Genomic DNA, 144179 nt, shown 5'->3' on the forward strand with positions numbered 1-144179 from the left:
CTTTTCCAAGCCTGTCAGGTTGCATGCTCAGATAAAAAACTGGTGTGGATTTTGGGGATACCCACACACCATTTTTTTTTTTAATTTAGGCATAGGGTTCCCCTCAAAATCTATACCAGACCCGAAGGGGCTGGAATGAATTGGGGGGGGGGGTGGGACTCTTACGCTGAAAATTGCCAGAAAATCCTTGGATTACATTCAGCCGACAGGTAAGGAGTCCTCGGTTGTTAAGGATGCAGCGGCCAGATTGCTGGCCCATTTCTTAAAACCCAGCTATTGTTAAGGATGCCGGCGGCCACCCACTCCTAAAATTTGCATCAGAACAGTATTTAAATCGCAGCTGGACTGCTACTTTGAAAATTCGCAGTGAAACGGACCTGAAATTTGCGCTGCACATGTGTGAACCCGATTCTTACATCATCGGTTGCCCCCACCCCTTTGTTAGGGAGGCAGCAGAGCTGTCAGACGGCGGGAGCCAGCATAAGGTTCAGACCTGTAACGTCCACCCTGATTGATGCTGAATTTACTTCGGGGGACAATGTTTTTGTTTGTTTAATAAAGGAATTGTCAGAAAAAAAAAAAATGCAGTTTTATTTAAATACAGGAGGGGGGGGGGGTTCTGGGATTGGAGGGGGGCCCTTGAAACCATTAACATGGTGACAAGGTGCAGGGGAGTGAGTGGTGTTGAGCCCCATCTAACCCACAGCACCTCCTCATGAGGGTATGTGGCCTGGTATGGCTCGGGAGGGGGTCCTCCCTTTTTCTGGGGGGGGGGGGGGGTGAGGCCCTTCAACCTATTAACATGGTGACAAGGTGCAGGGGAGTGAGTGGTGTTGAGCCCCATCTAACCCACAGCACCTCCCAATGAGGGTATGTGGCCTGGAATGACTCAGGAGGGGGTGCTCCCTTTCCTGGCCTGCAAGGCTGCATGCTCAAATAAGGGTCTGGTATGGCTTTTGGGGAGTTATGGGCCCACACCTTCTTTATGTTAAATGTTTTTATGTTTATGTTACTATAAATAAAACAAAGGTGCACAGAGTGTATTACAAATGTATTATCTTATACAGTGCTTGTAGTAATTATTTTGGTGAAGAAAATAAATGTACCAATGTGATTAGTACTCAATTAATTATTATCTAATTTTCTATGAAGTGACAGTGTGTTTAAGTCCCGGTTCACACTACCGCGACTTGTCAGGCGACTTGGCCACCTGACAAGTCGCGGTCCATTCAGTGCAATTGGAACTGTTCTTATAGGAACGACTCAAGGAGCGACTTGCATTGACTTCCATTATGTGAAGTCCATGCAAGTCGCGCCAAAGTCGCGGTGCAGGGAGACTTAACTAGTCGCCCCCGAAGTCGTGTCGCCATAGTGTGAACCGACTAAGAAAAATTACATTTACAAACTAATAAATAAATCCGTCCCTTGAGTGCTGGTTCACATTTGTGCGATGCGGGAACGCTGCGAATATGCAGCGCGATCCCGCATCACATCCGCACCTCTGGCAGTTCACACTGCCATATGCGATACGCAGGGGGTGTCAATTAAAAGTTAACGACACCCCCAGTTGCGATCGCATATCGCAGTGCAATCTGCAAGTTCGCACAGAATCGGATCGCACTAGTGTGAACCACCATGCGATCCGATTCTGCTGCGGATAAAAAAAAGCCTCATGTGCGAGTTTAGTGCGGATGCGGTGCGAATTCAGCCATGCAAAGTGTATGGCTGAAATTTGCACCGCACATGAGATCGCATGTAATTTAGGAGCAGTGCGCCCCGAATTACATGCAATCTCCGCGATCGCACTAATGTGAACCGGGGCTTAAGGGTGATGAAAATGATGCAAGTGAATAAGTTCAAGATGCTAAAATAGCAAGTGATGCTGGTGAGTCTAGTGCCTATACTCGTGATGCCCACTAGGTATTGCACTCAATCTTAGTTACATAGTTACATAGTTAGTGAGGTTGAAAAAAGACATAAGTCCATCCAGTTCAACCTATGATGTGTGTGTGTTTGCTTTTAACCGTACATTGTATACCCCTGTATGTTGTACATTGTATACCCCTGTATGTTGTGGTCTTCTCTTCTCAACCCCTAGATCACAGGTGTCAAACACAAGGCCCGCGGGCCAAATGCGCCCCCCCCCATGCCATTTCATTTGGCCCTCGCACCTCTCCTGCAGCTGCGGCACCCCCTTGTCTCTGCCCCCACCTTGTCTCTGTAGTCGGCAGCAGAGAGGACAGAACTCCTTTGCCAGATCCTGTGCTTCTCTGTGCAGCTGCACTTCTTCCCAGATCCACCCGCATCTTCTTCCTGGCAGAAGCACAAGGTAAGGAGATGCACTGTGATGTAAGGAAGGGTGGTTGACTCCTGACTTCTAAAGGTGGGGGTGCTCTTGACATCCCATGTAAGGGGGCGTGGGGGTGCTCTGGACATCTAATCCTACGGATATAACAAGCCCTTTGAGGGCAACTATAATGCTGATGCGGCCTGTGATGAAATTGAGTTTGACACCCCTGCCCTAGATGCAGGGTTTTTTTTGGTTGGCTGATGCTGTTTAATAATCTCCAAAACGGAATAGACAAACCGGGGTATCCTCTATGTATGAAGTGAGCGGGCTCAGGTGGAAGAGAGAGAAGAGAGAAGGGGTGACAGAGAGAGAGAGAGGGGGGATGACAGAGAGAGAGAGAGAGGGGGGATGACAGAGAGAGAGAGAGAGAGAGAGACAGGGGGGTGACAGAGAGAGAGAGGGGGGGTCCCCCAGTCAGCATTGCCTGGGAGAGGAGGTTGAAGGAGTCTCACTGTGCTGAGCGGTGGTACGGGCTCAAGGATTGGAGCCGCACGCTGCCTGGGGGCGCCTGGGGTGCAGGCTGAGTGGAGGGTGACAGAGTGAGAGAGAGAGAGGGGGGTGACAGAGAGAGAGAGAGAGAGAGGGGGGTGACAGAGAGAGAGAGAGAGAGAGAGAGAGAGAGAGAGAGAGAGGGGGGTGACAGAGAGAGAGGGAGAGGGGGGTGACAGAGAGAGAGAGAGAGGGGGGGGGGTGACAGAGAGAGAGAGAGAGAGAGAGAGAGAGAGAGGGGGGGGGTGACAGAGAGAGAGAGAGAGAGAGAGAGGGGGGTGACAGAGAGAGAGAGAGAGAGAGAGGGGGGTGACAGAGAGAGAGAGAGAAGGGGGTGACAGAGAGAGAGAGGGGGTGACAGAGAGAGAGAGAGGGTAAGAGAGAGAGAGGGGGTGAGAGAGAGAGAGAGAGAAGGGGTGACAGAGAGAGAGAGAGGGGGGGGGATGACAGAGAGAGAGAGAGAGAGAGAGGGGGGGGATGACAGAGAGAGAGAGAGAGAGAGACAGGGGGGTGACAGAGAGAGAGAGGGGGGGTCCCCCAGTCAGCATTGCCTGGGAGAGAAGGTTGAAGGAGTTTTACTGTGCTGAGCGGTGGTACGGGCTCAAGGATTGGAGCCGCACGCTGCCTGGGGGCGCCTGGGGTGCAGGCTCAGTGGAAGGCACAAAAATCATTGCTAACATTGCCAATTGTTTTGCGCCCCCCCCCCCTCGGCTTGCGCCCTTGGCGGGCGCCAATCTGGCCAACCCCTTGGTACGCCCCTGCCTCCAGGGGACATTCACACGATCTGGGTGCTTCTGCTCTCATAGACAAACATTGTCTAATTCCCCAGGCTGAGAGAGACACTGTTTTTTTTTTTGTGGGCCTTGATATAAGCCCAATCAACGCCTATTTTGGCACATGCACTTTAATTATCATCAGCAAACTATTTATTTATTTAGGCAAAGACGAGCCTTTCTGCAGCAGCACAGAGAAGCACAGGATCTGGCAATGGAGTTCTGTCCTCTCTGCTGCAGATTACTTAGACAAAGTGGGGCAGAGACAAGGGGGGTGCTGCAGCTGCAGGAGAGGTGCGAGGGCCACATGAAATGGCTTTGGGGGGCCGCATTTGGCCCATGGGCCTTGTGTTTGACACCTGTGCTATAGACCAATATCATCATTAAATATTGACAATAAAGCTATATGCAAAAATATTAGCCACAAGGTTGAAGGGTCTAATGTCAGAATGGATACACGCGGACCAAGTGGGTTTTGTGCCAGGGAGAGATAATGGGATAAGATCTTTGTTACTTTTCACAGAGTGGATTGGAGTTTTATGATACCCACATTGGAAGATTTAGGTATTGGACCAAGAATGATCCAATGGATTACAATGTTATATAAAAAACCAATGGCAGCAGTTAGGATAAATGGGACTTTCTCACAAGCTTTTGAGCTGAGAAATGGCACGAGACAGGGGTGTCCTTTATCACCCCTATTGTTCATTCTGACATTGGAGCCCTTATTGGCAACTATTAGGAATTGTACAGATATTAGTGGACTGAGAACAGGAGAACACAAAGTAGCAGCATACGCTGATGATATTTTATTTTATGTCTCTAGTCCTAGAACTACCCTACCTAACATAAGCAAACTTTTGAAATATTATGGAGATCTATCAAATTTTAAAATAAATCTCCAAAAATCAGAAATCTTAAACATAAATATAGATAAGAAAGAAGGGAAAAGATTACAGGAAGAATTACCATTTAAGTGGCAGGAACATTTAGGATACCCAGGGTTAAAATTAACATCAAAGTGGAAGGATTTATATCCTATAAAACTACAATAAAATAGAATGAAGGAAAAACTTTAATAAACCATTATCCTGGATGGGACGTATTAATATGATAAAAATGGGGATCTTACCAAAAAAACTGGATTTTTTTAAAGAACTTACCATAAAATCCTTTTCTCTTGAGTCCATTGACAGACGCAGCTCTTATACTTCTTAGACCCTTGGGTTATGCTGCCCCCTGCAGGAGTAGTACTAAGCAGGAAAAAAAGCAATTCACCACACCCACGGGGCTGTCCCTATAGGCATAACCCCACACACCCTGCTCCAGCAAAACTGTTTCATTGCAAGCAGTGAAAGAAGACACGCAACCATCCCCATATCAGAGGGGTGGGTGCTGCGTCTGTCAATGGACTCAAGAGAAAAGGATTTTAGGGTAAGTTCTTACAAAAATACAGTTTTCGATATCGTCCATTGACAGACACAGATTTTATACTTCTTAGACCCCTGGGATGTCCCAAAGCAGTGTAGGCATGAGGGGTGGGGAGTACGCAATCAGATAGTAAACGTAAACTCCAAAGGCAAAACTTAGTCAACTGGGTAACATGAAACTCAACCAGGAACAACAGGAGCTCACCCATGAAAGAAAAAACCCTAAAAAGGAAATAAACAATTCTCTTATGAAACAGCAGTCTGCAAAACCTTGCGGCCAAAGGAAGCATCCGAGGATGCCAACAAATCTACCTTGTAGAATTTTGTAGAGGTGTGCCCAGACGACCAAGTCACTGCTTTACAAACTTGCATTACTTAGACCTGATGGCGAAAAGCCCAAGAGGCACTCAGCTCACTAGAGAATGGTGACATCACTGAGAATGCAGCCTATCCATTCACTAGAGAGCGGTGACATCACTGAGAATGCAACATATCCATTCACTAGAGAGCGGTGACATCACTGAGAATGCAGCCTATCCATTCACTAGAGAGCGGTGACATCACTGAGAATGCAGCCTATCCATTCACTAGAGAGCGGTGACATCACTGGGAATGCAGCCTATCCATTCACTAGAGAGCGGTGACATCACTGGGAATGCAGCCTATCCATTCACTAGAGAGCGGTGACATCTCTGAGAATGCAGCCTATCCATTCACTAGAGAGCGGTGACATCACTGAGAATGCAGCCTATCCATTCACTAGAGAGCGGTGACATCACCGAGAATGCAGCCTATCTATTCACCAGAGAGCCGTGACATCACTGAGAATGCAGCCTATCCATTCACTAGAGAGTGATGACATCACTGAGAATGCAGCCTATCCATTCACTAGAGAGTGATGACATCACTGAGAATGAAGCCTATCAATTCACTAGAGAGCGGTGACATCACTGAGAATGCAGCCTATCCATTTACTAGAGAGCGGTGACATCACTGGGAATGCAGCCTATCTATTCACTAGAGAGCGGTGACATCACTGAGAATGCAGCCTAACCATTCACTAGAGAGCGATGACATCACTGAGAATGCAGCCTATCCATTCACTAGAGGGCGATGACATCACTGAGAATGCAGCCTATCCATTCACTAGAGGGCGATGATATCACTGAGAATGCAGCCTATCCATTCATTGGAGACATCGCTGAGAATGCAGTCCATCATTTGACATTCTGTAAGGGATCCTCTTTGTCAGATAATAAAGGTCACAAAGACAGATTTGTTCTAGAATAGGAAATTGGTTATTTATAACTCTGTCAGCATCAAACAGAAAGATCTCCAATATCAAAATTTCTTAATTGATGAGCTACAATGAAGCCAATCATTTGTCTTGTGGATAGAATACGGCATCTAGAACTTGTCCGGCTCTCAGCACTATGAAAGCTCCAATTATGTGTGTAGAAAACCAATGCGCTACCACAACTTAAATAAACTGACACAGGCGGAAAAAAGCCTGTAAGTGCGAATCCTCAAAGTATCAGACCCAAGGGGTGAGTAGCAGCCAATCCTTATCAGTCACCACATATAGCTAGATATGAAATAAAAGTAATGGAAAGGCGCTAATCTGAGCGGGTGCTAAAATATGATGTGACCAAAGAAACATACAATGTGTGTAACTATAAATAAACTTGATAAAAAAAATATGAATCGCATAGTATCAGTGCATCACATTAAAAATACAGTACATAAAATGAATGGTGAATCAGTGATAGTGACACGTGAAAAAAATGGACATCCCATATAGCAAAAGTGCATAAAATATTCAGATACGGATGCAATCCGGAAAATGATTCGGATACGTACATATCTATAAAATAACTGAAAGAATAAGTGGAAATGGGGTAAATCCAAAAAACCCTAAATTATATAAAGTGTCCATAGTGCATAACCAGTGTCCATAAACAGAATACTCAAATGTGAAAAAAAAAAAACGCAGAATTAACCACTTTAAGACCGGAAGGATTTGCCCCCTTAACCACTTGCCGACCGACTAGATACGGCGGCGGTCAGCCCCTCCCAGGCAAAGTGACGTACCGGTACGTCACTAGCCTGGGAGCCAATAGGGGGCGAGCGCGCGCCGCCGGGGGCGCGCTCCCGCCCCAGCTCGTTCCCTAAGAAGCCCGCGCGTGTGACCGGCGGACCCGATGTCCGCCGGTCACTCGCGATCGTCGGGTGGAGAGGGAGAAAGGCAGGCAGCTAATGTAAACACAGCCGCCTGTCATTCTCCCCTGTGTAAAAGCACAGATCACTCGGTCCTGCTATGTAGGACCGTTGATCTCTGCTGTTACACACACAGCCACGTCCAATCACAGTAAGAAACACGCCCCTAGGGACACACTTAACCCCTCCCTCGCAAATAAAGTTAACCCCTTCCCTCCCAGTGTCATTTTTACAGTAACAGTGCATATGTATAGCATTGATTACTGTAGTAATGTCACTGGTACCCCCAAAAGTGTCAAAAATGTCAGTCAGGGGTCCGATCTGTCCGCTGCAATGTCGCAGTACCGCAAAAAAAAAAAAAATCGCAGATCGCCACCATTACTCGTTAAAAAAAAAAACAATAAAAATGACAAAAATCTTTCCCTTTGTTAGTAAACTCGATAACTTTTGCACAAACCAATCAAAATACGCTTATTGCGATTTTTTTTACCAAACATAGGTAGCAGAAAACAAATTGGCCTAAAATGTTAAAAAATTTAGATTTTTACATTTTTTTAGGGGAATTTCATATAAAAAATGTGAAAAATATTGTTATTTTTGCAAAATTGTCGCTCTTTTTTTGTTTATAGCGCATGATCAAAAAATCGCACAGGGGATCAAATACCACCAAAAGAAAGCTCTGTTTGTGGGAAAAAAAGATGTAAATTTCGTTTGAGTACAGCATCGCACGACCGCGCAATTGTCCGTTAAAGTCACGCAGTGCCGAATCGCAAAATAGGCCCGGATCAGGAAGGGGGTAAAATCTTCCGGGGCTTAAGTGGTTAATGACCAGGCCTTATTTTGCGATTCGGCAATGCGTTACTTTAATGGACAATTGCGCGGTTGTGCGACGCTGTACCCAAACAAAATTTACATCTTTTTTTCCCCCACAAACAGAGCTTTCTTTTGGTGGTATTTGATCACCTGTGCGGTTTTTTTTTTTTTTTTGCGCTATAAACAAAAGAAGAGCGACAATTTAAAAAAAAAAAAAATAATTTTCACATTCTGCTATATGACATTCTCAAAAAAAAAAAATGTAAAAGTCTAAATTGAACATTTTAGGCCAATTTGTTTTCTGTAACATATTTTTGGTAAAAAATATTGCAATAAGCGTATTTTGATTGCTTTGCGCAAAAGTTATTGTGTCTACAAACTACGGGAAAGATTTATGCCATTTTTATTGTTTTTTTTTTACTAGTAATGGCGGCGATCCGCAATTTTTTGCAGGACTGCGACATTGCGGCGGATTCGATCGGACCCCTGACTGACATTTTTGATACTTTTGGGGGGGACCAGTGACATTACTACAGTAATCAGTGCTAAAAATATGCACTGTTATTGTACTATTGACACTGGCAGGGAAGGGGTTAACAGTATAGGTGATCAAAGGGTTAAATGTAAGCCAAGGGGAGTGATTCTAACTGTGGGGGGGGGGGGGGCGTGGTTTCTGAAATGACCATAGAGACATGTGTTCCTATATAGAAGGATAACAGGCACTCTGTGATCATTCCAGAGAGAAGAACGGTCGGCTGTGTTTACAACAGCTGACCTCTCTTCTCTCTCAGCGGGGAGCGATCGCGGATGTCAGGCGACAATCGGAGCCGCCTGCCCCTTGCATCGGCTTCCCCGCTGACGAGCGGGGGTGGGAGCGCACCGCATACCTCCCAACATTTAAACTTCAGAATGAGGGACACTTGAGGGAAGTGACCTACTACGTGGGCCATGGCAAAGTGTGGGTGTGGCCAAAGGCGTAAAAGTGGGAGGGGCTTAAGGGGCATGGTTAAACATAACCCAAGCTTCATTGTACCTAAAAATATGCTTTGATTGCTTTTTCTGAGCCTACCTTAAAGAAGAACTTCATTCAAATAGCCAGGGACTGCATAGCAACCAGCAACTGTTGAGACAATGAAGACTTTGGTGAAAAGTATATAATGTACAGTATTATGTATATAGTGCAGGAGTGTGTAATGCAGAGCACAGGGATTGGGGGGTGTTTAACGTGCAGAATGAAGGTGACAGGAGTGTGTAATGTACAGAATGCAGGTGACAGGAGTGTGTAATGTACAGAATGCAAGGGGCAGGAGTGTGTAATGCAGTGGCGGCCGGTGCGTTGGGGGTGCAGCCCACCCATCCATGCGTCCGGCCCCCTAATCTGCATGCAGAGCGCCGGACGTATGGAGCTCAATGTTTTTTTGTTTATTTTTTTAAATCACCGGATTAGAGCCAGAGGCTCTAAAAGTGTGATGCAAAGGGTGGTCCCGGGGCGCAGAGCAGTGGGCCCCAAGCCCACCCATTGTGTGACAATAGCGAATGAAAATTTGCTATTGTCACACGGATCCTCCTCCTGGCCAATCAGGGAGTGGGTCTAATACCTGATTCCTGATTGGCCGCAAGGCAAACCCCATGCCATTGGCCAAGGAGAAGGCGGGAGCGGGAGGACTCGAGGAGACGCGCTGGGGGACTGAGGAGAATCCGCCGCTCCAGGTAAGTGCACTGGTCTCGGGCCACACTGCATTGAAGGGGGCATGTACGCTGGTCACTGCATTAAAGGGGGCACGCTGGTCACTGTTTTGAAGAGGGCACGCTGGTCACTGTGCATTGAAAGGGGGCACGCTGGTCACTGTGCATTGAAAGGGGGCACGCTGGTCACTGTGCATTGAAAGGGGGCACGCTGGTCACTGTGCATTGAAAGGGGGCACGCTGGTCTCTCTGCATTGAAAGGGGGCACGCTGGTCTCTCTGCATTGAAGGGGGCACGATGGTTTCTCTGCATTGAAGGGGGCACGATGGTCTCTCTGCATTGAAGGGGGCACGATGGTCTCTCTGCATTGAAGGGGGCACGATGGTCTCTCTGCATTGAAGGGGGCACGATGGTCTCTCTACATTGAAGGGGGCACGCTGGTCTCTCTGCATTGAAGGGGGCACGCTGGTCTCTCTGCATTGAAGGGGGCAACGAAGGGGAATTTGCATTGCATGGGAGGATTTGTTTTAGGAGGGGGGGGGGTCATCACGCAAATTAGTGCTTTTATTGTTTTTTTTTTTTTTGGAGAGGAGGGAGTGGTAAAGTGGAGGAGAGTATTGCTTGTGGGGGGGGGGGGGGATTTTGCACTCTCCTAACCCTACACCCCTGACTTTTTTTTTGTCAGGTTTTGTACACCTGACTCTTACTCTGCATTACATACTCCTCTCCCCTGCATTGTGTACATTACACACTCCTCTCCCCTGCATCCTGTACATTACACCAGTGGCGGCTGGTGCTCAAAATTTTTGGGGGGGGGGGGGGGGCACAAACAGAAAAATGTAATAGGCATTGCTTTGCGGCAAAAAACGCTGTAAAAAATTGCATGACTTTGAGGTCGCAAAAGTGTGAAAAAGGCCTTCAGTAATTAAGGAATAGTGTACCCCCTTTCAATGCAGAGAGACCAGCGTGCCCCCTTCAATGCAGAGAGACCATCGTGCCCCCTTCAATGCAGAGAGACCATCGTGCCCCCTTCAATGCAGAGTAACCATCGTGCCCCCTTCAATGCAGAGAGACCATCGTGCCCCCTTCAATGCAGAGAGACCAGCGTGCCCGTTTCAATGCAGAGAGACCAGCGTGCCCCTTTCAATGCAGAGAGACCAGAGTGCCCCCTTCAATGCAGAATGACCAGTGTGCCCCCTTCAATGCAGAATGACCAGTGTGCCCCCTTCAATGCAGAGAGACCAGCGTGCCCCCTTCAATGCAGAGTAACCATCGTGCCCCCTTCAATGCAGAGAGACCATCGTGCCCCCTTCAATGCAGATAGACCAGTATGCCCCCTTCAATGCAGAGAGAGACCAGCGTGCCCCCTTCAATGCAGAGAGACCAGCGTGCCCCCTTCAATGCAGAGAGACCATCGTGCCCCCTTCAGTGCAGAGAGATCATCGTGCCCCCTTCAGTGCAGAGAGATCATCGTGCCCCCTTCAATGCAGAGAGACCATCGTGCCCCCTTCAATGCAGAGAGACCATCGTGCCCCCTTCAATGCAGAGAGACCATCGTGCCCCCTTCAATGCAGAGAGACCATCGTGCCCCCTTCAATGCAGAGAGACCAGTGTGCCCCCTTCAATGCAGAATGACCAGCGTGCCCCTTCAATGCAGAGAGACCAGCGTGCCCCCTTCAATGCAGAGAAACCATCGTGCCCCCTTCAATGCAGTGAAACCATCGTGCCCCCTTAAATGCAGAGTGACCAATGCACTTACCCGATTTGCAGCGGCGGCTTCTCCTCAGTCCAACGCGTCTCCTCGAGTCCTCCCGCCTCATCCTCGGCCAAAGGCATGGGTTCGCCTTTCGGCCAATCAGGAAACGGGTATCGGACCCGCTTCCTGATTGGCCAGGAGGAGGATCCGTGTGACAATAGTAAATTTTCATTCGCTATTGTCACACAAATGGGTGGGCTAGGGCGCAGTGCTCCGCGTCCCAGACCCACCCTTTCCTGAAGCCTATTAGAGCCTCTGGCTCTAATCAGGTGCTTCAGAAAAAAAAAAAGCCCCATTGAACTCCATGCGTCAGGCACCCCGCATGTAGATTTGGGGGCCGGATGCATGGATAGAGGGGGCGGCACCCCTGCGCCCCCAACGCATCGGCCGCCACTGCCCAGCACCAATCCTCATTTCCTCCATTCCCCCTTCCAACCCAATCTCTCTCCTCCTTCTTTAAGCACAAGTCCCCCAATCTCCATTTCTAGCAGAATTCCTTCCCCACTCTGTTCCCCCTGCCACTGTGCCCCCCTCTTCGTGTAGCCTCCTGTCATTGTGCTCCCCCTTCTCACTGAGTCTCCCCTCACTCCACTTCCTCAGTGTGCCAAGCTACTACATGGCTCTTCTTAACAAGTAGGAGACGCTGACAGAGTTCTCCTTCACTTGAGCCCAGTGGCGGCTGGTGCTCAAAATTTTTGGGGGGCGCAAACAGAAAAATGTAATAGGCATTGCTTCGCGGCAAAAAACGCTGTAAAAAATAGTGTGACTTTGAGGTCACACAAGTGTGAAAGGGGCCTTCAGTAATCAAGGTACAGTGTGTCCCCATCAATGCAGAGTGACCAGTAAGCAGTGCAACCATCAATGTAGAGTGACCACGGTGTGCCCCCATCAATGCAGAGTGACCGCGGTGTGCCCCCATCAATGTAGAGTGACCACAGCGTACCCCCATCAATGTAGAGTGACCACAGCGTACCCCCATCAATGTAGAGTGACCACAGCGTGCCCCCATCAATGTAGAGTGACCACAGCGTGCCCCCATTAATGTAGAGTGACCACAGCGTGTCCCCATCAATGTAGAGTGACCAGGGTGTGCACCCATCAATGTAGAGTGACCAGGGTGTGCACCCATCAATGTAGAGTGACCACGGTGTGCCCCCATCAATGCAGAGTGATCACAGCGTGCCCCCATCAATGTAGAGTGACCACAGCGTGTCCCCATCGATGTAGAGTTACCAGGGTGTGCACCCATCAATGTAGAGTGACCACGGTGTGCCCCCATCAATGTAGAGTGACCACAGCGTGCCCCCATCAATGTAGAGTGACCACAGCGCGCCCCCATCAATGTAGAGTGACCACAGCGTGTCCCCATCAATGTAGAGTGACCAGGGTGTGCACCCATCAATGTAGAGTGACCACGGTGTGCCCCCATCAATGCAGAGTGACCACGGTGTGCCCCATCAATGTAGAGTGACCACAGCGTGCCCCCATCAATGTAGAGTGACCACAGCGTGCCCCCATCAATGTAGAGTGACCACAGCGTGTCCCCATCAATGTAGAGAGACCAGAGTGCCCCCTTCAATGCAGAATGACCAGTGTGCCCCCTTCAATGCAGAATGACCAGTGTGCCCCCTTCAATGCAGAGAGACCAGCGTGCCCCCTTCAATGCAGAGTAACCATCGTGCCCCCTTCAATGCAGAGAGACCATCGTGCCCCCTTCAATGCAGATAGACCAGCATGCCCCCTTCAATGCAGAGAGAGACCAGCGTGCCCCCTTCAATGCAGAGAGACCAGCGTGCCCCCTTCAATGCAGAGAGACCATCGTGCCCCCTTCAGTGCAGAGAGATCATCGTGCCCCCTTCAGTGCAGAGAGATCATCGTGCCCCCTTCAATGCAGAGAGACCATTGTGCCCCCTTCAATGCAGAGAGACCATCGTGCCCCCTTCAATGCAGAGAGACCATCGTGCCCCCTTCAATGCAGAGAGACCAGTGTGCCCCCTTCAATGCAGAGAGACCAGCGTGCCCCCTTCAATGCAGAGAGACCATCGTGCCCCCTTCAATGCAGAGAGACCAGTGTGCCCCCTTCAATGCAGAGAGACCAGTGTGCCCCCTTCAATGCAGAATGACCAGCGTGCCCCCTTCAATGCAGAGAGACCAGCGTGCCCCCTTCAATGCAGAGAAACCATCGTGCCCCCTTCAATGCAGTGAAACCATCGTGCCCCCTTAAATGCAGAGTGACCAATGCACTTACCCGATTTGCAGCGGCGGCTTCTCCTCAGTCCAACGCGTCTCCTCGAGTCCTCCCGCCTCATCCTCGGCCAAAGGCATGGGTTCGCCTTTCGGCCAATCAGGAAACGGGTATCGGACCCGCTTCCTGATTGGCCAGGAGGAGGATCCGTGTGACAATAGTAAATTTTCATTCGCTATTGTCACACAAATGGGTGGGCTAGGGCGCAGTGCTCCGCGTCCCAGACCCACCCTTTCCTGAAGCCTATTAGAGCCTCTGGCTCTAATCAGGTGCTTCAGAAAAAAAAAAAGCCCCATTGAACTCCATGCGTCCGGCACCCCGCATGTAGATTTGGGGGCCGGATGCATGGATAGAGGGGGCGGCACCCCCTGCGCCCCCAACGCATCGGCCGCCACTGCCCAGCACCAATCCTCATTTCCTCCATTCCCCCTTCCAACCCAATCTCTCTCCTCCTTCTTTAAGCACAAGTCCCCCAATCTCCATTTCTAGCAGAATTCCCCTCCCCCACTCTGTTCCCCCTGCCACTGTGCCCCCCTCTTCGTGTAGCCTCCTGTCATTGTGCTCCCCCTTCTCACTGAGTCTCCCCTCACTCCACTTCCTCAGTGTGCCAAGCTACTACATGGCTCTTCTTAACAAGTAGGAGACGCTGACAGAGTTCTCCTTCACTTGAGCCCAGTGGCGGCTGGTGCTCAAAATTTTTGGGGGGCGCAAACAGAAAAATGTAATAGGCATTGCTTCGCGGCAAAAAACGCTGTAAAAAATAGTGTGACTTTGAGGTCACACAAGTGTGAAAGGGGCCTTCAGTAATCAAGGTACAGTGTGTCCCCATCAATGCAGAGTGACCAGTAAGCAGTGCAACCATCAATGTAGAGTGACCACGGTGTGCCCCCATCAATGCAGAGTGACCGCGGTGTGCCCCCATCAATGTAGAGTGACCAGGGTGTGCCCCCATCAATGTAGAGTGACCACGGTGTGCACCCATCAATGTAGAGTGACCACGGTGTGCACCCATCAATGTAGAGTGACCACAGCGTGCCCCCATCAATGAAGAGTGACCACGGTGTGCCCCCATCAATGTAGAGTGACCACGGTGTGCCCCCATCAATGTAGAGTGACCACGGTGTGCACCCATCAATGTAGAGTGACCACAGCATGCCCCCATCAATGAAGAGTGACCACGGTGTGCCCCCATCAATGTAGAGTGACCACGGTGTGCCCCCATCAATGTAGAGTGACCACGGTGTGCCCCCATCAATGTAGAGTGACCACAGCGTGCCCCCATCAATGTAGAGTGACCACGGTGTGCCCCCATCAATGTAGAGTGACCACAGCGTGCCCCCATCAATGAAGAGTGACCACGGTGTGCCCCCATCAATGTAGAGTGACCACGGTGTGCCCCCATCAATGTAGAGTGACCACGGTGTGCCCCCATCAATGTAGAGTGACCACAGCGTGCACCCATTAATGTAGAGTGACCACAGCGTGCCCCCATCAATGTAGAGTGACCACAGCGTGCACCCATCAATGTAGAGTGACCACGGTGTGCCCCCATCAATGTAGAGTGACCACAGCGTGCCCCCCCCCCCCACCACCGCCGGAGGAGAGAGAGAGAAGGGAGGCACTGAGTCTGAGGCAGCGGCTGTATTCAATCACTTACCTCCTGCTCTCTCACGATGACCGGACCGACTCTGCTGCTGACAGCGGGACTCGGGACCAGCGGCGGCTCTCGGCTTCAGTTCCAGCGGCTTCTTCTGCTCCTGCAGAGGGCGGCTTCTTCTGAGGTGACCGGTGTTTCCACCGGCGGCGCGTCTCCTTCTGCTCCCGCCTCATCCTCGGCCAATGGCAAGGGGTTTGACCTGTGGCCAATCAGGAAGCGCGAATCAGAAGCGCTTCCTGATTGGCCAGGAGGAGGATGGTGTGACAATAGCGAATTCTCATTCGCTATTGTCACACAATGGGTGGAGTCGGGACGCACTGCTCTGCGCCCCGGCTCCACCCTTTGCATCGCCATATTAGAGCCTCTGGCTCTAATCAGGTGATGAAAAATAAAATCCCAGTGTACTCCATGCGTCCGGCGCCCCTGCATGTAGATTAGGGGGCCGGACGCATGGATGGGGGGGCGGCTCCCCTGCGCCCTCAACACAACAGTTGAGATGGAGGGTAGAGCTGTCCTTTGCTGGATCTTGAGGGGGGGGGGGCGAAGTTGTTCCCTGGAGGCAGGGGAGGGGGGGTGCTGAGGTGTCTCGTGATGGAGCAGGAGGCGGGGGGGGGTGGAGCTGTCCCATGTTGGAGGTGGGTGGGCGGAGCTAGCCCGTGATGGAGGCGGGGGGTGGAGCTGTCCCATGTTGGGGGCGGTGGGCGGGGCTATCCCATGATGCAGGCGGGGGTGGAGCTGTCCCGTGCTGGAGGCGTGTGGGCGGAGCTATCCCGTGCTGGAGGCGGGGGATGGAGCTGTCCAATATTGGAGGCGGGTGGGCGGAGCTATCCCGTGATGGAGGCGGGGGGGCTGAGCTATCCCGTGATGGAGCTGGAGGCAGGGGATGGAGCTGTCCCTTGTTGGAGGTGGGTGGGCGGAGCTATCCCGTGTTGGAGGCGGGAGGTGGAGCTGTCCCATGTTGGAGGTGGGTGGGCGGAGCTATACCATGATGGAGGTGGGTGGGCGGAGCTATCCCATGATGGAGGTGGGTGGGCGGAGCTATACCATGGTGGGGGTGGAGCTGTCCCGTGCTGGAAGCGGGTTGGGCGGAGCTATCCCGTGATGGAGGCGGGGGGCTGAGCTGTCCCGTGCTGGGGGCGGAGCTATTCCGTGATGAAGCTGGAGGCGGGGGGTGGAGCTGTCCCATGTTGGAGGCGGTGGGCGGAGCTATCCCATGATGGAGGCGGGGGGTGGAGCTGTCCCGTGATGGAGGCGGTGGGTGGAGCTGTCCCATGTTGGATGCGGGTGGGCGGAGCTATCCCGTGATGGAGGCGGTGGGTGGAGCTGACCCATGTTGGAGGCGGGTGGGCGGAGCTATCCCGTGATGGAGGCGGGGGGGCTGAGCTGTCCCGTGCGGGGGGCGGAGCTATCCCATGATTGAGCTGGAGGCAGGGGGTGGAGCTGTCCCATGTTGGAGGTGGGTGGGCGGAGCTATCCCATGATGGAGGCAGGGGGTGGAGCTGTCCCGTGCTGGAGGCGGGTGGGCGGAGCTATACCGTGATGGAGGGGGGCGGAGCTATCCCGTGATGGAGCTGGAGGCGGGGGGGGGGGGGAGCTGTCCCATGTTGGAGGCGGGTGGACGGAGCTATCCCGTGATGGAGGGGGGGTGGAGCTATCCCGTGATGGAGCTGGAGGCGAGGTGTAGCTTTCCCATGTTGGAGGCGGGTGGGCGGAGCTATCCCATGATGGAGGCGGGTGGGCGGAGCTATCCCATGATGGAGGCGGGGGGTGGAGCTGTCCTGTGCGGGGGGGGGGGGCAAAGCTGTTCCCTGAAGCCAGAGGCGGGGGGGGCTGAGCTGCTTCAGAAGAGGATGGACCCGGGGCGCAGAGCAGTGCGCCCCGAGCCCACCCATTGTGTGACAATAGCGAATGAAAATTTGCTATTGTCACACGGATCCTCCTCCTGGCCAATCAGGAAGCCGGTCTGATACCCGCTCCTGATTGGCCAAAAGGCGAACGCATGCCATTGGCCGAGGAGGAGGCGGGAGGACTCGAGGAGACGCCGGGGGACAGGAGAATCCGCGGCTACAGGTAAGTCTCTCTGCATTGAATGGGGGCACGCTGTAGTAACTCTGCCTTGAATGGGGGCACGCTGTAGTAACTCCGCATTGAATGGGGGCACGCTGTAGTAACTCTGCATTGAATGGGGGCACGCTGTAGTAACTCTGCATTGAATGGGGGCTCACTTATGTGACCTCAAAGTCATGCAATTTTCTGCCGCGTTTTTTGCCGCAAAGCAATGCCTATTTGATTTTTTTCTGTTTGCGCCCCCCCCAAAAAAAATTTTGAGCACCAGCCGCCACTGCTTACCAGACACGACAGGCAGGAAACCGGAGCCGAAGCTGTCCATTGAAGGCGGGGGCGTAGCTGTGAGGAGCTGGGAATCCGGGACTTCAGCCCAGATCCACGGGACCTCGGGACTTACTTAGAATTGCGGGACGGTCCTGCGAAATCCGGGACTGTGGGGAGGTATGCACCGGTGGCGGCGCACGCTTGCCCCCTAGCCTCCTGAGAGCGAGCGACGTACTCCTACGTTGCTTTGCCCAGGACTGGCTGCCTGCCGCAGTAATTATGTGGTAGGCAGTCAGCAAGTGGTTAACCTCTTCACGCAAGTCACGTAAATAAACGTCGGCTGATTTTGCACGATTGTACCGGGATGATGGCTCTAGCTGCAGGCATCCGTTTTTTAGAGCCGGCGGTCGGCTTTCCAGCGGTAACGACCAATGCGGCTTGGGAGCAGCTCCATTGTTACCCCGGCGAGCAGGAGGGGACGTCCCCCACCCCTCCTGCCGCATTCCGCGGCTCTGCCCGGGTCTCCCATTCCACCGGGACACCCGAGCAACCAGCCGACACGTCCGCCGGCTGGATGGAGTCCCGATCTAAGCTGCATCCGGCTTCGATCGGGTCACGGATGACGTAACCTGGAGGTGGCGTCCATGACGTCACATCTGGGTTACTCGGGTGCTAAAGGCGGCAGATTCAAAAAGTGAATGTATTCAAAAATGCAGTTTTCATGTTTTGAATACATGGAAGTGTAGTGGAGGGGTTTGGGGTCTTTTAGACCCTCGATCCCTCCATAAAGAGTACCTGTCACTGCCTATTACTGGGATGTTTACATTGCTCGTGACAGCAAAAAAAGATTTTTTTTTTTTTTAAAAACCTGTGTTAAAATGAAAAAAATATAAATATATAGAAAGAAAAGAAAAAATGTAGGCGCCCCCGTCGCCGTGAGCTATAGGGAAGTTGTGCCACAAATGAAATCGCTGTTCAAACCATGAATGAGGTATCGCTGCGTTCGCCAGAGCGTGAGCAATAATTAAAAAAAAAAAAAAAAAAAAAGAACTAAACTCTAACTAAACTGGTAACCGTTAAAAAAATTTAAAGCGTTGTTTATGGAGAGTTTTATTGACCGTAGTTTGTTGCCATCCCACGGGTGTGCGCAATTTTAAACCGTAACATGTTGGGTATCTATTTACTGGGCGTGACATCTTTCATCACTATACAAAAAAAAAAATGGGCTTACTTTACTGTTTAGTTTTTTTTTTAAATACGATTCTTCGTAGTTTTTTTAAAAAAAATGGCGTTTGAAAGACCGCTGCGCAAATACCGCTTGACAAAAAAATATTGCAGTGACCGCCATTTTATTATCCAATAATAAAAAAAAAAAAATATATATATATATATATATATATATATATATATATATATATATATATATATATATATATAATGTTTGGGGGTTCTAAGTAGTTTTCTTGAAAATAATACTGATTTTAACTTGTAAACAAAAAGTGTAAAAAATAGGCCTGGGGCTTAAAGTGGTTTAACCACTTGCCGACCGCTGCACGACTATTTACTGCGGCGGTCAGCCCCTCACAGGCAAATCGACGTAGTACTATGTCGCTAGCCTGTGAGGCTCTAGGGAGCGAGCGCGTGTCCCGACGGAGGCGCGCTCCCGCTCACTCACGGACCCCCGGGGGGGCGCGTGTGCTCGGTGGACCCGATGGCACTCGCGATTGTCCGTTACAGCGGGAGAAAGGCAGGCGCTGATGTAAACAAAGCCGCCTGTCATTTTTCCCTGTGTAGGAATGGTGATCATACGGTCCTGCTATGTAGGACCGTTGATCACTGTTCTTACTCCTCAAGCCACATCCAATCACAGTTAGAATCACGCCCCTAGGGACACACTTAACCCCTCCCTCTCAAATAAAGTTAACCCCTTCACTGTCAGTGTCATTTTTACAGTAACAGTGCATATGTATAGCACTGATTACTGCAGTAATGTCACTGGTACCCCCAAAAGTGTCAAAAATGTCAGTCAAGGGTCCGATCTGTCCGCCGCAATGTCACAGTCCCACAAAAAAAAAAAAAAAACGCAGATCGCCGCCATTACTCGTTAAAAAAAAAAAAAAACAATAAAAATGACAAAAATCTTTCCCTTAGTTAGTAAACGCAATAACTTTTGCACAAAATACGCTTTTTGTGATTTTTTTTTACCAAACATAGGTAGCAGAAAACAAATTGGCCTAAAATGTTAAAAAAAGTTTGATTTTTAGATTTTTTTGGGGGGGAATTTCATATAAAAAAATGTGAAAAATATTGTTATTTTTGCTAAATTGTCGCTCTTTTTTTGTTTATAGCGCATGATCAAAAAAAAAAAAAAAATCGCACAGGTGATCAAATACCACCAAAAGAAAGCTCTGTTTGTGGGAAAAAAAGGACGTTAAATTAGTTTAGGTACAGCGTCGCACGACCGCGCAATTGTCCGTTAAAGTCACGCAGTGCCGAATCGCAAAATAGGCCCTGGTCAGGAAGGGGGTAAAATCTTCCGGGGTTTAAGTGGTTAATATAGCGGTCGATATGGCATATAATAAAGTGACAAAGTGCTTATTATCCAGTCCAAAGTGCAACACTTTCCAGCAGCATGAAATATATAGAGGTGTCTTCTGTGGGGGTGGCGGGGGATCCCAGCTAACACGGACCAGTGTGACTGTGAACACACAATAAGTACAATGGCCGCTCACCTCACTATTATGATTTAATCGCAGGATAGCTCTAGCTCCTGGTAATGGTGAGCTGCCCAGCAGAGGGTCCCCGGATATCAGTAGGTCTCAGGGGTAGGTGGCCGAGTCCCCTCTAGGAATCCCTCCGTTCATACGCCCCTCCGAATCAAGTAATCTTCTACACAACAGTACTGCTCTACCAAGTCTCCTCATCGCAGGCCACAATCCACCGTCTCCTTAGCAACAATCCACCGTCTCCTTAGCAACAATCCACCGTCTCCTCAGTTACAGTGTGCACCCGTGAAAAGGGCCCCTGCTGCAACAATATCAGGGAAATTTAGTTCCTAGTGAGAAGCGTTCTGTAGGATTTTTTTCGGGCTGAATCTGCTGAGTTTTAGGGCGTTTTCACACTAGCACTTTTGGTGCACACCCGGGTTCGATTGACGTTAGAATTCGGTTCTTTTTGATGATGTGAACACTAAACTGGGGTGCGCACCCGCGAACCGTACCCGAATCCACTAAAAAAGGGTGGTCTGGGTACGGTTCATGTGAACTCCAGTACGGTTCGCTGCTGATGAGAACGCAATCGTACCAAAGCGAGCAATTCTATCCATTTTGGCACCTTCTCGTTTACGGCGGTTGCCAAGCAACATGAGTATGTGCCGGCTGCAGCTTGATGACACAAGCGTACCGAGGTTCGGATACAAAAAATAAAATGTGAACACAGTCCATCAGGGGGAGGGGGGAGCAATCGAACTCGGACTCGGACCAGGCAATCGCACCAAGTGTGAAAACACCCTTATTAAGCTTCTATGCAATGCTGACCTTAACCACTTTAAGACCGGGCCTATTTTTGACACTTTTTGTTTACAAGTTAAAATCTGTATTTTTAGCTAGAAAACTACTTAGAACCCCCAAACATTATATATATATTTTAAGCAAAGACTCTGGAGAATAAAATGGCGGTCATTGCAATATTTTTTGTCACGCGGTATTTGCGCAGCGGGCTTTCAAACGCCATTTATTTGGAAAAATTACGAAAAAAAAAAAAATCACATTTCACTGCATTTAAAAAAAAAAATATAAACAGTAAAGTTAAACCATTTTTTTTTTGTATATTGTGAAAGATGATGTCACACCTGAGTAAACAGATACCCAACATGTTTAAAATTGCGCACACCCGCGGAATGGCGACAAACTACGGTCAAAAATCTCCATAGGCGACACTTTAAAATATTTTAATGGCTACCAGTTTAGAGTTTAGCTCTTTTTATTTTATTATTCTTATGTCTCATGCTCTGGCGATCGCAGCGATACCTCACATGTGTGCTTTGAACAGCAATTTCATTGGTGGCGCGACTTCAGTATACATTTTCTTTCATGCGCAAACTAATGGCTACGGGGGCGGCTAAAAAAAAAAGTATTTTTTTTTTCCCCTATTTATTTTTATTTATTTTTTTAATTTTATTACAGGTTTTTTTTAAAAAAATCTGATCACTTTTATCACTGTCACAAGCAATGTAAACATCCCTTGTGACAGCAATATGCAGTGACAGGTACTTTTTATGGAGGGAGCGAGGGTCTAAAAGACCCCAAACCCCTCCACTACACTTCCATGTATTCAGAACGCCGAAAACGTGTATTCAGAATGCCAAAAACGGCATTTTTTAATACATTCACTTTTTGAAACTGCCGCCTTTAGCAGCCGAGTAACCCGGATGTGACATCATGGATGCCGCCTCCGGGTCACGTCATTGCAATATTACTGTGGCAGTGCGGCTCGGCTGCATCCAGTCACGTAGTACTGGATGCAGCGGTGTCACGGAGTGCATGTGGTTTCGGCAACACAGCGGGAGGCGGGCCACAGGAGGAGCGGCGGCGACCACCATCTTCCTCACGCAATCGTCCGGGAAACGGAGAGAAGACCCGCCTGCTTATGTAAACAAAGCAGGCGGATCTTCTCTCAGAAAGGCAGGGACAGATCAGCAGTTTCAGCTATGCTCACAGAGCCCCCCCCCCCACACACACACACACTCAGTAAGCATTAGGCCCCTTTCACACAGGCGGACCGTTCAGATCCGCCTGTCAGGTTTTTTTTGCAGATCTGAACGGTCCCCCCATGCATTCCTATGGGGCATTGGATGGCAGCAGAGACATGTCCGCTAACATCCGATCCGTCAAATCTGGACGGATGGAAACCCCATTTTCCATCCGTCCAGCGAATCGGATGAGAACGGACCGACGATCCGTTTCCATCGTATTCCCCCATAGAGATGTATGGGGCTCTAACAGCGGTGTCTCTGCACACAGCACGGAGAACAGCTGTCATTCTCCTTCTCAGCGGGGGATTGGCGGATCGATCCCCCCGCTTGGAAAAACTGAGTCCGTCCGATGGACATGCCGTGTGAAAGAGCCCTTAGGGTCCTTTCACAAAGGCGGTCCGTTTTTTTTTGCGTCCATTCAGTCACTTTTTTTTTTTTTTTTAACGGACATGGATGTCACTTTTTAGGGTCTTTTCCATAAGTCCGTTTTTCATCCATCTGTTTGCAGATGAAAAACAGACATAATGTATGTCTATGGGCCAATGGACGTTAGCGGATGACGATCCGCTGACATCCATTTTTGCGTCCGTTCCATTTTAAACAGAAGAAAAATAGGGTTCTCCTCAGTCTCAAAAAACGGAACTGAACTAAACGGAACGGGCGCAAAAAATGGATGTCAACGGATGGTCACCCACTAACGTCCGCTAGCCCATAGACATACATTATGTCCATTTTTCATCCGCAAAGCGGATGGATGAAAAAAACTGACATACGGAACGCCCTTGTGAAAGGACCCTATGGCATACATTTAACCCCTTGATCACCCCCAGTATTAACCCCTTCCCTGCCAGGGTCATTATTACAGTGACAGTGCATATTTTTTAGCACTGATTACTGTAGTAATGTCACTGGTCCCCCCAAAAGTGTCAAAAATGTCAGTTAGGGGATCCGATCTGTCCGCCGCAATGTCGCAGTCCCGCAAAAAAAAAAAAAAATAAATACAAAAAAAATTAAAAAAAAAAAAAAACAACAATAAAAATGACATAAATCTTTCCCTTGGTTAGTAAACGCGATAACTTTTGCGCAAACCAAACAAAATACGCTTATTGCGATTTTTTTTACCAAAAATATGTAGCAGAGAACAAATTGGCCTAAAATGTTAAAAAAAAAAAAAAAAATTAGATTTTTACATTTTTTGTTACATAGCAGAATGTGAAAAATATTTTTTTAAATTGTCGCTCTTTTTTTGTTCATAGCGCAAACAAAAAAAAAAAAAAAAAAAATTCGCACAGGTAAACAAATACCACCAAAAGAAAGCTCTATTTGTGGAAAAAAAAGGACATCAATTTTATTTGGCTACAGCATCGCACGACTGCGCAATTGTCTGTTAAAGTCACGCAGTGCTGAATTGCAAAATAGGGCCTGGTCATTGAGGGGGAAAATCCTCCGGTCTGAAAGTGGTTAAAGAGGAAGTAAACCCGCTGAAACAAATGTGAAAAAAAAAAAAAAAAAACTATAAAGACAAAGGCATAATGAGCTAGTATGCATCGCATACTAGCTCATTGTGAAGTGCTTACCTAAAAACTAAGCCCCCACAGTGCGGACAGGACAGGAGCAGGCTCCTGCTTCCTGGATCGCATCCTCCGGCCATCTGATTGGCCGGAGGCGCGATTACATCACTCCGCGCACGCGCGAGATAGCTGCCGTTCGCGGCACTGGGCTCTGAAGGAACGGCACGGGTGGCCGTTCCTTCAGAGCGTATGCGCCGATGACGTCATCGGCTGCATGCACTGTAAATATCTCCTAAACGGAGCAAGTTTAGGAGATATTTATAGCACCTATAGGTAAGCCTTAACCACTTAAGCCCCGGAAGATTTTACCCCCATTCCGACCAGGGGGTATTTTGCGATTCGGCACTGCGTGACTTTAACGGACAATTGGGCGGTCGTGCGACGCTGTACCTAAACGAATTTGGCGTCCTTTTTTTCCCACAAACAGAGCTTTCTTTTGGTGGTATTTGATCACCTGTGCGATTTTTTAATCACGCGCTATAAACAAAAAAAGAGCGTCAATTTTGCAAAAATAACAATATTTTTCAAATTTTTTTATATGAAATTCCCCCCCAAAAAAAATGTAAAAATCAAAATTTTTTAAAATTTTCGGCCAATTTGTTTTATGCTACCTATGTTTGGTAAAAAAAAAAAAAAAAAAAAAAAAAAAAATCGCAAAAAGCGTATTTTGATTGGTTTGCGCAAAAGTTATCGCGTTTACTAACAAAGGGAAAGATTTTTGTCATTTTTGTTGTTTTTTTTTTTAACGCGTAATGGCGGCGATCTGCAATTTTTTTTGCGGTACTGCGACATTGCGGCGGACAGATCGGACCCTTGACTGACATTTTTGACACTTTTGGGGTTACCAGTGACATTTCTACAGTAATCAGTGCTATATATATGCACTGTTACTGTAAAAATACACTGGTAGTGAAGGGGTTAACTTTATTTGGGAGGGAGGGGCTGTGTGTGTCCCTAGGGGCGTGCTTTCTACTGTGATTGGCTGTGGCTTCAGCTGTAAGGACACTGATCAACGGATCTACATAGTAGATCCATGTGATCAGTGTCTTTACAGCGAGGAGAATGACAGGTGGCTTGTTTACACAAGCTGCCTGACATTCTCCCTCTCCCCCGCCGATCGCCGAGTGGCCGGCGGACATCGGGTCCGCTGGTCACACGCGCGGGGGGGGTCCGTGACCACGCGGGAGCGCGCGCTCGCTCCCTAGACCCTCACAAGCAAGCAACGTAGCCCTACGTTAGTTTGCCTGTGAGGGGCTGACCGCCGACGTAGATAGTCGTGCGGCGGTCGGCAAGTGGTTAATATAGGGATTCATCGCTTTTTCATGGATAGTGTAGGACCCACTGATAATGGGGTACTTTGACGCAGTGGTGGGCTTGAGCACTATATGGCCATATGGTGGGACCAAATCCCCATTTTTATTTATGGATTGTCTTCAAATTTGGTAGTAATTTCTTTTGCATGTGTGCGCTAATCTTTTTTAATATTAATATAGGGTTACCTATAGGTAAATGTCAACAAAGTGGGTTTACAACTACTTTATGGGCCCCTGTCAACTATGTACTAAAAGACATACAAGAAGATCGACTTCCATAATTTATTGCCTGGGTGACAGATTCACTCTTCAAGGAATAAAGCGAACACATTCTCTTAAATTAAATCAAACAAACATTCTAGTGATTAGAAATATAATATCTGCATGCTAAAAACATTAAAAAAGCTACATTTGAGTTTGTGGTCATTTCTTTAAAAATTCAAAAATGTAATTAAATCCAAGTCAGACATTTCCCTTAAAACTGGTCAGAGGCAGTGCAAAAGTCAACTTCGACCCTTCGCTTTGGTCAAGCAGCATCACAATCATGGTCATCACTCTTCAAGTCTTGGGATCTATGTTGTTTGGTGGCCTCTAGGGGGCAGGCCTCGACATCCTAGGACAGTGGTGGTGTTGTAAAATTTCGTCGGACCCATGAAAATTCCGGACCCTCGTCACTTCCGTTGACGCTGCGTCATAACCCAGCTGATGCGAGCCCCGGTGCGCATGTGCACAAAGCATTTTCAAGGTCCGATGAAATTCTAAGACTTACGAACAGCTGAGAGGAGGAGGGGCTGAGGTGGGAAGCACACATCGCTGCGGGATAATGTTACAACACCGCCGCGTCATCGAGCAAGGAACATGTTGCAGAGCTGACTTAGAGGAGGCGGGAAGGAAGTGAATACTCATACTAAATAGTAAGGATAAAAAAAATAATAAGAAATACTAAACATTTTTTATCATTAATATTTAGTATGAGTATTCACTTCCTTCCCGCCTCCTCTAAGTCAGCTCTGCGCGGCGGTGTTGTAACATTTTCCCACAGCGGTGTGTGCGTCCCACCTCAGCCCCTCCTCCTCTCAGTCAGCTGTTCGTAAGTAAGAAAATGCCTTGTGCGCATGCGCATCAGCTGGTGGTGACGGAGCGTCCCCGGAAGTGACGAGGGTCCGGAATTTTCACGGGTCCTACTAAATTTTAGAACAGTGGCAAACCTTGGCACCCCAGAAGATGTTTTGGAACTACATTTCCCATGATTCTCATGCACCCTGCAGTGTAGTGGAGCATCATGGGAAATGTAGTTCCAAAACATCTGGGGTGCCAAGGTTTGCCACCACGGATCTAGGGGGTAGTTCCTGACCTCCCCCTGGGGCATTCAGAGGGGTGCGGATGTCACACACTCCTTGCTTTAGTTGTACAGGTCAGGGTCTTGCTCAAGCTTTTTAGGTCCAATAGCAAAACAGTCTTAAGATGGACTTGGCTTTGTAAATGAAGGTTGGGGGTTTGTACTGAAGAGTTGTGACATTGAAGGCAAAAAACGGTAATAGAGTGTAGTTTGGGTTTGAGGTAGAGAAGCTTCAGCTTGGGCAGAGAGGGTTAATTATCACCCGTGTCCCCCTGTACTGCCCTCTGCTGGCAGACTCGATGTTGACAGCTGTGTCAGTGCAGACCTTGGCAGACGTTATCCATTGCACGGGTGATGCTGTAAAACACAAAATAATTATTATTATATAACAGGGCAAGGCAGGGGAAAAAATAGAAGCTGCTTACCAATCTGGACCCACAACTGGGAGAAAAGAGCTGTTAACAAGTACAAAGCACAACAAATATTCCACTGAGCAAAGCCGGTTATATCTGTTGCCATTAAAAAAAAAAAAGGAGGTTTCAGAAAGTCGATGTAGAAATCGCACAGCTACTTTGTGGTGCCTTTGGGTCATGTAGTCCTACCCAATGAGATTCAAAAAAATAAGTATCAGCGCGACTATAATCTGGGATCCAAACTCAGCAAAATCATATATTGCTGATCGATTGAATAGACCCAATGAGAGCATCAACAGTGCAACTTAAAGACGCATTCGCTGAGCTACCACTTTATTAGGTACACACAGTGCCGGGACAAGGTCATCTAGAGCCCAGGGCAAACTTAGCAAACTGCACCCCCCCCCCCCAAGATGTATGTATCCCCCCAAAAAAAATTTTTTCTTTTTTTGAGCACTAATATCCATGCTTAACCATTAAGCATAAATTCCTCCTCCCAGTAAAATACAAATCTCCCCTGGCAGAACTAATCTTTGACCCCCCCCCCCTCCTCCAAGCTCAAATACTCTCTTGCTCCAAATCTCCCCAAAAATCTCCCCCCCCCAAAGAAAAAAAAAATCCCCCCTTCTAGCGCAAATCCTCTACCCCTTAAATTGCCCCTCCAAGCACACGTTCTCACGTTCAGCCGGTTCATTACTGCGCATGCGTGAAGCGCGTCGTGCTTTCTGAATGTCCTGGTGGCGGGGGAAGGAGGAGGGGGGGCGAACCTCCGACCTCAAATCCCTACATACTGTAGCTGCTGATTTTTAAATATTAGTACGCTCACTGGTCATGGATTGCAGCGATGCCAGCACCCCAGCTGATGTTTCCATCGAGCTTTTAGGTGGTGCCGCTGCCATGGTCTGTAAGGGGAACCCAGCAATGAAGCCTTGTGGCTCCCTACTGCCCATGCGCGAAGCACGCCTTGCTTTCTGAATGGTCTAGCGGCGGGGTGGAAGGAGGGGGGCCGAACTTCAGAGTGATCATGCCGTGGCGCGATCTCCCGGAAGTGGGGACAGGTACCTGTCAAAAACAGAGAAGTCAGATAAGCGGAGCTTTAACTTTTTGGTGGAACTCCGCTTTAATACATTCATCTCCTCGGGGGATAAAGTAACTGTTGAACTGTGAAAATTAAATGGAGTGGAATTCTGTCTATAAAATTCTGGCACCGTCCCCTAGAGATATAGAAGCTGTGTACATATAGCCAGGTCTGGAAAGGAAGGAAAAGGGGACAGATGACACCTGCAGAACTTTGTCCCATCTTCCTATATGCTGTCTAAGGCTAATTGTGACCCTGAACTGTGCGCCCCTCGTTCCTTCACTGTTGTCCGACAACGCAGCTAGCAGAAGATGGTTTTTCACCTTCTCCAAGCACTTGCCCGATATCCTAGAACATTTTGGCTCACAATCCTCCCTCCCCCTGCACTCCTGTGTGATACTTCTATTTGACCAGTGCTTGGAGACATAGAGAAGTGCCAGCTGTCAAAGCCGTCTCCTTGCTAGCTGTGTTGTTGGGATGGCCATGGAGGGAGGAGGGGCGCCCTGTCTGACTGCAACACAGCAGGAACCTAGACATAGCAACACACCAAGAGTCTAGACCAGGGTTTCTCAACCTTTTTTTTGTCAAGGCACCCTCCAAAATTATGGACAGTCTCGAGGCAAACCTCCAAAATTATGGACAGTCTCGAGGCACCCCTCCAAAATGACGGACAGTCTCGAGGCACCCCTCCAAAATGACGGACAGTCTCGAGGCACCCCTCCAAAATGACGGACAGTCTCGAGGCACCCCTCCAAAATGACGGACAGTCTTGAGGCAACCCTCCAAAATGATGGACAGTCTCGAGGCACCCCTCCAAAATGATGGCCATGGAGGGAGGAGGGGTGCCCTGTCTGACTGCAACACAGCAGGAACCTAGACATAGCCACACACCAAGAGTCTAAACCAGGGTTTCTCAACCTTATTTTTGTCAAGGCACCCTCCAAAATTATAGACAGTCTCGAGGCACCCCTCCAAAATGATGGACAGTCTCAAGGCACCCCTCCAAAATGACGGACAGTCTCGAGGCAACCCTCCAAAATTGATGGACAGTCGAGGCAACCCTCCAAAATGATGGACAGTCTCAAGGCAACCCTCCAAAATTATGGACAGTCTCGAGGCAAACCTCTAAAATTATGGACAGTCTCGAGGCACCCTAGACAATTATGGAAAGTCTCAAGGCACCCTAGACAATTATGGAAAGTCTCGAGGCAACCCTCCAAAATGATGGACAGTCTCGAGACAACCCTCCAAAATTATGAACACTCTCGAGGCAACCCTCCAAAATGATGGACAGTCTCGAGGCACCCTAGACAATTATGGAAAGTCTCGAGGCACCCTAGACAATTATGAACAGTCTCGAGGCACCCTAGACAATTATGAACAGTCTCGAGGCACCCTAGACAATTATGAACAGTCTCGAGGCACCCCTCCAAAATGATGGACAGTCTCGACCCTAGACAATGATGGACAGTCTCGAGGCAACCCTCCAAAATTATGAACAGTCTCGAGGCAACCCTCCAAAATTATGGACAGTCTCGAGGCACCCTAGACAATTATGGAAAGTCTTGAGGCACCCTAGACAATTATGGAAAGTCTCGAGGGACGCTATCCTAAAATGTAAACACTATTCTATTAGTTTTACATAATGCAGTAACATCACAAATAGAGGAAACCCAATGTTGGAGGTGCAAACTGGTACTGACCAGTATTCCAATGTTTCTCTTCTTCCTCAGTTTTTCTCCATCACTCAGCTAATGTGACCCCAAAGCTGATGGAGAGAGGCAGAGGATAGTCAAACAAGGATGCTATACAGACGACTGATATCCTCCTTATCAACTGATGACACCATTGGTCGTTAGGAGGTTGGCAGCTAGAAGGTCCTAATGGTGCACAATGAAAACCTGTGGCTTTGTGCAACTCAAAACAGGCTTCATCCACACGCCTTCTTGTGTACAATTTTTGGGCAATTTTTAGGCATTTTGCTGAGGCACCCCCTGAAGAAACCTCAAGGCACCCCAGGGTGCCTGGGCACCATGGTAGAAAAAGGCTGGTCTAGACTACCAAAAAGTGTTCTGGGGGCCTCTTTGTACTGGTCGGTGTATTGCCCTGCCCATGTGCACCTTTCCTTTATGCTAATTTTAGACAGATCAAAGCGGCTGCCATTGTTGGGTTTCTTTCTTCAGAAGAGTTGCAGGGTAGAGGACACGGAGAAGATACGGATGGCAATTACTATTACTACAAGGAAAGGCAGGGATGATTACCTCTCTAGTGGAAATCCGGATTCACAGAGGTTCACCAGAGTGTACAGCTGTCTCATGGAGTATTCATACTGCAATGACAAACACACAGTCAGTTCTCATATCACCGCTAACACAGAAACAATTTCGGATTCATTTGTTGCACAATGAAAGCAATATCCTTGATATCAGAGGTCTAGACTTCTGGCACAAAATGAGGTCTCAGACCAAGGGTTGGGATTAATATACGGGGGAATTGAACTGTTTTAGTTCCGTCCTATGGCAGTTTTACTGCTACAGGGTGGCACCTCCTGCTGTGTTTTAGCAGTACCCAATCCGAGGATACACTTTTTTGCCACCCAACTACAGCATTTTGCAGGATGGGACCATTGAGTTACCATCCTGCGCTGCGTTCTGTTTATTTTCCTATGTGTTTGGGGGTCAGCCACCATTGCATGTACTGGAGGTTACAACGCGGGGGGGGGGGGGGAGGGTCGTATCAATGTATAAATTGTGGGATGCGGTTAAAAATATGATGGACGAGGAGGGAGAGTGTCTCCTACAACATCGCTGGATAAAGATGGGGCTCAGGTAAGTATTAGGGGGGCTGCTGCACACAGAAGGTTTTTTTATCTTAATGTATAGAAAGCATTAAAGATAAAAAAAAAAAAAAAAAAACCTGACTTTATAATTTCTTTAATACAAAAAAGGAAAAAAAGAGGACTAGAATATCAGTCAGAAGGGAAGCTGCTTTCACAGGACACATGTGGCGTATCAAAAACAACCAAGTTGAATTAAGTAAATACAAAACATCTTTAAACATTAAGGCTCCATTCACATGTAGGCGTTTTGGGGCGTTTTTGGGGCGTTTTTCTGCTCTAGGATCAGCTCTCAAAACGCCCAACAAGACAAATCCTATTCATTTCAATGGCCCCTGTTCACATCTGAGCGTTTTGAGGCTGTATACAAAACGCCCAACGCTCAAAAAAGTACATGAGCTTCTTTTTGGGCAGATTACAGGCGTTTTCCATTGATCTCTATTCAATCTAAAAACGCCTGCACAAAAATCGCGGTAAAAATCGCGGTAAAATCGCGGTAAAAAACGCCGCAAAAATCGCGGTAAAATCGCGGTAAAAAACGCGCGAAAAACACTACGCTCAGGTGTGAATGTAGCCTTAATAAAAAATGTCAAATATTGAATCAAAATAGTATTAAAAAAATAAATATCACACAGTATCTCACAAAAGTTAGTACACCCCTCACATTTTTGTAAATATTTTATTCTATCTTTTCATGTGACAACACTGAAGAAATGACACTTTGCTACAATGTAAAGTAGTGAGTGTACAGCTTGTATAACAGTGTAAATTTGCTGTCCCCTAAAAATAACTCAACACACAGCCATTAATGTCTAAACCGCTGGCAACAAAAGCAAAGTGTAATTTCTTCAGTGTTGTCACATGAAAAGATTTAATAAAATATTTACAAAAATGTGAGGAGTGTACTCACTTTGGGAGATACTGTACACACACACACATATATATATATATATATATATATATATATATATATATACTGTACATACATACATATACATATACATACATACACATATATATATCTATATATATATATATATATATATATATATATAGATATATATATACACACACACACATATATACACACACATATATACACACACATATATACACACACACACACAGGTCCCTCTCAAAAAATTAGCATATTGTGATAAAGTTCATTATTTTCTGTAATGTACTGATAAACATTAGACTTTCATATATTTTAGATTCATTACACACAACTGAAGTAGTGCAAGCCTTTTATTGTTTTAATATTGATGATTTTAGCATACAGCTCATGAAAACCCCAAATTCCTATCTCAAAAAATTTGCATATTTCATCTGACCAATAAAAGAAAAGTGTTTTTAATACAAAAAAAGTCAAACTCCAAAAAATTATGTTGAGTTATGCACTCAATACTTGGTCGGGAATCCTTTTGCAGAAATGAATGCTTCAATGCGGCGTGGCATGGAGGTAATCAGCCTGTGGCACTGCTGAGGTGTTATGGAGGCCCAGGATGCTTCGATAGCGGCCTTGAGCTCATCCAGAGTGTTGGGTCTTGCGTCTCTCAACTTTCTCTTCACAACAATCCTCTCCCCAGTCTTCCTCCAGACTCTGGCACCTTGATTTCCGAATGACATGCAAAATTTGCTTTCTTTCAAAAAAAGTACTTTGGACCACTGAGCAACAGTCCAGTGCTGCTTCTCTGTAGCCCAGGTCAGGCGCTTCTGCCGCTGTTTCTGGTTCAAAAGTGGCTTGACCTGGGGAATGCGGCACCTGTAGCCCAGTTCCTGCACACGCCTGTACACGGTAGCTCTAGAGGTTTCTACTCCAGACTCAGTCCACTGCTTCCGCAGGTCCCCCAAGGTCTGGAATCGGTCCTTCTCCACAATCTTCCTCAGGGTCCGGTCACTCGTTGTGCAGCATTTTCTGCCACACTTTTTCCTTCCCACAGACTTTCCACTGAGGTGCCTTGATACAGCACTCTGGGAACAGCCTATTCGTTCAGAAATTTCTTTCTGTGTCTTACCCTCTTGCTTGAGGGTGTCAATGATGGCCTTCTGGACAGCAGTCAGGTCGGCAGTCTTACCCATGATTGCGGTTTTGAGTAATGAACCAGACTGGGACTTTTTAAACAGCCTCAGGAATCTTTTGCAGGTGTTTAGAGTTAATTAGTTGATTCAGATGATTAGGTTAATAGCTCGTTTAGAGAACCTTTTCATGATATGCTAATTTTTTTAGATAGGAATTTCGGGTTTTCATGAGCTGTATGCCAAAATCATCAATATTAAAACAATAAAAGGCTTGCACTACTTCAGTTGTGTGTAATGAATCTAAAATATATGAAAGTCTAATGTTTATCATTACATTACAGAAAATAATGAACTTTATCACAATATGCTAATTTTTTGAGAGGGACCTGTATGTATATATATATATATATATATATATATATATATATATATATATATATATATATATATATATACACACACACACACACACACACACACACACACACACACATACATACACACACACACACACACACACATATATATTTACCCTTCTTCCACCAATAAAAAAGTCCGCGTTGTCATTGGGGAGATTTCCCTTCACTTCCTATCTCGTATTCAAGCAGGAAGTAGGAGAAAATCCCTACAAATTAAAATAATTCCTTGGGGATCCCCATATCACCAGAGCTAGTGTCCCCATTGGAAAATTATCCCTCTATTACATTTCTGAGACAACCCAAAATTTGGGATTTCCTTTTTTCAATGATAATGGTAAACAGGAAAAATAGAGAGGGTGAATCTCCTTAACAGGGACACAGACAGCAGTAAAAGTTGACAGGGGTTCTAATCCCTCTCCACTACCCAAAAAAAAAAAAAAAAAAAGTTGCCTTTAGGTTTATTCCTGAGAATTCAAATAAAAAAAAAAAAAGTAGAGACTTCTCCAAATTGGATTTACATTTTTTACATTTCTTAAATCCCTCATGCCTGGACCACTAATTATTTAACTTATTTGCTTTAGTGAATTGACTTTAACACCATTTTAGGAGTTATTTGCCCGATTTCTTTTTTTGTTTGCGAGGTAAATAACTGCATTGACATTTTCAGCATCTCATGAGATATTCTTTATGCTCCGTTCACATATTGGCATCCCGGATCGCGGGCAGAAGTTGGCACGATTCTGCCCGCGATTCTGAATCACAGAAAATCACAGGATGCCCGTGCAAATCCCATCACTTCCAATGGCACCCCAAATTCGGCATGATTTTGCTGCAATTGTCGCCCGATGAATGGCGGTAAAAGTGCGCAAACAGAAGCACAGAACGCCTGTCGCCCAGAAGTACTTCTTTTTTAGGCGAGTGGAAGTAATGGGAATTGCACGGGCATCCCACGATTTGCCGTAATTTGGGATCACGGGCAGAATCACCACGATTCTGCCCTCGATCCGGAATGGCAATATATGAACAGCGTCTTAGTGAATTCAGCCCCCTGTGATACCCCTAAGAGAAGCAGCAGATTGAGGCTGTGAGAACGATAATGACCGGGACTTACCAGGGGGTTGTGCCAGTTGAAGCACTGCTTCTTGAAGTGCTCGACGGCTGCAAAGTAACAGGAGCGATCGTTAATATCCAGCCGATCGGTGAAAATCTCCTCTGTCAACTCATCAGATTCCGTCACCAAAGAAACAATCTTCTTCACAGATTCCTCGATCAAGGCTTTGGCCTGGAGGGAAGACGAGGAGTGATGGATATAAAAGCTGGCTATGATATATTGATTTATACAAGGACCAGATGTGGAAAAGCAGGGCAGCTTAGAAGTACCTCGGTCCGTGACCACTCCATAGGTGTGCGCACAGGGTGTGCCAGATATGCCTGGGCAAACCCTAATCACCCAGTGCGGTGCCCCGATTCCCCCTGCTTCCTGGCACCCCTCCTCCGTCTCCCCCCTGCAGTGCTGGCAGCTTCCCTCATCCCCTGCAGCAGCCGCTGGGAGAGAAGAGGTTTCAAGATAATGAGTGGGAGAATGGGCCGGTAAATATTTTAATTTACTGGCCCCTTCCTTTTCTGAATTTGTGTACCGATCACTTCTGTGTTCATTCTTAACTGAAGCATAGTAAATGTCCATGTTTACTATGCTTCAGTATGTAAATTAACAGGAAGCCACTCAGCAAAGAGCACTTCCCATTCATTCACCGTCCAGTGCAGCTGAGGCTGCAGAGAAAGGGACTGGGGGAAATCTCTGTCCTTAGTACCTTTCTCAAAAGTGAGACATCGGGGATCTGTTTAGTTCCTTGGTATTTTACCAAAGCCCTCCAATGGGGCTCCTAAAAACATTGTTAAAAAATACTGTAAAAAAAAAACAAAAAATGTGTATATATATATATATATATATATATATATATATATTTTTTCTTCTTTTTTTTAGAAAAAAATAAAATAAAAAATAAAAAAGGTAAAAAAAAACAAAAAAAAAAAAAAAAAAAACACTACTGCCACTGTCTACTGCCCTGCTGGCACCTGCCACTGTTGAAGCACTCCCATCAACCCTCACAGACATGCAAATACAAACACACACATAGGTCCGGTACGTGACATGTGAGTTAGTGCTGCAAACACCAGAGTAAGAGCAATAGTCATCATTCACAAATAACTACACTGATAACCAGGGTTGCACTGATATCGGTGCCGATACCAAGCATTTGCATCAGTATTGGTACTCATGCAAATGCTCTGATACCTGAAACCGATACTTTCAGGCTCGGTTCTTCCAACTGTCAGAGGGATTCCCCCACTGACAGCTGAAATGTAAATAAAAACACTGCAATTATCACTTGTTAAGGAGCGGTGCCACCGCGTCCTTTACAACTAATTACTCATTCAGCTGTCAGTGGGGTTCCTCTGTTGACAGCTGAAAAGTAAACCAGGTCTCAGGAATTGGAGCTGTCAAAAAACAAAAAAAAAAAAAAACGGCAGGCAATGTTTATCAACAACATTGCTCAGCCACTCAGCTGAAAGATAAAAAGAAACATTGTTTCTTTTTGTATCTTACTGTTTTTCTTCATCTACAGATCGAAGTTCATCCCTTTAGGGCTCTTTCACACGGGCGATCCGATCAGATCCGCCTGTCAGTTTTTTAGGCGGATCTGATCGGATCCTCCATCTAATTAAATTAATTTACTCTAATCAGCCCTTAATTTACTCTAATCAGCCTTAATTAACCCCTTATTCTCCTTCTCCAAATTATTATTTTCCTGCTGATTTTTATTTTTTTTTGCTCTATTTTATAAACAATTCATTTTTTTTGCTGTGCTTGTTGATATTTTTACATCTGAAACATATATTTATCTGTGGTTTCTCTATAAAGTGGAAATTCAATTCTTATAATTAATGCTTGTATCAGTGGCCGGCCCCCCTCACCTCCTGTAGGGCCTTTATCTTGATCAATATATCCTGGGCCTCGGTAGCATCATTGGTAGCCAGGAGCTTCATCTTGAGGATGGCCATGGGCACCTCTGGGCTGGGGGTCAGGTGCAGATTGTGTATCGGCTCCAGAGTTGTGCGAGGGGCCACTTTCTTACCGTTACCCTGGAACTGGCTCACCTTCATCTTGGAAATAGTCTGATGAGGAAAAAAGAAATAAGATACAGAATATGAATAACAAAACCTCATTGGATTTATAGGCTTAACCTCCTCCTTTATGTGTTCTTACTTTCTGACATAACCGACAACTTAAAGTGGCCCGCCCCTCTCCACATGAATACATTGATTTCTGTCTCAGCTACTGGGAGCCTGACCACAGACTATGTGTAGGAAGGGGGGGCTCTTGTGTGATACAGTTTTGGGAGGGTGTTCCTTTGTCAACAAGAACTGCCTAGAACAGTGTTGGTCAACTTTCTTAACGTTGGGGACCTCAGGTTTGGCCCCTGACATCATAAAAGAGCCACATATAATACAGGAGACGGTCAGAGACTGCAGACATGATACAGGAGACGGTCAGAGATTGCAGACACCGTACAGGAAATGGTCAGAGACTGCAGACACGGTACAGGAGACGGTCAGAGACTGCAGACACGGTACAGGAGACGGTCAGAGACTGCAGACACGGTACAGGAGACGGTCAGAGACTGCAGACACGGTACAGGAGACGGTCAGAGACTGCAGACACGCTACAGGAGAGGGTCAGAGACTGCAGACACGGTACAGGAGATGGTCAGAGACTGCAGACACGGTACAGGAGATGGTCAGAGACTGCAGATATGATACAGGAGAGGGTCAGAGAATGTAGACACGCTACAGGAGATGGTCAGAGACTGCAGACACGCTACAGGAGAGGGTCAGAGACTGCAGACACACAACAGGAGAGGGTCAGAGACTGCAGACACACAACAGGAGAGGGTCAGAGACTGCAGACACACTACAGGAGAGGGTCAGAGACTGCAGACACACTACAGGAGATGGTCAGAGACTGCAGACACGCTACAGGAGAGGGTTAGAGAGTGCAGACACGCTACAGGAGATGGTCAGAGACTGCAGACATAATACAGGAGATGGTCAGAGACTGCAGACATAATACAGGAGATGGTCAGAGACTGCAGACATAATACAGGAGATGATCAGAGACCGCAGACATAATACAGGAGATGATCAGAGACCGCAGACATAATACAGGAGATGGTCAGAGACTGCAGAGAAAACAGAAAAGCTGGTCAGAGACTATTCAAATTGTTGGAGACTGGTGACATGCTTCAAGACAGTGATAGACTGGAAACACATTACAGGAGACTGCTAGAGATCACTGCTATAACAGGGCAATAGGGAAATAGAGATTAGTGCCTGCAGGAGTCCTGAGGGCTGTAACAAAGTGTCAAATGGCTGAATGAGGTCCCCAGGCTGAAGGTCGGGCACCAGGGGCCTAGAAGCTGCCCACGCATGAATCTCACACGCCTGATAATAACAGTGCAGAGAGGAATACATGTGATATCTGGCTACAGGAAGAAGGTAAGAGAATAAATAAAGCTTGGACCTGATCTAGATGGGAAAAGGGAGGTATTGGGATAAATCTGGGCAATGCCAGGATATAAACATTACCATCATTGCTGAGATAAAATCATACAGAGCGCATTATTTACAGCCAATTAGCAGAATTGAACATTTGCATTGAGCTAAGGGAGCTGTAAAAACACAACCACTGTGCAGCATTACTAAGGAGGAAGCAGAACCTGCACATGTAAAGTATACAAAGAAACATTGTTTCAAACATTCATTAAAGATAAATCCCGGAAGAGAATTCTGTAGAGGAATACAAACTACTGACAGTGTGCACATCTATACAGATCCACCCAACAATGCATCCTCCATCACTCACCCGGTTTCCATACTGCATCACATGACTGGCATTGGTGTGTTGCTTCACCAGAATAAACTGTTTATGTAATGTCTCCTGCGACAGATCCTCCTAGAATACAAACATTATGTGAAGTCATGGAACAGAAAACACCCCATTATACATATATACATAAATAAATAAAACAATGCAATGTGTCATCGCTAAGCATTAGTCATTACCCACCAGACGCTGCAGCTATACAGCAGCAGGTTCCCGCAAATCGCTGTACCTGTATGGCGGTCCACAGGAGCGATCATGGGGGTGTGTCCACTCGCTAGTGTGGAATCCGATCCACGGGGCCAGCGGCCGCAATTGCCACCGGGCACCCGCAATCGCTCCCTGCTGAGAGAGAACGGCGGTCTGCTGTTGTAAACACAGCAGACCGTTATTCTCTCGGTTATCAACACAGAGCTCCTGTGATCCTCCTATTTAGGATCACAGGTCTCTGTATTGATTTTACAAGCCCATCCCCCCCACAGTTAGAGAACACTCCCTATGTTCACACATAACCCTTTGATCACCAGTCATGTAAAGGCGAAAGTGTTAAATCATTTCTTCTCTTCAGATCTTCACAAAAGAATTGGGGGGCTACACTAACCCAGCTTGTAATGCCAAACTAAATAATACACCTCAGGAAATACCGCCATGGCTAACAGAAGATAGACTTAGAACTAAACTAGAGAAACTTAACATAAATAAATCACCGGGACCGGATGGCTTGCACCCGAGGGTTCTTAAAGAGCTCAGCCAGGTGATTGCCAGACCATTATTCTTGATCTTTAAGGATAGTCTACAGACGGGTATGGTGCCAGCTGATTGGAAAAAAGCCAACGTGGTACCAATATTTAAAAAAAAAAAAAGGGCCGAGCTATATCCCGGGTAACTATAGGCCGGTCAGCCTAACATCAGTAGTCTGCAAGATTTTGGAGGGGATGTTAAGAGACCACATACAAGACTTTAGTAATGAAAATGGTATTATTAGTAGTAATCAGCATGGATTCATGAAAAATCGTTCTTGCCAAACCAATCTATTAACCTTCTACGATGAAGTGAGCTGCCACCTAGATAAAGATAAGTCTGTGGATGTGGTGTACCTGGACTTTGCATAGGCCTTTGACACCGTTCCCCACAAACGCTTACTGTTCAAACTAAGGAAGGTAGGTATGGACCATAGGGTGAGTACCTGGATAGAGAACTGGCTCCAGGGGAGAGTCCAGAGGGTGGTGATTAATGGGGAGTACTCGGATTGGGCGGGTGTGGAAAGTGGAGTCCCCCAAGGTTCTGTCCTGGGACCAATCCTGTTTAATTTATTCATAAATGATCTAGAGGAGGGGATATCTAGTACAATCTCAGTATTTGCGGATGATACTAAACTAGGCATGCCAATATCTTCTATGCAGGATGTGGAAACCTTACAAGCAGACCTGAACAAAATAATGGGGTGGGCAACTACATGGCAGATGACGTTGCCAAGCCCTGCAAGCAAAGCCAACAGAATACTGGCATGTATAAAAAAGGGGATTCACTCCAGAAATAAAGAGATTATTCTCCCACTCTACAAGACTCTGGTCCGGCCACATCTGGAGTATGCTGTCCAGTTCTGGGCTCCGGTCCTCAGGAAGGATGTGCTGGAACTGGAGAGAGTCCAGAGAAGGGCAACAAAAATAATTAGGGGAATGGAGGACATCAGCTATGAGGAAAGACTACAAGCACTGAACTTATTCTCTCTGGAGAAGAGACGATTGAGGGGGGATATGATATCAATGTACAAATACTGGTGATGACCCTAGCATAAGGAACAAACTATTCAGAGAAAGGGAATACAATAAGACACGTGGCCACTCACTAAAACTAGAGGAAAAATGGTTTAACCTTAAAATACGTAAAGGAGTTATTTTCTGTCAGAGCAGTAAGGATGTGGAATTCTCTTCCACAAGCAGTGGTATCAGCAGGGAGCATCGATAGTTTCAAAAAATGATTAGATGGGGATCTTAAAGACCACAACATACAGGGGTATACAATGTACGGGTAACAGCAAACACACACACACATCATAGGTTGAACTGGATGGACTGATGTATTTTTTCAACCTCACTATGCAACTATGTAAGCCCTGGGTTAACCCTTTCCCTGCTAGTGTCATTAGTATAGTAAGGGCTCTTTCACACTAGGGAGTCCGTCAGCGGACTCCATTTTTCTCAGCAGGGGATCACTCCGCCGATCCCCCGCTGAGCAGGAGGATGACAGCTGTTCTCCACGCTGTGTGCGGAGACACAGCTGTCAGGTCTCCATGCATCTCTATGGGGGAAATCGGATGGGAATGGATGGTTGGTCTGTTCTCATCCGATCCGATCGCTGGGGTTTCCATCCGTCCAGATTTGACAGATAAGATTTTGCTCTATTTGTGGGGAAAAAAAAAATGGACATAATTTTATGTGGGTACAGTGTCGCACAACTGCGCAATTGTCCGTTAAAATAACGCAGTGCCGCATCGCAAAAAATGGCCTGGTCTTTAAGGGGGAAAATCTTACGGTCCAGAAGTTAAAGCATGCAAAATAAAAAAAAAAAACCACACAACTCACCACGTCTGAGTCCTCCATCCAGTTGATGCTGTAAAAATCACCAAGAAAGGTGTTTCGCTCGTTGTCACGATAACAGGCGTAAGAAGACTCATGAGGGTTGGCGGCTGTGGTGGCGTAAACTGTAAAATATAAAAGATAGATGTATATCTATAATAGCCATACATACAGTGAGCCATACTACACACTATCTGTCCCGGTGAAGGAATTTCAGACAAGCAGCAGTTCACAGTCTGTTATACTGTATGAAAATTTCCATGCCAGGGGGCGTAACTACAGGGGTTGCAATTGCAACCGGGGCCCCATGCTCCAGGGGGCCTGTGCGGCTCCCCTGTACACCTGGATAGGAGGGGTGGCATGTAGAGAAATCACTGTCCTCCTTTTTCCTCCTGTAGCTGCAGGAGGAAAATGGAGGAGATCGGTTCCTCTGTATTCTGCCCCCGCCACTCCTCCTATCCAGTTCACTTGTGTTCTGCTGTCTCTGGGCCCCTGTGTGCTCCCCTGGTCCCCCTCCTACTGTGCTGCCCCCCACTGTGCTCCCTCCCCTCTCCTGCCGGCTGCTGCAGGGGATGTGTCACAACAGAGAACCAGGAAGGGGTCGGTAAATATGTAATTTACCAGCTCCTTCCTTTTCTGAATGGACAGTCATAGTCAGTGACATTGTAAAAAAATAAAAATGATAAAAAAATACAATTAAAATACCAAAAAATAAAAACTGCTGACACCACTGGGTGAACTTCCAGGATCGTAAAGGTCACACTTGCGACCAGGCCCTGGAATTCCACCACCATGGGGAGGTCCCAAGATGGCAGGAAGGGGGCCCACTGCAGAACTTGTGAAAAGGTCCCATTGTGGGACCGTATTAAAAGGGCCCCGCAACCAGAGTAAAGGGCCCCAGGACCAGTGGGAAGAGCCCCAGGCTTGAAGGGAAGGGGCAGCCGGGGGTCCCTTCATGGTTTCTTGCACCGGGGCCCTGAAGGTTCTAGTTACGCCTATGTTCCAAGCGTTACATGTTTGTATACACAAAACAGAAGTGTTGTTAGGCAAAGCCTGCAATAGGTTTTCATTACTTTATAATAAAATTAGTAACCTAAAATGTTGGTATATGTATTGCATTATTAGGCAGCCCATTCCAGTAGACTTGTAAGGGGAGAGAAAATCAAACGGCCCAACAGCCTAAGGATCGCCTCACATACACGGCGGTGTTCTGCCAAAAACTCCGACAATGTTACTTCTGGTGAGTGTACACCAGTAATAATTGGAGATTTCCACCACTTGGGGTTTTCACCCAACACCGGCAGCCTTTACGCTCCGGTAGATGCTATAATCAGTGCAGATTGTTTGGCCGCCCACTAGTAACCAAAAACATGGCCGCCTCCTAGGCGGTGACAACTAGCGGGCAGACTAACAATCTCCACTAACTATAGTATCTACCGGAGTTCTATGAAAACCCCAAGTGGTGGAAATCTCCAATTATTCCTGGTGTACACTCACCAGAAGTAACGTTGGAGTTTTCGGCAGAGCACTGGCCCTTAAGCACGAAATCATGTACCTGTGTCTTTATTCGGGCTCTTGGGCACGTGCGCGCGCCACCGGAGCCCAGCTCCCACTGACATTGGACACAGCAGGAGCCAATCAGCAGGTCTGGTGATTGTTCCAAGAGAAACAAGGCAGATCGCTGTTCTGTTAATAAGGAAGACAGAGATCTTGTGTTTCTGCTAAGCAGGAACACAAATCTCTATCTTCCTTCAGTTAAAATGACGGTACTAAATGTGTGGGGGAATAAATCAGGGGTGTCAAACTGGCGACCCTCCAGCTGTTGCAGAACTAGAAGACCCATCATGCCTCTGCCTGGGGGAGTCATGCTTGTAACTGTCAGCCTTGCAATGCCTCGTGAGACTTGTAGTCTTGCAACAGATAGAGGGAACAGCTTTGGACACCCCTGATTATTCCCCCACACAGTTAGTAATCACTCCCAGGAAACACATTTAACCCCCTTTGATCGCCCTTGATGTTAACCCCTTTCCTACCAGTGTCGTTTACAGTTTTTTTTTAGCACTGATCACTGTATTGGTGTCACTGGTCGCCAAAAAGTGTCACTTAATATCAAGATTTGTCCGCCGCAATAATGCAGTTCCGCAAAAGAAAAGAAAAAAAAACGCTGATCGCCGCCATTACTAAAAAAAAAATGACTTTAAAAAAGTCCATGAATCTATCCCAAAATTTGTAGACACGATAACTTTTGCGCAAACCAATCAATTTACGCTCATTCGGATCTTTTTTTTTACCAAATATATGTAGCAGAATACATATTGGCCCAAACTGATGAAGGCCAGCAAACTGGCCTGACCTAAACCCCATAGAGAATCTGAGGGGTATTGTCAAGAGGAAGATGAGACACCAGACCCAACAATGCAGATGAGCTGAAGGCCGCTATCAAAGAAACCTGGGCTTCCATAACACCTCAGCAGTGCCACAGGCTGATCGCCTCCATGGCACGCCGCATTGATGCAGTAATTCATGCAAAAGGAGCCCCGACCAAGTATTGAGTGCATACTATACTGTACATGGACAGACTGTTCACTAAGCCAACATTTCTGTATTAAAAACCCCCTTTTTTTTTTTTTTATGAATGATCTTATGGAATATTCTCATTTTCTGAGATACTGAATTTGGGGTTGTCACTAATTGTAAGGCTCCATTCACATATAGGCATTTCAGATCGCGGGCAGAATTGCCACAATTCTGCCCGCAATCCCAAACTATTGCAAGTCGCAGGACACCTGTGCAATTCCTGAGACTTTGCGATGGCATCCCAAACACAGGCGCGATTTTGGCGCGATTGTAGCCCGGGTGAAAGGCGTCCCGTGATTCTGTTTGCGCGATTTTACCGTGATTCGTCGGGCGACAATCACGCCGCATTTGGGGTGCCATCGCAAGTCATGGGAATTGCACGAGCGTCCCGCAACTTGCACTGGTTCGGGATCGCGGACAGAATCGCGCCAATTCTGCCCGCGATCTGAAACGCCTATATACGTGAATGGAGCCTAAGCCACAATTAATGAAACTCAAAGTGGAGTTCCACCCATTTTTGTAACTTTAGATCTATGTAATCCCCTTTAAAACGACTTTTACCAATGGAAACTTTTTTTTTTTTTTGCTAGTAAATACCTTAATTTCTGCTTTATTCCTCCTCTCCTCACGTCCGGGTCCGATCGGCGATGACGTCATTTGGCGATTCGCAGTGTGTGCTGGGATGTATTCCATTCCAGAAATCTCGCAGTATTACCCAGGAGCTGAGCTGTACTGTGTGTATTCAGGCCGTGACCTGCCCCGCCTCCGCCCCGCCTCCTCTCAGTGAGTTGTACTGTATGCATTGTATTCAGGACGTGCTCTGCCCCGCCTCCGCCCCGCCTCCTTTCAGTGAGCTCAGTGAGGATATACAGTAATCCCCCGCTACATCGCGGTTCAGTTTTTGCGGTCCCTGTAATTCGCGTTTTTTTTTGTAATGTTATTTTACTATATAAATCATTAAAAATGAAAGATTTTTGTGTTTTTCATAGCTCTTGCTCTGTCTCTAAGTATCTTTTATGTGTTTAAATGAGTTTCTATTGTTTTAAAAGTGTGTTTAAAGACCTTAAAATGCTTTTACACGTACAGTGACAGTAAAAAAAATTCAAGTTAGACTTACCGGTAACTTGTTTTCCAATAGTCTTTCAGGACAGCACCTTAGAGAGATGGCTCCTCCCTCTCCTCATCAGGAAACACCCCATCCACCAGATTTTAAAAGGAGGCTTCTCCCACCATTCATCAGTTTGTAGAAGAGTACCTCCGGCCCATGCTGGAACACATAAACAGATATGGTTAATCACAGCAATACATTTTATACAATAGGGCGGGATCCTCCTGCTGTCCTGAAAGACTATTGGAAAACAAGTTACCGGTAAGTCTAACTTGAATTTTCCCTAAAACGTCTTTCAGGACAGCACCTTAGAGAGGATTATCGAGACTTACTCAATTTAGGGAGGGACCACAGCTTGCAGGACCTTTCTGCCAAAAGCCTGATCTTCAGCTGCCAAAAGGTCCAACCTATAGTGTCTTGCAAATGTAAAGTAGCTTGACCACGTAGCCGCTTTGCAGATCTGATCTGGAGTGGCACCAGCTTTCTCTGCCCATGTAGTGGCTAACGCTCTAGTAGAGTGAGCTCTGATCCCCTGTGGGGGAGACAATTTCATTTGGGAGTAAGCCTCTGAAATAGCGGATCTGAGCCATCTGGCTATTGATCCTTTTGATGCCTGGCGACCTTTTTTGTTGCCAGAGAAAAGAACAAAAAGAGAGTTTGATGATCTAAACTCTTTAGTAACCTCCAAGTAGTGTATAAGAACCCTTCTTACATCTAGGTAGTGAAAGCTTTCTTCCTTATCTCCTGATGGATTAGGGCAGAAGGTAGGTAACACAATTTCTTGTGAGCGGTTTCTCGTTGAAGCTACTTTTGGGAGAAACCCTGGATCTGTCTTGAGAATTATCCTGTCTGGATATATGGACAAGAAAGGTTCGATAGCTGATAAAGCATGTAATTCACTGATTCTTCTTGCTGATGTTATTGCCACCAAGAAGACCGTCTTGAGGGTAAGGTTTTTTAGTGTAACCGTTTCTAGTGGTTCAAAAGGTTCCTTTGTGAAGGCCTGAAGGACCACCGACAAGTCCCATTTGGGGAAGCTTCTGACAGGCACTGGTCTGGAGCGGGTAAGGGCCCTGAAGAATCTGATGATTAAAGATTCTGAAGAAATGGGCCTTTCCAAGAATACCCCCAGGGCTGTAACTTGTACCTTGAGGGTACTTACTGCCAAACCTTTTCCTGCGCCCTCCTGTAGGAACTCCAAAATTGAAGTAATACTGTTCAATTTTTGATCTTTCGATTCACACCAGGTATTATATGTCTTCCAAACTTTTGCATATATATTCCTTGTGACTTTTTTCCTACTGGAAAGTAGAGTAGCAATTAATGCGTCTGAAAATCCTTTCCTTTTCAGCAGTTGCTCCTCAGATACCAGGCGGTGAGCTTTAGCTTTTCCACTTCTGGATGATAGACTGGACCTTGAAGCAGTAGGTCTTGACGAAGAGGGAGCTGAAAAGCAGGTTTGACTGATAGTTGAAGGACAGTCGAAAACCAAACCCTTTTGGGCCAATAAGGTGTGATCAGGATCACTGAGGCTCTTTCCATTTGGATTTTTCTCAATACCAACGGAATGAGCTGGAAGGGGGGGAAGGCATACCCCAACCTGAACCTCCAGGGATGTGCCAGGGAATCTACTCCCAGAGAGTTGTCGTTTCTGTGGAGTGAGAAGTAAAGTGGAAGTTTTGCATTTTCTTTCGTTGCAAACAGATCCACCTCTGGCTTTCCCCAAGTCTTGGTTATCAACCTGAAGACTTCTGGGTTCAAGCTCCATTCTGCTTCTCGGATCTTCTGCCTGCTTAAATAATCCGCCACACTGTTTAGTGTACCTTTTAGGTGGATTGCTGACAAGGAAAGTAACTGCCTTTCCGCCCATTGCAGAATTTCCGTTGCCAAAAGCTGTAGGGTTTTGCTTCTTGTGCCCCCTTGCTTGTTTAGATATGCCACTGTAGTGGCGTTGTCTGAAAGGACTTGAACATGAGTCCCCTGAAGATTTTGAGAGAAGGCAGTTAGGGCTAGGCCGACTGCCTTTAATTCCTTCCAATTTGAGGATTTTCTTGTCTCGGTCTGAGACCAAACCCCCTGTGCCAGGTTTTGGTTCCAGTGGGCTCCCCACCCCCACCTGCTGGCATCCGTTGTTAACCTCTGGTCTGCCGGGAAGGACCAGGCCAAACCCTGAGACACCTTGGTGGGGATTTTTACCTTTAAGTCCAAAGTCTCTGGATTGTGATCCCAGATTCTGAGGAGGAAATATTGGAGTGGTCGAAAATGCAGCCTTGCCCATTGGACAGCTGGAATTGACGCAGTCAGGTTTCCAAGGACTGACATGATCTCTCTGATCGACCACCACTGATTTGTTTGTAGCCTTGCTACCAAATTCTGTATTTTGACCTGTTTGTCTTCTGGTAGGAAGATTCTTTGTTCCACAGAGCATAACTGAAACCCTAGGAACTGAACCCGCTGAGCCGGTGCGAGATTCGATTTCTTGATGTTCACTATCCATCCCAGAGCTTCTAGATGACCTCTTGCCTTGTGCAGGTCCTCTTGAAGTTTTTCCTTTGACGGGGCAAAGAAAAGCAGGTCGTCCAGGTAAGGCACCACAGAGATTCCCTGAAGGCGGAGGGGAGCTAGACACTCTGCCATTACCTTCGTAAAAATACGAGGGGAGGATGATAGCCCGAAAGGGAGTGCTTTGAATTGGATATGGAGCATTTCCTTTCCCAGATTTACTGCCAACCTTAGGAATCTCTGTGAGTGAGGGGCAATAGGGATATGTAGGTAAGCATCCCTTAAGTCGATTGATGCCATGAAGCATCCTTTTGTTAACAGGGTTCTGACTGTAAGAATTGAGTCCATTCGAAACTTTTTGTACAGAACTGACCTGTTTAATGGTTTCAGATTCAGTATAAGACGAAAATCCCCCGATGGTTTCTTTATCAAAAATATGTGGGAATAAAGTCCCTGATGTTGTTCCTCCACTGGAACTGGACAGACAACTCCCTGTCGCCTCAGGTCCTTTAACAGGTCCATCATAGCCAGGGCTTTTTCTGCATCTCTTGGGAGGTTTGTGACAAAGAACCTTTCGGGTGGCGTCTCTAAAAAATCTATGTTGTAGCCTTGGGACAGCATACCCAGAATGTATTGATTTTCTGTTATGGCTGCCCAATAGGGGAGGAATTCCCTCAATCTTCCTCCCACCGGCAATGTCTTGTCATTGTGTTTTGTTGGTTGACACAGGAGGATGGAAGAGAACACCTCCTTTCCCTTTGGGTTTTTGTGTCGACCAGTTTCTTCTCTTCTCCTGGGGTCTGCTATTTTGCTGAGCTTTTTGAGGTCGAAAAAGCTTCTTTGCTGCCTGTTTCTTCTTCACAGGAAAAGACTTCTTTTTGTCTGCTGTTCTATCTAGAACAGAGTCTAGCCCAGGCCCGAATAGTAGATCCCCTTGAAAAGGAAGTCCACACAGCTTATTTTTAGAAGCTGTATCTCCAGGCCATGTCTTTAACCAAAGAGCCCTTCTGGCTGAGTTGGATAAAGCTGCAGATCTTGCTGTCATCTTCACTGACTCTGCTGAAGCGTCAGCAATGAAGGCTATGGCCGTGGAGAGCGTGGAAAAGGAATCCAAAATTTCCTGTTTAGGTGAGTCTGCTGTGATGTGTGCTTTTAGCTGGCTAAGCCAGTATTCCAAATTCCTGGACACACAGGTTACTGCCATGGCAGGTTTCAGACTCCCCATGATGGATTGCCAGGATCTCTTAAGTTGCTGGTCCATCTTCTTATCCATGGGATCCCTCAGTATTCCCATGTCTTCAAATGCTAGGTCTGTTGACCTAGAAACCTGGGAGAATGCTGCATCAATCTTTGGCATCTTATTCCAGGGAGCTCCTGGGTCCTCATCAAAAGGAAATCGCCTTTTAAAGGCTTTAGGGAAGAAGGTTTTCTTTTCCGGATCAGTCCACTCATGTTTAATTGCATCTGAGATGGTCTGATGCACTGGGAAGATACGGCCCTTAGGCTCTTCCAAGCCTGCATACATTTTGTCATGTAGGGACAGTTCCTTCTTTTCCTCCTCTAGACCCAGGGTGATGTAAACTGCCCTCAGGAGACCATCCACTTGCTCGAAGGATAGTTTGTATTTAGTGGGCCTGCTTTGTGCCCCTCCCTCCTCTTCTTCCTCTGAATCCTCCTTGGAATGTGAGGGGGAATTATCTCCTTGGGTGGAAGGAACCCCTTCTGTCCCCACCGAAGGAAGCAATTGTGAACCCTGAGAGGACAGTGAGGCTGATGGCTGACTCAGGGCAGGGTCCTGTAGGGATGACCGAAAAGATTGGATGGTAGCATCCAATTCCTTCCTCACAGATGCGACTAAATCGCCACAAACTGTAGATGCTTCTTCCTTTACTAGTGCATCAATACATCCCTGGCAAAGTGTCTTTTTCCAACTTTCCGACAACTTTGCTTTGCATGAAGGACACTTTCTCTTGAAAACAGTTTCAGAGCTTTTAGCCTGGAAGACATGAATGGGAAAACATACACATGCTTCTTAAAAGTCAGCCTGATTCTCAGGGCCACCAAAGGTGCACAGAAAGACATTTAAAGGGAAGTCCCATGTGCCCTGACAGGCCCCCAGCCACCGGGGGGAAAGAAAAAAGGGATGGAGAGAGACCCCACAGTAAGATAGGCCATATAAAGATACCCCTTACCTGGGCCTTACTGGTGCCTGTGCCTGTCCCACTCGCTGAAGAAGCTTCCATCGCTTGGCAGCGGTATCACCCGTGGCTTCGGTACCGGTTCCGGAGACCAAAGCGCACCTGCACTGGACCGGATCCGGAATAAGGCACCAGCTTGCTCCTCCCTTCTTCCTCTGCGTCCGGCGGAAATGACGCCATACGCCCCCTGCAGAACGCTGCCCTTTCCGGAACCTCACTTCCGGTCCGGACGAGCGTCACTCGATCCGGAGAAATGGCGGCAAATTTGAAAAAAAAAAAGGCGGCGGACCTAAGAAAAAAACGTTCCGCTCCTCCAAGATGCCTTCCCAGGGCTGTGCTCTGCGGGGTCTTGACTCAGCCTAGAGCACTGAAGAGGAAGAAGGAGCCCATGCACTGCAGTCGGTCGCGTGAATGGGAGAAGCAATCGTCTCCAAAAAAGGGTAGGTGGACGTAGGAAGCCCGGTCTCTCAGGATAGCACCTTAAGAGCCCAGCTCCCCACAGAGGTGTTCCTCGGCCGGAGGAAACACAAAAACTGATGAATGGTGGGAGAAGCCTCCTTTTAAAATCTGGTGGATGGGGTGTTTCCTGATGAGGAGAGGGAGGAGCCATCTCTCTAAGGTGCTGTCCTGAAAGACGTTTTAGGGAAATCATGCATACAATGCATTTTAATAGGGTTTTTCTATTTCGCGGAATTTCACTTTTTCGCGGCTGGGTCCGGAACGTAACCCCCGCAATGGAGGGGGGTTTACTGTAATGCTTTCAGGCCTCGCTCACTGAGAGGAGGCGGGGCAGAGAATGGCCTGAATACAATGCATACAGTACAACTCACTGAGAGGAGGCGGGGCGGAGGCGGGGCAGGTCACGGCTCAGTACAGCTCAGCTCCTGGCTAATACTGCGAGATTTCTGGAATGGAATACATCCCAGCACACACTGCGAATCGCCAAATGACGTCATCGCCGATCGGACCCGGAAGTGAGGAGAGGAGGAATAAAGCAGAAATTAAGGTATTTACTAGCAAAAAAAAAAAAAAGTTTCCATTGGTAAAAGTCGTTTTAAAGGGGATTACATACATCTATGTAATCCAACCTATTAAAAATGGGTGGAACTCCGCTTTAAAAGAAAGAAATGCTTGAAATATATCACTGTGTGTAAGGCCCCTTTTACACAGGCGATCCGATTCGATCCGCCTGTCAGTTTTTCAGGCGGATCGGATTGGATGCTCCATTCATCCCTATGGGGCAGCGGATGTCAGCAGACACCCACTGCTATCCGATCTGATCCTGCCCTTGACATGCAGACGGATAGAAACCCCATTTTCCATCCGTCTGGAGGATCGGATGAGAACGGACAGGCGGTCCAATCTCATCCGATCTCCCCATAGAGGACAGCGGGGGATCTGACAGCTCCGTTTCCGCACACAGAGCGGAGACGGAGCGGTCATCCGCCTGCTCAGCGGGGATCGGTGGATCGATTCCCCACTGAACAGAACGGACTCGTGCCGATGTGAAAGGACCCTAAGACATCTATATATATTATAAGAGTTTCACTTTTTGAATTGAATTACTAAAATAAATTAACTTTTTGTTAATATTCTATTTTTATGAGATGCACCTGTGTGTGGTTGAATTTTCTCTTACGGAGAAAACCAAGACGTTTAAACCTTTGTTGCACTTACCGTTGATGTTGTTAGGTAGGTGTTCCATCATAGAGCCGGACTCACAGGCCTCGATGTACAGAACCATCTGTAAGAGAAATATCTCTACGTCACTCCAACAGGTTCTACTACAGAAGATCCAAGAAAGCAACTCTCCCGCGCTTGGGTGAAATGTTTAGAAGGAAGGGAGTGTGTCTAGTCCTTATGGTCAAGGCCTGAGGTCTTGCTGCCCTCTAGGGACCATGGGTATCCAAATATACTAGAAAACAACAAAAAATTATAAACATTTATTACCGGTTCCCGACTGCCCGCCGCCTATTTACTGTGGCAGTGTGGCCCTCCTGTGCAAACCGACGTAGACCTACATCGGTCGCGCACCTGAAGCTAGGGGGCGAGCGTGCGCCACCGTCGGCACGCTCCCGCCCCCACTCGGCACTGGGGACTACGAAGCATGGGTCAGGCGGCTCCGATTGCACCCTGACACCTGCGATCGCTCCCCGCTGAGAGAGAAGGGCGGTTGGCTGTTGTAAACACATCTGACCGTTCTTCTCCCTGGAATGATTACAGAGCACCTGTGATCCTTCTATATAGAATCACAGGTCTCTATGATCATTTCACAAGCCACCCCCCCCCCCCCACAGTTAAAATCACTCTCCTAGGCTCACATTTAACCCCTTGATCACCCACAGTGTTAACCCCTTCCCTGCCAGTGTCATTATTACAGTAACATTGCATATTTTTAGCACTGATTACTGTAGTAATGTCACTGGTCCCCCCCAAAAGTGTCAAAAATGTCAGTTAGGGGTCCGATCTGTCCGCCGCAATGTCGCAGTCTCACTAAAAATCGCAGATCGCTGCCATTACTAGTAAAAATAAATAGATATTACAAATCTTTCCCCTAGTTTGTAGATGCGATAACTTTTGCGCAAATCATAAAAGGGTGGGGGGTACTGCGCTTCTGGGTTTTTATTTGGGATTTTATTTGGGTACAGCATCGCACGACCGTGCAATTGTCCGTTAAAGTAACGCAGTGACGAATCGCAAAAAATGGACTGGTCATTAAGGGGGGAAAACCTTCTGGTCCAGAACTGGTTAATAAATGTTTATTATGGAATTGTAGTAGGTCGGTGCGCCCTTCTCTTGTTTTTCATTGTTTTCTACTACGGAAGACTCAGCACACCGATACATTGGGGGGGGGGGGGGGAGATGAACTAAACCCAGAGAGTTTGACATTTGGTGCAGCTCTGCATAGTAACCAATCAGCTTCCGGGTTTTATTGTCAAAGCTTAATGGAATAAGCTGAAGTTAGGAGCTGATTGGCTACCATGCACAGCTGCACCAAATTTCGCACACTCATTAGTTTTAGTAAATGTCCCCGATTGCATATCATAAAAACTGGACACTTCCTATGACCCCATTGGGCACTTACTTTTTTGTACATCTTGTTGTCATACATGTATTGAATGGTCTTGTTTAGTTCCCCGACGTGGAGCTGCAATGGAAAAAACACAAATCAAAGAATTATTTCAACCAAAGACACATTGTATGAATTATGTCAAAGAACTCTTCATAAGTCACAGCTGTGTGTAATGTTAATACTCTATACAGTATTGGCAGAAGGACTGGATATTTTTTTGTATCTACATAAAAGATGGCTGTAGTAATATTGTTCACATTTTTTTTTTTTTTTTTTTGTATCAAGATGGTTCATTTGATCTTTCTAATTATTGCTGGGATCAAATTAGCATTTGTTTTCAAGAAAATTCAGAGGAGCAGGCTGGAAATGTTTTCTTAGACTAAAGCCCCGTACACACGTACTGATCGTCGGCCGAACGATCGGCCGTCTTTTTCCAGGGCTGTCGTGTCTGTTGAAAACTGCAAAAGACTGCACACGAATTTTGTCGGCCAACAACAGACGACTGCAGAAGTGATGTCATGTGATGGTTAACTTTCCTTGTCTTTTCTGAGCATGCCCAGTCTTGCTAATCTGCTGTCTGTCGGCCTAAATCTGTACTGACTGGCGAACAATCGGCCGTTCTGGTGTTGGCCAACAAAAATTTTAATGCCTGCACGACAGATTCTGTTCGGCTGAAAATGCGCTGTCGGAAGCATCATACTAACAAGCCTACAATCGGCCGATCGGTCGTCGGCCGAATATTTACGGCCGACAATCGGTACGTGTGTACGGGGCTAAAGACTTCTAACAGTATGCAGTCGGTCCCCGGGTTACAAACAAGATAGGGTCTGTAGGTTTGTTCTTAAGTTGAATTTGTTTGTAAGTTGGAACAAGTAAAATTTTTAAGTGTAGCTCCTGCCAAATAGTTAATTTTAAGTTTTTTGGATAGCATAGGAAAGGGTTAACACCCCTGTACCATTTGTTTTGCTGTCTGTACCCCTGTTCAGAAGATTTCACCTCACTTTCTGTCCCTGCGAAAATTAGATTTTGAAAATATTGGGGTTGTTGTGGAAACAAGGATTGGTGATAAATCTCCAGTGGAGACAACTTTTACCCATGATACAGAGATACATGATACAGGAGTGAATTTCCTTTCCCTGGGGGGAGATTTCCTCCCACTTCCTGTTGTCCTCCTCCGTTTTGTAAGTAGGAGTCGTTTGTTAGTTGGATGTTTGTAACCTGGGGACCGCCTGTATGTGGTTTGTTTGGGAAAGTCCATTTGTTCCACAATATAATGTTAAAAAGTAGGGTTGCACCAATATCGGTATCGGAGCCGATACTACACACTTGCACAAGTATCGGTACTCATGCAAATGCTCAGACACCTGAAACTGATACTTTCAGGCTCAGATCTTTCAGCTGTCAGCGGGATTCTCCTGCTAAAAGCTGAAATGTAAAAAGAAAAAAAAAAAAAAAAAGCTGGCAATTATCAGTTCTTACAGAGCGGGCCTGCCACATCCTTAACAACCAATGACTCATTCCGCTGCCAGCAGGATTCCCCTGTTGACAGCGGAAGTGTAAACAGTCCCGACAAGTGGAGCTGTCAAAAAAAAAAGCAGCCGGGCAATGTTTATCAACAACATTGTTCAGCCGCTGAAATAGAAAGATAAAAAGAAACAAGGTTTCTTTTTTGTATCTTTCTGTTTATTCATCTACAGTTCAAATAGATAACGATTAGTCTGACAGCTATGGGACTGTCGTCAGGGGGATGCATACCACACCTGCGCATCCCCATGCTGGTAAAACACGGACCCGCATGGGGCATAAATTAAAACCCCCAATGTGAATCAGGCCTAAGGCTAAAAAAAAAAACAGAGTGCCTAGGCACACTCACATTCTAGGAAGTACTATTTTTGATAAAAAGGTATATTGTTCAGAGTAGTGATTGGTCACATTTTTAGATGTATCCTATAACACGGCAAATCTTCACTTTCTGAGCTATGGTCCTCTTTATTGGTTGGGCTGGACAATAATCATCTTCTATTGGAAGTAATATAGGAGGACATGAAAGGGTTATGAGAAGCAGCCGGTGGGCCTCCTCTCTGAGAAGCAGCCGGTGGGCCTCCTCTCTGAGAAGCAGCCGCTGGGCCTCCTCTCTGAGAAGCAGCCGCTGGGCCTCCTCTCTGAGAAGCAGCCGCTGGGCCTCCTCTCTGAGAAGCAGCCGCTGGGCCTCCTCTCTGCCTCTCTGAGAAGCAGCCCCTGGGTCTTCTCTCTGAGAAGCAGCCCCTGGGTCTCCTCTCTGAGAAGCAGCCCCTGGGTCTCCTCTCTGAGAAGCAGCCCCCTGGGTCTCCTCTCTGAGAAGCAGCCCCCTGGGTCTCCTCTCTGAGAAGCAGCCCCTGGGTCTCCTCTCTGAGAAGCAGCCCCCTGGGTCTCCTCTCTGAGAAGCAGCCCCCTGGGTCTCCTCTCTGAGAAGCAGCCCCCTGGGTCTCCTCTCTGAGAAGCAGCCCCCTGGGTCTCCTCTCTGAGAAGCAGCCCCCTGGGTCTCCTCTCTGAGAAGCAGCCCCCTGGGTCTCCTCTCTGAGAAGCAGCCCCCTGGGTCTCCTCTCTGAGAAGCAGCCCCCTGGGTCTCCTCTCTGAGAAGCAGCCGCTGGGTCTCCTCTCTGAGAAGCAGCCGCTGGGTCTCCTCTCTGAGAAGCAGCTTCCTCTGTGTTTTTCTCCCAGAAGAAATTAAAAAGAGAACCAAATTTGGTGTAGGGAAACGGTACAAGCGGCTGTGGCATGATGGAGGGTTAAGGTGGTTCTTACATAACCGCTGGGAAAGGACAGCAAACCCGGAGCTCCGTGATCAGCAAAGTAGACAAAGACATGGTCATTGGGTCCACTGCAAGAGAATAGAAGAAAAAAAACATGCGACTTACCCAAATTATGTGATGTCATAGGTTACAACTAAAAAGTCCCATTCATAGCAGAGTTGTCACATTAAATTTACGTTTTTTTTACATTTCTTCATTGTCTTTCTTGTTTCTGGCCTATGCCAAAATGATGTCATACATCCCAGGAGACTTTTTGGGCATTTCATTTTTCCTTTCATCTGTAGGAAGCGCTTTCTCAGCTAAGCACACCCTCATTTTCCTGCATCCCTGAGCTAAGGGCAGGTGGATTTCAGGAAGTAAACGCTACATGAACCTGCCCTTACTCAATATGGCCACCACTAGAAATACTAGTGGGGTGTTTTTTAAAGTGATTTCTCAGCAAAATAAAGCATGGAGACATGGATGGATGGAGGGAGGAGTTTGCTTTAAAAATGTAAAAACGACTAAATTTATTTTTACAAGACTCTTCAATTCTGTATCCTTCTCCATTTTTCCCTCCCAGGGCTATGCGTGCAAAGAAATCATGTACAGCATGTTCTAGGAACAATGAGATTCCCGGGATGGAATCAGAGGCCATTCATCTAAGTTTTTATATCCTCCTCAGCTCTGGTAGGTTTTACCCCTCTTCATGACCAAACCTTTTTTTGCTATTCAGCACTGCGCTAATTTAACTGGCAATTGTGTGGCCATGCAACACTGTACCCAAATAAAATTTATAAAAAAAAAAAAAAAGGAGCTGCCAGTGGTTTTTTTGTTTTTTATTATCTAAACTTATTTAAATGAAACATTTTGGAACAAAGACCCCAATATTTTTTACTTTCTTCTATAAAACATAATAAAAAAAAAATCCTTCATAAATTTAGGCCAAAATTAATTCTGCTACGTCTTGTAAAAAAAATTCAAAATAAGTGTATATGGATTGGTTTGGGTGGAAGTTATAGTATCGTCAAACTATTGTATAATATATATATATACCCAAGGGATTCTTTTAATCTGTAGGGATTTCCTCCTACTTCCGGTTTGGCTACGGGATAGGAAGTGAAGGGAAATCTCTGCAATGACAAGGTTGTCTTTTTTTATTGGTGGAAGAAGGGGATATATATATATATATTATATATATATATATATATATATATATATATATATATATATATATATATATATATATATATATATATATATATATATATATATATTATATACACACACATACACACACACATGCATGCATGCGACGATCAGCGACTTAGGCAGGCCATATGTTATACAATTTTTCTTTAGATTTACCAAAATTTGGAGGTCAAACCCAAACACTTTCAATTTGCATTAATTAAATTTCAGCTTGTGGTGCTCATTTCTGTTTTAAAGATGATTTCCAGATATGGCAATTTTTATATAGTAGCCTTGGCCTAGCTTAGACCAATGTAACCATGTATGTAATTTATTTTAAAAATGTTTTAAAAAAAAATAAAAAAAGTTTACAATTATTTTACAATTCTTTTTTAATTTATTACAATGTTCAATTGATATTTTTTTTTACAATTTGTTATATTTTTTTTACAAGACAGGGAAGCCTGCAGCGCTGCAAGGGGGGCGGGGGGTGCCACAGTAAAAGGTGGGCACATGGGGAGAGGGGGAATCTAAAGCAGGCAGAACAGGAAGGGGGATCGGTGTCAGAGAAGCAATTACAGGAATGATGTCCTGTGTCTGTGTCTCTCTCCACAGTAGCTAAAAGCTGGCAGGAGGGGAGAAACTGGCTTTCAGCTGCTGCAGAGAGCCACACAGGGCTTCCTTCTGTAACTGCCCAACTGCACCGATTCCCCGTGCTGTTGGGGCCCCTGTGTGCCTGGGCCCTCTACAGGAGGACTGGTGGTCCCCCCCCCCCCCCCCCCCATCAGTGGCTCTGTTCAGGAGACAGCAGGGCAGCCACTCAGTACAGGACCTGGAAGCTAGTAGAGATTACTTAGGCAGTGTAGTAGCCGTGTCTAGTACAGTAACTTCCAGCTCCCAGGAGGATCCCATATGCATGGAACATATTTACTTCCATTGGTCCATAAAAACTGCCAAGCCTGGAATTCAGCTTTAATGAGAGGGGTTACAGGGGACATGAAATTTGAGAAGTATGGACACCTTTGTTAGATGGGTCTACACGAGAAGCCCGTATTCCTACTTGAAAACCCAGCAGCCGTCTTAGGTGTGACCCCAATCCAAAGGATTTAAGAATAATAACTGACCAACCTCTTAATCACCTTTCCGGATCCTTTTCCCTTCACCGCCTCTGCGTCACCTCGGAGAACGGCCAGGAAGTTGGCAGGAGTGACGAACTAGAAAGACACAAACAGCCACATCATCAGCAACAAGGGATAAAAGGTCCTTCAATAAGCTATTTATATTCTCATGGTGACCCAACCGGTTTTCTGAGCTATGCTGGAATATTGGCAGGAAAATCTAAGTAGCACTATGATGGAGGGTTAAGTAAAAACACTTCCAGCACCAAGTAAGCCTTCATATTTACTTCCCAGGATCTATAACAAAGAACAAAGGAAAGTGATGGCAGATTCCTAATGCCCCCTACAGATCTGGGTCTGGTGCATTGGCTCCCCACTGGGAACAGAACTGGAAACCCAACAACATCCCACTAAAGTGTACCTGTGGTCCCACTGCAACCCAAATTCTGCAAATGTGAAGGGTCAGGGTGGAAGGTGCCACCACTGCCTTGGTACTTATGTCCCCCAGACTATGGAGTAGAAGGACAATTACTGGTCTAATGGTGGGAGGACAATGCCTTGGGATCAGCTGATTGTTTTCATAGTCAAGGCTGCCACCGGCTCAGCTTGCCTTTTACAGAAGTATGCATAGAGGAGAATCATGTGCAGCATGTTGCAGGAACAATGAGATGATCAGAATGGCTATAAAATGCCACTCTCGGGACTGGATAGCTGGACCTTGTAAACCCATTTGTCCTCAATGGCTCCTTCAGACAGAGAAACCATGAGAAGAGTTGGCCTTGGTGTTTCCCAAAGGCCCACGGGGCTCCAAATAAGTCAGACGTCTATTGGTTAGCAGGAGGGGGCACTACCGATAGGATTTCCACTTTCTAATTAAACCCCTTCACGCCAACGTAACACAAATACGTGGACTCACTAGAGTGGGCTTTTTCCATGGGGCCGTAAAAATTTGGGACTAAGGTCTCACCTTGAACGCCTCTGTTTGGCTATCACAGTGATCAGTCACTGTGAAGCCCACCCCCATATTTTTTGTGTCTATGGAGGAGAGAGATACATCATATTTCTCGATCTCCTTGCAGAGAAAAAAAGTGTAAAAAAAAAAAAAAATTATATTTTATTATTATATATTTTTTTTTTTTTTTACACTTTTTTTTTTCTCTGAAAGGAGATAGAGAAATTTGATATATTATATATATATATATATATATATATATATATATATATATATATATATATATATATATATATAAATAAATAAAAACCTAGATCAAGGTTTGATCTAGGTCAGTGCCCCATGTTTGGGTCAAAGAACAGGGTCAGTATTTTTTTTTTGACAGAAGGTTTTTTGTTTTTTTCTTTTTTTTTTATTAGTATCAGTTAGTGTCAGTGTGTTTTCGGTAGGAAAAAAAAAAAAGCAAAAATGCGCACTATGGTTTGTGCTGTACTACAGGTACAAACAACTAACATACATATATGTGGTATTGTTGTGATCTTCAGAAGCAGGAGAATTTGATTTGGCTTGTTCTTTGGTGGTAGGTTATGGTAATACCAAGAAATATATAGCTACATTTATTTATAAAAAAAAAAATAAAATAAAAAAAAGGAAAAAAAAAAAATGTATCTTTTACTATTTTGGGCCAGTTTTCCTTTGTTAAGAAAAAAAAAAAAAAAAATCAGGAAATATCTATTAGAAATATCTATTCCTATTTACAACCAAATAAAGGTCCAATTTTTCCTGGGGAAAAAAAAAAATGTGGTATAATCCACCTGCAAGCACAAAGTAGTTGTGATGATATGTACAGTTTTACCAACGCATGTCAAAGTTGCAAAATTGTGCTTAGGCATTTAGATTTGTTTTACCCTTAGGCGCAAAGGGGTTAAAATATAGCAAGGAACTGTTGCTGTCCCAACTCCCCTGATTGGCCCGACAATCTCAGGATTCTCCCCCCTTTCTACAAACCCCCCCCCCCCTCCACATTCCTTCTACATTCTGATTCCCCCCTCTTTTCTCCCAAATCTTTCTAATCATTTTCCACCATTTACCCCCCACCCCCTGGAAAGAACAAAACACTCTTCTGCACCATGATGCCGTTGGGAATCCTATGCTGGCCATACACAAGTAGAATGAGTAACCACAGACCCCCCTCCCCCACCACCACCATTGCTGCTGAACCCACCATCTTTGATGCGCCTTCAGACCTGCGGCAGATCTTCACTGGTTTGGGTGCGTTTTAATTAGGAAGGTGCAGGAAATTATCTTTGGTCTGCACACATAAATGGATTTTTGTAAGATCTTACCGTAAAATCCTTTTCTCTTAAGCTCATTGACAGACGTAGTCTTCTTGATTCTCAAGAGCTGGGTTATGTTGTCTCCGCAGGAGTAGGACTAGGCAGAAAGACAAAACGTTCTGGCTCCACCTTAGGGGCAGTCCCTGAGGGTATATCCTCCCTCTCTCTGCTACAGGGAATCAGTTCTGTTTTAAAGCAGTACAGAGAATTTAACCCAACCCAACTCAATGATAGAGGGGCGGGTACTACGTCTGTCAATGAGCTTAAGAGAAAAGGATTTTACGGTAAGATCTTACAAAAATCCATTTTTCTCTATCGCTCATTGACAGACGTAGTCTTCTTGATTCTCAAGAGCTGGGACATCCAGAAGCAGTGCCACAAATGAGGGGTGGGATTGACAAAATCAAATCCAATCTAGAAGGCCCAACTGGTGCCAAACTAGAAGTTTTAAAGGCTCCTTATAAACAAAGAATGAGACTAAAGAAAACATTTTCCAACGGAAAAAACCCTCGAGGTAGACCACTGGTCTCCTCAAATTGCGGCCTGCAAAACCTTGCGGCCAAACGAGGCATCAGACGATGCCATTACATCAACTTTATAATGTTTAGTAAAGGTATGCACCGACAACCAGGTAGCCGCCTTGCACACCTGGACCACTGACGCCTGATGGCGAAAGGCCCATGACGCACTAAGTGCCCGAGTGGAGTGCGCCTTAACAGGGAACGGGGGCTCCCGACCCTTAATAGAATAAGCCTGTACTACCGTCTGTCTGATCCATCTGGAAATGGTCGCGGCAGATGCAGGCAACCCCTTTTTGGGTCCATCTGGGATCACAAAAAGTGAATCCGTCTTGCGAAACGAGTCTGTCGTTTTCAAGTATACCCTGATCGCCCGGACCACATCCAAGGAGTGTAAAGCAAACTCCCGAGGATGACTGGGCTTAGGACACAGGGAAGGTAATACAATTTCTTCATTCAGATGAAATTCTGAAACCACTTTTGGTAGGAAGGATGGATTCGGACGAAGAACCACCTTATCTCTATGAACCACCAGATATGGTGAACGACAAGATAATGCGGCCAGTTCTGACACCCTGCGTGCAGAAGTAATAGCCACCAAGAAGGCCACCTTCTGGGACAACGTGGGTAGAGGAATCTCCCTAATATCTTCAAAGGGAGGTTTCTGAAGAACCGACAACACTAAATTTAGATCCCAGGGGGGTAACGGCGCGTGCACTGGCGGAGCCAGATGTCGCACCCCCTGGATGAAGTTCCGCACCAAGGAATGAGTAGCCAAAGGCTTCTGAAAGAAGATGGCTAATGCTGAGACCTGACCCTTGATAGTACTCAAGGCCAGTTTCTGCTCAACCCCTTGTTGCAGAAAAGCCAATATTCGACTAATCGAATAAGACCGAGGACGGAACCCCAAAGGTTCACACCATGCAATGTAGGACTTCCATGTGCGATGATAAATCTTTCTGGAAGTCGCTTTCCTTGCTTCAACTAGAGTAGGAATAACTGAAGCTGACAATCCCTTGTCCTTCAGCACCTGGGTCTCAATAGCCAGGCCGTTAAAGCCAGCGATCGTAAAGCAGGATGGAAGATCGGTCCCTGAGACAGTAGATCCTCCCTGAGAGGAAGTCTCCACGGGACGTCCGCCACCAGTCTGACCATGTCGGCGTACCAAGCTCGACGAGGCCAGTCCGGCGCTACCAGGATTACTGGGATTCCTTCCTCCTCTATCCTGCGAAGAAGTCTTGGCAGTAACGCGAGAGGAGGGAAGGCATATATTAGCTGGTATTGCCCCCACGGGGCGATCAGTGCGTCTGCGGATTCTGCTAGAGGATCGCGGGAGCGAGCCACGAATCTCTGAACTTTCCTGTTGAATCGTGATGCCAACAGATCCACATCCGGGGTGCCCCACCGTAGGCACAACTGGTGGAAAACATCTGGATGGAGGGACCATTCCCCCTGATCCAGGGTCTGACGGCTGAGATAATCTGCCTGCCAATTCTCCACCCCCGGAATGAACACCGCAGAGATTGCTGGAACAAATCGTTCCGCCCAGCGAAGAATGCAAGCCACTTCTTTGGCCGCTCGGACACTCTTGGTGCCCCCCTGGTGATTGACATAAGCCACGGCCGTGGCATTGTCCGACTGGATCCGAACCGGGCTGCCCTGGAGCTGCTCGGTCCAGTGAATCAGACAAAGTCTGATCGCTCTCAGTTCCAATACATTTATCGGTAACCTGGATTCTTCCGGGGACCAAAGTCCCTGGACAGATAACTGACCGAGAATTCCTCCCCATCCGGATAGACTGGCATCCGTGGTCACTATCGTCCAATATATTGGCAGAAATGACTTTCCCTGGCTGAGCATCGGAGACCGAAGCCACCAGACCAGAGACTCTCTGGTCTGTTTGCTCAATCAGATCTGATTGTCCAGGGATTCCGGATTCCGATTCCATCTGAGAAGAATCTCTTGCTGAAGAATTCGGGTATGGGACTGGGCAAATGGGACTGCTTCGAACGAAGCCACCATCAACCCCAGAACCCTCATGCAAGTCCGAAGGGAAGACCAGCTGTTGGACAGTAACAACTGGACTGCTGATTGAATCTTTCGGAGTTTCCCTACCGGAAGAAAAACTCTTGTCCTGACTGTGTCTAGAATTAGACCCAGATATTCGAGCCTCTGGGTGGGAACCAGAAATGACTTTTGCTGGTTCACCAGCCACCCGAATTCCTGTAAAGAAATCATAGTAATTTCTATGTTTTGTAGCAAGGTCTGAGGAGACTCTGCATGAAGCAGAAGATCGTCTAGGTAACCAAGGATCGATATACCTCTTTGGCGCAGAAGTGCCAACATTGGGGCCAACACCTTTGTGAAGACCCGCGGAGCCGTGGCGAGACCGAAAGGTAACGCCACAAACTGATAGTGGTTCTCTTCTACGGAAAAGCGTAGAAACCGCTGATGTCCTGCGAAAATGGGAATGTGAAGATAGGCGTCCTTGATGTCTATGGACGCTAGGACATCCCCTGGATGCAGGAAGGCTGCTACCGTGCGAATGGACTCCATTCTGAATCTTCTTATGTTGACGAAAGAATTGAGTGCCCTTAAGTCCAGAATTGGACGCACTTTGCCCTCTTTCCTGGGTATTGTAAACAGGTTTGAATAAAACCCTTGAAACCGTTCTGTCCAAGGAACGTGGACTACCACTCCTTGTTGTAGTAAATCTGTGACTGCTCTCCGCAGATCTTCTAAACGATCTGCGGACAGTCGGATATTGGAAGGGAAGAATCGCGCCGGTGGGAGAGATTGAAACTCGATCTTGTACCCTGACCTTATGACTTCGCAAACCCATTTGTCCGGGATTCTGGAAAGCCATGGATCCGGGAACCGGCGAAGACGTCCCCCCACCCCAGTTATGGGTGGGGGCGCACCTTCAGGCTTTGGATGGTTTATCTTCAGGTCTGGAGGGGGCGGGCTTTTGCTTGCCCGACCAACGACCCCTGACGCCTCCTGCAGGAGCTTTGGAGGACTTAGTTTTTTCACCCGCGGGACGAAAAAAAACCTCTTGTGAGCAGAAAAAGAAGGCCCTCGTCTTTGACGAGTTCCTCTACCTTTAAAATTTTGCGGTAAAAAGGTGCTCTTTCCACCCGTGAGATCTTTAATGATCTCATCTAAGTTGGCTCCAAATAGACGCTCTCCTGAAAAGGGGATATTAGCCAATGCTTTTTTGGAACCTTGGTCGGCTAACCAACCTTTTAGCCACAGTGTACGCCTGAGAACCACTGCTGAGACTGATGCTCGCGCCAATAATGGAGTGGCGTCTAACGCCGCATCACACACAAACTGTAACCCCTGTATCATTTGTTCCAACAAATCTGATACCGCCTGAGGGACCTCTTCTAAGTCCCGGCGTAACCACTTGGTCCATTCAGTTACAGCCTGCGAAACCAGACCAATAGCTATTATAGGTCTGAAAGCTGATCCAATCAAGGAAAACATGGTGCGAGACATAGCTTCTATCTTGCGATCCACTGGATCTTTAAAAGACGGAGCGTCTTCTAAAGGAATAACCGTGGCTTTATTCAATCTAGCAATTGGTGAATCCACCACAGGTGGTTCTGTCCATTTCTTAATAAGGGTTTCCTCAAACGGATAACGCCTGTCAATGCGTTTAGAAATAGTAAAAGTGCGTTTTGGCAGACGCCATTCTTCTTCGATTGGATTGCCAAAACATTTGGGCAATGGAAAAACCTTCGCCACTTTGATGCGTCTTTTAGTCCCAAAAGGGATTTCAGTTTCAGCTATTTCTGATGGAATACCCTGTAATCTTAATGTTTCTTGAACAGATACAATGAGTGCGTTTACCAACGCTTCCTCTCGGGCTATGGCAGATGCCGAAACATCCTCCTCACTGTCTGAAGAGACAGGACCCGAGACACCAATCCCAGATGAAGTACCTGCAACTGCAGAAATAGGCTCAGAGTCTGAGTCCGAGGTTTCAGATAATAAGGGGTTAGGCGGGGGTCGCTTTCTTGCGCCCTGTCCCTGACAAGCCACTTCCACCCGGGACACAAAAGTTTCCATAATAGCTGACAATGATTCAATTGTCAGTGGGGTGCTGGAGGATCCTGCAGACCCCTCGAGGGGATCCGGAGGAGATACATGAGTGGCAGGGTCCATGTTAATACAGGACACCTTTGCCAGCAAAACAAAAAAACTTTTTTTTTTTTTTTTTTTGTGTGTCTCCCCCTAGCGCAATAGCGCCCCTCAGAGTACCTGCTTCTCGATCCCACAGAGAGAGAGAGGGACCCCCAAGGCTCACCAACCGATGCAGTGCAGTTTCCAACCAACTGCAGTCAGCGTCTGTTTTACACAGACTGGAAGGAGCTGTTTGCTTTTTCCCGGGTAGAAGGCGTGGCTCCGCCCCCTGTGTACGCCTTCCGGCGTTCCCAGCTTTCCACGAGGTAGCTGGGCTCACAAAACATGGCCGCCCCCATAGAAGAGACATAAGACTCCAAAAACATGGCGGCCGGCGTGACCTGAGGACATACATGCATTCGGTCTACGGCAAAATGGCGGCGGACCGCCGAAATCGTTTTCCCAGAACATCCACCTGCATCTTTGCTAAGAGGCGATATGTGGATCTACAGAAGATACACTACACATAAGGTAGGATTACACCTCCTATGTCTGCTGTAATGTTACAGTCTGCTGGGTAGAGTGTTAGCTCTTAAACCAAGTCCACTTCCCACAAACACATGCTGTATTACAAGGGGGACTTGTAAGTATCAGATATATACTGACCATATATGGAGGGGCCCATAATACATACTGCCTCATAACGAGGAAAAAAAAAGGGAACGTTTACTCACCATACCGAACCGACAGGCACCCTCTCTTCACAATATCCTCTCCACCGGGGTGGGGGTTTGTGGACCACTCCGGACGCCTCGACTCTCTGGTACCTGGCGTCCAAGCGAGACTTTAACTCGCAAAGTCAGTCCCTTCACTGGGACTCCGTCGCGGCCGACCCAGCGCGGAGCTCTGGTCTGCACGCGCTCGTAGGCAGAAACCGGGGTGACCACTGGATCTCAACATCCAGCCCGTCGCCCGGCCCCGCATACTTACTTGAATGTGTCGCGGCCGACCAAGCGCAATGCCATGGTCTGCGCGCGCTCGTAGGCCGGCTGGGGTGACCACAAGTGTCGCCCAGTCCGGCATTTTTGCTTGAAGATCTCACAGGAAAAAACACTGGAGAAAACTACCTAAAAAATGTCTTTTTCTTAAAGAAAAAAAGTCTTGCCAGGACCAAAAGATCCCAGCAAGGAACTTAGGTCCTTACTCCTGACTAGACAGAAAAAAACTGATTCCCTGTAGCAGAGAGAGGGAGGATATACCCTCAGGGACTGCCCCTAAGGTGGAGCCAGAACGTTTTGTCTTTCTGCCTAGTCCTACTCCTGCGGAGACAACATAACCCAGCTCTTGAGAATCAAGAAGACTACGTCTGTCAATGAGCGATAGAGAAAGCAATTCTTTGACTCATATGGGGACCAGACACAAAGGCCCCTTTAACACATACGGTCCGTTTGTCCATTTTTCATCCATCCGTTGACGGATGAAAAATGGACATCAATGCATGTCTATGTAAAGACGGATGATCATTCGTTAACACTAGTTTTCATCCGCTTCCGTCAATGTCCGTTTTTTGGAACAGATGAATGCCCTATTTTTCATCCGTCAAAAAAACGGATGTAAACGGACTAAGGCCCCTTTCACACGAACGATCCGATCAGATCCGCCTATCAGTTTTTTTTTTAGGTGGATCTGATCGAAACCTCCATGCATCCCTATGGGGCAGTGGAGACATGTCCGCTGACACCCGCTGCTATCCGTTTCCGATCGGTGAAATCCAGACAGATGGAAATGCTATTTTCCATCCGTCCAGGGAATCGGAACGGATGGGATCGGATGAGAACGGACCGCCCGCCTGTCCCCCATAGAGGACATCGGGGATCTGACAGCTCCCTCTCTGCACACACAGCGGAGATGGTGCTGTCATCCGCCTGCTCAGCGGGGATCGGCAGATCGATCCCCTGCTGAACAGCAGGGAGTCCGCCGACGGAGGCGGACCGTGTGAAAGGACCTAAACGGTCAGTTTTTCGTCCGTTTTTGAATTGGTAGTAGATGTAAAAAAAAAAAAAAAAGATGAAAAACTGATACATTTTGATGTGACTGAACTGAATGGACCGTATGTGTGGAAGGGGCCAAAGTGTTATACCAGTGGTCTTCAAACTATGGCCCTCCAGTTTTTCAGGAACTACAATTCCCATCATGCCTAGTCATGTCTGTGCATGTCAGAGTTTTACAATACTCATGGGATGTGTAGTTCTCAGTGGCAGCTGGTGTTAAAAATTTTTGGGGGGGGAGGGGGGGCGCAAACAGAAAAATGTAATAGGCATTGCTTTGCGGCAAAAAACGCTGTAAAAAATTGCGTGACTGAGGTCGCAAAAGTGTGAAAGGGGCCTTCAGTAATTAAGGTATAGTGTGCCCCCTTTCAATGCAGAGAGACCAGCGTGCCCCCTTTCAATGCAGAGAGACCAGCGTGCCCCCTTTCAATGCAGAGAGACCAGCGTGCCCCCTTTCAATGCACAGTGACCAGCGTGCCCGCTTTCAATGCAGAGAGACCAGCGTGCCCCCTTTCAATGCACAGTGACCAGCATATATGCCCCCAATGCATAGATCAGCGTGCGTTCCCCCAATGTAGTGACCAGCATACATGCCCCCAATGCAGTGACCAGCATACATGCCCCTAATGTAGTGACCAGCATACATGCCCCCAATGCAGTGACCACCATACATGCCCCCAATGTAGTGACCAGCATATATAATGCAGAGATCAGCGTGCGTGCCCCCTTACTTACCTGGAGCAGCAGCGGCGGCGGGCGGCTTCTCCTCAGTCCCGGTGACCGGCAGCGCATCTCCTCCAGTCCTTCCGCCTCCTCCTCGGCCAATGGCATGAAGTTTGCCTTGCGGCCAATCAGGAGGCGCGTCAGATGGCCAGGAGGAGGATCGGTGTGACAATAGCAAATTTTCATTCGCTATTGTCACACAATGGGTGGGCTCGGGACGCACTGCTCTGCGCCCCGGGTCCACCCTTTGCATCGCCCTATTAGAGCCTCTGGCTCTAATCAGGTGATGCAAAAACAAAAAAAAAAACATCCCCATTAAACTCCATGCGTCCAGCGCCCCTGCATGCAGATTAGGGGGCCAGACGCATGGATGGGGGGGGGGCCTCTGTACACCGGCCGCCATTGGTAGTTCTGCAACAGCTGGAGGGCCGTAGTTTGAGTATCCCTGTGTTATACTTTCCTAATCATGGCGTGTTCATGCTTGCAGATGTGCTGAAGAAAAATGTAATAAAAATTTATATATATATATATATATATATATATATATATATATATCTCAAGGAAGCAAAATTCGTTTTTTTTGTCATTCCATCTCCATCATTTGCTACACACATTCCTTTTTATTATGATGGCGGCACCCAGTCTTGACCCAGAGTGGGAAACTGTGGCTGGGAACACATGATACAGGGTAGGCAAATTAAAATGCAGCATCAAAATTGTGAGTCTCACCTCCTTTGTGTAGTCCTTGGGTACTCCGGCGTACACGTCTGTCCCATTGGGCCGGTTTATGATGATTCCTGGGGTTGGATTCCTGGACACAAAAAATACATTGTATATTATTAGCATGCTGCTTGCTCATTCTTAGGTAGAAAATAACTTAGAACCCCCAAACATTATATATATATATATATATATATATATATATATATATATATATATATATTTTTTTTTTTAGCAAAGACTCTGGAGAATAAAATGGCGGTCTTTGCAATATTTTTTGTCACACGATATTTGCGCAGCAGCCTTTCAAACGCTATTTTTTTTTTAAATACATTTCAATTGGCTAGAAGTAGAGAGTCCAACCCTTAAGGAATGGTGCCAGTAGAATCGACCACGTCTATAAAATGGAGTATATTGGTAGTAGGGAAGAGGAACAATTAAATTGCTCGTTATGGAGAAAATGGGCAGATTTAAAAAAATCCAGTAAATACGCTGAAAATGTGGACAACAGATCCATAATAGAAATGGGAATATTGGTCAAACTAGAGGAAAGACAGAGAGCAACATCAAATTGGATATCGATTAATAAAGTAAGAGGGGGTGGGGGGGGGGTATGGGGATTATTAAAATTACAGATAATGCTTTATGAAATGTTTTTTCCTTTTTCACGTTTACTGTAAACAGCATTTAAACTAATAAAAAAAAAAAAAAATATATATATATATATTTTTTTTTTATTATAATGTTATCAATAATATTATATATACACATATATATATATATATATATATATATATATATATATATATATATATATATATATACACACACACACACACACACACACACACACACACACACACACATATAGTTCGTTTAAAAAAAAAAAAAAAAAAAGAAAATAACAAACAGGTCATGCTTACCTGCTCTGTAATTGGTAGCCCTGGTCCTCTTCTTCTCTGTTCCAACAACGGCGCTCCTGCCCCCCCCCCCCATGACCAGTGCCCCTAATAGCAAGCCACTTACCATATGGGCACTGGTGCGTGCTCGCTCCCGAGCCCAGCTCTATGTGCGCATAAGAGCCACGGCTCGGCCCTGCCCCTTGCCCTCTCCTCATTGGCTCAGTGGCTGTGATTGACAGCAGTGGGAGCCAATCCCAATACCCACCAACATTCTCTTCTAGGGACTGTAAAGTGGAACTCCAGACGAGGAACAACGTCAGACGGTTCTCTAGTTTTAGTGTATAGAAGACAGTGTTGGGGGTAACGAGTTACAAAGTAACTAATTACAGTAACTACATTACTTTTTTTGGTAACTAAGTAACTAGTTACAATACTAATATTGGTAACTACACTACTTTACTAGGCTATAGGAAGTAACTATACTACTTTACTAGGCTATAGGAACTCGCTTTCCTGCGTTACCCAAGCCGTGCGATACAATCGTTATTTGGAAGAATAGAGAGGGATGAAGTTTATGACTTTTTGTTGCACTTTATGTTTTATTCTGTTTTTTCAGGTTTTGTTCTCATGTTTCCCAAAGCCTGTGTTTATACAATAAACTCTATGCAGAAAGAGTGTCATGTATCTTCTTCTACACGGTCAATTAAGAAAGAGGAGAGTAAAGTAATAAGTAGTGAAGTTACTTTTCAAATGCAGTAACTAGTAAAGTAACCTCATTACAATTTACAGAAGTAACTAGTTACATTTTTTGAGTAACTACCCCAACACTGATAGAAGACTTACTCCCTATTATATGCAATGTCATCATACATCATCACCACGATCTGCTCATCCGGGATGCCGTTCTTCCTGACGATTTGATAGGCGTGGCACACGTCAGCCTGGAAATAAAACGTCAGAAGAAAATGTTATATACAGTTACAGCAGAAAGAGGCCAACAAAGATTTACCGGTTCAGTAAATCACCATAGAAAGGACAAACATGCAACGCATTTTGGGGGCCCCTTCCCCAGGGCTTAACCACTTGTCTACGAGGGCAGTTTTTTTTTTTTTTTTTTTGCAAATGTTACAGTTTGCAGTTTTTTTTAACCACTTGCCGACCGCCAGTCATACATATACTGCAGCAGGTCAGCTCTGTCCTGCGAAACAACGCAACTGTACATCGCTTTGTGGTGCCACGAGTGGGGGTGCGCGTCCAATCACCCCAGGGGAAGCTGATCTGTTAGTCCGGCAGCCGCGATTGCCACCGGACACCCGCAATCTCTCCATGTGGAGACAGAACGGCGGTCTGCCGTTGTAAACGCAACAGACCACTGTTCTGTCAGTAATGAACACAGAGCTCCTGTGTTCCTCCTATTTAGGAACACTGATTCCTGTGTTCATTTCAAAAGCCCAACCCCCCACAGTTAGAAAGCACCCCTAGGGACACACATTTAACCCTTTGATCGCCCCCAGTGTTAACCCCTTCCCTGCCAGTGTCATTATTACAGTAACAGTGCATATTTTTAGCACTGATTACTGTAGTAATGTCACTGGTCCCCCCAAAAGTGTCAAAAATGTCAGTTAGGTGTCTGATCTGTCCGCCGCAATGTCGCAGTACCGCAAAAAAAAAAGGGAAAAGCTGATTGCCGCCATTGCTAGTAAAAAAATAAAGAATGACATAAATCTTTCCCCTGGTTTGTAGATTTGATAACTTTTGTGCAAAGCAATCAATATACACTTATTGGGATTTTTCTACCAAAAATATGTAGCAGAATACAAATTGGCCTTAAGGCCCCTTTCACACTTATGCGAAGCGATTTTACTGCGATTTTGAGCAATGGCTCAGGGCTATATACCTCAAAACGCATTAAAATCGTGCCAAAGTAGTGCAGGAACTACTTTGAAGTCGGTGCAACTTTAAAACGCACTGATATGAATGGGGCTCATTGAAAATAATGGAAAACGGCTTGTCATGCGATTTTGCGGTCCACAATCGCGGGACAAGTCGCACTAGTGTGAAAGGGGCCAAAATGATGAAAAAAATTAGATTTTTAATTGTATTTTTTGGGAAGGTTATATAGCCGAAAGTGAAAAATATTGTTTTTATTTTTCCAGAATGGTTGCTCTTTTTTTGTTTATAGTGCAAAAATAAATAAATACATACAGGTGATCAAATACCACCAAATGAAAGCTCTATTTGTGGGGGAAAAAAAAAAAAGGACATCAATTTTACTTGGGTACAGCGTCGCAGGATCACGCAATTGTCAGTTAAAGTAACGCAGTCCCGAATCGCAAAAAATAGCCTGGTCATTAAGGGGTAAATCTTCTGGTCCAGAAGGGGTAAATGTAAACCCGCCAAAAAGTATATACTTCCTGAAAGTAGAGACCCTAAAGAATAAAATGATGGTGTACACTTTTTGTAACCTTACTTGTATGCTTATAAAACTTTCAATAAAGTGTTTTTAAAAAAAAAAAAAAAAAAAAAGAAGAAGAAAATGATGGTAGTTGCAGTTTTTATGTTGCACGATATTTATGCAGCTATTTATCAAATGCATATTTTTTGGGAAAAAAAATAAAAAATACACTAAAGTAAATGTTAGTGCAAACAAACAATAATATACCCAATTTTTGGTAAAACAGAAAAGGCTGATTTGCGTCAAGTAAATAGATACAATTCAATTTTTTTTTTAGGTTTTTGGTATGTTAAAAATCAACATTACTGTAGGAGGAGAGGGGAACTGATGTTCCTGGAGTTCCTCCTGCTCTCATTGGCCAAGCTGCTTCCCACAGTCCCGGGCTCCAGGAATCACCTTGGGTGCAATCAGCAGGGGGGGGGGGGGGGGGAAATGGAGGTTGGTCTTTGAGAGCGCCCCGAAAAGTAAGCCTTCTCCAGCTCCTAAAGCCAAAACCAAGCTCACGGCATAAAAAGATAAGACCAGGATCAGGGAATCGATGAATCACTCAATGAATAAATGAAGCAATCAAGAAGCAATGTGAGGTCAGTGGATTGGTATTCAGGTCTACTCTACATATTTTGGCATTGAGATGGCACGGTAATTTATTTTATTTTGGATGGAGTACAAAGAGAATACCCTGATTGCATATTATAGATCGGGGGTCTTCAAACTGTGGCCCTCCAGTTGTTCAGGAACTACAATTCCCATTATTCCTAGTCAGGTCAGAGTTTTACAATGCCTCATGGGATGTGTAGTTCCACAACAGCTGGTGGGCTCATGCCATTCATTGTGTACAATTGTGTTGCTAGTTGTGCAATTTGATTACATGGTACAGACAGAGCCAATAGCCACAGCCCATCTGCAACATGTGATTAGCTTTCATCCCAACAAAACAAACTGAATGACTCAAGGCAGTAAAATGTTTTTACTGCAAACTGTTAGACCGGGTAATTCTGTTGGTTGCAGGCTGGCTGGTAAGTGGAGCTGGGAGGTTTTTTTTGTTGGGTTTGTTTTTCTAGGACAGACATCCAGGCAGCAGGCTTTGAGGAATGATTGTGCATGAGGTGGGCCACCTAACCTGGGATGGATTCCTGGTCTCTGTGCACCTAGCTAGTAAGTTTTGAGAAGCAGCTGTGCACAAGATGGGACACCGAAGCTGGGACTGATTTCTGGTCATGGTGTACCTTCCTCTAGACATAAGGAGACACCAAGTTTTGAGGAATGGCTGTGCGTGAGGTAGAAGACCAGTTCCTGGTCATGTACACCTTGTCCCAGGTCAAAGACCAAGGTTTTAGGAATAGCTGTGAGTAGGGCTGCTGTTAGAAATCATGGGGCCCCCATACAGCCTACTTGACAGGCCCCCCCCCAGGCCAAAAGTGACCGAGGAAATAGATTTAATAGCCCCTTTCTCTGCAGCCTCAGCTGCACAGATGAATGAATGAATAGGATGTACTCTGAGGCTTCCTGCTCATTCACAATCTGAAGCATAATAAACAAAGCTTTCTATGCTCAAGTGATAAATGGACACAGGAGCGATTGGTACAGATTGCTCACTGTGTTCATTCAGGAAAGGAAGGGGCCAGTAAATTACACATTTACCGGCCTCTTCCAATGCTCTCCATCCTGAAACATCCCCCCTGTGTGCCTGCAGCAGCTGCCAGCGGGAGAGAAGAGGAGGGAAGCTGGGAGCCCTGTGGGAAAGGGGCACACAGGGGGGCCCGGACAGCAGATGAAAGGGGCACATGTGCTAGAACCAGTCCCCCTGCAGTGCAGCTGGAGGGGGAAAGAAGGGGCAATGCCTGACGAAGGGGCAAGCATGCCCCGAATGCTAGCGCCGCCCTGCTTCCGCCGGATGTGATAAGGGAGAAGCTGTGACGCCGACAGGACCCCAGGAAGTGCCAGAAGCAACTGACACAGCCAGGACCCAGGGCTGTCTACACCTCTCCTGCCTCCCCTGCAGCGGATCGGATGACTTGCTGTAAAGCCTGCTTTCCTATCACTCATGTGAGTGCATTACCTTTTTTGCCAATAAAGGATTGTTTTAAATACTACACTCAGGTGGCGCTGCTCTGTTCTCTCTTCTTCATTTGTCTACCATGGAAAGAAGAGAAGTAGAGAAGCTGGCAGAGCTGCAGGGAGCGGTAAGAGGATCGGTGTCTGCAATAAGACAGTACAGCTGGCCCTCCTGCTCAGTGGGTGTCTGGGCCCCCCTTTTGCAACTGATGGGGGGGGGGGGTCAGGGCCCAATACAGAAGGGTTGACTGTACTGCCTTTGCAGCAGCCCTGGGTGTGAGAGGAGGGACCATACCTGGAAATGGTTCCTGGTCATGGTGCGCATTGTCTCGGGTCTAAGACAGACACCAAGTTAACAAAAGTCAAGTTTCTGTGAGTAAGATAGATGACCAGTTCCTGGCTGTGGTGCACCTTGTCCTGGGTCTAGGACATCTCACAAGCGGCTTTTTCTGAATTAACTCTGTGAAATCATCTCAAGGGTTTGCCAATAGCACACCAAGCTATGTTCCTGCTATAAATACACTCTTCGGCTCTTGAGGGACACTCAGCCAGGCCTACACCACAGGCTAATCACACTGTTCAAACAGCCCTGGGCCCATGGTTAATGGTCGGAAAGTGCTCCTCCTAAACCTTAAAGAAACCCAGATTACCTTTCCATTATTATTTATCTGAAGTAGCAAATAATCTCCAGTCATCAAGAGAAGCAAAAAGTGCTTAGAGAGCTCTTTGGCAAAAGCACAAAGTAAACCCACTCGTGGATCTAAAGGTATTCAACTGCCCCCAGGGGTTGGCAGTAGGCCCCTACATATAATGGACTACTTAATGTCCCTGGGAGGGCAAAAGCGTGAAATGCTTAAAATATGCAAATACAGATTTCATTCCTGTCGCCGAGACTTAGCTCATGCTTCAATATTGGTGCAGTAGGCAGGACATGGAAAAGCTGAGCACTGACATGTAGGCACCATGTTTTATCTCATACATGCCTAGTTGGCTGTTTACCCACTTCCTTCCCATAGGACGTCATATGACGTCCTTGGGTTGAAGTGGAGATATCTGGATGATGCCTGCAGCTACAGGCTTAATTCACATAAACTGGTTTTCATGGTTTTCATCCGTCGATTCCTTCTAATGTAAAAGCCACCCTAACAGCTATTTAGCCGTTGGATTGCTGTTACAGGCAGTGGGAGGGGATGTAGCCCCCCCCCCCCAGACCCCACAGCCCTCTGATGCCTCTCTCATGTGATCCAGAAGCCGGACATCCATTCTGGATTACCATGGAGCAGGCCAAGGACCGGATAATAACAAATTGCATCAACTGCCATTTTTTGCTCTAGGTTCTCTGCTAAATATATACATAATGTTTGGGGGGTTCTAAGTAATTTTCTAGCAAAAAAAAAAATATGATTGTTACATGTAGGAGAGAAATGTCAGCATTGGCCTTGGTGGAAAAGTAGTTAAAACTGATCTCTGGGCATTAAAAAACAAAAATTACACAGTTACAGTAGCACCGCACCAAACCCCCCCCCCCCCACACTTATTTATTTTTACACTGTGCCTTTTAATTCGTTTTTTATCACTTTTATTCCTATTACAAGGAATGTAAACATCCCTTCTAATTGAAATAAGCATGACAGGTCCCCTGAAATAAGCATGACAATGAAAACCTGTGGCTAAAAGGCAGGCTTGATCCATCTGCTGACCTGTATACAATATATGATACATTTTTACTCATTTTGCCAAGGCATCCCTGAAGAAGCCTCAAGGCATCCCTGAAGAAGCCTCAAGGCATCCCTGAAGAAGCCTCAAGGCATCCCTGAAGAAGCCTCAAGGCATCGCTGAAGAAGCCTCAAGGCATCGCTGAAGAAGCCTCAAGGCACCCCTGAAGAAGCCTCAAGGCACCCCTGAAGAAGCCTCAAGGCACCCCTGAAGAAGCCTCAAGGCACCCTGGTTGAAAAAGTCTGGATTAGGCTGTAGACTTTGGAGCATACGCTCAAGCAATGGCAATGCTGCAGAGGATAGATTAGTCCACAGACTGTTGCCACCACTAATGAGCAAGAGAAGGTCACTGGCAGGGTCAAAAGGCATTTTTATAAAACATTTGAGAAAAAAAAAAAAAAAAAAAGGTAAAAGGCACACAACATTCTACAAATCTAATGTATTATCTATAATTTTATTGGAGTGGGGTGTTAATAAAAAACTTTAAGTAATAAAAACAGATGAGGTCATCCCTTTACTATTTACACCTGGAGCCATGAGGAATGTGCTATGTCAATAAGCCTGAACTCTTTATCTCCCCCGGCTGTATATTGCACAGGAAACTTTTATATTACAACGTGACCTTGTTTAACCACTTCCAGACCTCCCACCATGTATTTACATCGCTACTTTGATGTTAAATAGCAGATAGCTGCCATAACCCAGGTATTTTTTTTTTTTTTTACACGGCGGGCGGTTCGCTCTAACATAAATGTGGTACCAGCGACAGATCACTTTTATAGGCAGCGGGAGAGGTCCCCACCCCCCCCCCCACCTCTTCCCGGTCATTTTCCCTGCTTACCGAAGCCGTTGGTAGTAGGGAAAACAATCCAATCGCCTGTGTGTATGGGCAGAAAGTCTTCATCACTTCTGCCCAATGGCCTTAAAAGTGTAGATGTGAGGTCTTTTTGACCCCAGATCTCACAATAAAGAGGACCTGTCCTGCTTATTTCTAGAGAGGTTTACATTCCTTTGCTAGAAATAACTGATAAAAAAAAAAAGTTTTTTTTTTTTTTTTTAAAAAGGGACAGTGTAAAAATAAAATAAATAAGAAAAAAAATATTTTAAAGTGCCTCGTTAAAATAGATAAGAAAAATTAAAAGCTCCTCGTTCGCCCAGAAGCGAACGCATACGAAAGTCGCACCCACATATATAAACAGTGTTCAAACCACACATGTGAGGTATCACCGCGATCCTTAGAGCGGGAGCAATAATTCTAGTACTAGAGCTCCTCTGTAAACTGGTAACCTGTAGAAATTTGAAATATCTTTGCCTATGGAGATTTTTAAGTACCAAAGTTTGTCGCCATTTCACGAGCGTGTGTAATTTTTAAAGCATGACATGTTAGGTATCAATTTACTCGGCGTAACATTATGTTTCACATTATAGAAAAAATAAATAAATAAAATTGGCTAAGTCTCAATTCACACTAAGGCTGCATGTACACGGGACGTTGTTAAAAGTCCCTTTGAATGCTGGAATTTTTAGGACGTTTGAAACGTCCGTTCGGTCGCGTTTGTACCCGCGTTTAGCGGGCGTTTAGCAGCGTTTGCAAGCGTTTCTAGAGGTCAAAAAAATTATTCCCCTTTAAAATGGAAAAATGCGAACGCTAAACGCGGGTCATCGCGTTCAGACGCGTTTGTGCGTTTGAAACGCCGGGAAACACACGTTCGAACGCAAATAATTGCGTTCTAAAAACAGTCCCTAAACGCAACTGCCTGCAAATGACTTTAAACGACCTGGTGTACATGGACAGATAAGATAAAATGTAGATGGGTTCAGGGGCTTCTGAAAAAAAACGCCCAACTGCTCCTAAACGGCCATTTCCAGCGTCCCGTGTACATGGAGCCTTACGGGACTTGTCAGGCGACTTGTCAGCAAGTCGCGCTCCCTCGCAGTCCATTGACTGCTACAGGACCCGTTCTAATAGGAGCGACACAAGTTGCTCCGACTTAGAAAAAGGGTCCTGTACTACTTCGGGGCGACCTTGGAGCGACTTGCATAGACTTCCATTATGTGAAGTCCCTGCAAGTCGCTCCGAAGTAGTACAGAGTCGTGTCGCCCCAGTGTGAACCGACTCACACAAGTTAATTCAAAAGAGTGTTTTTTTCAAAAAAAAAATTGCGTTTGTAAGACGGCTACACAAATACAGTGTGACAAAGCTAAGAACAAATATATAATGTTTGGGGGTTCCAAGTAATTTTCTGGCAAAAAATACTAATTTTAACTTGAAAACAACAAGTGTCAGAAATAGGCCCAGTACTTAAAGCAGAGTTCCACCCTAAAATTATACTTACCTCCCATCTTCTTGCTCCGGGTCACCTGAAAAACAAATGGATAATCGCAATTTTTTTTTTTTCTTACTTACCTTGTTTAGAAGAAATTATACTCACCTTACTTCCTCTTCCTCCCCTTGGCGGCCACGGCGATTAGTCACTTCCAATGGCTTGCAATGATTCCTGGGAGCTGAACGACATCGCTCCCGGGAATCAACGCGCCTGCACTGGCCCCGACGTCAGTTCCGGTGCAGGCGCCTTCATACCTGTGCAGGGATGACGCTGCGGCACCGGAAGTGACGAGCAGGGCCGGCGCAGTGCATCGTGGGACCGAAGAAGACGGAAGAGGACGCAGAAGAGGATCGTGCTGGCTTCAAGCTGCCCACACCTGAGATGGCAGCGCTGGACAATACTTTTTCAAGGTAAGTATTTCTTCTAAAAGGTAAATGCAACCCGGGACAGATCAGAGGCTATCCATTGTGGAATGCACTAGCCCTGACTATTCCGGTGGTATTTTTATTAAAAGAAAAAAATAAATAAATAAACTTTCCCAGGGTGGAACTCCGCTTTAAGTGTAAAGCTCACCATATACAGTAATAATAAACTTTAGATAAAGGCAGTTGGGGTGAGTATGGAAGTCATTTGCGCTCAACTTTGTCCATGAAGAGATTAGAAGGATAAGTGACCCTTGTACTGTGCGCTCATTAGATGGGACACCAAGAAGGATGGAATGTTATGCATTATTCGCTAATCACTAGGGTTGCACCAATACCGATACTGGTATCGGTGCCAATACTAAGTATTTGCATGAGTATCATTAATCCTTAGATACCCAAAACCAATACTTTTAGGCTGGGTTCTTTCAGCTGTCAGCAGGATTTCACCACTGACAGCTGAAATTCGAAAAAAAAAAAACCAAGCCAGCAATTATCGATTGATAGGGAGTGGGGCACCGCGTATTTAACAACCAAAGACTCATTCAGCTGCCAGTGCGGGTCCCCTGTTGACAGCTGAAGTGTAAACCAAGTCCTGGCAATTGGTCAGAAAAAAAAAAAAAAAAAAAGAGCAGCCAGGAAATGTTTATCAACAACATTGCTCAGTGCTGAAACAGAAAGATAAAAAGAAACATTGTTTGATTTTGTATCTTTTTGTTTCTTCATCTACAGATCAAAGAGATGAACTTCCATCTGCAGATGTAGTTAGTTTTAGAGCCGGTTCACACTGAGGCGACACGACTCCTTACTACTTCGGGGGCGACTTGTGCATTACCATGCAACACGACTTCGGAGCGACTTGCAGGGACTTCACATAATGGAAGTCTATGCAAGTCGCTCCAAGGTCGCCCCGAAGTAGTACAGGACCCTTTTTCTAAGTCGGAGCGACTTGTGTCTCTCCTATTAGAACAGGTCCTGTAGCGGTCAATGGACCGCGAGGGAGCGCGACTTGTCAGGCTGACAAGTCGCGCTAGTGTGAAACTTAAAGCAACCTGTTTTTTTTTTTTTTTAAAGATTCCTCTGATTTAACCCCTTAATAAACCTTAAAGGAGCTGTAAATTTAGAATGTTTTTTTTTTTGTATCCAAATGCATTCTATGCATTAGCCTTCTGGGTGTAGCAGCCTCCCCAGCACCTCCTAATACTTACCTGTGCCCCATCTCTGTCCAGCAATGTCCACGAGTCCCTCGGCTTTCCGGGACTCTTCCTCCTGATTGACTGAGACACAGCCGCGGCGCCATTGGCTCCCGCGGCTGTCAAAGTCAGTTAGCCAATCAGGAAAAAGATGGGGCGGGGCCGAACCACAGCTCAGTGTCTGAATGGACACATGAAGCTGTGGCTCAAGCTGCTTGCTGTGGGGGCACTCAACAGGAGGGAGGGAGGGGCCAGGAGCAGTGAAGAGGGACCCAAGAAGAGGAGGATCGGGGCTGCCCTGTGCAAAACCAACTGCACAGAGGAGGTAAGTAGAACATGTTTGTTATTTAAAAAAAATAAAAACTTTACAATCCCTTTAATTTACTCTAATTAGCTTTAATTAACACCTCATTCTCCTTCTTCTATTTAATTACTATTTTCCTGCTGATTTTTATTTATTTTTTGTTCAGTTTTATTTTATAAGCTATTATTAAAACTTTTTTTGTTTGCTTTTTAATATTTTTACACCTTTAACATATTTACACATTTCACAGTAAAAAAAAAAAAAAAATACATTTTATTTGTAAATAACTTTTCAATGCTTGTGCTGAAAATTGAAGTGTACACAAAAAACAGTTGCTGGCATCAGTAAATGATATCGGCAAATACAGACAAAAAAATAAATAAAAATGCATCCCTACTAATTACTTATGCCACAAAGCAGAACTTACCTGGGCATCGGATGTTAGCTACTAGATATAAAATTTTAATGCTGAATTTAGGAAATTAGGCAAAATATATCTTTCCAATAGGCATGACACTTCATACATATCTATGCATCAGATGAGCTGTCTGTAATAAAGTGCCAACACGTTGCACCTAATACATATCTATGCATCAGATGAGCTGTCTGTAATAAAGTGCCAACACGTGACACCTAATACATATCTATGCATCAGGGGAGCTGTCTGCAGTAAAGTACCAACACGTGACACTTCATACATATCTATGCATCAGGGAAGCTGTCTGCAGTAAAGTGCCAACACGTGACACTTCATACATATCTATGCATCAGGGAAGCTGTCTGTAGTACAGTGCCGACACGTGACACTTCATACATATCTATGCATCAGGGAAGCTGTCTGTAGTACAGTGCCGACACGCGACACCGAAAACATATCTATGCATCAGAGGAGCTGTCTGCAGTAAAGTGCCAACACGTGACACTTCATACATATCTATGCATCAGGGAAGCTGTCTGTAGTACAGTGCCGACACGTGACCCTTCATACATATCTATGCATCAGGGAAGCTGTCTGTAGTACAGTGCCGACACGTGACACCGAAAACATATCTATGCATCAGAGGAGCTGTCTGCAGTAAAGTGCCAACACGTGACACTTCATACATATCTATGCATCAGGGAAGCTGTTTGTAGTAAAGTGCTGACACGTGCCACCTCATACTTATCTATGCATCAGGGGAGAGGTCTGTAGTACAGTGCCGACATGTGACACCGAAAACATATCTATGCATCAGAGGAGCTGTCTGCAGTAAAGTGCCAACACGTGACACTTCATACATATCTATGCATCAGGGAAGCTGTCTGTAGTACAGTGCCGACACGTGACCCTTCATACATATCTATGCATCCGGGAAGCTGTCTGTAGTACAGTGCCGACACGTGACACCGAAAACATATCTATGCATCAGAGGAGCTGTCTGCAGTAAAGTGCCAACACGTGACACTTCATACATATCTATGCATCAGGGAAGCTGTTTGTAGTAAAGTGCTGACACGTGCCACCTCATACTTATCTATGCATCAGGGGAGAGGCCTGTAGTACAGTGCCGACATGTGACACCGAATACATATCTATGCATCAGAGGAGCTGTCTGTAATAAGGTGCCGACACATGCCGCCTAATACATATATATATGCATCAGAGGAGCTGTCAGGGAACTAGCCGGAGAATAAACACGCATAGACCTGACACATTAGCTAGTTCTTAACATGGCCGCGCTCGCATGAATACGCACACACGTATTGCAAACGCACGTCCGCTAGGGCGAAGACGTGTGTGTGCTGGCGCACAAAGTGGACGTCCAATTCCAGCACCCTCTGGCCTTTAAAAGGATATCTGTGGCACATGAACATTGCTGACTGGTCTTCAGCTTCCTGTTTCCTGCTTCCTGTGTTTCCTGTTGCTTCTGATCACCTGTTGTCAACCCGGCTTGTTCTTGGATTCCTCTTGTCTTGCTCCCAGCTCTGACCTCGGATTGTTCACGGATCTCCTCTTGTCATCTGCCCTGTGTATGACCCCGGCTTGCCTAACCACGACTCTGCTATCCGATCTGCTGACCACTGGCTTACTGACCTCTGCTTCTGTCCCCGACTACGCCTTCGGCTGTGCCTTGTCTGCTGTGATCTGCCTTGGTACCCACCTGCTGTACCCAGCCTGCAGAACCTGCTTCCAGTACTTACCTGTTGATCCTGCCAGCTGCACTCTCCATTACAAACTACTTCCTGCTGTGTGCAGTCTGCAACTTCCACAGCACTCCTGGGTCCTAGTGCTCACCTCCTCTGGTGTTCACCTGCAGAGAGATCTACCTACCAGCAACCCTCATCTGGGGCACAGCTGGCAATCCCTGCTACTTTGGGCTTCGTGCTTCCTGTTACCACCTTCAGGGACACCAAGCACTCAGCCGCAAGGAGAGCCCTCTCAGCATTTCGGCTTCAGGACCAGGTACGTGACAGGAGCTGTCTGCAGTAAAGTGCCAACACGTGACACTTCATACATATCTATGCATCAGGGGAGCTGTTTGTAGTAAAGTGCTGACACGTGCCACCTCATACTTATCTATGCATCAGGGGAGAGGTCTGTAGTACAGTGCCGACATGTGACACCGAATACATATCTATGCATCAGAGGAGCTGTCTGTAATAAGGTGCCGACACGTGCCGCCTAATACATATATATATGCATCAGAGGAGCTGTCAGGGAACTAGCCGGAGAATAAACACGCATAGACCTGACACATTAGCTAGTTCTCAACATGGCCGCGCTCGCATGAATACGCACACACGTATTGCAAACGCACGTCCGCTAGGGCGAAGACGTGTGTGTGCTGGCGCACAAAGTGGACGTCCAATTCCAGCACCCTCTGGCCTTTAAAAGGATATCTGTGGCACATGAACATTGCTGACTGGTCTTCAGCTTCCTGTTTCCTGCTTCCTGTGTTTCCTGTTGCTTCTGATCACCTGTTGTCAACCCGGCTTGTTCTTGGATTCCTCTTGTCTTGCTCCCAGCTCTGACCTCGGATTGTTCACGGATCTCCTCTTGTCATCTGCCCTGTGTATGACCCCGGCTTGCCTAACCACGACTCTGCTATCCGATCTGCTGACCACTGGCTTACTGACCTCTGCTTCTGTCCCCGACTACGCCTTCGGCTGTGCCTTGTCTGCTGTGATCTGCCTTGGTACCCACCTGCTGTACCCAGCCTGCAGAACCTGCTTCCAGTACTTACCTGTTGATCCTGCCAGCTGCACTCTCCATTACAAACTACTTCCTGCTGTGTGCAGTCTGCAACTTCCACAGCACTCCTGGGTCCTAGTGCCCACCTCCTCTGGTGTTCACCTGCAGAGAGATCTACCTACCAGCAACCCTCATCTGGGGCACAGCTGGCAATCCCTGCTACTTTGGGCTTCGTGCTTCCTGTTAACACCTTCAGGGACACCAAGCACTCAGCCGCAAGGAGAGCCCTCTCAGCATTTCAGCTTCAGGACCAGGTACGTGACAGGAGCTGTCTGCAGTAAAGTGCCAACACGTGACACTTCATACATATCTATGCATCAGGGGAGCTGTTTGTAGTACAGAGCCAACATGTGCCCCTTAATACATATATATGCATTAGGGGAGCTGTCTGTAGTACAGTGCCTACACGTTACACTTCATACACAGCTATACATCAGGGGAGCGGTCTGTAGTACAGTGCTGACATGTGACACCTAATACATATAATGTATCAGAGAAGCTAGTTGTAATTAATATACCAATATATTTTCTGCCTTTCTAAGCAAAAGAAAGGCTGTCTGAAGTATAAGTTTTGACATGTGACAGTTGATATATATCTGCACGTCAGAGGGGCAGATCTGGGTGTATAAGGGGGCAGTGGCATACAAGACCATGTCCTTCCAAAATCTGCTCTAAACCCTACAGAGTGTATAATAAATATAAATCGTGTCACTGAAAATGAATGTGGTTATCTTGAGTCACTGATTACAGAAGGTGAATTTGAAGGCTCTCACCTGATGCCTGTAGTTGTACCAAAAATTTGAGCCGGCCACCAGTACCACCCAGTGCTTCCCTCCATCTTCTGGGTCCTCAATTGGCATGGATGTGGCCAGGACAGCGAGGCCGAGGATTATCATAAGTGGAAACATCTTGGAATAAGTATCTGATCCCTAAAGAGACAACATAATGAATGATTATATACAAGGAGCATGGGAGATCTCATCGGTTGCATGTTCTGGTCCACAGACCTCGGTCTACAATACCCCACTGGAGTCCAAGCATGTACACCAAGAAAGTCCATAGATATTACCACCAAGTAACATATTACAATGTATCAACCACAGAGATGTATAGTAACAAAGTAGAACTACTTAAGTACTGTACTTAAGTACCGAAATGCGGTATCTGTACTTTCCTAGAGTAGAATTTTTTTCTCCTACTTCTACTTCACTACATTTTTTCGATGATTTCGATACTTCTACTCCGATATTTTTTTTTTGTGCTGCATAGTTACTCGTTACTTTTAAAAAAATTACCACTGCCAGAACAGTAGATGGCAGGTTGTATAATGTCATTTGTAAATCAGCGCATACGAAAATAAAGGCTGTGTATAATAAAAGCTGCTATACCAAATCTTTCCAATAAAAAGAAAATATGAAACAAACAAATAAATGGTGCTACAGCGCTTAAAGCGCATCAAGAAACTACTAACAAACACAGGTTAATCATTTGAATAAATCATTTGAAATAATAAAAAACAATATGATGTTCAAACTTTTGACTTCTTTCTTTAATAACTACATAACACAGTACTTGTACTTCTACTTTCAGTACTTGAGTAGAATTTTTTTTTCAAAACTACTGGTACTTTTTACTTTTAGTACTTAAGTAGCAAATTTTTTGAAAAAACTACTTGCAATACTTAAGTAAAAAAAATGTTGAATACTTTAGTACTTCTACTTAAGTAACTTTTTCTGCGAGCACTTCCACTTCTACTCAAGTAATTTTTTGATCGAGCACTTGTACTCAAGTAGAAATTTCGAGTACTTTATACTCACTCCTCATTACATATTCGTCTGCTTGCTAGAAGCCTGATCGAATAGCTGGGAGGGGGGGGGGGGGATTGGCAATGTGTTGGGGCACTAGCTGTCCAACCACTCTGCTAAGCCACTGCTATATGCACCTGATCCCCTGCGTAATCTAATAAAGATTTAAACTATGAGTCAGATCTCTCTATCTGCCAATCTCCCCCCAACCAACCCCCCCCCTCCCTTCGCCAGATCACCTTATCTGCCGGCATCCCTACCATTGACAGATCTCTCCATCTGCCGACCTCCTGCCATCGTCAGATCTCTCCATCTGCCGATCTTCTCCTAGTCAGATCATTCCGTTGTCTGATCTTTCCCTATCCTGATCCCCTCCCCACACACACAGATCTCTTTATTCCCCAGAAGCCCCCCTCCCCCACAATGCCCCCAGCAGGGTATATCTATAATATTAATAAACTTTATTTTATATAGCACCTTTAGAGGTAGATTCTCAAAGCGCTTTACAAAGGACATTTATAGCCCCCCACACTGCAGTCCTGGCCAACTTCCTGATCTCCCTGCTCCCCCATCGTCAGATCTCTCCATCTGCCGACCCCCCATGCCCTATCATCAGATCTCTCCATCTGCCCCTCCTCCCTATCGTCAGATCTGTCCCTCGTCCCCCATCGTCAGATCTGTCCCTCGTCCCCCAATCGTCAGATCTGTCCCTCGTCCCCCATCGTCAGATCTGTCCCTCGTCACCCCAATCGTCAGATCTGTCCCTCGTCACCCCAATCGTCAGATCTGTCCCTCGTCACCCCAATCGTCAGATCTGTCCCTCGTCACCCCAATCGTCAGATCTGTCCCTCGTCCCCCAATCGTCAGATCTGTCCCTCGTCCCCCAATCGTCAGATCTGTCCCTCGTCCCCCAATCGTCAGATCTGTCCCTCGTCCCCCAATCGTCAGATCTGTCCATCTGGTCACCCCCCCCCCCATCATCAGATCTTTCATCTGCCCCTCTCCTTTATCGTCAGGTTCGTCCACCTGTAACCCCCCCATCGTCAGATCTGTCCACCTGTGATCTCCCCCCCCCCCCATCATCAGATCTCTCCATCTGCCCCTCTTCCCCCGTCGTCAGATCTGACCCTCGTCCCCCATCATCAGATCGGTCCCTCGTCCCCCATCGTCAGATCTCTCCCTCGTCCCCCCATCGTCAGATCTCTCCCTCGTCCCCCCCATCGTCAGATCTCTCCATCTGCCCCTTTCCCCCTATTGTCAGATCTCTCCATCTGCCCCTCTCCCCCCATTGTCAGATCTCTCCATCTGCCCCTCTCCCCCCATTGTCAGATCTGTCCATATGCCCCTCTCCCCCCGTTGTCAGATCTGTCCATATGCCCCTCTCCCCCCGTTGTCAGATCTCTCCATCTGCCCCTCTCCCCCCATTGTCAGATCTCTCCATATGCCCCTCTCCCCCCGTTGTCAGATCTCTCCATATGCCCCTCTCCCCCCGTTGTCAGATCTCTCCATATGCCCCTCTCCCCCCCGTTGTCAGATCTCTCCATATGCCCCTCTCCCCCCCGTTGTCAGATCTCTCCATATGCCCCTCTCCCCCCCGTTGTCAGATCTCTCCAAATGCCCCCCCCCCCGTTGTCAGATCTCTCCAAATGCCCCCCCCCCCCCGTTGTCAGATCTCTCCAAATGCCCCCCCCCCCGTTGTCAGATCTCTCCATCTGCCCCTCTCCCCCCGTTGTCAGATCTCTCCATCTGCCCCTCTCCCCCCGTTGTCAGATCTCTCCATATGCCCCTCTCCCCCCCCCCCCCCGTTGTCAGATCTCTCCATATGCCCCTCTCCCCCCGTTGTCAGATCTCTCCATATGCCCCTCTCCCCCCTGTTGTCAGATCTCTCCATCTGCCGATCTTCTCCTCTTAAGCTGGCCATACATGGGTTGAATTTGAAACCAATTATTCTTAAATCGTTATAAGAATTCTCCTGCAAGTTTCGCACCATTTTAGTGGGGCTGCAGCAACGGACGATTTTCGTGCGGCCATCGAATTCGATTGATCGGGCATGTTGCAAATTTTTTTGATAAAACAAATTAATTTCTAATCAATGATGGGAGAATTGTGCGAGAAATTTAATCGAAAAATTAATGCGCATGAGCTGTCACCTGGAAAGAAAAGATTCCCAGCCATGAAAATTATTTTCTGTAGCAACAAGGAGGTGAAATCGAAGGCTTGGCTGGTGGAATTTCGAAAAGAATGGTGGTGCCATCGGATCACAAAATCCACAAAACATCTGATTTCCAAAAGAAAATTCATTTGGAATTCGACCCATGTATGGCCGGCACTAGTCAGATCACTCCCTTGTCTGATCTCTCCTGACCCCCTCCCCCCCCCAACACACATCCCTTATTCTCCAGTAGCCCCCTCCCCCACACTGCCCCCAGCAGGGTACAGCTATAATATTAAACTTTATTTTATATAGCGCCTTTAGAGGTCGCTTCTCAAAGGAAATCTATAGCTCCCCCCCCCCAGTGCAGTCCTGGCCGACCTCCTGATCACTTACCTGCTTCTCCTCTGCAATTTGGGTGTTATCACAGCAATGAGTCCACAGATTGTGACTCTGTATCCTTCCTCCCAGCCATAGGCACAAAAATGAGGGCGGGGTCACCACTGATCAACAGCTTCGCCAACCAATCACCAGTGCCGAAGCCTGTACATGACAGGTCATACTGGCCGGTGATTGGCTGTTAGTTTCAAAGCTGCAACATTGAAGAAAAGCCCCAGCGCAGACTTAATTTGTATCCATTATGGGAATTTATTATTGTGTGCCTACAGGTGGAAATCTACCCGGCAACAACCGCCAGACGGGGAATCTAACCTACCCCACACTAAAATAAACTTTGCGCTGGATATGAGCTTTTACCCCCCTCATCTTTTTTACGTTTTTATTTTGTTTTTCGCACACGTTTATTTATTTAAGGTACTTACTGTATATAGCGTCATTAATTTATTTCCATATGTATTATATATTCATCAGTGCCTGCCGTCAAGTAGCTTACAATCTAAGGTCTCGACTTCACATTCATACACTATTACTAAAAGTATTGGGACGCCTGCCTTTAGGCTCAGTTCACACTGGTTCAATGCGGGAAAACCTGAGAATCCAATGAGGGTTCCCGCATTGCACTGCCATATGCGAACCGCTGTGAACACCCATGCGATCCGATTCTGGTGCAGACCAAAAACAAGGTCCTGTAGGACTTTGGTGCAAATGCGATGCAAATTCAGCCAAACAATCTGTATGGCTGAATTTGCATCGCACAGACATTGCATGTGATTTGCACAGCACAGTGGTATGAATCACATGCGATGTCTTCCATCGCACCAATGTGAACCGAACCTTACATGCTCATGATCTGACCCTCTATCCCCCCCCCCCCCGCCCCATCGTTCAGATCTTTCCATCTGCCCCTCTCCCCCCCTAATTGTTCATATCTCTCCATCTCCCCCCCATCGTTCAGATCTCTCCATCTGCCCTCCCCCCCCCCCCATCGTTCAGATCTCTCCATCTGTCCCCCCCCCCCCATTGATCAGATCTCTCCATCTGCTCCCCCCCCCCCCATCGTTCAGATCTCTCCATCTGCCCCTCTCCCCCCATCATTCAGATCTCTCCATCTGCCCTCTTCCCCCCCCCCCCATCGTTCAGATCTCTCCATCTGCCCCCCCCCCATTGATCAGATCTCTCCATTCCCCCCCCCCCCATCGTTCAGATCTCTCCATGTGTCCCTCTCCCCCCCTATCGTTCAGATCTCTCCATCTGCCCTTCCCCCCCCCCCATCGTTCAGATCTCTCCATCTGCCCCCCCCCCATTGATCAGATCTCTCCATTTGCCCTCCCCCCATCTTTCAGATCTCTCCATCTGCTCCCCCCCCCCATTGTTCAGATCTCTCCATCTGCCCCTCTCCCCCCATCATTCAGATCTCTCCATCTGCCCTCTTCCCCCCCCCATCGTTCAGATCTCTCCATCTGCCCCCCCCCCCCATTGATCAGATCTCTCCATTTGCCCCCCCCCCCCATCGTTCAGATCTCTCCATGTGTCCCTCTCCAGCCCTATCGTTCAGATCTCTCCATCTGCCCCACTCCCCCCCCCCATCGTTTAGATCTTTCCATCTGCCACATTCTCCCCCCCCCATCCTTCAGATCTCTCCACGTGCCCCTCCCCCCCCCATCGTTCAGATCTCTCCATGTGCCCCTCTCCTCCCCCCCATCGTTCAGATCTTTCCATCTGCCCCACTCTCCCCCATCGTTCAGATCTTTCCATCTGCCCCACTCCCCCCCCCCCCCCATCGTTCAGATCTTTCCATATGCCCCACTACTCCCCCCCATCGTTCAGATCTTTCCTTCTGCCCCACTCTCCCCCCCCCCATCCTTCAGATCTCTCCATGTGCCCCTCCCCCCCATCGTTCAGATCTCTCCATCTGCCCCTCTCCCCCCCACAGTTCAGATCTCTGCATCTGCCCTCCTCCCCCCCCCCATCGTTCAGATCTCTCCATGTGCCCCTCTTCCCCCATCGTTCAGATCTCTTTATCTCCCCCCCCCCCCCATTGTTCAGATCTCTCCATCTGCTCCCCCCCCCCATTGTTCAGAACTCTCCATCTGCCCCTCCCCCCATAGTTCAGATCTCTCCATCTGCCCCCTCTCCCCCCTCCATCGTACAGATCTCTCCATCTGCCCCCCCCCCCATCGTTCAGATCTCTCCATCTGCCCCCCCCCCCCATTGTTCAGATCTCTCCATCTGCCCCTCTCCCCACATCGTTCAGATCTCTCTATCTGCCCCTCCCCCCATAGTTCAGATCTCTCCACAGTCAGCAAGTGGTTAAAATTCTTTACAAATTATCAATTTAGAGTCAGCTGTGAATTATGGCCTTAGAATAATTGCTCTCACTCCGATGTTCCCAGTGATATCGCATTAGTGTAGTCCAGTTTATGCGCTCCTGCACGCCCTATGCTGCGGGTTTGCACTGGGGTGTGTACGTCGGGGGACCTCAAAATATATATATATTTTTTTTATAATATGTGCCTTTATTGCTGTCACAAAGGGGGGCAAATAAGCCCCCTATGTGATAATGTGGGCAGGTGACAGATCCTCTTTATATAGACTTTAAGGGTCTATTAGTCCTCCATTGTCTCCCCTGCCCTGCACTTCAGCTAATCAAGAACTGATGGTAGTACATTAGCTGCATAGTTTGCTACAGTAGCTAAGCAGTGACAGCTGTGAACCTGGAAGTAGTACGCGATGCTTCCGGGTTTTATAGGAGCAAAGGGGATTGGGGGAGGGATGTCTCCTGATTACCTCCTACTCTCTTAGTGACCACCATTTACCTTATTCCTAACAGGAGAGCCTGGGAACCACAGAGGGTTTGAGCAGTGCCGGGACAAGGTCACCAAGAGCCCAAGGCAAACATGCCAAATTGCACAACCCCCCCCCCCCCCCCGCGGAGATGTACAGTTTGAGCACTATACAAATCCCCCCCCCCCCCCAAAAAAAAATGACCTCTAATCTGCATGCTTACCCACTAAGCATAAACTCCTCCTCCTCCCAATAAAAACCCCCTTCCAGCACAAATATTTGCCCCCCCCCCAACCTCAATCCTATCATTGCCCATATGCCCCCGCGTAAAACCAATCCCCCCTCCCCCTGAAAAAATATTCCCCTATCCTAGTACAAATCCTCTCTCCCCCCACTTCAAATCACAAGGTCACCTAGAGCCAAGGCAAACGTGCCAAATTGGACCCCCCACCCCCCGAAGATGTATGAGCACTGTAAAAAAAAATCCCCCCCCACCCCCCCAAAAAAAAAAAAAATTGACCTCTAATCTGCATGCTTACCCCCCTAAGCATAAACTCCCCCTCCTCCCAATAAAAACCCCCCTTCCAGCACAAATATTTGACCCCCCCAACCTCCTATCATTCCCCATATGCCCCCAGCATAAAACCAATCCCCCAGAAAAAAAAATCCCCCTATCCTAGTACAAATTCTCTCTCCCCCCCACTCCAGATCACTTCCACCCAGCACAAATTCTCCCCGATCCCCCATCCTAGATCAAACACCCCCCCCCATATTTCCCCTCCTAGCACAAAGACCCCCATCATCCCTGCGAGCACAAATACCCCCCCCACCCCAAAAAAAATAATCCCTTCCTAACACAAATCCTCTTCCAACCTCTAGCTTCCCCCCCCCCCCTCCCAACACAAATCCCCACAAATTCCCCATTGAGATCTGCTGTGTTCCTTTTATTTTTTTGAGCAGTTTAATTCCTTCTCTAGATGTGCAAAGCTGGTAGAGACATCCCCAAAAATACTTGCAGCTGTAATTGCAGGGAAAGACGGTCCTACAAAGTATTGATTTGGGGGGGGCCACAGATTTGTTTGGAAAAAAAAATCTGAAATTATCACAATTATGGGCCACTTTGTGTCGGTCTATCACATAAAAATACCAATAAAATACATTTACATTTTTGGCTGTAAAATGTGGTAAAATGTCAAGGGGTGTGAATACTTTTTTCAAGGCGCTGTATATGAACGCATAGTTGCCAATATTTGAAAAAAATTTCCAGGGACACTTTGCAGCACAGCTATCAATTACTTGCCACACCCACTTCCCTGAAGCTCCGCCCACTCTGCATAATTAATTCCACCTACTTATTCGATTATAGAGTCTACTCAATATAGAGAGAATTACAGGAAGTTAAAAAGGGAATTTCAAACTTGAGGCCAAAGTAGCAGAGTTGGAATAATTCTCCCATTCAGCTGCACTACTTTTGACATTTACGGGCAGCTTCCAGGGACAATGTAAAATTACCCGGGACAGGCTCCTATTTGCCAGGACTGTCCCGGCAAAATCGGGACAGCTGGCAAGTATGTGAACGGTTATCATTGGAAAACATGGGGAACGACTTGTCATGCGACTTTGCTGTCCAAAGTCGCATGACCAGTCGCACAAGTGGGAACGGGGTATAAGAAGAGGACCTGTGAGGACGTATTCTAAACAAAGGATGGACAGAACAAGCCGGGACCACACTGACTATTGCTGGAGGGGAGGGGGATGGAAGGTGATATACACAGCAGGCTGCACCCACAAGAGTGGGGGATGGGTGATAATTAACCACTTGCCGACCGCTCACATGGAGCGTACTGCGGCAAAGTGGTTCGTTATTGTCCAGCGACGTAGGTCTACGTCGCTGGATTCCTCCCCTTGTGGGCGGAGGTTAGACAGATAGAGGTTTCTTTTGATGTTATTTAAACACCACTGAGTTTATTTTTGGCTAAACAAAAGAAAAAAGTCAGAAAAATTTGAAAGAAAAAGTTTGTCTTCATTTCTGTTATAACATTTTGTAAATAAGTAATTTTTATCCTTCACTAATGTGCACTGATGGGCACTGATAGGCTACACTGATGAGGCTGCACTGACAGGCTGCACTGATGAGGCTACACTGGTGGGTACTGATGAGGCTGCACTGACAGGCTGCACTGACAGGCTGCACTGATGAGGCTACACTGGTGGGTACTGATGAGGCTACACTGACAGGCTGCACTGACAGGCTGCACTGATGAGGCTACACTGGTGGGTACTGATGAGGCTGCACTGACAGGCTGCACTGACAGGCTGCACTGATGAGGCTGCACTGGTGGGTACTGATGAGGCTGCACTGACAGGCTGCCTTGATGAGGCTGCACTGATGAGGCTACACTGGTGGGTACTGACGAGGCTGCACTGACAGGCTGCCTTGATGAGGCTGCACTGATGAGGCTACACTGGTGGGTACTGATGAGGCTGCACTGACAGGCTGCCTTGATGAGGCTGCACTGATGAGGCTACACTGGTGGGTACTGATGAGGCTGCACTGACAGGCTGCACTGATGAAGCTACACTGGTGGGTACTAATGAGGCTGCACTGATGAGGCTAAACTGGTGGGTACTGATGAGGCTGCACTGATGAGGCTGCACTGGTGGGCACTGATGAGGCTGCACTGGTGGGCACTGATGAGGCTGCACTGATGAGGCTGCACTAATGGGCACTGATGGGCAGCACTGATAGGCGGCACTGATGGACAGCACTGATGAGGAGGCAATGACAGGCAGCACTGGTGGGCACTGATTGGCAGCACTGACAGGACTGCACTGATTATCAATGCAGTGATTATCAGTGCAGATCCCCCCCTGTGAGGAAATCTGCTTATCGGCTCTCCTCTACTCACGCACTGTCAGTGTGAATAGAGGAATGCTGATATCTGGCACATCCTAGTTACACTGTGATTGGATACAGCTGATCACATGGTAAAGAGCCTATGGCATAGGCTCTTTACCATGATTGGAGATGTGGTGTGTCAGGGGCGTGCACGAGCAGCTTGTTTTAAAGAACGTCATAGGATGTCCAGTCAGAACAATTAAACCACAGCCGGGCAGGAAATGGTTAAAGCTGAACTCCAGGCACAAAAACGTATTCAAATCCATGCCACAAAGATTACAAACACACTTGTGTGTTCTGAATGCCCTGTGCATATCCAGATATTACCTTTTAAAAGTAGCAGTGACACCATCACTGTGCTGTATATAGCCTGTGCAGAGAGCAGAGCTGTGGGAGAGGCCCAGCAGCCTCCATTTACTAAAGAAAACTACAGGAGGGGGCGGAGACAAGACCAGTCCCCCTGCACAAAGATAGAGAGCAGAGCTGTGGGAGGAGCTCACCAGGCTCCACCTGCTAGAGAAAAGTACAGGAGGGGGCGGAGACAAGACCGGTCACCCTGCACAGGTAGAGAGAGCAGAGCTGTGGGAGGAGCTCACCAGGCTCCACCTGCTACAGAAAACTACAGAAGGGGCGGAGACAAGACCGGTCACCCTGCATAAGGATAGAGAGCAGAGCTGTGGGAGGAGCTCACCAGGCTCCACCTGCTACAGAATAGTACAGGAGGGGGCGGAGACAAGACCAGTCACCCTGCACAAGGATAGAGAGCAGAGCTGTGGGAGGAGCTCACCAGGCTCCATCTGCTACAAAAAAGTACACGGGGGGGGGGCGGAGACAAGACCAGTCACCCTGCACAGGTAGACAGATCAGCAGTGAGCGGTCTTTATTACAGGAAGTCTCACACTGGATTACTGCACAGATCTGGAAGAAATACACAAAGCTCACCGAGATTCAAGAAGAATACACATAAGGAATGGATTCAGACAATATGGGGGAGATTTACTAAAACTGGTGCACATAGAAATCTGGTGTACCTGTGCATGGTAGCCAATCAGCTTCTAAATCCAGCTTCTTCATTTAGGCCCCTTTCACACTTGCGGACCGTTCAGATCCGCCTGTCCGTTTTTCAGGTGGATCTGAATGGTCCCCCCATGCATTTCTATGGGGCATCGGATGTCAGCGGAGACATGTCCGCTGACATCCGATCCGTCAAATCCGGACGGATGGAAACCCTATTTTCCATCCGTCTGGTGGATCAGATTGGATGAGAACGGACAGACAGTCCATTCTCATCTGATTCCCCATAGAGAAGAATGGGGACCTGACAGCTTATATTCTGTTACATGCTTTTGGTATAAAAAATCCCAAAAATCCCAAAAAGTGTATTTTGATTGTTTTGCGCAAAAGTTAGCACGTCTACAAAACTAGGTGAAAGAGTTATATCATTTTTATTTATTTATTTTTTTTTTTTTACTAGTAATGATGCAGATCATTGCGGACAGATCGGACCCCCAACTGACATTTTTGACACTTTTGAGGGGACCAGTGACATTACTACAGTAATCAGTGCTAAAAATATGCACTGTTACTGTAATAATGACACTGGCAGGGAAGGGGTTAACCCAGGGGCGATCACCTGTGTGATTTTTATTTTTTGCATTATAAACAAAAAAAGAGCGACAATTCTGAGAAAAACAAAAACAATATTTTTTTTTTTTACTTTCTGCTATATAACATTCCCAATTAAAAATGTTAAAATCGAAATGTTTCATCATTTTAGGCCAATTTGTATTCTGCTACATATTTTTGGTAAAAAAAAAATCACAGTAAGCGTATTTTGATTGGTTTGCGCAAAAGTTATCGCGTCTACTAACTAAGGGAAAGATGTATGTAATTTTTATTTATTTACTTATTTATTTGTTTACTGGTAATGACGGAGATCATTGCGGTGAATGCGGCGGACAGATCGGACACCTAACTGACATTGTTGACATAGAGATGGGGTTCAGGTAAGCATTAGGGGGGCTGCTGCACACAGAAGGTTTTTCATCCTATGCATAGAATGCAGTAAGATAAAAATCCTTCTGACTTTACAACTCCTTTAACCACTTCTGGACCAGAAGGTTTTTCCCCCTTAATGACCAGGCCATTTTTTGTGATTTAGCACTGCGTTACTTTAACTGACGATTGCGCGGTCGTGCGACGCTGTACCCAAATAAAACTGATGTCCTTCTTTTTTCCCCACAAACAGAGCTTTCTTTTGGTGGTATTTGATCACCTGTGCGATTTTTATTTTTTGCGCTATAAACAAAAAAAGAGCGACAATACTGAAAAAAAAAAAAAAAATTCACATGACATTCCCAATAAAAAAAAATCAAATTCTTTCATCATTTTAGTTGAAATTTGTATTCTGCTACATATTTTTGGTAAAAAAAAAAAATTCCAATAAAAGTATATTGATTCGTTTGTGCAAAAGTTATCGCGTCTACAAACTAGGGGAAAGATTTGTCATTTTTATTTTTTTTTTACTAGTAATGGCGATCAGCGATTTTTATCGGGACTTGCGGCGGATAGATTGGACACCTAACTGACACTTTTGGGGGGACCAGTGACATTACTACAGTAATCAGTGCTAAAAATATGCACTGTTACTGTACTAATGACACTGGCAGGGAAGGGGTTAACATCAGGGTCGATCAAAGGGTAAATGTGTCCCTAGGAAGTGCTTTCTAACTGTGTGGGAGATGTATTTACTTAATGAACACAGAGACCTGTGTTCCTAAATAAGAGGAACACAGGATCCCTGTGTTCATTACTGACAGAACAGCGGTCTGCTGTGTTTACAACGGCAGATCGCCATTCTGTCTCCACAGGGAGCGATCGCAGGTGTCCGGCGGCAATTGCGGCTGCCGGACCCGCTGATTGGCTCCCCCTTAGGCAAATAGGCGCATGCTCGCCCCCACTCGTGGTCCCGCGAAGCAACGTACAGTTACGTCGTTTTGCGGTACAAAGACGACCTGCCGCATTATATGTATAATGCTGGTCAGTTAGAGGTCCTCCTCACAGCCCCCCAAGTGATCCCCTCCAGGCAAGGGATTGATTTATTTGCAGCAACATTACATTGTTTATAGATTACATCTTTATACCAAGCAGCATGGTGGACAAAAGAAAAATCAGACCTTCCCAGATACTAACTCTAGATAAAATACCACAGATGTTCTCAGAATGTCCAGATGGTTTTCTGACATATTTTTTAGGCCATACTTTATGTCAATTTATTATTGATGACTATCATTAAAGGTAAAAATCAAAGACCTCACATATCCCCATTAGTTTTAGTAAATCTCCCCCACTATTCATTTTATCGTGGAGTTTTTTACCAGTAGCAAACAGAATTTGATTTCACAATGTACCCCGCAGTGCAGTGTGATATAATCAGGAATATTATTGTGATGGAGGACCTCTGATGTGATGAAAGGACCTCTCATGTGATGGAGGGACCTCTGTTGCGATGGAGGGCTTCTCATGTGATGGGGGGACCTCTGATGTGATGGGAGGACCTCTGATGTGATGGAAGGACCTCTGATGTGATGGAGGACCTCTGATGTGATGGAGGACCTCTGATGTGATGGGAGGACCTCTGATGTGATGGGGGGACCTCTGATGTGATGGGAGGACCTCTGATGTGATGGAGGACCTCTGATGTGATGGGAGGACCTCTGATGTGATGGAGGACCTCTGATGTGATGGGAGGACCTCTGATGTGATGGAGGACCTCTGATGTGATGGGAGGACCTCTGATGTGATGAAGGGACCTCTGATGTGATGGGAGGACCTCTGATGTGATGGAGGACCTCTGATGTGATGGGGGGACCTCTGATGTGATGGAGGACCTCTGATGTGATGGGAGGACCTCTGATGTGATGGAGGACCTCTGATGTGATGGGAGGACCTCTGATGTGATGGAGGACCTCTGATGTGATGGAGGACCTCTGATGTGATGGGGGGACCTCTAATGTGATGGAAGGACCTCTAATGTGATGAGAGGACCTCTGATGTGATGGAGGACCTCTGATGTGATGGAGGACCTCTGATGTGATGGGAGGACCTCTGATGTGATGGGAGGACCTCTGCTGTGATGGAAGGACCTCTAATGTGATGGAGGACCTCTGATGTGATGGGAGGACCTCTGCTGTGATGGAAGGATCTCTGATGTGATGGAAGGACCTCTAATGTGATGAGAGGACCTCTGATGTGATGGAGGACCTCTGATGTGATGGAGGACCTCTGATGTGATGGGAGGACCTCTGATGTGATGGGAGGACCTCTGCTGTGATGGAAGGACCTCTAATGTGATGGAGGACCTCTGATGTGATGGGAGGACCTCTGCTGTGATGGAAGGACCTCTGATGTGATGGGAGGACCTCTGATGTGATTATGGAACCTCTGATGTGATGGGAGGACCTCTAATGTGATGGAAGGACCTCTAATGTGATGAGAGGACCTCTGATGTGATGGAGGACCTCTGATGTGATGGAGGACCTCTGATGTGATGGGAGGACCTCTGATGTGATGGGAGGACCTCTGCTGTGATGGAAGGACCTCTGATGTGATGGAGGACCTCTGATGTGATGGAGGACCTCTGATGTGATGGAAGGACCTCTGATGTGATGGAGGACCTCTGATGTGATGGGAGGACCTCTGCTGTGATGGAAGGACCTCTGATGTGATGGAGGACCTCTGATGTGATGGAGGACCTCTGATGTGATGGAAGGACCTCTGATGTGATGGAAGGACCTCTAATGTGATGGAAGGACCTCTGATGTGATGGAGGACCTCTGATGTGATGGGAGGACCTCTGCTGTGATGGAAGGACCTCTGATGTGATGGAGGACCTCTGATGTGATGGAAGGACCTCTGATGTGATGGAGGGACCTCTGATGCGAAGGAGAACCTCTAATTTGATTGTGGGACCTCTGATGTTATGAAGGACCTCTGATGTTATGAAGGACCTCTGATGTGATGGGAGGACCTCTGATGTGATGGAGGACCTCTGATGTGATGGAGGACCTCTGATGTGATGGAGGACCTCTGATGTGATGGAAGGACCTCTAATGTGATGGAAGGACCTCTAATGTGATGAGAGGACCTCTGATGTGATGGGAGGACCTCTGCTGTGATGGAAGGACCTCTGATGTGATGGAGGGACCTCTGATGTGATGGAAGGACCTCTGATGTGATGGAAGGACCTCTGATGTGATGGAGGGACCTCTGATGTGATGGAAGGACTTCTGATGTGATGGAAGGACCTCTGATGTGATGGAGGACCTCTGATGTGATGGAGGACCTCTGATGTGATGGAGGAACTCTGATGTGATGGGAGGACCTCTGATGTGATGGGAGTACCTCTGATGTGATGGGGGGACCTCTGATGTGATGGAGGACCTCTGATGTGATGGGAGTACCTCTGATATGATGGAGGACCTCTGATGTGATGGAGGACCTCTGATATGATGGGAGGACCTCTGATGTGATGGGAGGAGCTCTGATGTGATGGGAGGACCTCTGATGTGATGGAGGGACCTCTGATGTGATGGAGGGACCTCTGATGTGATGGAAGGACCTCTGATGTGATGGGAGGACCTCTAATGTGATGGAAGGACCTCGGATGTGATAGAAGGACCTCTGATGTGATGGAAGGACCTCTGATGTGATGGAGGACCTCTGATGTGGTGGGAGAACCTCTGATGTGGTGGGAGAACCTCTGATTTGATGGGGGGACCTCTGATATGAAGGGAGGACCTCTGATGTGATGGGAGTACCTCTGATGTGATGGGGGGACCTCTGATGTGATGGGGGGACCTCTGATATGAAGGGAGGACCTCTGATGTGATGGAAGGACCTCTGATGTGATGGGAGGACCTCTGATGTGATGGGGGGACCTCTGATATGAAGGGAGGACCTCTGATGTGATGGAGAGACCTCTGATGTGATGGAGGACCTCTGATGTGATGGAAGACCTCTGATGTGATGGAAGGACCTCTGATGTGATAGGAGGACCTCTGATGTGATAGGAGGACCTCTGATGTGATAGGAGGACCTCTGATGTGATAGGAGGACTGCTGATGAGAAGTTCATTTCATCAAGGTTGTGTGCATTGTCCCAGGCTCAGGTTCCCCATTGTCATGTAACATTCTGATGTAATGGGAACATATGATGTAATGGGGGGGCTCTAATGATGGGGGAACCCTCTGACATGTTGTGAAGCTGAGACCTCTGCTATGAAGGGGGTTTCTAATGAGAAAGGGGGCTCTGATGTAAAGTTATATTTCATCCTGGAGGTTGTGTGTCTTGGTCGTCCCAGACTCAGGTTTCCCATTGACAGGTAACATTTACATTTTGTACATTGTAGACTTGGGGGGGGGGGGGTCTAGACTTTCCATATTCTTTAAATGTGCCATGACTGAAAAAAGCATGAGAAATGGTGAGCTTAGTGACTGCAAGTGGATTGTATTGGGGGTACGTTTAAAACAAACACCTGGGGGTGGATGTGCAGTAATTAAAAAAAAACGAAAGTTCTTGCTTAACACACTCAGTGGACCGGCCCTAAAGGAAAGGTATGTATGTGTTGCTAGGGGGTGGGGCAGATTAAAACATTAAAACAAACCTGTAACTTTATCCACTATGCCACACGTGTCAAACACAAGGCCCTGGGCCGAATCCGGGTCCCCAGGCCATTTCATGTGGCCTTCGCACCTCTCCTGCAGCTGCATTGTTTCTCCCACCTTGTCTCAGCAGTTAGCAGCAGAGAGGAGGACAGAACTCTTCCACCAGACCCTGCATTTCTCCATGCAGCCACAGAAAGACTTGTATCCCCCCCCCCCTTCCCCATCTCAGCAGTCCGCAACAGAGAGGAAGACAGAACTCCTCCTACAGATCCTGCACCTCTCTGTACAGTCACAGCACCCCCTTCTCTCCACTTCCCCTAGTCTTAGCATTCAACAGACTCTAGCCCTCCTCTGGTCCTCCTCCAGACTCTTCACTTTCTGCTTCCCAGCTCCGCCCCAGCTTCTTCCCGGTAGCAGCACAAGGTAAGGGGTGCCCTGTGATGTAAACGAGGGTGGGGGACTCTTGACTTCTGATGGTGGACATCTGATGTAAGGGGGGTGGGGTGCTCTGGACATCTAGTCTTACAGATACAACTGGCCCTTTGAGGGCAATCATAATGCTGATTCGGCCTGCGATTAAATTAAGTTTGACACCCCTGCGCTATGGAGACCTCCCTGGTTTACTTTAAAGGGACATGCTACTCAGACGATCGCTGAAAACCCATCTCTTCAGAGACGCCTACCCAGCGGTTTAGACATTAATGGCTGTGTGTTGAGTTATTTTGAGGGGACAGCAAATTTACATTGTTACTGCCGGTTCACACTACTGCGACTTGTCAACCGACTTGGTCGCCTGACAAGTCGTGCTCCATTCTGTGCTATGGGAACCATTCTAATAGGAGCGACTCAAGTCGCTCCGACTTAGAAAAAGGTTCCTGCACTACTTTTGACCGAAGTCGGAGCGACTTGCATTGACTTCCATTATGTGAAGTCCGTGCAAGTCGCGCCGAAGTGGCGGTGCACGGCGACTTCACTAGTCGCCCCCGAAGTCGTGTCGCCATAGTGTGAACCGACTCTTATACAAGCTGTACACTCACTACTTTACATTGTAGCAAAGTGTCATTTCTTCAGTGTTGTCACATGAAAAGATAGAATAAAATATTTACAAAAATGTGAGGGGTGTACTGACTTTTGTGAGATACTTTATTGTTCCAAAACTCTTTTGCACACTGGTACTGACTAGTATTCTAATGTTTCTCTTCTCCCTAAGTTTTTCTCCATCACTCAGCTAATGAGACCCCAAAGCTGATGGAAAGAGACAAGGGAGGATCAAACAAGGATGATATGCAGGCAACTGACATCCTCCTTATCGACTGATGCCATTGGTCATTGGGAGGTTGGCAGCTAGAAGGTTGTAATGGTGTAAAATGAAAACCTGTGGCTTTGTGTAACTAAAAGGCAAGTTTCATCCACCCACCGGCATGTTTACAATTTTGGGGCAATTTTTCTATTTAAAGCTAAAAGCTATACCAGAAAAGAATCAAATTTATTGCATAGTCTCATTTTATTATTACAGGTGGTATTTCATAAAACAAAACTATGACTAGAAGAGGTGTTTTGCTGCCACCTTGTGACTGAAAAAGAGTATGACATGTTACCAACAGAAAAACTGCAGTAAGCAAACAGTGCTGATGATGACCCATTATTATTATTGTTATTATTATTATATAGGATTTTTATAGCCATAGATAGTCCCAGGTTTTCCACGTTTTGTCCGTGGTTATAAAAACTGATCAAATACACCATCATGTCTTCTCTTAACATTTACTGCAAAACAAACATTTAACATGCAACATTAGGATCTATATTCTATTATATAGAGTTAAGGTGAGCGGCCATTGCACTTGATGGTGGATGGTATTTGCTGGGATTCCACACCGGGGACACTCTTATCTTCGGACATTATTATTCACGTTTTTTTGGAATTTTCAGTCATATTTTTTCATAATTTTTCACCAAATTTATGGACTTTCATAATACATCTATTTTTTTTAGATATCAGTTATATGTTATAGTGATTTCTATTTTATTGTATTACACATTGGGATTAGTTTATCACTGTGCTTTTTTATTCATTTATTTTTTTTTTATTCATGTTATGCACTTATAGACTTTTTATATTCATTTATTATTTGTTTTTACACTCATTTGTATATTTTATGTTTTTTTCACATTTTTTAATTTTTTTTTTTATTTCGTGCAAAAGCGCCGATCTATTACTTTTTATTTATCAGTATTTTTGACAATTTGGTGTTTTCACAGAACACCGGCAGCCTTTACACTCCGGTACACGCTATAATGAGTAGACATTGTTAGTCCGCTAGTTGTCGCCACCTTGGAGGGGGCCATGTTGTTGGTTATTAGCGGCCAGACTAAAAAGGTCCACTCATTATAGCATGTCAAATGTCAAAAATGTCAGTCAAGGGTCCGATCTGTCTGCCGCAATGTCGCAGTCCCGCAAAAAAAAATCGCAGATCGCCGCCATTACTCATTAAAAAAAAAACAATAAAAATGACAAAAATCTTTCCCATAGTTAGTAAACGCAATAACTTTTGCACAAAACGGTTAAAATACGCTTTTTGCGATTTTTTTTTACCAAACATATGTAGCAGAAAACAAATTGGCCTAAAATGTTAAAAAATTTTGATTTTTACTTTTTTTTGGGGGGAATTTCATATAAAAAAATTTGAAAAATATTGTTATTTTTGCTAAATTGTTGCTCTTTTTTTGTTTATAGCGCATGATTAAAAAATCGCACAGGTGAGCAAATACCACCAAAAGAAAGCTCTGTTTGTGGGGGGAAAAAAAGACGTCAATTTAATTTGGGTACAGCGTTGCACGACCGCGCAATTGTCCGTTAAAGTCACGCAATGCCAAATCGCAAAATAGGCCCTGGTCAGAAGGGGGTAAAATCTATACAGTCACAATACAGTGACAGTGCATATTTTTTTAGCACTGATCACTGTATTAGTGTCACTGGTTCCCACAAAGTGTCACCCCTTAGGGGCTGATTTACTAAAACTGGAGAGAGCAAAATCTGGTGCAGCCGTGCATGGTAGCCAATCAGCTTCCAACGTCAGTTTGTTCAGTTAAGCTTTGGCAATAAAACCTGGAAGCTGATTGGTTTCTATGCAGAGCTGCACCAGATTTTGCACTCTTCGGTTTTAGTAAATTAACCCCTTAGTGTCAAATTTGCCCGCCGCAATATCGCAGTCTCGCTGATTGCCGCCATTACTAGTAAAAAAAACAAAAATATGTCTCCGGATTTCATTTTAAAAATCTGGTCACCTTACTATACTTTAATTTTCTCCATCAGCCCATCCCCCACAATTATTACCTTTGGTCTCACCCTGCCCTCCCTCCTAGATTGTAAGCTCTAAGGATCAGGGCCCTCTAATTCCTCCTGTATTGAATTGTATTGTAACTGTACTGTCTGCCCCCATGTTGTAAAGCGCTGCGCAAACTGTTGGCGCTATATAAATCCTCTATAATAATAATGATAATGATGAGGATGACAATGATGGAGTTGTTGCCATAGCAACTAGTTATGCTTTCATTTTCACAGTGATTGCCATCAGAGACCTCCGGCCGCTCTGCGCCGCTCTATCGGTCAGTCACTATTGTGAGCCTCTCTACCCCTCCCGGACGTCTCTATGGGAGGCCGCTCTGTCATCTCGCTGGTATCTATGGCTGACCGCTCTATCTTCCGGGACTCTATGGTGAGGAATTGCGGTCAGGCAGCGCCGTGGACAGCTTGTTTTGGGTCCTTCGGTGTGTCGGCAGTTCCGGGTCCACGTCTCCGGTAGAGGATGGAGAGGAGAGCGGAGCGCAGAGTGTGAGGAGAGCCGTGCTATCCTGTGTGTATCGGCGGGGAGAGGTGAGAGCACGGCACCGGGATACCGCACTGCTCCTCACCTGGGGGCGGGCCTTGTGTGGGGGCACTTCCCATTGGCTAAATCCTTGATCATGGGGGTGCCCCACTGCCCCGATCCTGGGCAGAGGGAAGTAGGGCACCCCCCCCCTAGGATCGGGGCAGTGATAAGTGGGGCGCCCCCCCCTAGAATCGGGGCAGAGGGAAGTGGGGTGCTCCCGCCAAGGATTGGGCAGTGGAAAGTGGGGTGCCCCCCCCAGGATCGGGGCAGTGATAAGTGGCGCCCCACTTTCCACTGCCCAATCCTTGGGGGGAGCGCCCCACTTATCACTGCCCCGATCCTGGGGGGGCGCCAGACTATCCTCTGCCCCGATCCCAGGGGGGCGCCCCACTTTCCACTGCCCAATCCTTGGGGGCGCCTCACTTCCCTCTGCCCCGATCCTGGGGGGGGGGGGGGCGCTCCCCCCAAGGATCGGGGCAGTGATAAGTGGGGCGCTCCCCCCAAGGATTGGGCAGTGGAAAGTGGGGTGCCCCCCTAGGATCGGGGCAGAGGGAAGTGGTGCGCCCCCTAAAACAATTGGGCAAAGGGAAGTGGGGTGCCCCACTTCCCTCTGCCCTGATCCTGGGGGAGACGCCCCACTGCCCCAATCCCGGGGGGGTGCCCTGATCGGGGGCAGAGGGAAGTGGGGCCCTCACCCCCCCCCAAGGATTGGGCAGTGGAAAGTGGGGTGCCCCCCCATCATCGGGGCAAAGGGAAGTGGGGTGGAGTGCCCCACTTCTCACTGCCCAATCCTGGGGGGTGCCCCACTTCCCCGATCCTGGGGGGGAGCGCCCCACTCCTCACTGCCGGGATCCTGGGAGGGTGCCCTACTGCCCCGATTCTGGAGGGCACCCCACTTCCCACTGCCCTGGTCTTGGGTGGAGCCCCACATCCCTGGTGTAGGGGGACCTCTTTTTGAGTATCACTGATTGGCTGAGAAGTGTGTGTGGTATCAGTCCAAGGGGCACCTTATGTACACCCGCACTGAGTATTGTACAGCTCTTGCACCTTGTACATGATAGCAGCCTGGGTGGGCGCTCTGTGCCTGGAACTGTCCCTGGAGGTCACCCCGTTCATGGTACCAATCCCAACTGGGATTCTGTGCATGGTACAGTTCCTGGCGGGCACCCAGTGTATGGCACTAGTCCCCTTGGGGAGTGGTCCAGACTGGCACCCTGTGCATACCCCAATGGGTACCCTGTGAATAGTAACCAACCCAATGGGTACACTGTGCATGATAGAGTGCTGGTGGGCAACCTGTGCCTAATATCGGTCCCAACTGACATCCTGTTCATGGTACAATTTCTGGGTGGCACTTTCTGCATGGTGTCAGTCTGAATGGTGCTCCCTGCGGGGTGGCGGTCATGGCGGGCGCCCCCTGCGGGGTGGTGGTCAAGGCTGGCGCCCCCTGCGGGGTGGCGATCATGGCGGGCGCCCCCTGCGGGGTGGCAGTCAAGGTGGTGGTCAAGGCGGGCGCCCCGTGCCGGGTGGTGGTCAAGGCGGGCGCCCCGTGCCGGGTGGTGGTCAAGGCGGGCGCCCCGTGCCGGGTGGTGGTCAAGGCGGGCGCCCCGTGCCGGGTGGTGGTCAAGGCGGGCGCCCCGTGCCGGGTGGTGGTCAAGGCGGGCGCCCCGTGCAGGGTGGTGGTCAAGGCGGGCGCCCCGTGCCGGGTGGTGGTCAAGGCGGGCGCCCCGTGCCGGGTGGTGGTCAAGGCGGGCGCCCCGTGCCGGGTGGTGGTCAAGGCGGGCGCCCTGTGCAGGGTGGTGGTCAAGGCGGGCGCCCCGTGCAGGGTGGTGGTCAAGGCGGGCGCCCCGTGCCGGGTGGTGGTCAAGGCGGGCGCCCCGTGCCGGGTGGTGGTCAAGGCGGGCGCCCCGTGCAGGGTGGTGGTCAAGGCAGGCGCCCCGTGCATGATGCATTTTTCCAACTGGTAGCTCTTCATGGTACAGTTCCCAGTGGACTACCTGTGCATGGTACCAGTCAGGCCGGGCACTTGGTGCAGGCTTCCCCTCCTCCCTCTGGATGCTTAATCTAGTGGGGTGTTCAGAGTGAACCAGCCCAGGAAATAAGAAAGAGACAATTTTCAGTAATATTATCATTGTGTCCCGGCTCCTTGCAGTGATTGGTTAGTTCATCATTCAGGGTGGAGCCTCTCTATGACTCCGGTAATCCCCCGGTCTTTGTTCTTCATTACAGGTGATGAGTGGCGGGCTGTGACTGCTGACCCCGGAGATCCCCCACAATGTCCTGGCTGGTAGACCTGGCCGGTAAGGCGGAAGATCTGCTGAATTTGGTGGATCAGGGAGCGGCCACCGCCCTGAGCAAGACCAATGAGGGCGAGGTCATCCTGACCAGCGGCACCGACTACACCGACCACGATCCGCCGGAGAAACCGAAGGAGAAGCACCCGAGCTACACGAAGTCCGCCTTCATCTCCTCCGCCGCCGACAATATAAAGAACCAGAAGGCGACTCTCCTCGCCGGCACGGCCAACGTGAAGTCTGTCAGCAGGACGAGTACAGAGACCTCCCCCGCCCCCTCCAACAGGGCATCAACCACCTCCCCCGCCCCTTCACACAGGGCTTCTAGCCACTTTGTACGGCGGAAAAAGTCCGAGCCGGACGATGAGCAGCTTTTCGATTTCCTAAATAGTTCGGAGAAAGTGCACAACGGCACCCTGGAGTCCAGGAGAGAATCCAGCAGGGAGGCGAGCGGGCACTCCGCACCCAGCAACCCCAACAGTGCCAAGACCACCCACAGCGCCTCTCCCAAGACTGAACGGAAAACGCCAGGTAAATGGTTTCTCCTGTTTATTGTCCTGACTTCTCCCTCAAAAATATCCTACTTACCTGCTCCACACTCCATCCCCGGATTCCTCATTGGTCCAGCAATGATAGAATGGCACTTTGTCATTCTGCCTGATTTCTGTGAGCCCAGCCTGTCTTTTTATACATTTACCACTAGGGGGAGTGTCATCTCATAGGCTGGGCTCACAGTAATTCAGGATCCTTCCATACACTAGTGATGGCAAACCTTGGCACCCCAGAAGATGTTTTGGAACTACATTTCCCATGATGCTCATGCGCTCTGCAGTGTAGATGAGCATCATGGGAAATGTAGTTCCAAAACATCTGGGGTGCATTACCAAAAGTATTGGGACGCCTGCTTTTACACGCCCTTCCATACACTAAATCCGATAAACGAAAAGGGGCGGGGACCGTCAGGATAAGGAAGGAAAGGAGTAGATGATGCTGGATCAGCATATGGATTGGCCATCTAAACAGTACATACACTATATTACCAAAAGTATTGGGACGCCTGCCTTTACGTGAACTTTAACCACTTTACGACCAGTCACTGTGCCTCTACTGCAGCAATGTGGCTTGTTATCGTCCAGCGACGTAGACCTACGTCGCTGGACTCCTCCCCTTGTGGGCGGCGCTCGCGCGCTGCCGGAGGCTCACTCCTGCTGTTTTCAGTCACAGCGGGAGTCGGGCCAGGGGAGGAGCGGCGGTGATCACCGCCGCTCTTCCCCGATCGTCGGGAATCTAGTTTGGAGATCCATCCGCTTCTGTAAACAAAGCGGGCGGATCTCCTCAGTGACAGGCAGGGTCAGATTGCAGGGTTCAGCATAGCTGAACCCGCGATCTGTCCCTGTGTCACACAGTCCCCTCCCCCCCACACACGTTAGTAAGCACCAGGCATACATTAACCCCTCCCTCTCCAATAAAATTAACACCTTCCCTGCCAGTGTCATTTTACAGTAACAGTGCATATGTATAGCACTGATTACTGTAGTAATGTCACTGGTCCCCCCAAAAGTGTCAAACATGTCAGTCAAGGGTCCGATCTGTCCGCCGCAATGTCGCAGTCCTGCAAAAAAAAATCACAGATCGCCGCCATTACTCGTAAAAAAAAAAAAAAAAAAAAACACCAAAAATGACAAAAATCTTTCCCTTAGTTAGTAAACGCAATAACTTTTGCGCAAACCAATCAAAATACGCTTATTGTGATTTTTTTTTTTTTTTACCAAACATAGGTAGCAGAAAACAAATTGGCCGAAAATTTTAAAAAATGTTGATTTTTACATTTTTTTGGGGGGGAATTTCATATAAAAAAATGTGAAAAATATTGTTATTTTTTTCAAAATTTACGCTTTTTTTTTGTTTATAGCGCAAAAAGTAAAAATTGCACAGGTGATCAAATACCACCAAAAGAAAGCTCTGTTTGTGGGAAAAAAAGGACGTAAATTTAGTTTGGGTACAGCGTCGCACAACCGCACAATTGTCAGTTAAAGTCGCACAGCGCCGAATCACAAAGTGGCCTGGACGTAAGACAGCAAAATCCTCCGGTGGTAAAGTGGTTAATGGCATCCCAGTCTTACTCCGTAGGGTTCAATATTGAGTTGGCCCACCCTTTTCAGCTATAACAGCTTCAACTCTTCTGGGAAGGCCGTCCACAAGGTTTAGGAGTGTCTATGGGAATGTTTGACCATTCTTCCAGAAGCGCCCCCCCCCCCCCCCCCCCGTACCGTAGTTTGTCACCATTCCACGAGCGCGCACAATTTTTAAAGCGTGACATATCGGGAATCTATTTACTTGACGTAACATCATCTTTTATATTTTACTAAAAAAAAAAAATGTATATTACATTGTGTTTGTGTTCAATAAAATTCAATAAAGTGTTTTTTTTTTTTTTCCCCCTCAGAAAATTTTGCGTTTTGATTAATTACAGCACAAATATTGTATTAAAATTTTGATAGTTGTATTTTTTTACTTTCTGGGGGCTCTCCCCCAAAGATAATGTTTGTGGGTTCTAAGTCATTTTCTAGCAAAAGAAAAAGCTGATTTTTTTTTTTTTTTTTTTTTTTTTAATGCATGTGAGAAATTTTTAGGAGAGATTTCAAGATTCCTGGAGTTCAGCTTTAATACTAAACTCCAGGCAGATATATATAAAAAAAAAAAAAAAAAAAAAAGTAATCTGTGTTTTATGATTCAATGACTTTGATCTGTAGATTAACGTTCTTATCCCTGGTTACCAGTGCGGTAATTTGTTACAGTAGTAAACTAGCAGCACACAGCTGTGCACGCTGCTAGTTCAGTCACTAACAGGTGCAGGTCTCAGACTAGAGATCCCGACCCAATCAGCATCATTTCCCAGTCATGTGATCTTCATGACAGATAATCGCGGTGCTCACACGGAGGCTGAGAATGTGTTTGTGGACCAACCTCTCCAGCCTGCAGATGGCGCTGTGCACCTCCCTGTGGAGAGCGATAGAAGTACAAACTACTATTAGTAGCGATTACTGTTTAATCACTTGCCGACCACCGCACGACTATTTACTGCGGCAGTCTGGCGCTCCTGGGCAAACCAACGTAGGGCTTACGTCGCTAGCCCAGAAGCCTCTAGGGCATGGGTGTCCAACCTGTGGCCCTCCAGCTGTTGCAGAACTACAAGCCCCATCATGCCTCTGTCATTGGGAGTCATGTTTGCAACTGTCAACCTTGCAATGCCTCATGGGACTTGAAGTTCCGCAACAGCTGGAGGGCCACAGGTTGGACACCCACGCCCACTCGTTCCCGGACATCCCCCGCGCGAGTGACCGGCGGCTCCGATGTCCGCTGGCCACCCGCGATCTCCCGCAGGAGAGGGAGATAGGCAGGCGGCTGATGTAAACAAAGCCGTCTGTCCTTCTCACTGAAGTAACTGCAGAGACTATAGGATCCTGCTATGTAGGATCGTATTTCTCTGTGGTTACATCACAAGCCACGCCCCCCCCACAGTTAGAGTCACGCCCCTAGGGACACATTTAACCCACTGATCACCAATAAAGTTAACCCCTTCCCTGCCAGTGTCATTTTTACAGTAACAGTGCATATTTATAGCACTGATTACTGTAGTAATGTCACTGGTACCCCCAAAAGTGTCAAAAATGTCAGTGAAGGGTCCGATCTGTCCACCGCAATGTCGCAGTCCCGCAAAAAAAAATCGCAGATCGCCGCCATTACTAGTTAAAAGAAAAACAATAAAAATGACAGAAATCTTTCCCGTAATTAGTAAACGCAATAACCTTTGCGCAAACCAATCAAAATATGCTTATTGCGATATTTTTGGTGAAAAAAAAAAAAAAAATGTAGCAGAAAACAAATTGGCCTAAAATGTTAAAAAAAATTAAGATTTATACATTTTTACTTTTTTTTTTTTTTTTTTTTTGAGAAATTCATATAAAAAAAGTGAAAAATATTATTTTTTCAAAATCGTCGCTCTTTTTTTGTTTATAGCGCAAAAAGTAAAAATCCCACAGGTGATCAAATACCACCAAAAGAAAGCTCTGTTTGTGTGGAAAAAAGAACGTCAATTTAATTTGGGTACAGCGTCGCACGACCGCGCAATTGTCCGTTAAAGTCACGCAGTGCCGAATCGCAAAATAGACCCTGGTCTTTGAGCAGCCAAATCCTCCGGGGCTTAAGTGGTTAACCACTTCGCATCCAGGCCAATTCTGGCATTTCTTTTACATGTAAAAAAATTTTTTGTTTCTTTGCGAACAAATTACGCAGAACCCCCCCCCCCCAAAAAAAAAAAAAAAAAATAAATATATTGGAAAGAACATTTTTTTAAAAAAAATTTTTTTTTTGCTACCAAATTACACAGAACCCCCCCCTAAAAAAAAATAAAAATAAATATAATATTATATATATATATATATATATATATATATATATATATATATATATATATATATATATATATATATATATATATATATATATATATATATAATATGAGAAATGTAAACATCCCTTGCAATAGGAATAAGGCATGACAGGTCCTCTTTATGGAGATATCTGGGGTCAATAAGATCCCAGATATCTCCTCTACCCTGGAAAGCATCAGATCATAAAAAATAAATAAAAATCACATCGATCTCAGGCTTTTCAGGGTAAAAAAACTGTCAGTGTTTACATCTGCCAGCGCCAGATGTGACGCCATGACTTCGCTTCTGGTCTCCCAGGAGCATAGAGATGGGCGGGGACCATTCGGTCCACAACCAGCTCTATGGTAAACCGGTGCCGCCACTGGATCGGTTCTCCGGGTCCACCCATCGCACGGAAGAGCCTGGAGGGGCACAGGAGGGTGGCAGGAGAAGGGGACTACCCCTCCTGCTGCCTGTAAAAGCAATCCAGCGGCTCATGAGCCACTAGGATAGCTCTTACAAGTGAGGGAATCGCTGGCTGAAAATAAAAGATTTCTGAATGATGCCTGTAGCTGCACCCATCATCCAGATATCACCACTTCAATCTATGGAGGTCATGTGACGGCCTTCTGGCAGGAAGTGGTTGCACTAAAAAATTTTGTCCATAAAATAATAAAAAAAAAAAGCCCAAAATTTTTTTAATTTTGGCAAATTTGAATAAAAATGTTTCCGGTATTTACCGAAACTGTGTACTTTGTATACTTACAGCGGAGTTCCACTGATGAGTGGAACTTCCGCTTTAAGGCCTCCTGACTCCCTGATATGCCATGTTTGGCATGCCATTTTTTTTTGGGGGGGGGGGGGGGGGGCGGGAGGGAGCAGGTACCTAGTTTTGACAGGTACCTGCTCCCACTCCTGCTCGGACCGCCTAGGCGGCTCAAGCGGAAGTTCTCTACCCCTCCCTCCCTGCAATCTTCTGGGACACGTCAGAGATTGCCCGTCCACTCAGGACGCGCAGTGCAACTCGCGCATGCGCAGTGCACACCCGGCTTTGAAGCCGCAAGCTGTCACAGCCGGATGCCCAGAGTAGTGATGCCTGCTGTCTGTGGGAAGAATGGTACCCCATCATTGGTGTCTGTGGGAAGAATGGTACCCCATTGATGGTGTCTGTGGGAAGAATGGTACCCCATCATCGGTGTCTGTGGGAAGAATGGTACCCCATCATCTGTGTCTGTGAGAAGAATGGTACCCCATCATCAGTGTCTGTGGGAAGAATGGTATGCCATCATTTGCGTCTATGGGAAGAATGGTACCCCATCATCAGTGTCTGTGGGAAGAATGGTACCCCATCAATGATATCTGTGGGAAGAATGGTACCCCATCAGTGGTGACTGTGGGAAGAATGGTACCCCATCATCGGTGTCTGTGGGAAGAATGGTACCCCATCATTGAGGTCTGTGGGAGGAATGGGGCCCCAGAGCCGGATAAAGGCAAGCAAAGGGCCACAGTTTGGAGACCACTGATCTAGTCCTCTCCTCCACAGCCTGACTGTCTCTGGCCCTGGCCCGGCCCTTCCCTTCATTGGATTCATAGAGGCTCAGCATCACATGTTGGATGTTGCGTAGGGTGGACTGCAAGCAAAGGAAGCCTACCTAGGAATGGCCACTCCTCCACCTACCTATGAAGGCATCTTGATATTTGCTTCCCCCCCCCCAAAATAAATCACCACCACAACAGTACATTATAGGGGAACTCTTGCCCCTTGCCTGTGTTGCACATTATAAGAAGGCATTATGTGGATGTCCGCTGTGTGTACGAGGAGCGATGCCACGTACACAGCTGGGGCTCTGTGCCCAGGAACATCAAACTGCATCTCTCCAGGATCACTGCTGGTAATGTTGGTGTAAGAAGATTTCTCGGACGTGTAAGCCGATGACCGGTCTAATTAAAGACATTAAATACTGACTCGTCTGCAGCACAATGAATCAGCTGGTTCAGCAGTACAGTCACTCCATATAGACGCACTGATGGCTCCTCTAAGGGCCGCGCTTTCATTTAAAGTAAACTTTTCCTGCCTGAAATATGGGAGCCGCCATTGCCAGTGTTAGTCTAAAAATCTGAATTTTTGGCTAAAATTAGTGGCAACCTCCTTGGCTTTAATTTTTTTTTTCTTAACTGCTTCCATACCAGCCCAATTCTGGCATTCTTCTCCTACATGTAAAAACCATCTTTTTTTTTTGCTAGAAAAGTACTGAACCCCCAAACAAACTAGGGCTTTGAAGAGAGTGGAGTAAACCCTACAGATTTATGTGCCCAGGTCAAGTTTCCCAAATAGGGTTTACACACACTTTAAGTCTTAGATATTCACATTTTTTAAATTGATGCTCTGTGAGTTTAGTATTATCTGTTTTCTGTTACAGTCTTAGACTGTTGTTGCTTTCATTTTGCATTTGGGGAGCAATGTTTGTAGAATGTGTACAGAAAGAAGACTTCATAAATACATACATATAAAATGAATACCAATTAGAGTGCATAAGAGATACTGAAACGCCTCGGAGGCATGGCCTGGACAGTGCCGGAGTCCGGCGATTGGGAATTCCTTCCTCCAGTATATGCAGAGTCGGGACAAGCTTTTTTTCCCCAAGCCAGCACCCACAGCGTGAGTCCACCGGATTTGGACACAGGGACCTGAGCCGCAATCCAGAACTTTCAATGTGTGTATGCTTTATCCATCTAGAAGCTCTGATTTGAGCAGTCGGCATGCGTAGTGATGTCAGCGAGTATAGCTCCGCCCAATGCGTGTCATCATATGAGGCGTCGTCGGAAGCGTTTAAAATAAAACAAATGATAGCACCACAACATGAGTATGAGTCCAGCAGCTTTTTATTGTATAAACCAAGAAAAGAAGCCAAGGCGTTTCTGGGGGCTTAGAAATCTCACTTTTATCAGAGCTGGGAAATAAAATATAGATTCATGAAAAATCTCTAAAATTGTCTTTAATGAAAAATGTCAAAACAAAATTTACAACTAAAAAAAACTTGAAACACCCAACCATGCATATATAATATAGAGAAGTTTCTTATTTTCTATGTTCGTAATCTAAATCTCTATCTATCTCTTTATATCTATCTACCGCTCCATCTCTTTATACCTCCCTCTCCCTCTCCCTCTCTCTCTTTATACCCCCCCTCTCTCTCTCTCTCTCTCCCTCTCTCTCTTTATACCCCCACTCTCTCTCTCTCTCTCCCTCTCTCTCTTTATACCCCCCCTCTCTCTCTCTCTCTCTCTTTATACCCCTCTCTCTCTCTCTCTCTCTCTTTATACCCCCCTCCTCTCTCTCTTTATACCCCTCTCTCTCTCTCTCTCTCTCTCTCTCTTTATACCCCCCCTCTCTCTCTCTCTCTCTCTTTATACCCCCCCTCTCTCTCTCTCTCTCTCTCTCTTTATACCCCCCCTCTCTCTCTCTCTCTTTATACCCCCCCTCTCTCTCTCTCTTTCTTTCTTTCTTTCTTTCTTTCTGATACGTGTTGGGGGGCGCGGGGGGGTTGACATTTAGGACTAATTATCTTTTAGGCTGAAATTCTGCTATATTTTTTTAAAGGGATTTATTTTTCTTTTGGTCAGTTTTGTCCTAAACCTCTCATAGCATTATGTTGTTGGGTTTTGTATCATTGGCAGATTTTCAGCCCGCAGACAACACTCAAGAAGATAAAGCCCCGGACAGCAAAGCCTCAGACACTTCGTCCACCTCCAGCCACGGCAATGGAGACCAGAAATCCCACGAACTGTCCAATCTCCGCCTGGAGAACCAGCTTCTCAGAAACGAGGTCCAGTCCCTGAACCAGGAGATGGCGACACTCATCCAGAGATCCAAGGAGACCCAGGAAGGTAATGAGGATCTTATCTGAGATCTGGGAATACCCGGCCAGTCTTGACCCCCACCCCTTGGTTCTATGCTAAGCCAATGATCAAGTCAGGAGAGTCAGGGGTTTTGTATTGTAGATGTGTCTGAGTAGTGAGAATAATGCAGTTCTGGGGTACGGTTATATTGATTCAAGAATGAAAGGATTCCCCTCGTATTGATCAGATGTGCTTGTATCCATGCAGAATGTTTAAACCGAGCAATTCCGAATGCATAGCAAAGGATTGCTGCCGTTTCACAATCCCCTCCATGTCGCCTCAGGTGAAGGCCACAAAGACGCCACTATGTCCAGACTACACTTCTAAGAAAAACCAGTCACACTCCGGTGAGAATTGAAATTGAAGCCCCACACCACTTCTAAGAGGTCCAGATACAATTTTATTCCAATAAAAGTCAGGGATGAAATCCAAAAAAAGAAACCAACGCGTTTTGGCGCTCCAAGCTCCACCTTTTATCAAGCTTTTTCCAGTGTGAAATACGAGCACAGGCCTTATCAGTTTGTTTGGCAGCTCTCTCATGACATAATTTTGAAAAGCTTTATTGAAAGCTGAGCATGGATACAGGAAACACAATAATCCCATCCAAAAAAACTGCCCTCCACTGAGGACTTCTGTGTTTTATCGCTTCTATGATCTACTTTCAATAAAGCTTTTTAGTTTCAATCATTCTTTGATAGAAATTTTAATAGTCCACCAATGTATAGAACAATCTATAAATGTTTATAAAGGAATGGAATGTGTATATAAAGTAAGAAGTTAGAAATGGCCTGTGAGGCCTACTCAGAAAAGAAAGTCGGAATAAAGAAAGAGGGGGTAGAAGAGAGAGCGCAGATATAGGGTAAGGGGAGAGGGGAGGTTAGGGTGATATAGCTGTAAGCTAAAAGTGATTGAAAAGTGTTATTTTTATTGAAAAAGGAAAAAAAAAAAAAAAAAAAAACGTTTAATTACCTCCTCTGTGTCTCTCTCTTTTTCTCTCTCTCTCTTTTTCTCTCTCTCTCTTTTTCTCTCTCTCTCTCTCTCTTTTTCTCTCTCTCTCTCTCTCTTTTTCTCTCTCTCTCTCTCTCTTTTTCTCTCTCTCTCTCTCTTTTTCTCTCTCTCTCTCTCTTTTTCTCTCTCTCTCTCTCTTTTTCTCTCTCTCTCTCTCTTTTTCTCTCTCTCTCTTTTTCTCTCTCTCTCTTCTCTCTCTCTCTCTCTCTCTCTCTCTCTCTCTCTCTCTCTCTCTCTCTCTCTCTCTCTCCTCTCTCCTCTCTCCTCTCTCCTCTCTCCTCTCTCCTCTCTCCTCTCTCCTCTCTCCTCTCTCCTCTCTCCTCTCTCCTCTCTCCTCTCTTCTCTCTTCTCTCTTCTCTCTCTCCTCTCTCTCTCTCTCCTGAGACAGTCATGGACATCGCTGGATAGAGATGGGGGAGGGGGCTGCTGTACACAGACGGTTTTTCATCCTAATACATTAAAATAAAAATCCTTCTGATTTTATAACTCCTTTTAACCACTTCTGGACCGGAAGGATTTACCCCCTAATGACCAGGCCATTTTTTACTTAACTGACAATTGTGCTGTTGTAGTTACGCCCCCTCCCCTGTGCATCCTCTATAAAATGAATGGGCTTAAATCGCACTGCAAAGAATCGCATGCAATTTGTACCGGAATGGCCGAATCGCACGTACCACTCCTGTGTGAAGCCAGGCTGGTCATAGTGATTTCAGCCTGGGTTCACACAGGAGCAGTGCGGGAAACAGCATGTGATTTGTACCGTAAACGCACAACATTCCTGTTCAAATCGCATGCCATTCTTTGCAGTGTGATTTCAGCCCATTCATTTTGTATGGTTTCATATCGCACTACAAAGGTAGTGGTACTCAGCATTTACTTTACCAAAAGTGTCCATACTCGTGCTCACCAGTAAAAACTGTCCTTTTTTTCAACCATTGCCGACGTCTCGCTGCAGATATACTGCGGCAGGCTGGCTCGGCAGTTCGTGAGAGCGCTCCTGGGGGCATGTGCTTGTCCCTATTAGGCAGCGGGGATGCCGATCCGCGGGGCTGGCGGCCACGACTGCCGCGGGCACCCGCGATCGCTCGCCGTGGAAAGAGAATGACGGTCTGCTGTTGTAAACACAGCAGACCGTTGTTCTCTCAGGAACCAGCACAGAGCACCCGTGATCCTCCTATTTAGGACCACAGGTCTCTATGTTGATTCCACACAAGTCCCTCCCCCATACAATTAGAAAAAACCTGCTAGGCTCACACTTAACCCCTTGATCACCCCGGAGTTAACAACCCTTCCCTGCCAGTGTCATTATTACAGTAACAGTGCATATTTATAGCACTGATTACCGTAGTAATGTCACTGGTACCCCCAAAAGTGTCTAAAATGTCAGTCAGGGGTCCGATCTGTCCGCAGTAATGTTTCATTCCCGCAAAAAATCGCAGATTGCAGCCATTACTAGTAAAAAAAATGAAAATAAATAAAAATGACGTCTTTCCCCTAGTTGGTAGACGCGATAACGTTTGCGCAAACCAATCAAAATAGGCTTATTGGGGTGTTTTTTTTTTTACCAACAATATGTAGCAGAATACAAATTGGCCTAAAGGGGTGAAAAAATTTAGATTTTAAAATTGTCTTTTTTGGGGAATGTTATAATGCAGAAAATGGAATATATTGTTTTTTTTTCTCAGAATTGTCGCTCTTCTTTTTTATTTTTTTTTTTGTTTATAGCGCAATAAAAAAATACCACCAAAAGAAAACTCAATTTGTGAGGAAAAAAGGACATCAATTTTATTTGGGTACAGCATCGCACGACCGCGCAATTGTCCGTTAAAGTAACGCAGTGACGAATCGCAAAAAATGGCCTGGTCATTAAGGGGGCAAATCCTTCCGGTCCAGAAGTGTTTTTTTTTTATCACTTTCACTGCTGTCACAAGAAATGTAAACATCCCTTGTGACAGTAGTTAGACAGGGACAGGTACTCTATGAAGGGATCGGGGGTCTAAAAGACCCCAAACCCCTCCTCTGCACTCGAACGTATTCAAAACTTTTTGTTTTTAAAACTGGTGCCTTTAGGATGCCAGTAAACCAGAAGTAATGTTGAGTCCGGCTTTATTTGGATCTCCAGCCACCTGGCTGACCTGCCAGCTGGTCCCTCTGGCCTCCCCGGTGGGGCGGGAGATCCAGGCAAAGCGACGGGAGGGGAAGTCCCCTCCCACTGCTTGTAATAACATACTTAGCCGCGTCGGTTGTGGTTACAAGCTGACTGTAAGTTCTAAAAACCGGTACCAGGGTGATGCTTCCAGCAGCAGGCATCACCCTGGTACAACCCCTTGAAGCAATATCGGTAAAGTTTCTGACCGATACTTTAAAAATTTATCGAATATCGGACATAAAAATCGGCCGCTCTAATAATCGGTCGACCCCCTAATAGAAACCAATCAGCTTCTAGGTTTTATTGTCAAAGCTTGACTGCACAAGTTGAAGTTAGAAGCTGATTGGCTGCCATGCACAGCTGGGGCCACTGGGGATGGAAGGGGAGGGTGGGTTGGGAGGGGAAGCACACTGCTGCAGGTGTGGAGTGCAGGAACCGAGAGGTTCAAATACCAGTCCAGCAGCCATCCAAACCTTCCAATTGCTGGCCCAGGCTGATATGCAAGGCTTTGACCATTCCATAGTGTTGAACTGTAGGTAAGTGAAAGCTCCTGTGGACAGTGACTGCACAGTGCAGGTTATTGTTTAGTATCCCTGTGTTGCGGTAGCTGATGACATCACTCCTTTGCAGAACTGAATGGAGCAAGGATTCGGATAGAGAAGTGGAATGGCGACAATTCCAAGAGTGACAGAACAACAAGGGAGTTGCGTGCCCAGGTGGATGATCTGACGGAGGCAGCGGCTGCCAAGGACTCCCAGCTGGCAGTTCTGAAGGTGCGGCTGCAGGAAGCTGACCAGTTACTGAGTAGCCGCACAGAGGCTCTGGAGTCGCTGCAGAGTGAGAAATCCAGGTGAGGCATGGCTTCCATGTGGTATTCAATAGAACAGCGCTCAGCCATTGCCATGGAGCCTTCTATATGACCTCCAGGCAGATGTCTAAAACGTCTTTCGGACCGGTTCTGCATTAATGATGAAAATAATTGCATTTATTTTTACATACAGCTAGTATAAGTACATGAATCTGTCTTGATGTCACCCTCCTGTAATCCCATACATAGCAGACTGGGACAGGGTAGTAGGGGGTCGACCAATATCGTTTTTTCAGGGCCGAGGCCGATAGCCAATATCAGGTGCCGATATTCTGTACATTTTAAAGTTTTGAAAAATCAACACAAATCTAGAAAGACTGAACATTTTTACATTAGGGGCTCCTTCTTCACACCCTACCTGCATGAAAACTGATAGGAAAACTGCACAGATTGCTGTGGGTGGGTGGCTGGCTGTCACCCTGCTGTGGGTGGGTGGCTGGCTGTCACCCTGCTGTGGGTGGGTGGCTGGCTGGCTGGCACCCTGCGGTGGGTGGCTGGCTGGCACAGCGTGCCCTGCGGTGGGTGGCTGGCACGGCGCACCCTGCTTTTGGTGGGGGGCTGGCTGGCATGGCGCGCTCTGCAGTGGGAGTGTGGGTGGCCTCTCCTGGCACCTTGCTGTGGGTGGGTGACTGCTGGCTGGCACCCTGGCCCTGCTGTGGCTGTCTGGCTGTCGTGTCCTCTTTGGTACAGTTACGTTATTCCCTGGCATGCTCTGTTTGAGACAAGGGAGGCGCCGGCCTTTGCCCTATCCAGGTAGAAGAAGCCAGAAAGTTTGTAGGCCCAGTGTACAGAACATACGTAATAACATGGCGCGGGTGTGCCGCGCGCCTCCGTGCACTGCAAATCTTCTCAGTTCTGGCTTCTTCTACCCAGGCCGATGACATAGTGGGCCCAAAAAAGATGGTCGCCGCGGCAGGGGGAGAATATCAGTAATATCTGTAAGTTTCTGACCGATACCACCTGAGTTTCATGCCTTTTTTTCCTTGTTTCACTGAGTTTAGCTTTGTGCCCGTGATTCTAAGAGCAACTATGTGGGAACGCCCGCGCGGCAGTGTGCCGTGGTTCTGGGGACGCCCGCGCGGCAGTGTGCCGTGGTTCTGGGGACGCCCGCGCGGCAGTGTGCCGTGGTTCTGGGGACTCCCGCACGGCAGTTTGCCGTGGTTCTGGGGACGCCCGCGTGACAGTGTACTCTGGGATTGTAGTACAATATGCTAGTCTTTTAGTATCATACACATTTGCCTGTGGTGCGTGTTATATATGCAGCAATGAGAGTTCATGCTGATATACTGCTATATATGACATACTCCACGATTTCCAATGAGTACCATTCATATCTAGCGACTTCAAAGTAGTCCCTGTAGTACTTTGGTCCGACTTTCATGCGACCTGAGGTCCATAGACCTCAAGATTACACAGGCATTGCTTCAAGTTGCGCGACCTTCAGGTCGTACAAGTGTGAAAGGCCTTAATTTGACTTCATCTGCAGGTCGAAGTTCATCCCTTTGATCTGTGGATGAATGAACAGAAAGATACAAAATGAAACAATTTCTTTTTTATCTCTCTGTTTCAGCAGCTGAGCGATGTTGTTGATAAACATTGCCTGGATGCTTTTTATTTTGTTTTTTGACCACTGCAATTGCCAGAACTTATGCCTCGTACACACGCAACGATTATCAGCCGACCTATCGGCCATCTTTTGTCCAGTGTTGTTGTGTTGGTTGAAATGTGCTCTAGACTGCACACACATTTTCTCGGCCAACAAAAACCAACTTCAGAAGTGATGTCATGTGCTGGTTTACTTTCCATGTGTTTTTTCTTCTCTGAGCATGCCCAGTCTTGCTCATCAGATTTTTGTCTCCCGAAATCTGTACTGACTGACGGAAAATCGGCCGTTGTGTTGACTGCCAACAAAAATTTTATAGCATGCACACCAGATTTTATTCGACCGAAAAGTCGCAGTCGGTTGTCGGAAGCATCATACTAACAAGCCAAAAATCGGCCGATCGGACGTTGGCCGAAAATTCACGGCCAACAATTGTTGCGTGTGTACGGGGCATTAGTTTACACTTCAGCTGTCAACAGGGGAAACCCGCTGGCAGCTGAAAGAACTGAGCCTGAAAGTATCAGTTTCAGGTATTGGAGCATTTGCACGAGTACCAATACTCAGGCAAATGCTTATTATCGGCACAACCCTACTGCTTATTTTAGTTTTACTTTACTGACGGCTCCTTACCCTGACACAGAGGGGTTGTGCACTCCTTGCCTTGATGTAAGATTTCTCCAACGTCCCCCTGTGTCTGGATGTGAAGTTATGATTTCTGATGTTTCTCTTTTCAGGATGTTGCAGGATCAAAGTGAAGGGAGCAGCCTCCACAGCCAGGCCTTGCAGAGCGTGCAGGAGAGGCTGCGGGAAGCAGAGGCCGCACTGAAACGGGAACAGGACGGCTACAAACAGATGCAGGTCTGAGCCGCAACTAATTCGCTTTATGGTACCAGTCAGGGAGGAAAGAATATTCTAAGCAAGCTAGTTGTATACCTTGTCCAGTAACGCTCTCCTTGTTTTCCAGCTAGAATTATTGCTCTCACTCTAAAGTTTATGGCGATACCTCACAAGTGTGGTGCGATCATCGTTTACATATTCGTGCAAGACTTATGTATTCGTTTGCACTTGAGCACGGGGCGCTTTTTTTTTTTTTGTGTTATTTTATCCCTTTTTTTCCTTTTTTTAAATATTGTCCATTTATTTATTTATTTTTATCATAATATTAGTGGTTAGGCTCTGCGCCACATCCCTATAATAACTACAAAAAAAAACAGCAATTCCCCCTATTGTTGGGACTTTAAAGGCACTTTGATTATAGAACATACAGAAGTAGTAATAATGAAAAATATATTTTATTCACACATCATAAAATTAAACTATTATTACAAAACACAGTGTATACATGGCATGAACAGCTATAAAAATACTGACTGTGAGAGATGACGTAAGGCTGTAACTTCCTCCCACTGACGCGTTTCAGAGAGTGAATCTCTCCATCAGGGATGTGGGAGGTGTCACTCAGAATCGATCACATATAGTTACATAGTAGTTGAGGTTGAATAAAGACAACAGTCCATCCAGTTCAACCTGTGTAGGTGTGTGTGGACATATTCAGTTCCCATACCCCTGAATGTTTTTATCTTGGAGATGTACGTCCAAGAGTATTTTAAAAGTAGCCACACCCCCCGCAGTTACTACCATTTGTGGAAGCGAGTTTCACAATCTTGTAGCCCTTACTGTAAAAAAACCCCTGCATAGCTCGAGGTTAAATCTCTTCTCCTCTAATTGCATTGTACGGCCTCATGTCCTCTTGCACTCCTTGCGACTGAATAGTTATTTTTTCTATGCGGAGATCACCATTGAGGTATTTGTAAATTGCTATTATGTCCCCTCTCAGGCGTCTCTTCTCTAGGGAGAATAAATCCAGCGCTTGTAAACGCTCCTCATAATTTAGGTCCTCCAATCCCCTTTCTGAGCATTGGCTACCAGAACTGGACAGAATACTCCAGATGTGGTCGGACGAGAGTTTTATAAAGTGGAAGGATTATAGTCTTATCTCTGGAATACATCCCCTTCTTTATGCATGCTAATATTCTGCCGGCTTTGGCAGCTTCAGCTTGACATTGCATGCTGTTGCTTAGTCTATCTTCAACTAAGACTCCCAGATTTTTCTCCACTCTTGATTCCCCCAGAGGATCCCCCCCCAACGCGTATTTTGCGTTTGTTTTTAGTCCCCAAGTGCAAAACTTTACACTTCTCCCTATTAAACCTCATTTGCCACGTAGTTGCCTACTCTGTTATTTTGTTCAGGTCATTCTGTAAGACTGGGAAGTCAACCCAGTTCTCCAGGAACCCGAACCCCGTCCTTCCTACACCAGTACCTCAGCCACTTGTTCAATTCCCTAATCTCCTTCTGCCTCTTTGGTGTGGCTCGAGGTACAGGCAGTATTTCAGAGAAAACCACCTTGGAGGTCCTACTCCTCAATCTATTCCCCAAGTCCCTGAAATCATTTTTTAGGATCTTCCACCTTCCTCTCACTTGGTCATTGATGCCTACATGCACCATGACCGCTGGGTCCTCCCCAGCCCCACCCAATAATCTGTCCACCAGATCCGTGATGTGCCGAACTCGAGCGCCCGGTAAACAACAGACTGTTCGGCTACCACGATTGTTTTGACAGATTGTCCTCGCTGTCACTTAGTATTACAAGTGAACATTCCATGTATTCCTTAAAAACAAAGCTTGAGAATTCTGCTCGACTGCCCAGACATTAATATGTAAAGCATTATTTGTTGGAAGGCAAATTTAAGAAATTTAAACTGCTCAGGGTGCAGCACCCTGCAAAGAGTGAAATGTACCCCCAAACCCCCCCCCCGCCGTCTCGCCGCCTGTGCCCCCCCCCCGCTGTCTCGTGGCCTGTGTGATCCCCCCCACCCACCCCCCCCCCCCGCCGTCTCGCGGCCTGTCCCCCCCCCGTCTCGCAGCCTGTGTCCCTCCCCCCTGTCTCGCGTCCTGACCCCTCCCCCGCCGTCTTGCGTCCTGTGTAGCCCCCTGCCGTCTCGCGTCCTGTGTCCCCCCCCCCCCCCTGCGTCTCACGTCCTGTGTCCCCCCCCCCGCCGTGTCGCGTCCTGTGTCCCCCCCCCCGCCGTGTCGCGTCCTGTGTCCCCCCCCCGCCGTGTCGCGTCCTGTGTCCCCCCCCCGCCGTGTCGCGTCCTGTGTCCCCCCCCCCGCCGTGTCGCGTCCTGTGTCCCCCCCCCGCCGTGTCGCGTCCTGTGTCCCCCCCCCCGCCGTGTCGCGTCCTGTGTCCCCCCCCCGCCGTGTCGCGTCCTGTGTCCCCCCCCCGCCGTGTCGCGTCCTGTGTCCCCCCCCCCGCCGTGTCGCGTCCTGTTTCCCCTCCCTCCCCGCCGTCTCGCGTCCCGTTTCCCCCCCCCCCCTCCCCGCCGTCTCGCGATAAAAAACCTTGTCACTTTACAACCACTTGAAGGTAAAGAACCTTGAGTCTTTAGAACCACTTTAATTTACAATTTATATTTCTCCTGAGTGCTGGGGACATAGCTATCTCTATACTTCCGGCGCTCCACTGCAGTCTCAACTACTGCAGCGTCCCATGCAGCTGCTGCGCCTGTCTTTCTCCTCCTCCTGCCCAGTCATAGAATGCTTGCACAGTGTGAATGACCTGGCTCACAATGTACAAAGGCTTCTGTGAATGAACAGTGGAGGGGAGTCAAAGAAGCCACAACTAGTAGTTGGTGGAGTTCTTGCTGAAAATGGTTCTAATTCTTAAAGTGATTCTAAAGTCTCTCTCCTTTCTTTTCTATTAAAATAACAAACATGTTATACTTCCCTCCTCTGTGCAGTTGGTTTTGCACAGAGCAGCCCGGATCCTCCTCTTCTCGGGTCCCTCTTCTGTGATCCTGGTCCCTCCCTCCTGTTCAGTGCCCCCACAGCATGCAGTTTGCTATGGGGGCACCCGAGCCGAGCTGCAGCGCCGCGTGTCCATTCAGACACGGGGACCCCTCTCTCTCCTGAGTGGCTAGCTGACTTTGGTTGACAGCAGCAGCAGCCAATGGCGCCACTGCTGTGTCTCAGCCATTCAGGAGGGAGAATCTCAGATGGCTGAGACACTCGTGGACAGAGAGAGACCTCAGGTAAGTATTAGGGGGGCTGCTGCACACAGAAGGCTTCTTATCTGAATGCATAGAATGCACATTCTGCCTTTACAACCACTTTAAAATGGATATAAACTCCATTCATGAAATCTGATCTGGGCACATATTTGTTAGAGCTGCACGATTCTGGATAAAAATGAGAATCACAATTTTTTTTTGCTTAGAATAAAAATTACGATTCTCTTTGTAAAATCATCTTTCACATTATACAAAAAAATTGGGTTAACTTTACTGTTTGCAAGTAATAAGAAAAGCCGGCACAAGAATGCTTCCTTTTGATGTGATTTATTCCAGCATGACAGTAGTGTACAGTTTTTATTTTTTTATTAGTTTTTTTTTTTTTAGTTGAAGTGTATTTTTTCCCAAAAAATTGTTCTTAAAAGGCCACTGCGCAAATACAGTGTGACATAAAATATTGCAATAACCGCCGTTTTATTCTCTAGGGTCTCTGCTAAAAAAAATATATATTTTATTTATATATATATATATATATATATATATATATATATATATATATATATATATATATATATATATATATATATATATATATATTCAAAGTAATTTTCTAGCAAAAATACTGATTTTAACTTGTAAGCAACAAGTGTCAGAAAAAGGCCTAGTATTTAGGTGGTTAATTTGCCCTCCTTTACAGACCGAAGTTCATCCCTTTGATCTAAAAGAACGAAACAATACAATGTTTCTCTTTATCTCTCAGCGCTAAGCAGTGTTTGCTGGCTGTTTTTTAATCACGCAGCTCCGTAGTGTTTGCTTATCTCTCTCCAAAGCCCTGAGTGCCGTGGCTTTCTGCTGCTCTGTTCCTCTGTTAGCATAACTTCTGACAAGCTCTCTGACACAAGTAAAAGCAGCTGGAAATTTGTATTGGGGTGGGTGCATAGAGATAGATTAGCAGAGAGCTTGTCTATTCACAGCACAGCTCTGCATGTTTCTTCCTTCCTTTGCCCATGTGGAAGGGGGGGGGGTGCCTTTCCACCAATCAGCTGTCGCACAGTGTATGCCAAAACTCCACACCCAGTGCTGAAACAGGAAGAAGAAAATCTAACACAACAAGAAGCCCCCGTTCCAATTGGGGCCGATTTGACATGCGATTCGACAGGTCAAATCGCATGCCAAATGGGAGCCCATTGCCAGCAATGACACCGTAAGAATCAGCGCGAGGACAACTTTGCGGCACCACACCGATCCCCAAAAGTAGTTCCTGCACTACTATTGGCGAATTCGGGGGCCAAAGGTTTAGAAAAAAAAGGGGGGAAAATGCACTGGACTGCATTGATAATTCACTGGATCACATAAAGAGAGATCATGCAGAAAAGCATCTGGAACACATCCAGACTGCGTTTCTATGGTGTGAACTGGCCCTTACATGAATAAAAGCTGATCACTATAAGCACCCCTGTCGGTGGTAAATGGCTTGTCTCATCCCTGTAACGGATACATATGAAGAAGAGCTTGTTCTATTGAAAAACAACAGGCTTACTGGCTGGGTGACAAGCGCTTCAGTGCAGGAAAAATGCAGCATGTTCTATTTTTTTTTTCTAGAACGCACTGGAACTGCAAGCACTGGTGTAAACTATGCAATTGAAAACCATATAAGCTCCATGCGCTTTTGATGCAGAAAAAAAAAAAAAAAACGCACTGGATTGCATGTGGTGTGAACTGACGCTAAAACCTTTATCCAAAAAGGAAAAAAAAAAAACATGCTGTAACTGCAGTGTGAGTTTGGCATCAATCTTAATCTGCTAGTCTATCGAACACTCCTCCCCCTCCCAAACTGACAGTGCTGCTGCCTGCTGTCCCCCTGTTCTCCTTTATCCAAAGTGGGGGCGCTCTAATACAGAAGGTTTTTTTACTGGCCAGATCATCAGGGGAAAACAGGGGTAAAAAAGAAAAAAATAGATAGCCCACTCTTCTCCTTTTATATTGATTAGTGGTTCCAAATTAATAACTCCTGCAGTAGGGAACAGACACAAAAAGATTAATAACTGCTGCAGTAGGGAACAGACACAAAAAGATATACTCCGCATCTTTCCAAAATAACGGTTCTGTTTTATTTGACGCAATTGAAGGCTTTTATACCCATGATTTATGTAGGGATCACATTAACCCCTTTACCACCGGAGGATTTTGCTGTCTTACGTCTGGGCCACTTTTTGTGATTCGGCACTGTGCGACTTTAACTGACAATTGCGCGGTTGTGCGACGCTGTACCCAAACGAAATGTACGTCCTTTTTTTCCCACAAACAGAGCTTTCTTTTGGTGGTATTTGATCACCTGTGCGATTTTTACTTTTTGCGCTATAAACAAAAAAAAGCGTAAATTTTGAAAAAATAACAATATTTTTCACATTTTTTTATATGAAATTCCCCCCCCCCCCCTAAAAAAAAATGTAAAAATCAAAATTTTCTGCTACCTATGTTTGTTTGGTAAAAAAATCACAATAAGCGTATTTTGATTGGTTTGCGCAAAAATTATTGCGTTTACTATCTAAGGGAAAGATTTATGTCATTTTTGGTGTTTTTTTTTTTTTTTTTTTTAACGAGTAATGGCGGCAATCTGCGATTTTCTTTTATTTATTTTTTTTGCGGGACTGCGACATTGCGGCGGACAGATCGGACCCTTGACTGACATTTTTTACACTTTTGGGGGTACCAGTGACATTACTACAGTAATCAGTGCTATACATATGCACTGTTACTGTAGAAATGACCCTGGCAGGGAAGGGGTTAATTTTATTGGAGAGGGAGGGGTTAATGTATGCCTGGTGCTTACTAACGTGTGTGGGGGGAGGTGACTGAGTGACACAGGAACAGATCGCAGGTTCAGCTATGCTGAACCCTGCAATCTGTCACTGTCTATCACTTAGGAGATCCGCCCACTTTGTTTACACAAGGGGGCGGATCTCCAGACTCTATTCCCCGACGATCGGGGAAGAGCAGCGGCGATCACCGCTGCTCCTCCCCTGGCCCGACTCCCGCTGTGACTGAATACAGCGGGAGCGAGCCTCCGGCGGCGCGCGTGCAGCGCCCACAAGGGGAGGAGTCCAGCGACGTAGGTCTACGTCGCTGGACGGGAACGAGCCACTTTGCCGCAGTAGAGCTCCAGTGAGCGGTCGGCAAGTGGTTAATATTACAATTGTACTTTTATGGTAACAAGGGGCGTAACATAGGCGGGCTAATTTCTAATCAGGACTCGAAAGAATACAAACATGTAATGAAAACATTATTAGTGCCGTGTGCAATACATACAAATAACAATACAATAATATACAGGATGTACAAATTTCCTTTACAGCAGCCACCACAACTAAGGATTGGTAAGCTGCAAAACATTCCATTTTTGGGTTTGGGGTTACAGTAAACCCCCCCCCCCCCCTCCATTGCGGGGGTTACGTTCCGGACCCAGCCGCGAAAAGTGAAATTCCGCGAAATAGAAAAACCCTATTAAAATGCATTGTAGGCGTGTTTTTTTACTGTCACTGTACGTGTAAAAGCATTTTAAGGTCTTTAATCACACTTTTAAAACAATAGAAACTCATTTAAACACATAAAAGATACTAAGAGACAGAGCAAGAGCTATGGAAAACACAAAAATATTTCATTTTTAATGATTTATATAGTAAAATAACATTACAAAAAAAAACGCGAATTACCGGGACCGCAAAAACTGAACCGCGATGGAGCGGGGGTTTACTGTAATACCACTTTAAGTCTACAAAGCAATAACAGTGTTGGAAATTGTTTCGCTTGTAATTAACCATCTTGATGGATTTATCCATAGAATGAATTTTCTGCTCGCCTCAGCAAGATGGAAGCAGAGCGTCAGAACCTGGCGGACTCGGTGGTGGCGGCTGAGAAGAAACACATGGAGGAGAAGAGGAGGTGCGACGATCTGCAGCAGCAGCTGAAGGTTGCAAAGTCCGCAGCAGAGTCTGTTAAACTGGAAATGACGGATTATAAGCAAAAGGCAACTCGCATTCTGCAGGTGCGGAGTAATGGCTGGAGAGCTGCGCCCTCTGCAGGGGATAGTATGTTGTACCCAGAATCATTACGCACTAAATAAATATGAATAAAAATATATATATATATATAAACCAAAAAAAGAGAGCAGCACTCACGGGCCTTGAGAGGTGAACGGACAATGACGGTTTAATTAACGTTTCCTGAGGAAGAGGAGGTTGTGCCTCATCAAAACGTTGATCCGAGTCATTGTCCGTTCTCCTCTCAAGACCCGTGAGTGCCGCTCTCTTTTTTTGGTTTATATGCGCTGCAGTCTCTGCTGTGCACCCGGGCCCATTTTTTTATCCCGGATTTGTTTACGTAGGCAACCATTGGATATTGTATGTATGTATGTGTATGTATGTGTATGTATGTATGTATGCAAGTCGATCTCCTTAGGGTGGAACAGCCAAGTTTTTTGGATAGAGTGGGGAAAGGAGAAGAATTTTAATGTTTGCTCAATATTCACTTATGGACTACCACCCGCAGCCTCTACAAGCAAAGTACTGGTACGTCTCTGTCTGTTTCTTGGTTTAGGGTGCCGCATGCGCACCCGTGCCAACACCCAGCGTGATTGTGCACAGCGGGAGTCTGTCAGCACGCTATGGTTATTTACAGAGAATAGCGCACACATGCAAAAGAAATGACCATCAAATATAAAGGCAATCAATAAAAATGGGGATTTAGTCCCACCATATGGCCATATCGTGCTTAAGCCCACTACTACGTCTGACCAGACTTCTGGGGTTGAGCACCCCACCCTCCCACACCTGTACTCTATCAGTGTCCACTAGCAAGGAGATGTAGGAGGAGTCCCTTATAGTGCGGTTGCACATCTCTCCCAGTAAGGAGTAAGTATCTCCAATGGTTTAGAGAGGCTGGATTCATTCTACTTTTTATGGATAGTGTATGACCCACTGAGAATGGGATACTTTGACGTAGCGGTGGGCTTGAGCACGATATGGCCATATGGTGGGACCAAATCCCCATTTTTATTTATTCATTGCCTTTATATTTGATGGTCATTTCTTTTGCATGTGTGTGCTATTCTCTGTAAATATGCATGTTGCTTGGTTCATAGCAGCACCAGCTTTAGAAATGCATGTTCAGGGTCTGCCTCCCCCCCCCCCAGCTCCTTGTTTGTTTGTTTGTTTGTTTGTTATGAAGCACGCAATGATTCATGTCCTGGACCTGCTGATCGGCTGTGTCAAATCACAGCCCAGATCTCTGTGTTGACAATCAATACAGAGCTCTGTACAGGGGGAGCGATCTCTCGGTTTCTTGTCCCAAAGCGGAGATGAGAAACAAAGAGATCTGTAGTAAAAAGCAGCACACTTTACACACACTACACATCATTAGGCACACATTTAACCCCTTGATCGCCCCTGATGTTTAACCCCCCTTCCAACCAGTGTTAATAATACAGTGATCTTGTATAGTATCATCACTGATCACTGTATGAGCCTGGGTTCTCTACATGTGATTCACACATGAATTGCACCGCATTTCTATGCACATCACATGCGATATCTGCGGTGCAATTTGAGCCATTCACATTGCATCCGCACCAAAATGGTGAAGAACTTTTTTTTTTCTCCTGCACCTAAATTGCATTGCATGGGAGTTCATACCCATGCAATGCGATTCTGGCAATCGCACTGCATTTTGAGATCTGTTACGGGGTGTCGTAAACCTAACATTGACACCCACAGCAGATTGCACGGACGCCGTGCGGTTGTCAAGCAGTGCAATGCAGGGAAACGCAGCAAATCTTGTGCGTTTCCCACATCGAATCAGTGTGAACCAAGGCTTAGTGTCACTGGTGATGTCAGTGCCGGTCAGTCCCCCCCAGTGTCAGGTAGTGTCAGATTGATTTTCCGCTGCACTATCGCAGTCTCCCATTATAAGTCGCTGATCACCACCATTACTAGTATAAAAAATAAATTTTTATATATATATACACACACACACACACAGTATCTCACAAAAGTGAGTACACCCCTCACATTTTTGCAAATATTTTATTCTATCTTTTCATGTGACAACACTGAAGAAATAACACTTTGCTACAATGTAAAGTAGTGAGTGTACAGCTTGTATAACAGTGTAAATTTGCTGTCCTCTCAAAATTACTTAACACAAAAAGTGAGTACACCCCTAAGTGAAAATGTCCCAATTGGGCCCCCCCCGGTGTCATGTGACACAAGTGTGTTACAAGGTCTCAGGTGTGAATGGGGAGCAGGTGTGTTAAATTTGGTGTTATCGCTCTCACTCTCTCATACTGGTCACTGGAAGTTCAACATGGCACCTCATGGGAAAGAATTCTCTGAGGATCTGAAAAAAAGAATTGTTGCTCTACATAAAGATGGCCTAGGCTATAAAAAGATTGCCAAGACCCTGAAACTGAGCTGCAGTACGGTGGCTTAACCGGACAGGTTCCACTCAGAACAGGCCTCGCCATGGTCAACCAAAGAAGTTGAGTGCACGTGCTCAGCCTCGTATCCAGAGGTTGTCTTTGGGAAATAGACGTATGAGTGCTGCAAGCATTGCTGCAGAGGTTGAAGGGGTGGGGGGTCAGCCTGTCAGTACTCAGACCATACGCCGCACACTGCATCAAATTGGTCTGCATGGCTTTCATCCCAGAAGGAAGCCTCTTCTAAAGATGATGCACAAGAAAACTCGCAAACAGTTTGCTGAAGACAAGCAGACTAAGGACATGGATTACTGGAACCATGTCCTGTGGTCTGATGAGACCAAGATAAACTTATTTGGTTCAGATGGTGTCAGGCGTGTGTGGCGGCAACCAGGTGAGGAGTACAAAGACAAGTGTGTCTTGCCTACAGTCAAGCATGGTGGTGGGAGTGTCATGGTCTGGGGCTGCATGAGTGCTGCCGGGACTGGGGATCTACAGTTCATTGAGGGAACCACAAATGCCAACATGTACTGTAGCATATTGAAGCAGAGCATGATCCCCTCCCTTCGGGGCCGCAGGGCAGTATTCCAACATAACAACCTCAAACACCTCCAAGATGACCACTGTTTTGCTAAATAAGCTGAGGGTAAAGGTGATGGACTGGCCAAGCATGTCTCCACACCTAAACCCTATTGAGCATCTGTGGGGCATCCTCAAACGGAAGGTGGAGGAGCGCAAGGTCTCTAACATCCACCAGCACCGTGATGTCATCATGGAGGAGTAGAAGAGGACTCCAGTGGCAACCTGTGAAGCTCTGGTGAACTCCGTGTCCAAGAGGGTTAAGGCAGTGCTGGAAAATAATGGTGGCCACACAAAATATTGATACTTTGGGTCCAATGTGGACATTTACACTTAGGGGTGTACTCACTTTTGTTGCCAGAGGTTTATATATATATATATATATATATATATATATATATATATATATATATATATATATATATATATAATATCATTTATTTACACACACACTGATGAAAATAAATTAAAGGAACACTTTGAAAACACATCAGATCTCAATGGGAAAAAATCTCATGCTGGATATCTATACTGGTATGGACTGGGTAATGTGTTAGGATCTATGCTGGTATGGACTGGGCAATGTGTTAGGAAGGAAAGAATGCCATCGTTTGATGGAAATGAAAATTATCACCCTACAGAGGGCTGAATTCAAAGACGCCCCGAAAATCAAAGTGAAAAAATAATGCAGACCTACGTGCTTATCTGCATGCCTGGCATCGTCAGGGCATGATCCTAATGAGATGACAGATGTCCTGGGGCATTTCATCCCAGATCTGGACCAGGGCATCTCTTAGCTCCTGAACAGATCGAGGGGCAACTTGGCGGCGTTAGATGGACCAAAACATAATGTCCCAGAGGTGTCCTATTGGATTTAGGTCAGACAAGCTGGGGGCCATTAAATGGTATCAATTCCTTCATCCTCCAGGAACTGGCTGCATACTCTCACCACATGAGGCCGGCCATTGTTGTACCCCAGGAGGAACCCAGGACCCCCTGCACCAGCGTAGGGTCTGACAAAGGGTCCAAGGATTTCATCCCGATCCCATTGTCTAGCCTGTAGAGGTCTGTGCATCCCTCCATGGATACGTCTCCCCAGACCATCACTGACCAACCACCAAACCGGTCATGCTGAACGATGTTCCAGGCAACATAATGTTCTCCACTGTTTCTCCAGACTTTTTCACATCTGTCAGGGTGAACCTGCTCTCATCTGTGAAAAGCACAGAGCGCCAGTGGTGGATCTCCCAATTCTGGTGTTCAATGGCAAATGCCAATCAAGCTCCACAGTGCCTGGCAGTGAGCACAGGGCCAACTAGAGGACATTGGACCCTCAGGCCACCCTCATGAAGTCTGTTTCTGATTGTTTGGTCAGAGACATTCACACCAGTGGCCTGCTGGAGGTCATTTTGTAGGGCTCTGGCAGTGCTCATCCTGTTCCTCCTTGCACAAAGGAGCAGATACCGGTCCTGCTGATGGGTTAGGGACCTTCTACGGCCCTGTCCAGTTCTCCTAGAGTAACTGCCTGTCTCCTGGAATCTCCTCCATGCTCCTGACCTGGCAATGCCATGTATTGAAGTGACATCCTGGAGGAGTTGGACTTCCTGTGCAACCTCTATAGAGTCCAGGTATGGCCTCATGCTACCAGTAGTGACACTGACCCCAGCCAAATGCAAAACTAGTGAAAACAGTCAGAAAAGATGAGTAGGGGGAAAAAAAATGTCAGTGGCCTCCACCTGTAAAACCATTCCTGTTTTGGAGGTGTTATTGTTGCCCATCTAGTGCACCTGTTGTTCATTTCATTAGCACCAAAGCAGCTGAAACTGATTAACAACCCTCTCTGCTACTTAACTGACCAGATAAATATCCTAGGAGTTTAATTTACTTGATGCTATACTCTGATTAAAAAGTGTTCCTTTTCATTTTTTTGAGCTGTGTGTGTGTGTGCATGTATATGTATGTATGTATGTATGTATGTATGTATGTATGTATGTGTATATATATATATATATATATATATATATATATATATATATATATATATATATATATATATATATATATATATATATAATATACACACACACACACAACATAGTTTGTAAACGCTATAACTTTCTCGCAGTCCAATAAATATACGCTTAGAGAGATTTTTTTTTTTTTTAACAAAAACGTAGCAGAAAACATTTTGACCAAAATAAAGACATTTTATTTTACTTTATTTATTTTTTTTATTGGATATGTTTTATAGCAGAAAGTAAAAAATATATTTTTTTTGTTTTCCCCAAAATATTTGTTTTTTTTGTTTTTTATATAATAATAAAAATATCAAATACTACCAAAAGAAAGCTCTATTTGTGTGGGAAAAAGTGTTGCATGACCGCGCAACTGCCAGTTTTAAAGTAGCGCAGTGCTGAATAGAAAAAAAAAATTGCCTGGTCATGAAGGGGGTAAAACCTTCCGGAGGTCAAGTGGTTATTTCTGTTTTCTTGCACCTTACAGTCCAAAGAGAAACTGATCAGCAGCCTGAAGGAGGGTTCCGGTCTGGATGGGTTGGACAGCCATATAGGCAGCAGCATGGAGCTGGAGGAGACGAGACACGAGAGAGACATGCAGAGAGAAGAGATCCAGAAACTTCTGGCTCAGATCCAGCAGCTTAAAGCCGAGTTACAGGTAAGAGGATGTTCTCTGATGCTCTGCTTCTATATCTTACATACTGCCCTATATATTATATACTACCCCAAACATTACACACTGCAGTTTGGTGTAGGCGTGCTCTCTTATTCAAGAAGAGAAGAGAATTACGTGTATTTGTTGTCTGTCAACCAAAGTTTTCATTTTTTTTTTCCTCATTGACTAGAAAAATGACATCTGATTGCAATGAAAACATGGACTCCGCAGCTCAATTCTTTCATTTTTTCCCTAAAATATGTTGTGTGTGCCCTAGGATATCAGCTATTAGAGAATGCAGCCTATCCAATCATCATAGACCATTGTCATCACTGAGAATGCAGCCTATCCATTCACTAGAGAGTGGTGACATCACTAAGAATGCAGCCTATCCATTCACTAGAGTGCGGTGACATCACTGAGAATGCAGCCTATCCATTCACTAGAAGGCGGTGACATCACTGAGAATGCAGCCTATCCATTCACTAGAGGGCGGTGACATCACTGAGAATGCAGCCTATCCATTCACTAGAGGGCGGTGACATCACTGAGAATGCAGCCTATCCATTCACTAGAGGGCGGTGACATCACTGAGAATGCAACCTATCCATTCACTAGAGACCAGTGACATCACTGAGAATGCAGCCTATCCATTCACTAGAGACCGGTGACACCACTGAGAATGCAGCCTATCCATTCACTAGAGAGCGGTGACATCACTGAGAGTGCAGCCTATCCATTCACTAGAGAGCGGTGACATCACTGAGAATGCAGCCTATCCATTCACTAGAGAGGGGTGACATCACTGAGAATGCAGCCTATCCATTCACTAGAGAGCGGTGACATCACTGAGAATACAGCCTATCCATTCACTAGAGACCGGTGACATCACTGAGAGTGCAGCCTATCCATTCACTAGAGACTGGTGACATCACTGAGAATGCAGCCTATCCATTCACTAGAGAGCGGTGACATCACTGAGAATGCAGCCTATCCATTCACTAGAGATTGATGACATCACTGAGAATACAGCCTATCCATTCACTAGAGAGCGGTGACATCACTGAGAATACAGCCTATCCATTCACTAGAGACCGGTGACCTCACTGAGAATGCACCTGTAGGGTTTTTAGGCTTTTCTTTTCTGGGTGTGTGGAATGGTCATCTGTGTGTTTTGCTTTCTATAATACTCTCCATTAGCATGTTCTATCCTCAGAGAATGCACACATGGTTATGCTTCATATCTTCCCCATTGTAGGATCTGGAGACTCAACAAGTGAGTGAAGCAGAAACTGCCAGAGAACAAATGAATGATCTGCAGGAGCAGATGGCGGAGCAGAGGAGGGGGAAGCAGGAGCTGGAGGCTGAACTGGAGCGCCAGAAACAGGTAATGCCCGAACCTTTTCTCCTTTTAATGGTGTGTGTATATAAACCCAAACTGTGTGTGATCAACCTTATATACTTCATATAATCAATATGTATTCATGCTCTGAAAAGTTATTTTCTGTGTAGAGCTTGTAAATCCGTGTACATGGCCTACTTGCATACGCAGGCTGGGTGTCCTGTTTAAAGCCCAACTGCATGTTTTTGGCCCCCCTACCCATTAGAAATATAGAGTACATATCCGCAATATATGCACAAATACCTGCGTTTTGTCTCTTAGGGTGGTTGCAAACCCTTCTATATACCCAGTGAAGTGACTGGCCTCAGATGATACACAGAGATTAAACAAATCTTCCTACATAAGTTGTGCCTGTTTATCTGCTGCCTTCTCTTCTCTACATCCGTTCAAAGTGCTAAATGTATAAAGCTTATCTGAGAGTTAAAGTGGAGTACCACCCAAAAGTAGAACTTCTGCTCATTTGCTCCTCCCCCCACCGTGCCACATTTGGCACCTTTCAGGGGGAAGGGGGGAATGGGTACCTGTTTTTGACAGGAGACGGCGCCATCCCTCAGAACTTTTTTGGCCCCCTCATCCTTCAACCTCCCCCCCCCCCCCCCCGCTGCCGAGCCAATCCGAATGTGCAGCGAGCTTCGCGCATGCATATTAGGGACCCGCCTGTAAAGCCGCAAGGCTTCACTGCCAGGTTCCCTCACCGGCAATGGCGGCGGCAGCACCCGGCAGCCGATGGAAAATTCAGCTGCGGTGCCGACATTGCTGGACTCCAGGACAGGTAAGTGTCCTAATAATAAAAGTCAGCATCTACAGTGTGTGTACAGTGTGTGTAGCTGCTGACTTTTAATTTTTGGAGGGTGAGAGGGAAGCCTGGAACACCGTTTCAAGAAAAAACGGGGCGGAGAGCTGACATTACACACTGCAGAGCTCAGTGAAGAGAGCTCTGGGAGCTGATTGGAGAGAAGGGACACCCCCCACCCCCTCTTTCCCACAGCACACCGTAACAGAGCGGAGGCTGTCAATCGGCTGGAGCTCCCTCTCCTGTCACCATTTTTCTCTTGGTGTCAGGAAAACCTGTCAGAAGTGACTCATGCTGATGGCAGAGGAAGGAGGCAGCAGACAGAAATGACACTTAGTACTCTGGATTGACACACTATAGAGGGAAATGCTTTGTTCATATTTCATGTCTGAGGTTTACAACCACTTTAAACACATTGAAGGTACAGAAAATTACCTACTGATCTACCAGAAATCCAGTCCGCTTGCACTCTGCATGTGTTTCACTGAAATCTCAAGCCCAGACATACTCTTTGAAGTCTTAAGCCCCGTACACACACGCAGATCGTCGTCATACAAATGTTCGTCTTTTCTCCCCGGGATGTCGGTGTCTGTTGAAAAGTGCAAAGACAGCACAAGGACAGCACAAGAATTTTGTCCGCAGACTTCAGCTGACTGCAGAAGTGATGTCATGTAATGGTTAACTTTCCCTTTGTTTTTTATTTTCTGAGCATGCCCAGTCTTGCAAATCTGCGGTCTGTCGGCTGATTTCTGTACTGACAGGCGAACAATCGTCCGTTCTGGTGTCTGCAGACAAAAATTTTCATGTTTGCAAGAAAGACTCTTGTCCGCGGATTGTGTGCAAGACATCTGTCGGAGGCACCATACTAACACGCATACAATCGGCAGATCTTTCGTCCGCCGACGTTTGTATGACGACGATCTGCGTGTGTGTATGGGGCTTTAGGCCTCATGCACACTAGGCGTTAAAAACTTTTACGGCATTTTACTTTTTTTTTTTTTTTCCCCTCTATACGCCCCCATTGTTAGCTATGTGTCCATGCACACATAGGTGTTTTAGAGGCAGAAAAAAAATCCAGGGCCAGCGCAATCAGGAGATGCTTGATGCCCCTAACCTCTTCACGCGGGTTCACGTCATATGACGTCGGGGACTTGAAGTGGCGATATCTGAATGATGGGTGGAGCTGCAGGCATCATCCAGATATCATTCTTATTAGCCAGCGATTCCCTTCACAGTAAAGACAATCCTAGCTGCTGTTTCGCCGCTTGATTGTTTTTACAGGCGGAGGCGGGAGGGGAGACTAGTGATCGACTGATATCGTTTTTTTATTACCGATATTTTGGTCATCGCATATCGGTATCGGCCAATATTTTCGTACATTTAAAAAAAAATGTTTCTTGACAGGTACGCTTGTGGAGTGATCTGGGGTAAAAGACCCCAAACCCCTCCTCTGCACTTAAAAGCATTCAAAACACCAACTTTGGCTGTTTTGAATGCAGTAATTTTTTTTACTCTGGCGCAGAGTACTCGGAAGTGATGTCATGACATCACTTCCGGGTTTTTGCATGGAGACCCGATCAGAGCCGAATGCGGCTATGGTCGGGTCTTCGGTGCCCGTGCAGGCTGGTTGCCCGGGTCTCCTATCCCACCGGAAGGCGGCGGCGGGAGGGGGGCGGTGAACAGGGAAACAGCGCCGTCGTAGCAGCTCTGGGAACATTCTGCCCTGTCACCTTGATGTCTGACTTTTTGAGATGGAGAAAGGGAGGGAGGACAGAGATTCCCCAGTCCCTTTATTTGTTTCTAGACAGGTACTGTTGTGGAGGGATCTGGGGGTCTAAAAGCCAGTTTTGAATGCTGTAATTTTTTTTAAATTTGGTGCCAAGTACCCGGAAGTGATGTCATGACATCGCTTCCGGGTTTTTGCATGAAGACCCGATCAGAGCCGAATGCGGATGGGACGGAAGACCTGGGCGTGCTGCGGGAGGGGGGGGGGACGTCCCCTCCCACTCCTTGTAATGACAGCCGAGCGGCTTCTTAGCCGCATTGTAAGTCATTACAAGACAGCCGACTGTCAGTTATGGACGCTGGTACCGGGGTGATGCCTCTAGCTGCAGGCATCACTCCAGTACAATCACTTTCCCGAAATATCGGTAACCTCTGGGACCGATTCCGAAATATCGGGGAAAGTGCATATCGGCTTTGGTAATTGGTCGATCCCTAGAGTGGACCTGTCATGCCCTATTCCTGATCAAGAAGTAAAAGATTTGAAGTAAAGTGTAAAAATAAATAAAAATAAACCCTAAAAAAAAGTAAAGTGCCCCCGTCCCGGCACACAGAAGCGTGCGCACACGTAGGTTGCGCCTGCATGTGTAAACGACATTCAAACCACACATGTGATGTATCGCCGCAAACGTTGGGCGATACCAAATCAGATGGGCGAACAAATGGGAGCATTATTTCTAGTGCTAGCTCTCCTCTGTAACTCTAAACTGGTAACCTGTAAAAAAATGTTAAAGAGTCACCTATGGAGATTTTTAAGTACCAAAGTTTGGCATCATTCCACGAGTGTGAGCAATTTTAAAGCGTGACATGTTAGGTATCAATTTACTTGACATAACATTATCTTTTACAGTACAGGCTGTCCCCATGTTACAAACATCCGACTTACAAACGACTCCTACTTACAACAGGAAGTGAGGAGAAATCTCCCCCTAGGAAGGGAAATTCACTCCTGTAAGAGTTCTCATAGGAAAAAGGTGTCTCCACTGAAGCTTTATCACTAATCCTCGTTTTCATGACAACCCAAAAATTTCAAAATCCAATTGTCATAGGGACAGAAAGTGAGGTGAAATCTTCTAAACATAGGTAGAGACAGCAAAACAAATCATACAGGGGTGTTTAACTCTTCCCTATGCTATCTAAAAAATAGTCTTTTGGCTGGGGCTACACTTAAAGAATTTACCTGTTCTGACTTAACAAACAAATTCGACTTACGAACAAACCTACAGACCCTATTTTATTTGTAACCCAGGGAACGCCTGTATACCAAAAAATCGGGTTAACTTCAGTGTTTTGCTTTTTTGTAATTCATGAAACAAAATTGAAAAAGATTAATTACGTTTTATTTTTCCCCCCAAAAAATTGCATTTAAAAAATTGCTGCGCAAACACCGTGCAATACCCCCATGGCTAACAGAAGATAGACTTCAAACTAAACTTGAGAAATTTAACATAAATAAATCACCGGGACCGGATGGCTTGCACCCGAGGGTTCTTAGAGAGCTCAGTCAGGTGATTGCCAGACCATTATTCTTGATCTTTAAGAATAGTTTACAGACGGGTATGGTGCCAGCTGATTGGAAAAAAGCCAACGTGGTACCAATATTTAAAAAAGGGCCGAGATATATCCCGGGTAACTATAGGTCGGTCAGCCTAACATCTGTAGTCTGCAAGATTTTGGAGGGGATGTTAAGGGACCACATACAAGACTTTAGTAATGAAAATGGTATTATTAGTAGTAATCAGCATGGATTCATGAAAATCGTTCTTGCCAAACCAATCTATTAACCTTCTATGATGAAGTGAGTTGCCACCTAGATAAAGGTAAGCCTGTGGATGTGGTGTACCTGGACTTTGCAAAGGCCTTTGACACCGTTCCCCACAAACGCTTACTGTACAAACTAAGGAAGGTAGGTATGGACCATAGGGTGAGTACCTGGATAGAGAACTGGCTCCAGGGGAGAGTCCAGAGGGTGGTGATAAATGGGGAGTACTCGGATTGGGCGGGTGTGGAAAGTGGGGTCCCCCAGGGTTCTGTCCTGGGACCAATCCTGTTTAATTTATTCATAAATGATCTAGAGGAGGGGATATCTAGTACAATCTCGGTATTTGCGGATGATACTAAACTAAGCATGCCAATATCTTCTATGCAGGATGTGGAAACCTTACAAGCGGGTGAACAAAATAATGGGGTGGGCAACTACATGGCAGATGAGGTTTAATGTTGAGAAATGTAAAGTAATGCACCGTAGTAGTAGCTTGCGTCAGAAACATGAAAGCAAGCTACTCACTAGGGGGGGAACCTCTGGGGGAGTCTAAGATGGAAAAGGACCTGGGGGTACTGGTGGACAACAGGCTTGGCAGTGGCATGCAATGCCAAGCCGCTGCAAGCAAAGCCAACAGAATACTGGGATGTATAAAAAAGGGGATTCACTCCAGAAATAAAGAGATTATTCTCCCACTCTACAAGACTCTGGTCCGGCCACATCTGGAGTATTCTGTCCAGTTCTGGGCACCGGTCCTCAGGAAGGATGTGCTGGAACTGGAGAGAGTCCAGACAAGGGCAACAAAAATAATTAGGGGAATGGAGGACATCAGCTATGAGGAAAGACTACAAGCACTGAACTTATTCTCTCTGGAGAAGAGACGATTGAGGGGGGATATGATATCAATGTACAAATACTGTACTGGCGACCCTAGCATAAGGAACAAACTATTCAGAGAAAGGGAATACAATAAGACACATGGCCACTCACTAAAACTAGAGGAAAGACGGTTTAACCTTAAAGTGCGTAAGGGGTTCTTCACTGTAAGAGCGGTAAGGATGTGGAATTCTCTTCCGCAAGCAGTCGTATCAGCAGGGAGCATCGATAGTTTCAAAAAACTGTTAAATGGGCACCTTAAAGACCACAACATACAGGGGTATACAATGTACGGTTAACAGCAAACACACACACACATCATAGGTTGAAATTGGATGGACTGATGTCTTTTTTTTTTTTTCAACCTCACTAACTATGAACATAAAAAGTTGCAACAACCGCCATTTTATTCTCTGGTAAAATATATATATTTAATGTTTGTGAGGTCCTGAGTAATTTTCTAGCAAAAAAAAAAAAAATGATAATTTTTACATGTAGGAGAGAAGTGTCAGAATTTGGCTTGGGAGGCAAATGGCTAAACGAGCGTAAAACTTTTTTTTTTTTTTTTTTTTATCGACAAATTGCTGAGAACTCTATTTTTTTGTTCTATTCTTTGTTATAACAATTGTGCATTCAAAATCTAAAATATATGTAATCAAACTCAAAATTAAAAATAATAAAATGTAGCCACAAGAAAAAAAAAAAACAAAGTTTTTATTGCTTGAACATATCAAACAGTAAACATGTAAAAAATATGAAACTTAAAATCCTGCAAACAGGAATTTAAAATGCAACATACAACATAGCAGCTGAACCTGATATATATATATATATATATTCGATACTTAATATATCAAAATTCCTCTAAATACCTTTTTTCCATGTGTTTTAATTGCAGTTAAAAGACCTTTAGGTTCCCCTCTTATATACAAGCTTCATGAAATGGGAGAAGAGACTCAAAATTTTACTCACCAATTTCGCATATCCCAGGAGCTCCTTCACTCCCTCCAGAACCTGGGCGAGCCCTAATGCTATAGGTGCAGCTATAGGGATGACTGACATACCTAACCACTCCCCGCCTGCCATGTTCTGAACAGTCAGGGCGGGCCGGGAGGCATGGATACTTACCTGTTAGAGTGTACAGGTTGCTGTACTCTATGCAATCAACACTGCAGAGCTGGGCAGGGGGGCATGGTGGCTAATAGGGGTGCAGCCAGGGCAGCCATCAGAAATTTTGAGGCCCCTTACACAGTTTTAGGCCTGGGCCCCCCCGGGCCTGACCACCAACATTCCCCAGGGGCATCCTCCTCCTCCAGTCCCATGTCCTCCTGCATCCCATGTCCTCCTCCTCCAGTCCCATGTCCTCCTGCATCCCATGTCCTCCTCCTCCAGTCCCATGTCCTCCTGCATCCCATGTCCTCCTCCTCCAGTCCCATGTCCTCCTGCATCCCATGTCCTCCTCCTCCAGTCCCATCTCCTCAATCCCAGGAACATAAAGGTGAACGGTTCTAGTAAATGCCGCTCCTCCTGTCCAGGAGTGAACAGCTGGAGAACAGGGGAGGGTTGGGCCTACAGCTGTTTGTGAGGGCTAGTGAGGGGCAGGAACCCCCACATAGTGCCAGTCTGCGGAGAATGGCGGAGCTTGCAATTGAATGGTATTGCAAGGACAGGTGGCAACCCTACCGTGTTTGGGGCCCCTCGGGACGCCTGGGTCCCCTACATGTGTATGGGCTGTACCCCCCTGATGGCAGCGATCCAACTTTCTCTTACGTCCGCCGACAGTCGCCGCCTCTTCATATTCGTCACATATGGGGTATTAGACTTTGCTCCGAAGGAGTAGCTAGGCAACAGAATATGTTAACAATAAAGCTTTAACATATCCCACCCTCAAGGGGTGGTCCCCTCAGTCAATACCCTCCTACTTCCTGCAACCATATCTCAGTTTTAATGTCTAGCTTGTCAGGAGTGGCTGGCTTTTTCTGTGCTGGGACTTTCTGTCCCAGACTCTTTCTTCTTTTTAATATTTTGTTTGAGTTTTTCTCTCTACCTTTATTTAGCTGTTATTTTGTCAGCGTTAGTTAGTTCTTCGGACGAAGAGGATCATGCGGACTGGGTCTCGGGCTGATCCCCCTGGTCGCAGGTCGTGGGTCAGTGGCTTCCCAGTCTGCCATCGAGCGTTCAGCCAGGTAACGCTCCTGGCATGGTGAACGACCCATCCCTGTTCTGTGCAGGGATGATTGGTGAGGTGGCTACCTCACTGGACGCTGTGCGGTTTCTTAACCCCCATTTTGTGCGTCTTGAATTGCGACTCTCCCTGCCTCATGTGCAGCGGCTTGTTCGCCTGTGCGGGTCCCCCACGCCATGTGAGGTAAGTGTATTTATGTGGGGACCTGTCTGTCTGGGGGGGTGTCAGTCTGGGACTGTGTAACCTGCCTCTATTCACACTGCTTGTCTCCCTATCTCTCGGCTGCATGCTGTGGGCTGCAAGGGGGGGGGGGAGCTGTATGACACTGTGTGTGTCAGACTGGTCAGTGTGAGAAGCTGTGTGCTGTGGGGCATGTTTTTTTGGCATGTTTGGGCATATACAGCGATCGCTGCGGCGATCTGACATGTATTCTGATATTGGAATGTAATGTGTGTTTTAATGCACTGTGGAGCGGCGGTTTCGGCGCCAAACGACACCATTTTGCCTACACCCGCTCCGGCCGCATGGTTTACATGCATGGCGGCCATTTTCTTGTAGCCTCCATAGGCTTACATAGAGCGCCCTGGCAGCATCACTTCCTCTTTCCAGGAACACCGATCGAGGCAGCAGCAGCGGCGAGGGTCTCCTCAGGTTTTATCCTTCTGTTCTTGCTATCCATTGCCTGTGTTCAGTTTGCATATTCCCTGTGGGGGTCTCATTGTGCTTGAGTGTGGTGCGGTGGGCTGCGCTTGCCGCGCTTGCTTAAAAGGGGCAGTTAACCCTTGGTTGTCTGGCATTACAGGGGCAATGGATTCTCAGGAGGGCAAATTTCCTACAGTATTGGTGGAAAGCCAGGGGACCGCTGTTTCCCCCCCCAGGGGGGGGATTTAGCCACTATTGTGGCTGGCCTTGCTGCTCAGGTGCAAATGCTGGTGGCTGCTCAATCTACTAAAAGGCCCAGAGTTGCTCTTTCCTCTGATTCTGAGGGTGAAGGTGATGGGGCTGTTCTGGCAGGGGCCTCCTTATCGGGGTCCCGCTCCTCTCTTGATCTAGTGGGGTCTGAGGTAGAGGCTGAAGTTGAGGGGGTTGATAATTCTCCCCCTGGCTCGCCTGAAGAGCTTGCAATCATGGATGAGTTGATTGCTTCCATTAAGCAAACGCTGCGTTTGCAGGACGAAGTGTGTCCCCCCGCTGCCTTGGCGGCTTATGGGACGCAGAGGAAACGCAGGACGCCGCAGGTTTTTCCCTGCAATGCTGATTTTCAGCGCGCTGTTAAGGATCAATGGCGCGATCTGCGCAAACCTTTTGCGGTACCAAGTAAATTCAAGCTGCGTTATCCTTTTTCGCCTGCCACTGATGAAAGGTGGTGTGTGCCTCCACCAGTGGATCATGCAATTGCGGTTTTGAACAAAGCCACTGCGATTCCTGCAGAGGGTTCCCCTGTTTTCCGTGATGCCACGGATAGGAGACTGGAGTCTCTTGCCCGTCATACTTATTCTGTTACGGGTTCTATGCTTAAGGCTCTGTTTGCTTCTCTCATGGCGGCCCAGGCGATCGCAAGTTGGACGCAGATGCTTAGGCGCGTCCTAGTGGCCGACTCGGCCTCGCCGGCGACCCTGGATATGGTGGATCAGATCCACCAGGGTGTCATGTATCTGTGTGATGCGGACCTGGACCTGATTCCGTTGGCTGCACGTGTGCACAGCGTGGCGGTGTTGTCTCGCCGCCTGGTTTGGTTAAAATGTTGGTCGGTGGACCAATCTTCACGTAAGACCTTAGCCAATCTGCCTTATGATGGGTCTCGCCTTTTTGGGGAGTCCCTGGATGTGTTGATTAAGGGGATCACCGGGGGTAAGAGCACTCTCTTGCCCCATTTCCCCAAGGCTAAGGGGGCTTCTGGGAAGAAGCATGCTAATTTTCGGCCCCCTCAGGGGTCCTTTCGTGCCTTTCGGCCGCACTACAAGGGCAAACCGTTCAAAGGTCAAGGCTCTCAGAAGAAGCCCTGGTCTGGTAAACAGAAGTCCGGCCAATCCGGACCTGCAGCCCATAACAGTTCGGCCTGAAGGGGCGCCCTCACCCAGTTTTGGGGTGGGGGGACGCTTGCTCGGTTTTCTTCAGCCCTGGTTGGCCCGTGTGCGGGACAGATGGGTTCTGGAAATCGTTCGATCTGGTTACAA

General features: G+C 46.6%; 2 protein-coding genes across 2 annotated transcripts in view; one reads left to right on the forward strand and one right to left on the reverse strand.

The window, feature by feature from the left end:
• Positions 1–26962: 26962 nt before the first annotated feature.
• LOC309569572 (legumain-like) lies at positions 26963–83507 on the reverse strand. Its single transcript, XM_082275454.1, has 13 exons — positions 83356–83507; positions 69722–69819; positions 67986–68067; positions 57561–57646; positions 55255–55330; positions 52483–52545; positions 51075–51141; positions 41019–41137; positions 38416–38505; positions 36468–36668; positions 34603–34773; positions 30476–30543; positions 26963–27080 (listed from the first exon to the last, which is right to left on the reverse strand). The coding sequence occupies exons 1-13, from the start codon at positions 83488–83490 to the stop codon at positions 27038–27040; spliced, it is 1299 nt and encodes a 432-aa protein (XP_082131580.1). The 5' UTR covers positions 83491–83507; the 3' UTR covers positions 26963–27037.
• Positions 83508–102994: 19487 nt separating this feature from the next.
• Positions 102995–144179, forward strand: part of GOLGA5 (golgin A5) — a 59748-nt gene continuing 18563 nt past the window's right edge. Inside the window, exons 1-8 of the mRNA XM_082275441.1 lie at positions 102995–103121; positions 105388–105983; positions 113564–113773; positions 117573–117792; positions 120148–120271; positions 127323–127526; positions 133035–133205; positions 134461–134589. Coding sequence (XP_082131567.1) covers positions 105434–105983; positions 113564–113773; positions 117573–117792; positions 120148–120271; positions 127323–127526; positions 133035–133205; positions 134461–134589 — 1608 coding nt within the window. The 5' untranslated portion in view covers positions 102995–103121; positions 105388–105433. The remainder of the gene's footprint in view (positions 103122–105387; positions 105984–113563; positions 113774–117572; positions 117793–120147; positions 120272–127322; positions 127527–133034; positions 133206–134460; positions 134590–144179) is intronic.

This window comes from Pelophylax lessonae (assembly GCF_965119305.1).
Source record: "Pelophylax lessonae genome assembly, chromosome: 13".
Classification (NCBI taxonomy): Eukaryota; Metazoa; Chordata; class Amphibia; order Anura; family Ranidae; genus Pelophylax; species Pelophylax lessonae.

Coding starts and splice junctions, on each gene's coding strand:
- LOC309569572 (XM_082275454.1), bottom strand. CDS start 83,490: ATGTTTCCACTTATGATAATCCTCGGCCTCGCTGTCCTGGCCACATCC. Junction 30,544..34,602: donor TCAACTGGCACAACCCCCTG/GTAAGTCCCGGT, acceptor TTGTCATTGCAG/TATGAATACTCCATGAGACA. Junction 27,081..30,475: donor TCCGGATTTCCACTAGAGAG/GTAATCATCCCT, acceptor TGTGTTTTACAG/CATCACCCGTGCAATGGATA.